This window comes from Embiotoca jacksoni, unplaced genomic scaffold, assembly GCF_022577435.1.
Source record: "Embiotoca jacksoni isolate LCO1_2020_lvr unplaced genomic scaffold, fEmbJac1.0.p SCAF_9, whole genome shotgun sequence".
Taxonomy (NCBI): domain Eukaryota; kingdom Metazoa; phylum Chordata; class Actinopteri; family Embiotocidae; genus Embiotoca; species Embiotoca jacksoni.
The window spans coordinates 11,345,101-11,487,692 of NW_027185447.1; the positions used below are offsets into that span (position 1 = coordinate 11,345,101).

The 142,592-nt window shown below is 41.2% G+C and overlaps 9 protein-coding genes and 1 long non-coding RNA gene across 23 annotated transcripts in view; 4 read left to right on the top strand and 6 right to left on the bottom strand.

The window, feature by feature from the left end:
* Positions 1-1,917, top strand: part of hoxc4a (homeobox C4a) — a 15,759-nt gene extending 13,842 nt beyond the window's left edge. The window contains 1 exon segment of the mRNA XM_069140460.1: positions 804-1,917. Coding sequence (XP_068996561.1) covers positions 804-1,327 — 524 coding nt within the window. The 3' untranslated portion in view covers positions 1,328-1,917.
* A 10,420-nt stretch (positions 1,918-12,337) lies between these two features.
* Positions 12,338-17,999, top strand: hoxc1a (homeobox C1a). Its single transcript, XM_069140575.1, has 2 exons — positions 12,338-12,854; positions 16,526-17,999. Exons 1-2 carry the CDS (start codon positions 12,338-12,340, stop codon positions 16,918-16,920), a joined length of 912 nt encoding a protein of 303 aa, XP_068996676.1. The 3' UTR covers positions 16,921-17,999.
* An 18,670-nt stretch (positions 18,000-36,669) lies between these two features.
* Positions 36,670-48,818, bottom strand: LOC138193365 (uncharacterized). Its single transcript, XR_011177859.1, has 2 exons — positions 48,515-48,818; positions 36,670-40,212 (listed from the first exon to the last, which is right to left on the bottom strand). It is a non-coding gene; the product is annotated as an uncharacterized lncRNA (long non-coding RNA).
* Positions 48,819-55,915: 7,097 nt separating this feature from the next.
* Positions 55,916-62,584, bottom strand: cbx5 (chromobox homolog 5 (HP1 alpha homolog, Drosophila)). Of its 2 annotated transcripts, none has more exons than XM_069140142.1 (5): positions 62,494-62,584; positions 60,500-60,662; positions 59,874-60,099; positions 58,678-58,778; positions 55,916-57,655 (listed from the first exon to the last, which is right to left on the bottom strand). In XM_069140142.1, the coding sequence occupies exons 2-5, from the start codon at positions 60,628-60,630 to the stop codon at positions 57,514-57,516; spliced, it is 600 nt and encodes a 199-aa protein (XP_068996243.1). In that variant the 5' UTR covers positions 60,631-60,662; positions 62,494-62,584; the 3' UTR covers positions 55,916-57,513. The 2 variants fall into 2 exon arrangements, with proteins under 2 accessions (XP_068996243.1, XP_068996242.1); XM_069140141.1 differs by lacking the exon at positions 62,494-62,584 and adding an exon at positions 61,177-61,360.
* hnrnpa1b (heterogeneous nuclear ribonucleoprotein A1b) lies at positions 61,949-66,206 on the top strand. Of its 2 annotated transcripts, XR_011177814.1 has the most exons (12): positions 61,949-62,057; positions 62,562-62,678; positions 62,833-62,979; positions 63,065-63,275; positions 63,391-63,486; positions 63,596-63,649; positions 63,731-63,796; positions 63,880-64,011; positions 64,108-64,278; positions 64,384-64,450; positions 65,671-65,727; positions 65,811-66,206. XR_011177814.1 is itself a non-coding variant. In XM_069140140.1 (11 exons), exons 1-10 carry the CDS (start codon positions 62,046-62,048, stop codon positions 64,437-64,439), a joined length of 1,062 nt encoding a protein of 353 aa, XP_068996241.1. In that variant the 5' UTR covers positions 61,949-62,045; the 3' UTR covers positions 64,440-64,450; positions 64,622-64,984. The 2 variants fall into 2 exon arrangements, 1 of the variants encoding a protein (XP_068996241.1); XM_069140140.1 differs by lacking the exons at positions 65,671-65,727; positions 65,811-66,206 and adding an exon at positions 64,622-64,984.
* On the bottom strand, positions 66,165-71,153 carry nfe2 (nuclear factor, erythroid 2). Of its 4 annotated transcripts, none has more exons than XM_069140138.1 (4): positions 70,993-71,153; positions 69,045-69,123; positions 68,788-68,925; positions 66,165-67,430 (listed from the first exon to the last, which is right to left on the bottom strand). In XM_069140138.1, exons 2-4 carry the CDS (start codon positions 69,090-69,092, stop codon positions 66,165-66,167), a joined length of 1,452 nt encoding a protein of 483 aa, XP_068996239.1. In that variant the 5' UTR covers positions 69,093-69,123; positions 70,993-71,153. The 4 variants fall into 4 exon arrangements, with proteins under 4 accessions (XP_068996239.1, XP_068996238.1, XP_068996237.1 ...); XM_069140137.1 differs by lacking the exon at positions 70,993-71,153 and adding an exon at positions 69,202-69,370; XM_069140136.1 differs by lacking the exon at positions 70,993-71,153 and having other exon boundaries at positions 69,045-69,370.
* A 5,004-nt stretch (positions 71,154-76,157) lies between these two features.
* On the top strand, positions 76,158-80,766 carry copz1 (COPI coat complex subunit zeta 1). The gene is made up of 9 exons (XM_069141074.1): positions 76,158-76,241; positions 76,736-76,804; positions 77,421-77,502; positions 77,590-77,681; positions 78,795-78,850; positions 78,946-79,023; positions 79,150-79,201; positions 79,314-79,352; positions 80,055-80,766. Exons 1-9 carry the CDS (start codon positions 76,224-76,226, stop codon positions 80,100-80,102), a joined length of 534 nt encoding a protein of 177 aa, XP_068997175.1. The 5' UTR covers positions 76,158-76,223; the 3' UTR covers positions 80,103-80,766.
* A 10,157-nt stretch (positions 80,767-90,923) lies between these two features.
* znf740b (zinc finger protein 740b) lies at positions 90,924-98,947 on the bottom strand. 3 transcript variants are annotated; one of them, XM_069141001.1, is made up of 7 exons: positions 98,861-98,940; positions 96,259-96,409; positions 95,855-96,088; positions 95,064-95,192; positions 94,845-94,974; positions 94,453-94,571; positions 90,924-93,781 (listed from the first exon to the last, which is right to left on the bottom strand). In XM_069141001.1, the coding sequence occupies exons 2-7, from the start codon at positions 96,301-96,303 to the stop codon at positions 93,632-93,634; spliced, it is 807 nt and encodes a 268-aa protein (XP_068997102.1). In that variant the 5' UTR covers positions 96,304-96,409; positions 98,861-98,940; the 3' UTR covers positions 90,924-93,631. The 3 variants fall into 3 exon arrangements, with proteins under 3 accessions (XP_068997102.1, XP_068997103.1, XP_068997101.1); XM_069141002.1 differs by lacking the exon at positions 96,259-96,409 and having other exon boundaries at positions 98,861-98,947; XM_069141000.1 differs by lacking the exon at positions 98,861-98,940 and having other exon boundaries at positions 96,259-98,634.
* A 615-nt stretch (positions 98,948-99,562) lies between these two features.
* On the bottom strand, positions 99,563-103,029 carry csad (cysteine sulfinic acid decarboxylase). The gene is made up of 11 exons (XM_069141261.1): positions 102,953-103,029; positions 101,986-102,208; positions 101,762-101,841; positions 101,557-101,611; positions 101,256-101,372; positions 101,080-101,144; positions 100,886-100,967; positions 100,579-100,778; positions 100,220-100,271; positions 100,043-100,132; positions 99,563-99,880 (listed from the first exon to the last, which is right to left on the bottom strand). Exons 2-11 carry the CDS (start codon positions 102,172-102,174, stop codon positions 99,707-99,709), a joined length of 1,104 nt encoding a protein of 367 aa, XP_068997362.1. The 5' UTR covers positions 102,175-102,208; positions 102,953-103,029; the 3' UTR covers positions 99,563-99,706.
* Positions 103,030-103,418: 389 nt separating this feature from the next.
* Positions 103,419-106,621, bottom strand: LOC138193300 (uncharacterized). 7 transcript variants are annotated; one of them, XR_011177858.1, is made up of 5 exons: positions 106,537-106,621; positions 105,067-105,407; positions 104,899-104,979; positions 104,488-104,813; positions 103,419-103,489 (listed from the first exon to the last, which is right to left on the bottom strand). XR_011177858.1 is itself a non-coding variant. In XM_069141267.1 (5 exons), the coding sequence occupies exons 2-5, from the start codon at positions 105,579-105,581 to the stop codon at positions 104,539-104,541; spliced, it is 603 nt and encodes a 200-aa protein (XP_068997368.1). In that variant the 5' UTR covers positions 105,582-105,585; positions 106,537-106,621; the 3' UTR covers positions 103,837-104,538. The 7 variants fall into 7 exon arrangements, 6 of the variants coding, with proteins under 6 accessions (XP_068997368.1, XP_068997363.1, XP_068997367.1 ...); XM_069141267.1 differs by lacking the exon at positions 103,419-103,489 and adding an exon at positions 105,513-105,585 and having other exon boundaries at positions 103,837-104,813; positions 105,067-105,244; XM_069141262.1 differs by lacking the exon at positions 103,419-103,489 and having other exon boundaries at positions 103,837-104,813.
* Between the last annotated feature and the right edge of the window lie 35,971 nt (positions 106,622-142,592).

Below are 142,592 nucleotides of genomic sequence, written 5' to 3' on the forward strand. Positions count from 1 at the left end.
TGTTCACAGCATACAAACACTGCTCTCCCTGTCCTGTAGTGGAGAAGTGGAGAAGTAATGTTCGAAACAGAAAAGCTGCAGCACAAACACTTCTGAATTCTGTCAATCTATGAACAAAAAGTGAAGTGTAGCTTAATCTGTGTGCATTTTACAAAATAAAACAATTTTGGATATTTTCTAATAATGCCATTATTTTGCACCTAAAAAGGGAAACACCGCTGTCTTCATTCTACAAACAAGCTAGCATGTAGCAGGGAAACCGCCTCCCTTTGTGGTGGAGTACTGTTAAAGAGTACAGTTTTCTCTCTGAGGTCACTGTAAGGTCTTATTAAGTGCCCATTAACCCCTGCGTGTTATATTGTTAACAACAGGGCCCTGGTATTGCTCATATACATGTCAAATTAATTCCCTAATGGTGGTTATTTTCAGTGGCGGTCCCAAGGTACCTTTTAAGTGACTGAGATGGGGATTTGACAGGTCTGCTTCCGTGTGTTGCTCTGATTAATGTGGCCTGTCAGGCAGCCGTAGTGGCGTCAGATGTTTCCCCCAGACTGCTTCTTCGGGAGGTAACTTTCCCTGAACACATGACACAGTAGACAGCCAGTCTTGTATGGTGTCTCAAGCATGAGTGAATGCACAGGAAGAGCTGAGGGCTCTACTTGCTCCCGGGGTTGATTGGCTGAGGATTAACACAGGCCTTCACCGCCACTCGAAGGCTTCCAACATTTCGGGATAGATTTGTTGGATGTGTGGCACTTCTTTTTAACGCCCTCTTCTCCTTCATGCGCTTCCTCCATCATCAGTCAGCGGCGAGGCACGTGGTCCATCCGGCACAGGAAGACACAGCTTGAGGAGGGAAAGAACAGCCTTCACCAACAACCAGCTGCTGGAGCTGGAGAAGGAGTTCCACTTCAGCCCTTACCTGGGTCGTCTTCGGAGGCTGGAGATGGCCGCTGGGCTGCAGCTCACTGACCGGCAGGTTAAGATCTGGTTCCAGAACCGCAGGATGCGGTACAAGAAGGAGCACAAATATGGAAAGGTGACCGACTTGTCCCAGTGCAGCCTGGCCTCTAGCTCGAGCTCCTGTGCGGACCACCAGAGGTTTTCAGACGCATGTGTTGTCAGAACTTCCTCCTCCGTCCTTCACTCCATGGATTATGATTCCTCTCTCTTTGGCTCCTTCAGTGACAGCAGCAGCGGTCAGTGTATTCACCCTGCAGACCTGCCCCATTTGAACTGCTTACTTCCATCTGTTGAAAATGGCCCACCGCCCTCCTGTAAGGGCGGAGATAGCCATCACCACACTGGCATTTCAAACTGGCCCTAGGGCCCCATAACAGCCATCCCTTCTGTGCTCATCAAAACCTTAATCATACATCTTCTTTCACTTACTTATGAAAGACTGGAGGATGTCTGATCAGCAGGGTCGAAATCCCCTGAACACACCGTTTCACCACTCGTGAAAGATTTTAATTAAACTATATGAACTCATTTTAATTAAAGAAGAGCTACAGCGATATCATTTGTGTTTCTCAGGCTGCAAACTCGTTGCTCATATTGTCCGTACACAGCATGCACAAGATATTAAAAAAAAAAAAAATGAATTATGTGTTTTTTTTGCTGTAATTTTGTGGGTCTAACATTTTGTATTGTTGCATGTTTAATGCATGTAGGAGTCAAGACTGTGTGAGTTTTATACTTGCTTCTGTTGTCAGATTATAGCTAAGTGGTTGTCATATTTTCTAAGTGTCACATTAGGCCTCTTTTTCATTATGTACTGTAAATAGCAGGTTGTTTGTGTAAATTGTTTGAACATGAAATGGGCAGAATAATGTTCATATTGAATGATGTTATATTTTTGTTCAAGGCATTAAAAGGATACGGCAAGTCTTTGATACCCTTCTTGATTAATTGAGATGTAATGTACTGTACATGCTTAATAAATGCATTTGGGAAAAGCTTGTGTGCAACATTTTTCCTATTCATTGCTGATTACAATTACATCTCTTCCAGCAGTTTTTTTTATGATTAAGGATTCCTGGAGTAGATCCCAAATGGGAAAAATGAGAAAGATTCTGTAATCAAATTAAGGCGTGCTTTGGATTCATTGAAAACTCCACAGTATTGTGCATTCAAGTTGCACAATCTTGTCACATAAGCCTCTCCCTCGCTTCTGCCTCCGAGTTCCACACCATTAATCATTGAGACAAGGCAGTCTTTGCAGCACTCCAACCACAAGCTCTGAACCCACTGGGCACCATGACAAGATCTCCTACCTCCTCCTTCCCAGCCTTTGCCTCTTCAATAGCCAAATTGTAGTGCTGCAAGTAGGGGCTGGCCTCCCTCTCAGGGGGCATGTTAGCTGCGTAGCGTAGAAGCCCTTCCAACATGCCAAAAGGCCACAAGAGACCAATGGCGTTCAATCACGAATGACAACATATTATCTTAAAGGACAATGACAAGACTTTGTTTTTATTTACTGGCATCCACTGTGCCTTTGTAAAGTGTGGATTCTCAAATGTAAACTGTGTCATGGAAACATGTATTTTTTCTTTTGCTATTTTCTATTTCAAAATTTTCACTCTCGCAAAGCAAAAAGCGGACATTATGCATTTATTTGACAGAAGTGGGTCATGTTCTCCTGGGTCTCAACAGTTTTACATGTCAAAGACAGACAGCGACTTGACATGATGAAGGAGAGCGGACCTTCTCTCACACTTGATATGTTATCAAGCCCATGTATCAATATACTAAACAAAACTGCACACAAATTTTGGGCTCGCTGACAGCTTTATATCAGTGGCCTTACTGTAAATGAGCTGTCACAGAGGACCACTGACAGCTATGAAATGGGGGCGGTAACAAGGAAGTTGATCCCCTAGTGGTCCTGGATAGATTGACTTCCTGCTCCTAATTCATTACTTAATCAGCCTCTGGATCAGCTGTCCTTTGGTAATATATGTAAATATTTGACACCATTTGCAGCAGGTCTCAGCAGGCGTCAGGGGAGCTATACAGCAGCTATAACTCTGTGAACATTTTGAATCAAATAAAGTAAGGGCTACACCACAAACTGTATAAAAGAGGTGGTGACAGCTGGGTAATTTAGGAGAAAAGTAACAAAGGGCAAGCGAGAGACAAAGAAAGAAAAAAGTTCTCCTTGAAAATATGTTCGCTTACAAAGAGACAGAAAGAGGAGGGATTGTGAGGAAGACTAAGCAGACAGTGTTGGATTCCTGAGATTCTTGCGTATGCCCGGTGATTTATGATTTTAATGGTGCCGAGGCTCAATAGGACCTTTACCTCTGGTTCCTCAACACATTCTCTTTCCAGACGCTAAAAGCCAGGAGGATCCACATACTCCAGTGCAGTAATTCTGTGGATGGGGTCAAGGGGGATCCCCAGGGGTCAAGAAAAGCCTCCCCCCAAGGGCCCCACTGCAAAGGGAGGCTTCCATTCCAACATTAAGTTAGTCGGTTGTTCTCCCACTGGGTTGCTCCTAGTTAGCAGCTAAAGTCATTATTTCCTTTTTACTCACTTGACTCCTTTGCCCTGTGTGATGACATCTGTTTTTAGGGAGGGGGGAGATCTGCAAAGCCTAAAAACCTTACATGTTTTTCCAAATTCTGAGCTTCGCATTGAGTAGATCTTTGAAGTGATAAATGATTCAAGCCATGAAACCAGCTTTGGTTACGGTCCATCATTAATTCCACAATTTTTTTCACGATGTCCTTTACAGTGACGGATGTTCAACTGTCCCATTTGCAGCTGTTCTCAAACTGAATTTGGGGTTAGACTTAAAAAATGCTCCGTGCATGGAGACTTTTCTTAAGCTGCCGTGAAAACAAAACTGCCCGGTGCTTTAACAAAGATGTGCTGCTTTAAGTATCTTACAAAGCGTTGGCTCCTACACTCAACAAACAAAAAGCCAGGAGGTTGTGCGTTTTACTGCCACAGTACGCTGCTGGTGGCCACGCGAGTCTTATATTATCATTATATGGGGATCACTATCAGAGCAAATAAATGAAGTTAATAGTAACCTATGTCCAGGTGTCTGCCCCTGGACTTACTGGTGTACATGCTCATAAACAGTTTTCTGATTGGCTGATGGCTTAAATCAGAGCCTTCTGAACCACGAGAGTTTCCAAAAAAACATCTAATACTCCATTTAGGAGCTTTTTCTCTCCGTTCAGTCTTCATTAATGGTTTTTGTTTTTTTTATCCTAAACCACAATCCATACATGCACTCATTCACATCCCTAATCAATGCCAACGACTAACCCACTTTACAACTTCTATAAACTGAAATAGATGTCCACCAAAAGCACAAAAATCTTTCAATCCTGCAGCCTCAGTTTACAACCTTCTTATTTACAATTTATTCATTTCTTAAGTCTTGGTAAACAAGGCCTTGTCAGAGCACATGAAGAGGGTATCCTCCTCATTATAAAGTGATTAAGAAAACATCTGCAGTGGTGTCGTGGAGTGACAAGAGACATTTTTCATTAAAGAAATAACTTTCAAATCCCTCTCTAAAATTATAACACATAATCTGATGGAAAGGTTTCTGTAGACAAAGTTTAAAGCCGAGTATGAAACCAGAACATAAACCCGGTTTATGGCCCTACTGATCACAACATGAACCTGGGGGACTCCCAACAACAACACAAGTGTGAGTATCTTTTAAACAACCTTCACGCATGCATCCTAACACGGCTTCTCTTTGGTTTTATAATGAGACAGCACAGTATACTACCATCTATTATCCATACCCGCTTTATCCTAACCAGGGTCACGGGGAGGATGGAGCCTATCACAGTCTATGGTAAGGACAGGTCGCCAGTCCATCATAGGGCCAACGCAGAAAAACAAAGAGGAAGAAGAAAACCAGAATGCTCAGAGAAACCTCACACAGGCACAGAACATGTAAACTCCACAGTAAAACAGACAGAAGAAGGAAGCTGTACTCTTCAGGTAATATGCAAACCAAAGTTCAAAGCCAGAACCTTCCTGTTGTGAGACGGCAGTGCGACACACTATTTTACCCACAGCACAGTATAAACAGGGCAAAATCATAATGAACACAGATGTGACCGTGTGTTTATGTACATTGCAGGCAAAAACTATAAGATATAAAAAAAAAATAACCTAAAAACACATTATGTGTTAAATTGATTACAATTAAAACAAGTCCTACAAATTTTCTTTAGTGCACCATTATCTATTCACCAAATATTTTGGGCTGCAAATGTTCAACCTCCATGTTTTAATACAAAGCAGCAAACTTTAGAATTTGCAAACATTTATTTTCAGATGATTTCAAATGAAAAATTGTTGCTGAAGAATATTTTTGAGCGGCTGTTCGTAACATTTGTATTCATAGTCATTTATATTTCTCTTGTAAATTTATGCATCATGAGAAAATGTGGTTGTAAAAATTATTTAAAAAAAGAAGAAGATGGTTGTATCACTTTGTACACTTAATTTACAAACCACGTCACACCAGTGGATTCTATTTGAGGAAAAAGGAGAAAAAACTCCTCCTACCAATGAAGATAAGTTATTAGGCAAAAACTTGAAACATTGTTGAATAAAACACCAGCAGAGACTTATGATGTTTTTCCACAGTATCCGAGATTGCCGTTTACATGTGCTTCAAACTGACAGCTGTGAATTTCTATAAGTTACAAAAGCCTTCACATTTTCTGGTATTGTATGTTCTCCTCGTTTTATCACATCTCCACGGCCCGGACTCCAACATCTACTCTTGCAATATAATTTGGGTGACCATAAAATTCAAGATAAGGATAAAGTTTTTCTGAGTTTTCCTATTAAATTATTAGAATATTGAAAATCCTAGAGGTAAAATCTTCCCAGAAGTGAGTGTCACATGCAAAACTTTGGTCCGTCATGCAGTAAAACCCTGAACTTTTACGCCCGACCTTTAGGATGTTTTGTTCTTTTTATGACCTTAACCTTCTCAGCCTTTTCCCTCCACAGTAGTAACGGCTGCCCACCAGTCTCTCCAGGTGCTTGTTGCTCAAGATGATTGTTAAGTATCAATTTCCTGTGTCACCATTATGGGTTTTATTTATTTGTCTGCTCCTTCATGTGGAACAGAGCCTGAGCATCACTCAGGTAGATGGATTATAACTCAACTGCTACGACTCATCAATCTTGGAAATTTGACTTCCTGAATCTCATACAACTGTTACTGTCATATTACGGCACAGCATTATCAAGATCAATGACATTTTAAATGCTTCCCAGTTAGGGATGATCGGTGACAATAAAAAGGTAAGTTGGTGATGAAACTGTCTCGGCTGTGGCGAGCGGCTCGGTGGGCAGTGAGGGAGTCACCGGCTGGAGCTCACGTTTCCCTCTAAAGAGCAACGATCAAATGAATGAACTTGTAATCACAACAGTCACCCTGCTAAATGTCACATGTTGACCATTATCGATCACCAAGAATTATATAACACCCAATGGCTTCATCACACACAATCTAATCAATGCACACTTTCTTTTGATTGTTCTTACATTACAAAGAAGTGTGGGATAAAAAAAAAAAAGAAAAGTCCCCTGACATCCCTCTGGCATGTACATATACTGCAAATATATACTGGTGTTTTGACACTGAATATTTTAATTAAACTTCAAATTCTGATGTTTTGATTGGAAGAATTATCTGAAAACATGATTTTAAACTGATGTGAAGTTTTAGAAGGTCACTACAGACATATATTTTTTGTTGTTGCAGAGACCCATCTGTGGCTAAATACAGTTAATTTTCTCATTTATATCTTTGACTCGACTGTACTGTTATATGCAGATGCTGCGTTTGAGTCAGTAAATTTCTGTTTTGAACTTGCTGTTCATCATTGATGATGCGTTCATGTAGGACTTGAAACCTTTACAATTGCATAGGAGGTCTAACTGTGTCTGGGCTTTTGTTTGCCATAACTTTAAGCAAAACAAAAGTAACATATACACTCAGTTGCAAGCTTATTAGATACATCTAAATAACACAAACAATAAAATAATGTCTAAAGTCTAATAAAACAGTCCCGCACTGAATCCCACTTCAAAGTTTTAGTTTTTCATTTTCTTTTGTGTTTCATGGGAGTGTTGATTTATTGTGCACCTCATTTATGTGAGAGAGGGTAGACTAAATATTAGAAACACCTTTCAGCATAACATTATTAACAGCAGTACAAACTGCAGCTTTTAAAATAAAAATCAAAACCTCTGTAAAGCAGTTTTGACATAATGGAGCAAACAGTAGATAAGCTTGAAAGTATATGTACTATTGTGTTAGACTGCATTAGTTTTCACTCAGCGTGTCTAATAAACTGGCAACTGGGTGCATATTAATTCATGCATATAGCATATAAAGCCTGAAACATTTCCCTCTTTTAGTTTAATATCAATTCTTTATAGTTATATTCATATTTTATCACCTACATCAATAGGACAAGTCGAGCTGGGAGAGTTACCACTTCAATAAATCTCTACATGTTGGATTTAGATAGGGAAAAACAAGTTTTTCCAAGAAGAAAAATGTTTGTTAAGTTTTGCAAATATAATTGTTTTTAATGTACGACATTAAACAATGAGGACGTAAAGCTAATTTCAGTTTAACAGAAGGTTAAATGCATGACATTTCACAAAACTCTGACCTTTTTCTTACATCGATTGCATTAATAATCTTTGTTGAACTTTAAGTTGTTAAAACAGAATATTTCTGAAACGGTAATAATACTGGGTTTTTATTTTTCCTTGTGGGCCAGTCATTAAACCTGAGCTATGCGGCGAAACATTAAAGATCCCACCCAGTTAACATATATTGCAAATATTTCAGGCTTAAGGAAATGCGAACAAAAAGATCCAAGAGAATCCTCTTGATGGAACAGTTGAGCTCTTAAAAAAAAATGTATCTTGGTTGTTTAGTTTTCTATGTGTAAAAAAACATCACAATGCGGAGCAATAACAAACTCCACAGATTACATGTTATTGTCAGACTGAGAAACAAAATGATTTTAACTGCCTTACAGCTGCTTTTTAGGAAATAAAAGACTTTAAACTGCTATTTGGATATTGTAAATATCCTCTACCTGATCTATATAAACTTTTACGTTTTAAAATTTCCAATGATTTATAATTTTTCTCTTTTTTTGATGACAGGAATAATCCTTCTTCAACCTAAACAGAAGATTAGTGATTTACTAAAACAGTGTCATTACTCTATCAGCATTTTACTATTAACCACGATTAGCATGCACAGCAGACTACTGATCTGCATTGTGAACAAGCAGGGGATGTTTAAGCAAAAAGGAATAAATATATAAATAACAACTCCTCCTCTTTCCCTGCAGCGAAAACAATACTGTATGAGGGAGAATATTACAGAGCGTGTTGCAATGATGAACATTTCCTCCTGTTTCATGTTTAACCCCGCTCAGTTCCCACAGTAAGAACTCCGGAAACACACGAGTGTGCGCAGCAGCTTGGGGGGAAGATGACTGATGGCTTGTTGTCATGATGTTTGGGATTCTGCCGACTCGAAGCCTCTTGGCTCACTGAAGCTGTGAAGCGCTGCAACACATACTACGGGCTATTGTTGAAAAGTCCTGGTATTAGCAAGGTATTGCTTCATTGTCACACTGTTGAGCCTGTGCAGAATGCAGTTATCTGTAATGTCCCCGGCCATTTGCACAGTAGTTGCATTGGATTTATGATTATGGGTCATGCACTGTGACAGATTTCCTGCAATTCAATGATGAAGCAAGGACAATTATTGGAATTTCACACAGCGAGTGGTTGGATTCTTTTGTGGTATTCTCTGGATTGTGTGTGGGCTGGGTATACACTAGGCTAAACCTTACTTCTGACATCACAATTTTTCAAAAATGTCAATATTTGAAAAAAAGCTGACATGCTCTATCAATCATATATATAGCCATCTTTCAACCGGTCAATGTCTGCTTCTTCTTCAGCCCTGCTCAGACCCTTTCTCTCTATTTTACTTTTTTTCCCCCCTCTTCCATTATCTGTCTTTGTCCCTCTGCCATATTACAGCTCTATCATGATGCCTGATGAGCCCTCACACCATAAACATGGCATACATGACTGTCATCTTACCCTCTTGGAACTGCATTAACAGCAGTGACCTGTCTGGCTGGTGGTGACGGTCGTCTGTCAGCGCTGGTTAATTCCCAGCCTTGTGAGGGTCAAGAGCTGTGACATATAATGAGGGTTGACAGTGTTGCGAGTCTTGACAGGGGTCTGGTGTCAGCAGCGGCAGGATGAGGGTTCAGTCCGAACCGAGGAGGTAATCCGAGCACGGCCGCGCTGATCCTTGGGCCTTGACTGCCTATTGACACACATCAGAGCATAGACGCAAAACAAATTAGCATCAGTCAATATCCTCTCCCTCCTCCTCCCTCCTGACACAGCCACCCAAGTGCTGCCATGTTTACCTCACCTCCAGTCAAAACAATAGAGATGATGGCGGTCATGATGAAAAATGCCTGCGCTCAGTTTTAAGAGGATGTTTCAGAGGTTTGGGGGCAGAATATTCACACTTCTGCTCTGTGTGTGAGAGTGCATGGTTTGGTTTGAGGGGAATCAAATTCAGAAACGTATGCGTAGGATCCATTTCAACTAAATTGTGAGATTATCCTCGTTCCGAATCTGGTGCAGAATTTGTGGTTTAGGGGACACAAGCTGTGCAGAGGAAGGAGCCTCAGCCACAGATCACTTGTTTGTTGTTCTGAATGTGATAATGTAACTTCTGTTGCACTGGGCAGTGATGTGGAACAACACCTCAAATATGCTAATCAAACATATGGCACTTCGAGGAACAAACACGGACTGCTGTTGTTGTCCTACAACATCAAAAGGTTACTCGCTTTTAAATGTAATCTGAATGCGTCCGAGGGCTTTAATAGGCTAAGGCTGCTGCATTTCTTAACATTCGTTTGCAAATGGAATGGCAGAGATTGCTCACACCTGTTTGTTTGTTTTTTCTCCTCTTCTTCGTCTTCTTTTCCCCTCTCTGCAACCCCTTCCCAGCCCCCCCCCCCCCCCCTCCTCCTCCCTCTGCTGAAAGCCATTACAGAAATACAATTTCTAATACCTCCGCACAGGTCTGCGATCGACTGCAAACAAATTTATATTCAGGCGGTAAACAGAAAGCTGCAGAGATTTATTTATTGAGTGTGGAGGAGAGAAACAAGCTAGCGTGTGAACCCTGAGTAACCTCCGAGCTGACATGAAGATGGATCAGTGCACCATGCAAATGCATGGAGAGAAGGGATATATTGCACTCAGTCATTCAGCACATCGCTGCCTGTAGAATCCCATTAACTCCCACAGCTGGGACCATATTTCTGTGTTGTAAGAATGCAGTTAGAAGTTGTTCATTACGCTGAATTATTTCGTAATTACTGCAGACTTAAAAGACATAGGAAATATTGTTTAAATAAAGCGATAAGGAAGGAGGCAGATAGTAGGTTTAGCTTTAGGTTTTAATTAAATGTGACGGATGGTTGTTTCCTACTGTTTTCTGACGAATTAACAACAATAATAATAATTATAATATTAAAAATCAATAATAATAATAATGTAGGTATTGAGTTGTTTTTAGGCAGTATATTTATCTTTTTTTATATTCAATTATTCTATTCATTAATTCTATTAATATTTTTTTTGCCAATTTATCTGTGAATAGAGAATGGGAAAAATTAATTATGCCAACAAAATAAAAAAAAAACAATTGTATTAAGTAAAATCTTTTCAAAATAATGCCAGCATTATTGCTTGTCTTCAGTGATCAATTAAATGTTTTAAAGACAATCATATGAAACATGACGGAAGTCTGAGTTTCAAATAAAACAGACTGATAAGTTACATTTAATGTTTCTTTGTTATTTTACAATTACTGAATTTCTGAGAAATATAAGACGCCTTCTCTTCACTACATCAAAAATAAAATAATTAAGGGTTTGGAAATTTAATTAAGATGTTAACACTGGCACATCAGATTATTTTTAGCTGGTTGAATTCCCATAAATTAAATGTATGCAGAGCAGGCTGAGCATCACACAGTGATGGGTGTATTTGAAAGTAGGTCACCAGACTTCTGGAAAGAAAGAAAGAAGAAAAAAAAAAAAAAAAAAAAACTTGTGCTGCTGTGTGGAGCGCCTTTCATTTCTGAAATGGAGATTTAAATTGTGAGCTGCTGGCTCTCTTCCTGTATATCTGCTGCTGCACCAGACAAACCAGTTGGACTGTCTGCATGATATTTTTAGGACAGTGTGCTCAACAGTCCCCGATGTGGATGTATTTTATTCAACTGTTTTATGGGAAAACATTTTTGTTTGTTTAAGCCACTCCTGCAACTTCCCTGTTTGCACAATCATGGAAAGTGTCACAGTTTTTCACCTCTGAGTAAACGCACAAAAAGTACAGACCTAAAAAAAAAAAGAAAACATTTTCCAGCTCCGTTTCAGAAGTACACACAAGCCCACTCTATTTTTTTGGTGGCGGGAGTAGCTAATCCATCTGAGGAGCAAGTTTAACCCGAGATGAACATGTCCTCTCCGTCAACTACAACTACAACTTCTTGATCTTCGTTTGGAGTCATTTTTGTATTTGTTCGAGGCTAATTACAAATCTGCTGCCACTGAACTTCTAAATGCCAGCTGTCACGACCTCTGAACCCATCAAGTGTGCCTTTCACATGACCTAAGCCCTTTGCTAAAGAGGGCCTTGGTTTTTCAAGAACTCATCACAAATTTGCATAAGCCATTAGCTACATCAATGTAGGCCTGTATTATGTTAATTTAGCTTTGGGGGAAAACAAGTTTCATTGTTGTCTTGAAAAATAATTTGTATACTAGAATTTGACCTAAAACATGCTTTCCCTAAAGGGCACAAACTCACACGTGACAGCCTACCTATCTGGAAAGGTGCGAGGCCCTGTGAGGGCCCTGTGTGTGGTCATGATGAACGTCCCTGCTGCTTTGTAAGGATGTTTCTAGTTTTTTTTTTTGCTATGGGCTGCTTGTTTTGCTCCACTAAAATGTTGACCTGAGGTGAATTTCACAACTTGCTTGCTAGGCTTAATCAGTGTTGGCCTCTCTGATGACAGAGATGTCCAGCTATTGGCCGAGACCAGGAGGGCACGTCATCTCCATCAATCAGGGACCGCTGCTTCTCCTCTGAGGAATGTCCCCACGGTCGTCCAGCCGTCTGACCATGCGTTGCTGGATGCATGAGAGGCCGGGCATGAAGTGCAACCCCGTCCAATGATTATGCAGGGGGAAAGGTGATAATGACTTCCTATCAGGAGTTAACGGCTGAGGATGAGACTAGCCCTCTGTTCATGGGCTGCTGCCGAGCAAAAGAGGTCATAAACCGGGACCTGGACGGCAGGTTTCATCCTCAAGTCGGCAGTCGTGATGAGCAGGGGAAACTGGAGGTGGAAGTTGCAGGATTTTATCCTCTGCATCAGACTCTGTGCACCTCTTCGGGCAGCCCTCCTCCTCCTCCTCCGCCACAGTGTGAGACTCTCGAGGGCTTCTCGACACCGGCCTGCCCCCACTCGTCCCGTGTCCCCTGGCGGTGCAGGGCGCAGGGGCTGGGCTCTCCGGGACGCGGATACCGAGCGTCAAATAACGAGACGCGATGCTGCGGTTTTGGGTCACTTCCAGAGAAAATTCAAATCTACTCCCACAGTGGCCCCGTCGCCGTGGGAAGTTCAGCCGGCTCGGACTGTAACGGAGCAGATACGGAAGAAAGGAGTAAAACTTTTGAGTGGATGAAAGTGAAAAAGAGTCAGCAGCGGGCGGGTAAGTTTTTTGTCGTTAGATATAGAGCTCAAGAGCGGGATAAAGCAACCTAAACACATATATATATTGAGGGCGAATTACTTTTAATCATAGGCTTTGGATAACTTTCATTCATAGTTGACAAAGTTTGGTCGAACTTTTGTCTTTGCGCTGGAAAAAAGAAAAAAAATAGCTGACGTACTTTGTGCGTCACTGTGCACAATTTCCGCCGTCACCAACAAACAAAAGTTGAGTTGAGAAAAAGATTTGTCCCTCTTAAAAAGCAAATCTACACGTTTGAAAGGCAGCCTGTAACTGTTTACTGGACGCCAAGTTTGAATATGCACATGAGGGCTCTGTTTGCTTAACGGTTTCATGTTAATGTCCGTCTGTTAGGTTGTTTGACATCTTTGCTCCACCTACTGTTACAAGCCGGGTTTACTGTACACAGAAGGAGGGTGAAGCACAGAGAAAGGCCTGCTTAGCCTCAGTGTATATTCAACCCAGAAACTGATCAATTATTTACCCTTGCCCTTATACTAACCAGTAGACTTTGAATAATGCAACAGACCACTGCCTGTCGAGACTCACAGGAAGTTGAGTAAAACTTACTCTTGTAAGCTGGAGTGCTCCAAGAGTATTGATTAGTTGTCTGTTTATAATGAAAGCCCTTGTGTATTGATTTCAGTTTGCAGCACCTTTACATGTGTCCACCTTTTTAACATAATTGCTGTCACAGATCATCATTTCACTGACTGATGAGTCCTGGGCAGAGAGCCCACAGAAGAATACATATCCCAGGCTTAAAAAATACCAATAGCCTGCTAATGTGAAAAATGCCTATCAATCCTGTGTGATAGTTTCTTATATAGATCCTTCATTTGATCAATAATGTCACTTGACTGACTGGCGACTGTACTTGGGTAGGGTTTCATACATTTTATATGGAAGAAGATTTACAGCAGCGGTGGTCCAGTCTACTTTTTTTTTCTTCTTCTTTTTTTTTTTAACAGTGTAATCTCTGCTGTGAGGGTGCTGCTGACCCAAATGTTCAGTGACCAAAGATGCAACTTTATTACAAACTGTTTGTGGTAAAAGGTACAAAACTCCTCTACAAGGGATGCAACAAAAACAAAACTGTTGTTAAATTCAGATGGGAGGGTAAAATAAGGTGGACATAACTTCTGATGCTGCTTATTAACATCATTGATATGCCCAAAAGGTGACATCAACACATTTTACATTTACTGCATAGTAGCAGGATGCAACAAACACAAAACAATTTGTAGCTGTTGAGCATCAACTTGCTCCAAATTCAGATCACTGTGTAAAAATAAGGTGCATTTTGCAGACACCTTGATTTCAGTATTACATAATGGAACAAACTTACAAAGCATCCATCCATTATCTATACCTGCTTTATCCTGAACAGGGTCACAGGGTGCTGGAGATTATCCCAGCTCATTTTGGACAGGTCAGCAGTACCAACAAATCAACAACTACAAAATTAAAATTCATAATAGTGGGTATTGATGTCCATTCTAACACCTGGATAAACATGTTTCTAATCATGCTGCTGCAAGAGAAGGAAAATGAAGTGGCATGAACTGATTTGTTGTAAGAAGCAAAAAAAAAGAAAAAGAAAGGAGGACTACTTTTGATGATGCTCTTGCATGTTCACAATTTAGATTTTAGTAGATAACATCCGTCTGATGAAGCCAAAGTGAGGGAGGTAGAAGGTACCGACCACACCTTTGATTGGTCCTTTATCCATCAAACACATTAGCCACTCATCTAATCCGTGCACTTAAGAAAGCCATTTACTCACACCCACCCAGGCACACAGACATCTCCTCGCAGTATTGTTAGCATCTCTGTAACCTCTTTCTATATGTCTCTGAAGGAGATCATCTGTAGGAGTAACTCATTAGCACTACTGTGTAACTTGTAAAAGAGTCATTAGTGAAAGTATGCTTTCCTCTGGAGGCTGTATTGGTTTTGGCACAAAACAAAGCCTTGCGTATTCTTCCATGTTGAAAGGCCTCCACAGACCTGCTGTAACCTGATCTCCTGGCTCAGTGTATATACTCCCAGTGCGTCATTCTTCAATTATGCTTTGACAGCACCTGAATTACTGTGGGCTGGATGCCCAGATGACTGAGGCAATGTGTATTGATCTATCCCCTTTCTTCTTCCCTCTCCTTGGCTTGGAAGGCCCTTCCATTCCCTTTGCTGGCTGGCTATTTTTAAGTGTGCAAGTCATTCCTCAAATATTTAGTTTGATTCTTTTATGCCTTCTGGCCGGCATCAATTCTATTATCTTTGGAGCCATTAATCAGAATGTGCATGTGATTTGCACTCCTGAAAGCTGAAGTTCTTAATTACGTACAGTTTCTCTCTATTGGTTCTTCATATTCGCTGCTCTCTAATTCTCTAGCTCAGTTACCTTCACATTCATTTTCTTAAAACACAGATGTTGACATTTATCCTATAACTGACCTTTCCATCTGCTATGCTTTTCGAAGTGGCTGGAGGCCTGTTAACCTTCCTCACTATGAATTGTGGTGGGAGGCATTGCTCTACACCTGGCACACTGACTCCATTATGCAGCAGCACATTTTCTCAGAGGCAAAGGCTCACTGACGACTAGCCACAATGTCAGCAGTGAAAAATCAAGATATAGCTGCGGTTCCTGTCATTCATTGCACATAAGTAGCATAGATGATACTTTAATGTGTAACCCAGAAACCTCAGAGGACAAAAATGGGGACATTTGTCATTAATGCAGTGTTTGAAAGGATTTGTAAACTGTTAAACTGTCATTGACACAGAAAGGCCTAAAGGCAAATAATTAATGATTCTGATGAATACAGTTAATGGACTGTAAATGCTACGAAGTTGTTTTGAATCGCCAAACATTTCTCTGACTACTTTCATATATATCTGCAATATGCATGTTTTTTCCCCCCTGTGTTTTAATGAACTCGCTGAACATTTTGACGAACATGCTTTATAGTCGACCATATTAAAATATGAAATGCAGAATAGCAGGCGTGCAATAAATGTGAAACGCTCAAGTCTCTCAGAGTCAGAGATGTCTGCTCAAATCTCTGGTTACTTATCAGCAATTGATGCTTTGGACTGACTGTTGCACAGGTGTTCCTGTTTTTATGTCCACATCTGTAGATGAGGAGCAGTTCCCCATCTTCCTGTTGTTCAGCACCCAAAGATTTTGCAATGTGCCTGGAGGCTATTGCTAAAGTTGATACGTCTGTGAAATACATCTTTGTTATACAGACAGAAAAATGGCTCCCGAGTGAAGACTTTAAATCAACGAACTGGCTCGGGGCCAATTCCTACAAATCAGTTTCATATCATTTTAGGCTTGATGCCCCTGTATCAAACAAATCTGTGATTATTTATTCAATTTATATTTCTCTTTATCACTCGAATTGGGCCACAAATCGTTTAGAGATATGATAAATATTTTATTTACTTTCTGAGGATATACAAAAGTTATAACTTCATATAAATGACCAACGTTTATTATATCAGATGTCTTAGCTGTGGAACAAATGTTAATGTAATTTCCTGGATTTCGGCGAGAATAATTTAATTCAGTAAGGTTTTGTGCTTCTTTTGTGGGTAGCCACATTGATCTTGCTGACGACTGTTTTCATCTCTCTTCCCAGCCAGGATACACATGACCTGTGGGTTCAGTATTGTTGGCGCGGGCCTCAGTGTGGAAGCTGGAAGCCGCAGCATCTGCACGGATGGCCGTCCCACGGCAAACGGGCCCCCGAGGACCAGCTACAGCACCAAGCAGCTGACCGAGCTGGAGAAGGAGTTCCACTTCAACAAGTACCTGACGCGGGCCAGGCGGGTGGAGGTCGCCAGCGCCCTGAAGCTCAGAGAGACGCAGGTGAAAGTTTGGTTTCAGAACAGACGCATGAAGCAGAAGAAATTACAGCGAGACGGGCTGCTCTCCAAACTGGGGCCCGCGGCTGCGCACTCACACGCCGACAGTTTGGACACCTGCCCCTTTCTCGGACCGACCTCGCCACAAAACCTGCCCCCGAAGTCCTGAGCCGCGTGGAGCTGCGCCATGACTTACGCAACGAGGGCGCCAGCCCGCATTTGTTATGATTCGCGTTTGCATCGGTTTCAATCAGGCCTCACCTACATTTGCTTACCACGATGGATGCTTATCGCAAGAAGCGCAAAGGCAAGTTTCTTCATGCAAGAACGGGTCAAAGCGATTTGTCATTCTCCCCGGCTTCAGACTGGCGCTCTGATTTGAATATTAAAATTCAAGTCATTCCATTGCGCTCCTATCTACACAATGTAAACGAAGATACAAAGTTATATTAATTGTCCATAGAAACTCTGGAGGACTATTTGTTTATTTATTTTAGACAATTTATTCAGGAACTGACAGTACTTTAATATATTCAACTGGACACGTGCTCCGCAGTTTTGTCTAAAATAACACAAATTATTATTCTTTATTTATTTAAGGTTTGTACGCCAACACTGAAAGACAATCCAATGTAATTACTTTTTATTTATTTTTTTTACACCATTTTCAGTCATTTCTGCAAATTTATTTTAATATCACAATGCTGCTGCTTCAAACAATTATAGTCCAGAATAATGCAGATTTCTATTAAAGCTGTTTGTCTTTGGCAGCCCACATTTGAGGAAAGAAGCACATGCACCTGTTGTAGAGCGAGTGCATCTTTAACGTGATGTGTTTGATAGTATTGAGACTAATTTAACGAAGCTTAAGTGCTGATTTCCTGTTGTATATTTTGCACTGTTTTTAAGGTTTTCATTATCCTCTGTCCACGGTAAGATTAAAATGCCACAATTGACTGATAGATTTATTGATCGCTCATATTGATCCGTGATGATCAATCTATTTGAGACACAAATCTGGGAGCATTTGCGTGCATCTGTAACTGCACGTTAATGGGATGTAGAAACATCACGATCGGGAGTTGTTGCGTCTTTTACTACCCCTGTATATGCATCAGAAAATGATAATTTAGCTTGAACACTCATGCGGGAGAGCAGACAATAAAACGTCTGCGCTTTTTTTTTTTTTTTGCAGCTCAGCCAACCAATAAACTGTGCGGCCCCAGCAGTTGGAGACGCTAAATATTCCTTCCTGATTCACATCTCATCTCATAAAGTAAATGGTTGTAAACACGGCCCTTAAACACTGTTATGTTCCCAGTATCACAATGCGTTTTTATCATGTTAATGTCTGCTTTAATATCGAGATATGGGCCATCAGGCACATTCATTTCATGTCAGGGAATATTTTTGTTTAGCTTTCAATTAGCGTGTTTTCACTGGATATGAAGGTCACTGGATCCAAAGTGAATGTTAATCAAAACAAAAGGTGTTGTAGATGAGAACTAAAGTGCTCGAATAAAACTGAATACATTATAGTTTGTTTTAAACCTTTAACAGGTGTCCATGCTGGAATTTGTCATGCAAATCCATTTTTACTGATATTACATATAAAAATAAGACAATTGCACCTCTCCAGGGAGTAAGAGTGGACACTAGGGCTGCAAGGCCAAGCTAATATATGCAGTTACACCAGAGTTCACCCCTCACCTCCTGACCTTTGTCTTGCCTCGGGACAAGGATGACCCGGTCAGCGGCTCAGGGAAAGAAAGATGCACCATTAATTCGGGTGACCTCGAAGTCTGAGCATTTTCTCTTTCTTTCTCTCATTTTCTCGATTTTTTTTTTTTTTTCAACAACGCTTTTGTTCTGGTGGTGGGTTTCAATGTCCACACGACTATATTTCATCGAGCTGAATAGAAGGGCGACCAGGCCATATGATAATTGTTCATATTATAATTCCATACCAGGCCGGATAATGCATTTTTTCCCCTACACCCAGAGCTAACCTAATTTTTGCTCTATCCCTTATTTTAATAAGCCAAAAAATGTGCTCCTGGCTCACTTTATAAACTGGATGAAAGAGTCTTTTCACCCAATAGGTTGTTGGAAATAAACTGCAGACCTATTTTTAATAGCAAAGTTGAAAAATTAAAGTTACTTGAGTATGCTTAACTCAAAAAATGATTCCATGGGAGAAGCAGCATATACAAAATGTGCAACAATTATTCAGCAGATGCTCACAGATTATATATTTTATGCATATTCGCTTGAATAATTAAAAAAAAAAAAAATAGACATTAATCCCCTCCAAACAATATCTTTTATAATATTCATCTCATTAATATCAAATGAAAGCTATGGAATAAAAGTTCTACCTTACAGGAGAAAAAAAAATGACACTACAAATATTTAAAGCCGTTTTATATTTGATAAGAATGATTTTAAGTGCAAGTAGGACTAAAAATGTGTTGGAACCCAATTTATTTTAAATTTGCATTTATACAAAACACAGTCCATTAAGGCTACCTTCTGTAAACAAAATAGTACAAAGTGAAATGTTTAACAAAACCATTAAATGTGTCCATCTCTTTAATGCAAAGCATGCACTTGTGAAGGTTATGAGGATGATGAGGACAGGGATGTCAAAATAATGTGATGATAAAGCCTGTGACTATAAAAATGGTCTCTCATGTCCACTTGTTCCTACTGAGAAGTGTGTTAGGTTGACCTTATTAGAAACTCTTTTATCATCTTGTGCAAATTTGTTCCCTTGCCACAGGGCTTTAAGTTACAAGTTGTAATGTGCACAGAGGATGCTTGCAGCAGGTGTGCACTCACACTTCTTTTTAAATCCAAACTTACCTCATAACAGTTTCTACTGTATAACAGATTTACTCAGAAATACCCAACAGTTTAAGTATTAGCAAAAAAACATGTGGAAGGAAAAATGTATTGCGAATTATAAGGATGAGGTAAGTGAGAATAAAAAGAGCCGATGTATTTTGAGTGAACTATCTCTTTAATTTCATTCTGTGGCAGCTTCAGCATTTGCATCTCAATTGATGAAAGGAGAACTGCATTGTTTGTTCAGACTCGACATTTAGTTTGAAAGCATTTGAGTGTAACTCTACTTTGATGAATTTGTGCTCTTCCTAAAGATGTACGGTTGTCACGAGACTGACAGCTGTGGTCTGCTCGTACTCACAAATATACGGAAAACAGAGGGAAGTTGAAAACCTAAATAACTTGTTAACCTAAAAAACAATTTCGCTGCCACACTTTTGACATTGAAGAACTTACAGTTTTCCTCAACTTTAATTTTCCTCTTCCATTTATTTAAAGCAAATATTTTCACCGGATGAAATCCAATCCAAAAATCGACTTTATTGAACTCATTGATTTAAATCAATAAGAAACACATTTATCATTAAATAATTACAATTATTTATATATATTTAAAAAAATTAAGTTCCTTGCTATTTTTTGGGATAACACTCTCCTGAACACAAAACACACACCTGAGGTATCACAGTAAATCCAGTGATGTATTAGTATGTGATGAATGGGGTTATTGCAGTCTCTATTTTCTTCTGTATTCTACTCTAACTAAGCTGATGTGGGCAGCTGTTAAAGTCTCCTGAGGAGCTCTGTCAGGAATGAGCATTGAGAGAACATATGCAACTTACAGAACATCTTGCATTACATTTTAAATGAACACGTATGTCCCACTGAGCTCATTGTAATTAATGCTAAGTTGACCTAAAATTAACTTAATGCATAATATGCATGTAATATCCTTACCGGAGCTCAGGGGAATTAAATCAATTGATCACATTAAGCTCTTTCTAACTCTATGTGAAGCTCTTATAAATAGCTTGCTTGTTGTTGTAATTACAGATCATTTGAATGTCCTCCTGCCTTTTAGTTTTTCTGCTTGTCTGATTTTACTGTTTTTCTTAATTTGCAAAAGACTTTCATGCACTATTAGTCTTTTTGATCGGTCTGATTCACATATTTGACTAGCAAACAATTTGTACATCAAGAAAGTTGAAATGCAGTGCACCTGTTTGTGTGTGTGCCAGTGCATATTTGGATGCTCTGTGTACAATTACACAAATATGTGTTTTGTTTCCTAGGTGCTACTAATAAAGCGCTCAAAAAGATACAAAGCACCTATTTGAATAATTGTTCCCTCACACGCGCGCACACACACACACACACACACACACACACATACAAATCCATACATAACACATTGTGACAGAGCTACGTTCAACAACATGCACACCAGTCCAGTCCTTGCTGCTCTGCTCTAGCTCCACTCCAGGGAGCAGATGTTTGGGGACAGCTTACAGCCTCAGCGAATTTCTGTGTACAAAGCAAACAGCAGCACTCAGCACTTCTGGCTGCAATGGGAAATTTGCTCTTGAAAGGGGGGAGGGGAGAAGGGGGAGGGAGGAGGGAGGGGAGCCCTTTGAGTCAGTAAGGTATCAAGAGGATGGGGACGAGAGGGGAAAAAGAGTGAGAAGGAGGGTGCACGCAGAGGTGAAACTGTGTCAAGGTTACAAGTCTGTTGCATACAAAAATGGCCTGTTTCCTGAGACTTCCGGTGCCGCGTGTTGGAGTGGTGGGGGACACCGTCATGTACAGTACATACAGTATCTCTGTGACATCATGCAGCATCAGGAAAATCAACCAAGGTGGCTCTGCTACATATCTGATCGTGGAGTCTATGTGACCTCTCACATGCAGCCCCACTCACTAGTTTAGATTGCCCTTTGAAAAGTTGCAGACAAGCGTAAAGTAAAGAGGGGGAAAAAAAAGGGTGGAAACAATGCAATGAGCCTTTACAGAGATTGCTGATGCTGCATCCGAGACATCGGCTATAACACAGAACCAGCTATGCTAATGATGCAACTGATATAATGCACTCCTAGTGGCACTGGTCCTTTGGCAGTGCATCCTGTGACCCCTTAATTTGCATCCTAAAGGAAAATTGCAGTATTATTAAAAGAAAAAAACAATTAAAATATTCTTTATAGCTGACAAAATTAAATTAAGCTTATGAAAATAAGGATTTAATTTTGTAAATGAATAAATATATTTTTTTTTTAGCTATTTCTTTTCCCTTCCATGATGTTTACAGTGCAGCTTCACCACATATGCTCAACAAGATGCTGCATGCTTATGTAAACAGGCTCAAACATACATGTAAACTCTTATTTCCAAACACGTGTGCAAGAACACACATTTTGACCTCTCATCAGCGTATTATAATCCCTAAACAAACCTTTATAAATGAGCCCTGCAATGCTTATTTGTCTGAACGAAGGCAACCCCCTCCTCCTCTGCCCCTGGGGTGAGGTTGCCATAGTGACAGATTCATAGACATATGGAGAGAGAGGAGAAGGGAGGCTGGGTTGAAGGGGTGGGGTTGAAGGGGTGAGGTGGAGGGAAGACAGAGGAGAAGGGGATGGGTACCGGTTTGAGGACGTTGGCACTCTGTCTTTCAGATATGTCTTTGTGTTTCATCTGTCAATCAGCCATCCGTGGCAGTCTGTGCTCAGTGAGGGAACAGTTCATGAACTTTTCTCAATCAAGTCTCTGTCAGGCGCCATCTTGACTGTATTTCATCTGGGAAAGAATTGATTCTCGAGCCACCTTCACAGCCCAAAAAACACAGTATCTGCGGAGGCACCGAAATGTGTATTTTTAAATTGATTCGGAAAGCTGTATCCACATTTTGCAGACTCTTGCCATTTTGTTGTTCACACTAATGACTAATTAGCATTAGGAAAACAAACATACGGATGTTTTTGCTCATCACTAATTAGATTCAGATGATGTTATCAACTTTTCAGCCAAACTGAGGACAGCTTGGCAACGGACAGGAAAAAGAGAGGGAGGGAAATAGGAAAAGGAAGGAAGAGTGAAAGAAAAGTGGAGGTAGGTTTGAAGCGGCCATCAGGACTGGCCTTGCTGCTATAAAAAAAAAAACAACACTTTTTCATCAGCCATTTTATGCAAAAGGGAAGGACCAGGTCCTCCATCAAACCTCACTCCTACCGTTTTATTTTTCATCTTCACCCCTCCCAGTGCTTCTCCACACAAACCTTCTGTGTGCCTTCCCTCTACCCTCACACCATTTCTCTCCTCCTCTTCCCTCTCTCCGTGTCATTCGTCTTCCCTTCTGCCTCTCTGCTGCCTGCTCTCCAACTGATATGAGAGAGTGACCCATGGGCCCTCAGGGGTCAAGTGATACAAGGTCATTAGCAGGTCATCTCTACTGACTGGCTGACCTCTAAAAGGACTTCTGGAAGGAGCCAATCAGGTCTTGCTCCTACCCCCCCTAAGGCGGATCCCCCTCCCTAGCTCATCAGCAGCCTGTGTCACATGACCAGGGTGAGGCGTCAGACGGAGGATGATTAATGATGCTTTTAGTACCTGTTTAGAATGAAGCTGTCCACACCGCACTGTAATTACCCACTCCCAGGCGGCAGCTGCCCAACGTAATTGCTTTTTGTTTGTTGACCTGGTTTATTGAGGAGAAAGATGGCTTTGGCTGGGTAAGATGGTGCCATGTACAGTATACAGAGGTTAGGATGTATGTATGTCAAAAATGTTGGTGGCAGTGTGTTTCAGATTTATGTAAGCTACCAAAGTGTGAGGAGCGAGAAGATGTGTACTGGGGAGATACAAGTGACACAAAGGTGCCTCAGGTTCTGTCCTACAAATCAATGTCTTGGAACAAAATCAAAGTGAATGCATAATGTAGTTGTGGTATAGCCACAAAATGACAACAACACTGAGGTATGCAATCCTCCCACAAAAGGTCAAAGACAGCCACAGAACTCTCAGGTAAGGTTACTGCATAACACTGCAATACACAAGTATTCAACATGCACAGTCAAGGAGGGCTATGTTCTGTCACGCATAATTTATGTCAACATTTCAAAAGCGCGAGCGATGTGTTGCTCCGAAAATTCAAAACTAAGTTCAGAAGGTCAGTGGAATACTGAACCTAGAGATCCCACCTCCCCTTTCTTCTTTGGCTACATGCCTAAAGCAAATATGAAAATTTCAGTACCTGCGGCGCAGTGCCACGAGGACAGTGACAATGAAACCCAGATAAACAGCCCCTCGTTTGACCTATGGAGATCATAAATTTACCACCCATAAATCCTTGAGTGTTTCAGCTCCGTTTGGCGCATTTGCTGTGCCTCTCTACCAGGTTTGAGTGAGGGAAGTGTCGGGTATCAGTGCTTCTGTATGAGCAGCTTTCATCCTGCCTCTGGTTCTCACATAACTCAGTCCTGCAGCCTTTATCACCGCCTCATAAATAACTAGGCTATCGCCTGATAATGTCCGCTTAATGCTTAGTCAATAAAGCCCACAGTAAGAGGGGCCTTTTTTAGCCTCTCTCCTGTACATAAATATAAACAGTGCAGTAGATTGATGTGATGGGCAGGCTCTCTCTGCACTGGGACAAAAAGAAGCAACGTGTGGGCCTGGGAGCTGAAGGTGGGCTGTGGGGCTGCAGGTGTTTAGAGGAGATAGTGGGCCGTAATGAGGGGGCTGCAAGAGAAAGGCTGAGTGGATAGCCTTGACTGATCACCTGTGAAAGGCACATGCACACATAGACACACAAATGATAGCGCACAGACACTAATGCACAAAGGCACATGCACACATAGGCACAGTCATTCACACACCAACACACACACTAATGCCATCATTAGTTAACCCATTGCTGTGGATGCCTGGTGCACAAAAGCTCATCCTCCCTATTTGAAGGGCATTAGAGCATTATGATAAAGAGACTTCCCAGTGAACTGCTTTTGTATCTTGTTAGCATCTTTTCTTAATCTATTGACACATTTGCAGAACCAGCCATACGCTGCTAGCACAGAATTACGTCCGGGGTTGCAAGTTTCATTGTCTTGTGCACATTGCAGGGGCAGTTATCGACCATTCGCACTAGTCATCAGACCATCCAATTGCAATGCGGCGCCAGGGGCAGCTGTAGTCAGTGCGATGGCTGAAATGGGATCAGACTGAGCCCTAGGGAGACAGAGGAGACTGACAGGGATGTTCCTGGGCTGAACGAGAGGGTTGATTGTGATCCATGAGTTAGTCAGTGTAGCAGCACCTGGGCTTGGAGCAGCAGCTGGGGGAGATCGGCAGTGACATACAGTGGGTTCAAACTGAGAGGGATGACACTATCGGCTCATATTGGCATACTTGGTGGGGTGCAGTCGGTGGTTTGGTTGTTATGTGTCAAGCCAGGTTCAAACCCAAGATTAGGCAAAACAATAAATGGGGCAGAAATTCCTGCTAATTAATCCCAATTTCAAATCAGGCTGCTAGATCCTGAAATTAAACTGAGTGAGTTTTTTGTTCTCTTTTTTTTCTCTCTCTACTTGAGCTTTCATTATCACACAGTTAGCTTGCCAAAGTCACTTTGGTTGCTAATTCCTCTCAACTCACCCATAACTTTGGGGCACAATAACTCTCAATCAAATTCTATAAAAGGTGTGTGTCTACTACAAATAAGTCTAAGTAAACTCAGGAACTTTCACTGCTAATACCATGCTTTATTCCCCTGATGTTTGATAATGTGGTAATGGATTAAGATGCCTTGCAGAAAAAAATTAAAATAAAATTTACAAAACACAACATTCGCAAGTGACCACAAAACTCTTTAACAAGACCGACAACATTTACCTCAAAACAAGGCATGTAGGACATAAAAACCTCTGGGATCGAATACAAGGACGATGATGCAGGTCAAAATACCGGTTCAACTTTTGTTTTGGAGTCCACATAAGCATGTAGTGTAAACGAACCAGACGAGCCAGTAAACATGTTTCTAATTCCCATACATTGTGAATTTTCCCATATTACCATACCAGTAGAACACTGAAAGATTTGATGTCATCTCTTAAATACACAAAAAACTGTAGCACCTCATCCACACAACAACCATTTCACTGCAAAGAACACTTTGAATCTCGATTAACTGCATACCCATCTTACTGACAATTATAACTTTACAATACAAACATTAATAACCCTCTCCTAATTCTCTTTATTAGGGCAGAACATTGCACACAACAGTTTGAGCCACACAAATCAATCAATCATTACAGACTCTTTGGTCCAAGTAAGAGACAAAATGTTACATAACAAATGAGATACATTAAAAAGCTGCTAAAAGACAACTGTACCAATGTCTCCACAGCTGGGACTGGTACCGTGTGGTACTGAGACGTGTGTTAGTCAAGACAAGAATGATTTCATTTCCGGAGTCATTTAACCGACAGATCAATTAAAACATGTGATTTCTTAGGACGACTTGTAGAGTGTTGACTCCTGCAGATAAAAAAACATTTCACTTGCACTACACCATCTTGGTCTCTTGAGTAAAACTCTCATGGCATCATTATAAGCTACTTTAAGTCTCTTCAGGCTGGTTTTCTGTAGTTTTCCCACAAGTGTGCAGGATATAGTGGCGTTGCAGTACGCTCTTACCAAAGAAATCTTCACTTCAACTGTGCACTTACCAAATTTGGGTGAGGGAATGTTTGCTTGTGCATACATCATTCGGCACTGCCATAAATATTATCATCATCAGTCAGTTGTTCTGCAAAAAATTACCAAGATAGTTAACCTTATCACAGTACATGGTCGCACTACATGGACTACAAACTGCAAGATCATCCGCATACATAATATGGTTCACTGAAGTATTACCAATCATGCATCCAGTATTACAGGCTTTCAATCGCTGGGACAGTTCATCAGTATACAAGTTAAACAGAACCCGGGGCAGAAAACTATAATTATACATCTGACAAAATGACATTGCCGAACATCATGCTGGGTACACTCGCTAGCTAACGAGGTAGTATAAGAATCTTTTATCAGCTGCGAGATGCTCTGCACTACAGTACATTCAAGAACAGAAAATACATGAAAAATGAAGAGACTGGAGACGCACCAGAAGAACCTGTGCCCAAGAGAGGACCTGTGGCTGTGGTTTGGAAAAATACATCCTCGACCAAAAGATTCTATACAGTAAAATCTAGCGAGCCACTGTTGTTGTCTATGGTGGTAACATTAGCAACTTACTCCAACATCACAGCAGAAAACGTCTGTTGGAATAGAGTGTATGTGATTGTGATCGTCAGATCCTAGTCCATCAACCAGTAGCGCCACTAAAACATTTAAACGAAGAGTCGGACAATGCTTGGAGAAGCATTTTCTCGGGGCACTTCATATGACACGATTAAGCAAGCGATTACAAAAGCAATAACAATCCACCCACACAATGAAACAGTCACCCTACAGACAATGAAGATTAAAACACTGGATTCGAGGTAGGTCTTGTAGGTAAATAGTCACTGTGCTAAACTTTACCGCTCTCATGTACAAATTGCTACCCCCATATGCAACAAGGGGGGGGGTGTATAACATTAACTGAACGCTTCTATCAGGGGTATAGAAAGGCAAGGCACATACCATAATGCTAAGCGAAAGACTGGACAGACATGTCTAACAATGTATTGAATTGTATTGTCATGTATTTTGCAGAATAACAAGTCACGAAAGAAAATAGTAATTCTCTATTCAATTGGGAAAAATATATGATACATGATGATATTAAAATATTGTATTCTATGTCCCCCTGAGTGTAAAATAAGCCAATATAAAGGCCCAATCAAGCAAAATAAAAAAAAATAAAAAACTCAAAAACCTCATATACTGTTAAACTGCCAGAACCTTACAAATACTATGATAAAAAAATGTTAGTCATGATATTGTTAGAGGCCGTGTGAAGCAGGCTGTAGTGTAGCTGAAAGCCTAAACAAACATCAACCCTTCCCTTTTAGTGTCCCAACTCACCACCCTTAAACAGCTGTTACACAGAACCACAGACCTGGAGACCTCGTACAGATCTAACTATCCCTGATCTCTTTTTTTTTAGACGACAAGGTCAACACATTATGAGGTCTGGATTGGTCTGAGGGAGAGGTGCACACAGGTAAACACCTTTCAGGGGGCGGGAAAATGGTGATTAGGTACATCAAGGCTGATCTCTACAGCCCTGCCAGGAGGAGATAGATGAGGATTGGACCGCTGGCTATATCCGCCCTAAAAAAAAAACAAAAAAAAAACAGGGCTGTGCATGGCAAATAGATGTGGACACGAGGGACGTAAGCCCCCTTAGTCATCAGGATAAAAAAAAAATTCCCCTCGGGGATTAATAAAGTATATACCTACCTACCTACCTACCATACAATTGGTGGCACCTCAGTAGTCAGCCTTAGCTTCATTCTCCAAATGCACAGGAACAAACATGACCTCTGGTTTACCCTGAAAAAAAATGCACTTTTGCACAAGAACAAGCTGAAAAATATATAATATTGCATTTTAAGTTGTAATTACTCAACCTATGCAACACCAACTATCAAGCAGAAATGTCTCTCTAATAAACCAAACAACAACAACAAGACCACAGTATTCTCTAGGAATCACTATCCAAGAAAAAATAATGAACTCATAATTTATGCATAACATGTAAGGCCATGTAATACAAATTAATGACAGACCATCCAACCTTGAAGTTGCTGGAAGGACCATTTCCTCACTATAGAGATGCTCTTAGTGGAGCTCCCCTCTTAATATGCTGGGGAGTTATCAGCAGACCAACAGCTATTTTTCAATGGAATGCAAAGAGAAGGGATTATTACAGATGAGTTTGTCTGACTCTGGGTAAGTAATACAATAAACTTATTTGATAAAATGTTGGATGCACTTAAACGCATCATACCCGGAGTGTCTGCAAAAGCATCACTGTCATCTACCGCTCGTACTGGACCTCATTTATCAATATTTGCTTCAGTGCTAGAGGACTCTGAAAAGCTGGCACAAAACACTGACTCTGTTGTGCAATATTTCAAGGCTCTGTCCTGCTTATTTCTTGCTTGTGGATTCTGTAAGAAAGTGTGTTGTTTGAATAAAAGTTGTTGTGAAATGATTTGAAGCTTTTTGGCATGCAAACTCAAAATAAAGCCACAGAAAAATTTCAGGTGAAAAAAAAAAGGCAAAGCAGAATTCAAAAATATCTATAGCCATATTCTACCTAAAAATACTGCATGATGAGTAGCCATCTAATGACCTGAGCTTTTTGCATTCAGGATTCCCTCACAACCTCAAGCCACAGATTTCTTCCCTGTCAGGTGCTATACTAACATAGGAGGTGGTCAGCCCAGGGGTGAGGTGGAGCAGGGGCCAGATTTAGGAGGAAGGTGAGCTAGGAGGTGCCCACAAATTAGTGAAGGCACTGCTCCGAACACTGCGGCAAATGAATCTCCAGGGTAATGGAGACAGAACTATTGCAAAATTAGGAGAGACATTAACTGGGGTATCAATAAATAAACCTCTAATTAGGAAAAAAGAAGCGGAGCGGAGCAGGAGGAGCAGCACAGGGGGAGAATATCAATGGCACGCTCACATCTGTATGCAGGCACATCTCTCTGGTGAGGGGCTGGGCCTCACAGGGGCTTCGCCAATGGCACTGGCTCACCCATCCATTCCCGACGCGCCCTGGTGGAGAGCGTGCCCCTCTCTTTGACTGTGCAGTGAACCCAGCGTACCCTCCCTCTTTCCAAGCCTCCCTCCATGTGCAGCCCACACTTTTTCCACCTCTTCTCTTCTCTTCTCTTCTCTTCTCTTCTCTTCTCTTCTCTTCTCTTCTCTTCTCTTCTCTTCTCTTCTCTTCTCAGCTTATCTGCACAGTGCCCTGAGTGTGCCGCTGTGCTCTGTGACTTCACCATGATTGATTGTGGTAGGGGTCCTCCACTCCCTCGGTAAGACAGAAAATGGAGGAGGGAACACAGGGGAGGGAGAGAGAGGGAGAGAGCGAGCGAGAGAGAGAGAGAGAGGGGAGGGGGAGGGGGGGGGGGGAGGGGGGGGGGGGAATGAGCAAAGCAGAAAAGCCTGGAGAGAGTCTGTGATGGGTAAACTAAAACAGAGGCAGCATTTTTGTATGTACATGTCTGCACACATGTAGGCCTGTGCGTCTCCATCTTTTGGTATGCATTGTATTGAAATGGTGCTCGTGTTGGTAAGAATGAGGATGTGCATGCCGTGAGTCCACATGCAGGTAAGGATCCAGTTAGAATGAATAAGGAGCTGGATGTTTGGCCAGCAGAGGGATGTGGAGGTGCAACCTAGGTGTCGGTGGAGGCTGGGGGTTGAGGGGTGCGTGGCGCTGACCGCTCCCTGTCTCTCCCCCTTTGTTCCCTGGAGGGTAATAAAGACTGATGACACTGATGCTGTGCCATCCGGCTCCACAGTCTCCACTGCACAACCATTTGCGCCATCATTTATCCCGCTCACCCCCTCCCCGCTCTAATTCTGCTTTAATAACCGCCAGCTCCATTCATCAGTGTATTGACGGGCATGACAGGCGGTGCGGCACACACTAACTCCCTGCCCTTTACTCGTTCACAGCCGGGGTCAGCGCGAGGTCACACAGTCAATAATCACAACACACCTCACTGTCACCTTGGAGCGACTGCATGCCCTGCATATCTATCCTCGAGCATGTCCAAGCTCCTCACCGACTTTACTGCTTAGCACCCTGCACATTTGTTACGGTCTTATGTACCCTCTTATGGACAGAGTAAGAGCAGCACCGCAAGAAACATGCAGGGCAGAGGAAGTGTTGATGTGGCTTCACTGGTGGTCTAAATACAGTATGTGAACATGGACTCTGGTTCATTTAACTAATTTGGACACTTCCATCTCTACAATTTCCCCCCAAATATTCTTTGGGCACAGTTAGAGTAAAGTCATTCAAGAGTCATATTTACACTTTGCTCTCACCATGTGAAGGAGATGGGTGGGGTGGGGTGGGGGAGTGGAGGGGGGGGGCAGTCATTTGTTACAGGTGCAGAGCCTCCTTCCCTCTCCTTGGGCATTCACCTCTTCATATGCAAAACATGTCCTGCTGTCCTCCAACTCCAGCACAGTTTGCTGCCGTGACACATTTTTTCTTCATTTCGGCTTGACAGTGACATTTATGTTCATTTGCTCTGTGCAATTGTGAAGCATCTGGAGAGGCTGTTTCCCTTTTCTTTTTTTTTTTTTCTTCCTCCCTCACCTCTTTCCTTTTTTCTGTCCTGACAAAAATATTAATGCACATTTGCATGCCACAGTGACTAAGCCCTTGATGAACAGTTGGATTTTTGGGTACACACAGAGGAAGAACACCTCTGCAATTACACAGAGCAAGAAGATTAAGGGGTTCAGTGGAGTCTACTGTTTTTCGATAGATTACAATGTGCGTGGTGACTCAGGGCACAGCCTGGATCGGTGGCTCTGGGAACCTACAACAGTCTATGAATCTTGTGATGCTGCTGAGTACGGTGGTGCTGGGAGTTGTGGTGCACAGGGGAGCTGAACATGCTGCACACAGTGCTGGGCCATGTGGCACCCACCCTTCTTCCTCCTCCATGGTCACATGATTTATCCCCATGATTTATCCCTATACTATCCACTTTTCCTGACCCCTTCTGCTCACGCATGTATCCAGACACGCAAAATTACAAAGACACAAACAACAGGCTTCATGGGGTAGGCAAATTAAAAAAAAAAAAAAGAAGCCGGCCAGATTTTATATTCACTGGGAAACACATACTTTCTGTTGAAACAAACCCATATGCACATACATCTCCCCACCCTCAGCCCACTTCACCTATCCCGGACAGGCAGCAGCAGCAGCCAGGGGTGCGGGTGCTGAGGGCTCTAATCTGCGGCGCAGGTCCCATCGGCAAGGATCATTGAGCTAATTAATAATGTGGCACAGAGAGGGATGGCAGTCATTAAGGAGCCTCGGCTGTGTGTGCCGAGATGCTGTGGGGTTCTGCACTGGAGTTTGCACGCGTGTGTGGGGTGGGGGCAGATAGAAAGGCGGGTGGATGTAGGGAGGGGGCACTGCAGACACAGGGACTGACTCCGGTATGCAACCCTTTGATTCATAATTCACAGGGGCCAAGCAAACACGAAGACACGCCATTATACCCGACACGCAAGCACATGTGCAAACACGCATGTGGCGTGGTTATGAATGCCCGTATACAACACGCACATCATTTCCTGTAGTGAAACTTCAGGTAGCCTCTGTTGTTTTTTTTTTAAGGGCCAGCCAGAGTGCAGTATGGCAGGATTTCCCTTTCCCTATTGCACCAAAGAAGACAACTCTATGTTATTCCAGTTTGGAGCTCTGTATAAAACATTGTACTGCAACAGCAGAGCCTATCACTTCCAGTCTGCAGCCATATGTTAGGAGGCGCTGTATACATCGCCAATATTTACTATAGGCAAGGGGACCAGAAGGCTAAGAGCACTTAGTTGTGTGAGGCAGCCCAATAGCTCAGCCTTGGCTAATGAAAGGAAACAACAGGAGCAATTAGCAGTGTAAACAAACAGCTCGCTGAGGCCCCAGTCTCCAGCCTCCCCCCTGACAGCAAAGGGACTGGCAGCCTGGAGTAGGAGGTAATTGGGGGAGCTCGGAGCCGAGACAAAATCAATGGCCACGCATGCACAGACACAGCGCGATTACTCACCACCCTGCGTCACAGCCCCGGGGACTCAAACACGACAAAGTATTGCAGCAGGTTTGACCCTGCCAGGTTTACACTCACTTCAGGAAATGCTGCTTGACTGTACCTGTTTACATGTATATTTGCTCATACAGCCACAGTGAAACACCCACACATACACACACACACATTCACACGCACCGGCACTCACACACTCACACTGACAACTGACACAACACAGCATACAAGCATCGCACTTTGACCACTGGCCCTACACGGGCCTAATGACCTTCCTCTCAGTCTAATTGATCTCATCTTGGTGCCATTTATGCGTCTGCCGGTACACTAATGTCTCCTACTCACTCACTCATTGCGAAGTATCAGCGTCTACAGTGCGACCATGTGGCTGCGGCCTGCAGACAGCCGAGCAGAAGCCACGGACATGTATGTCTCCTCCCTCTCCCTGAGTGGAGCCGCAAGGCAGAGGGGCAGCACTAATGCAGAAGGCTGGCTGGGATTTCTACTCTGCAGGGCACATTCTGCTGCAGGCCTGGGGCTTCTGCTGTCTGAGTGCTGGCCAAGACAATCATCAGCAAGAGAAACTTTCCTGCAGAGTTTTACGAAAGTGTACCGTACATCCATTAAGGGATGGGAAGTCCAGGTTTGCTCAGGACTTGTTGACGCTCATCTTGGACAGAAAGATGGCAGACTTGAGTAGCAAGATCTCAGCAGCAATGGAAGTACTGAGGCTTTTCACTTATGTACAAGCACAAATACTTCAACGTATGAAAGTAGAAGATGTGAGAATTTCTACTGGAGTAAAAGCTCATGAATCTTAAACTAATATTGCATTTAGATAACAAAAGCAAAGCATTCAATAAGTATAACTTCATCTTTAAAAGAGCTTTATTTTATTATTAGAATTGAAAATTATAATTACATAAGTACATACATCAAGTACATCAACAAGTAAGCACTATTTTTAGTTGCCGTTCAATTTGAGCAAATATTACCGGTTTTATAAAGTTGGATAGTTTTTGTCTATTAAAAGGGCTCAATCATCTGGATGTTATATATTGCTTTATGATACGCAATAAAAAGTATATCTTATGTGGCCTTTTTGACACTGATCAACAGAAAAATGTGTTTAAATGTCTCATGGAAAACCGAGGTATAGCTGTTCGACCATATGTTGTTTGGTAATGAAAGTATTTTATAACAAAAAGGAACAGTGCTTCAGTAAATGTACTGTGATACTTTCAAAAACTGAAGGTCTCAATAGAGTATGTGGAGTGAAGTTTTGTGTTAATAAACATTAGTGCCACTGATATGTTCTTGTGCAAAGCACTGAATCCCGTCTCCTGGAATGCTACAATGCGACAGTGTGCTCAGCCTGCCTGTTTAAAAGAGAACTTTCTCATATCACTTTACAGGTATCACATTTTTACTACCATTATTAAATTTTTTTACCGTCCATGATGGTAGGAGTCAGCAAAATGCCAAAAATGTGAGGCAAACTGAAAGACTCTGGACTGTATTTCAAAAGGTATTCCACATGGACATGATTTTTTAGCTCACACGGGAGCTTAATCTGGATCTAAAAGACATATTCCATCATTTATGATTCAGAAAATTGGGGGGGGGATACTACATCCATCACCTGCTTCAGCTACATTTCTGATTTAGTGGTCAAATGGATGGATATTGCCTCTATTAGTCCTCATTATTACTGTAAATTCGGCAATACCGCCAGGTCGGCTCAGTAGGGATTATGGACTGTTATTAGCAGAGTGGAGACGGAGACAGAGATACCCTCTCTATGAGATGCAGAGCAGGCAAAGTAGAGGGGCAGGAAAGAGGAATGCAATCAGGCTCCACATAATGTTCATACAGGAGACAGAGCTCTGATTGGGGTTGCAACACAGTCCCATTCAGCTCTACTTAACAACATCCTCCATAACAGCATCCCTCGGTTCAGAGAGCCAACTGTCTGGATGCTGGGCGATGCGTGCGCGCACGCGCGCACACACACACACACACACACACACACACATATATACACACACACACACACACACACACACCACACCACACACACCACACACACACACACACACATTTCCCTGTCCTCCAAATACCAGTGCATTACTGCCCTGGCACTCATTGACAGAGCTGCCACTCACCATGAAGATGGATGCTCCTCCTGGGACATTTCCAAACCTCGTCCACTGATTCATTTGTTTTGCTGATCTAACTACCTTTGAAACAACACTGAGGTGAGCGCGTGTGCTCTGGAAGAATGGGGGCATCACGGTTTTTGATGGTGCACTTTTGTGCCAAACTGTGACCACAGTTCTCACTGCTTTGGTGTCATAAGGTCAGACTGTGAGCTCAATTTTGGCAATATACATCTGGACCAGCCACATTATCCCAAACAAATGCAACATCAGGCTGATTATAGCATAAAGGCTTAGCAATAGATAGCAACTATTATTTTTGTTTTCAGGCTCCTGGCCCAGCTCCTGCAGCCTACTGTAGCCTCATTAACACTACATGCGGTCTTTACCTGTGGGGTTGTCATGTCTCTCCTCCTCGGCAGCGGCCTCCTCTTTCTGATCGTGCTCTCCACGTGAATCAGCCAGACTCCTCCGTCCTCCTCCGTCCTCCTCGTCTTTTGGTACGTGGGCTGTTAGTGTTATCGCTGCAGTTAACGTTTCACCATCATCGTCATCAGTAAATATATTTGTTTCTACAGTTTTGTTGACTTAAAACATTTTGCAGCATCACCGTCGAGATAGTTTTTCCTTTTTCTTTTATTGGAACGCTTAATTTACCTTATTTTAACCACTTGTATTGGTCTTTTTAGTTTTGATTTTATTACTTCCTGCTTGACCTCTGACATTATGAATGGAACGAACCACTTGAAGAGGTGGGGGGGGGGGAGGTTACGACGGTACCATCTTCTGTACTTGTCTTACAATATACGTCGGTAGCCTGCTTTGGACCGTGTTTACCCCCCACTGAGATGGTCTATTCCAACATCAGGTGAGCTGCTACCGTTTTCCTCACATGCTTTCCTAATGCTGGCGGCGTTGCGACCCGCCCCTCTGGCATTCTTTACTAGGTTCCCGGCCCAAACCTGTTGGTAAAGACAGCCTCATGTGGGCTGCTGAGTAGTGGTAGGCAGAAATAGAAAGCCTGCAACCAATCTTTTCTTCCTCTAACTTTTCTTTCTCTAACTAAACTACAAGTGATGCTTTTCTTCATGAGATGCTACACAAATAAGTCCTGTTGCTCATCTGTGCGTGTTTCCCTCCAAGTTCCTTGATTAAAAACATGTAAATGACTGCTTAAGGATCCCAGCTTGCCTGAGCATTATATTAACCTTAAAAATCCTTTAAAATGGTAATTTTTCATTTTGTTTCATTCTGCTCAAGGATTTTTAAGCCACCAGTCCCATTACCACCTCACACCTCTAAAAACACCTTTGTATATCAGTCCCCCTTTGGAGTGTGTCACCAACCATGGACTACACACACATTTCCCAGACAGTCCTGCATTCATCACACACTCCCAGTCATGTCGATAGTCGCCTGGCTGAGCAGGCTCATAATGAATTTGAAGAGTAGCACACCTATAGCAAAGTCATTTACTTTATCAGTCCGATAAAAGGAAGTGATAAGATAGTGGCTTGGCACTGTAAGAGTATCAGCCTCACTCCGCTATTCATCTCGCGAAGATCTACAAATGGCAAAGCTCATCGCTCAAGGCAGTCACACTGAGCCTTTATCTATAGAATTTAAAAAATGGCTAATATCTCATAAGAATGTGTGCTTATGAAACCAACCATTTCCGTATCATTATCAACCTGAGTGTCTGACTGCCATACTAAGAGGGTTCTCCTGGCTCTCTGTATCTGTTCTGCTTCTGGTTGAGGAACTGCTGAGGATACAGGTGCAAATATGATTTGGGCCTAGTCCTCTTATGAAGTTGACCCTCTGTAATTGACACAGACACACTGACAATTTGATTAGCTCTTCCTGCACAGCTTGAGGGCATTTGACCACAGCAACTTCATCGTCTGTTTCATGTATGTAGCTCCACCTATTGGTGGAGTCAGGGAATAGCAGACAGAGAGCAGAATAAAGCTGAGTTCCCTGACTCACATTGTCTTATCTGGAATTAAGCCACTGGGCCAAATCAAACAACATTGAACAAACCAGGCCACAGCTAAACTCACACACAAAAAATAATTACAGGATTATACAGGATCATCTCTGCAGAAGAAAGGCTGCGTAATACGCTTGGCAATTATACATTTAATCATTTAAATGTTTTTCATTTTGTCATGTGTTTCATTATCAAACAGTACACATTTGTATATATCTTTTTTTTTTCTAATTTCTGCCTCTTTATGTATGTCAGTTTGCGTGTATGTGTGCATAAGTGCACAAGTGCACAAACATTGATTTACATGCAACTATAGAGGTGTGCAGGTTGGCAAGTGTGTTTGTCTCTGCAGCCAACCTCAGTGTCTGCGAGTGTGCATGTGCCACTGAAAGTAGTTCATCCCCTTATTACAAAGAAAACCGATAAGAGCCTCTTGAAGCACTTGAGATAAGCTTGCTGGCTTAAGTGCGCTGACATTGTCATCAAACATGCAAGGCGTAGGAATGCAAGTCAAGAAAAATGGGAAAAACACACACGCACACATGCATACACACACACTTACAAGAGCAGATTCATTCACAGCACTGAACAAGAAATTTACTCAATAGCAAAACAGTGTGTCACATGAAGTGAAAATTACTGTACATCTATTCATCAAGATACATCATTAAAGCTGACAAACATCAAAGGCTCTCTGATCACAGCTCATTCTTGAGTAAGACACCAATAGCCTCATTTATCATATTTGTTTGAGCAAGGAAAGATAGAGTGAGGCCAGACGAGCAAGAGAGAGAGGAAGCGACCAGAAAGAGCGCTGAGAGCCAAAGTTAAGAAAAGTAAAATAAATTTATGTCTAAATGAATGAAGATGTGAAAATTAAATAAATTAAAACACATGAAAGATGAGCAGAAAAGACAGATGAGTCATGAAAAAACAGAGAAGAAAGCTATAGAAAGGGTGTAAATAAATAAAAGTAGTGGTGCCAAATGAGAGATAATTAATAGCAAGCGGCAACAGAGATTTTTACCTCTTGTGTTTGTAGTGGGACACCACCTGGACTGAGCCAACAGCCCCTGAGGCTCTCCAAGCTAAGCAAGCTAGTTCAGAGCTTCACACACCTGCAACCACCAAAAATGTTATCTCCCCTTCCATCGTATATTTTTTATTATCTGCATCTAACCCTTACCTTTATTTGACCTCACTTCAAGCACGTCATTCACTTCAGTCCAGATTTATTATCATTTATCATTTCATTAACATGGGAAACATTTTTGGGAGAGATTGTAATGCTAATTTCTATCCAAATAATGCTTGTAAGAGGACATCCTTAAAGTTTATGCAGCTCGTGATCAAATGGTTTTTATATATCCCCAGGCTCTTGTATTCTCCAAATTGCTTCAATAAATAACTTGTAAGTCTAATTATGCAGCAATTAATTGCAGCCAACATGGAATGCCCATCAATCTTGCACCTTGAAAAAGTATTTTCCAGCACAGCCTGGCAATCCAAATAAGGAATTTGATTAGATTTTGCGAACACGTATGGGACTGTATGTGTGTGTGTGTGTGTGTGTGTGTGTGTGTGTGTGTGTGTGTGTGCGTGCGTGCGTGCGTGCGTGCGTGCGTGCGTGCGTGCGTGCGTGTGTGTGTCTGTGTGAGTAAACATGTGCAAGTGCCTGTGGAGGTTATAGCCAGATCATAGAAGAGAGAGCTCCATCCCAGCAGCTCTCCAAAGTCTGCTCTCTCTGCCGTCTCGTCCAGTTGCTATGGCAGCAGCAGTGAAGGCTGTATCCATGGCCAAAGGAGGAAGCTGGCATCCCCCAGTAACAGACCTCCCACCCCTCCTCTCTCCCTGTCTCCCTCCGCCAGGCTCCTGACCCGCTGCTGAACCTGCCTGGGGGTCGGAGGTCAATGGCTCGGAGCTGCAGAGTGACATTGAGGGATGATGAGGGAGAGAATGAGAAAGAGAGGAGTTACACCACACAGATGGGGAGGAGAGATGAGAAAATGAAAAGATGAGACCAAATTTGATTACTATCAAGAGGTGGGGGTGTGGGTGGCAATTCTGCATTCTAGAAAATGGCTGCTGTTTTGCCCCGAGTCTTTAAAATGGAGGTGGAATACAGATTCTCTTGACTTTTCTCCAGGTTGTAATTTTAGCATTTGTTTATTGAGTGTTTTTTTGTTTGTGTATGGGTGTGTGCTGAGCTGAAGGAGGTTTAAGGGGCGGGGGAGAAGGGAAGGAGACAGGAGAGACAGGGGAAAGAGGGGAGGGGAGGTGGATTCTTGCTCACTTCCATGTTTTTGTTTATTGATTTTGTGGGTGTGCTGGGGTCACAAGAAAAAGTGTCTCTCTCCTTGCTTGTGTACAATCTTTGTGAGGAGAGTGAAGGTATGTGTGGAGAGAGTTTTCCATGCAGTATGAAGTCAAAGGGGCTGATATGGTTTTGGTTGGGGGGGTGGGGGAGGGGGGAGGGTTGTCAAGTGAGTTGACCCCTGACCTCTTTGCCTTTGAGAGGTCAGACAATCTTAGGTTAGGTCAGACAATCTTAGGTTAGCTCAGATCACTTCCTCACCTTGAAGATTTGTGTGTTTTAATCCCTAGGGCCTTTTAGAAATTTGCGATTTGTGATTTCTCAAAGCAAATTTGCTGACTTTATTTAAAAAAAATTTTTTTTTTAACTCAACAATAAAACTTGACTTTAATTAATTTAAGTTTACCTAAATGTGCATGTAAAATAATGATTTTCAAATATTCATCTATTTCTGCTCACAATTAGTTTGCTAAAATATTTTAATAGAGTAATCAAGAAAGAAAAGTGATGTAAATAGGGAGTAGAGAGAAAAAGAAAAGAGAGCCAGAGGGAAGAAAAAAAAACACCCAAACACACACCGCCAACACCTCCAATGTTACAGCCTGTGATAATACATTAACATCAACCCTGCTGCCAATATGAATCAGGAAATCACCCGCTACTGCCTCACATAAACGCCACAGTGTCATTGGATAGCACAGTGGCACCTCTGAAAACTGCGAGGATAACATTACCCCCCAGTGGCTAATGTCTGCAACTGCACTCTAAGACTCAGGTATGAGCGAATGTCAACAGCCACCAGTACAATCAATCTCCGTCCATAACACTTTGTGGTCCATACAGTAGCTATGGCAAAGAGGCTCTAACACTCCGCCTATTGCATCTGATACATATAATATGTCAGCACTATCAGACATAAGCATATAATTTTTGTCCATCTTCATCATTGGCCTGCCTGGTGTGGAGTGCAGGAGCCACAGAGTTAGGACTGTCAACCACACAGTAGCCCAGAGGGCAGGGCAGAGAATATGTTTGCTTTCCGCACACACACATACACACACACGCACACACACACACACACACACACACACACACACACACACACACACACACACACACACCAGGCGTGATGCAGACACTTTATGCAGTCCTTCTCTCTGCTGCATTCTTTTTCTTCTGCGTGTTCTCCAGATGTCGTGTCCTTTTCGTCACCCCGTTCCTCTGCTCCGCTCTGCTCGGTTCCCCCGCCCGGAGACTTGTCACAGCCCCTAACCGCATCAGGAGCACTGCTAGATTGGATATACATGATCTGTCCATCCATCAATGGGGAGAGGGAGAGAGAGAGAGAGAAATGGCAGTCTATCTGTGAAGAGTGAAATAGAGACACAAGGAGAGGGAGAAAAATTGGGATGGATCATCACTTGAAACCTCATACAACAAAGCAAAAATATTTATCCAGACATAAACAGAAGCATATTAAAAGCTGTATACACAACTCATGTAAGTAGGCTTCTCAAACTGATGTTGAGTATCATGCAATAGCAATAAATAGATCTCTCTATGGAGAGCTAGTGATGCTTGGATACATGTTCTTTATGCTGTTATCAGTTGGTAATGTGATTAGTGATAATGTATTTCTGCAGAGAGGTGGACTGGCTGGCAAACCTGGCAGGTCTGTGTTGCCATGAAAACCTGGTTGCACAATTCCCTGAAAAGTGCAAGACAGTTTCAGATCTCATCTCAGCTTTTCTGTCCCTCAGGTTGTAGTTGGCGATGCTGAATCACTTCTCCCATTTTTAAAATTTCCTTTCTGTGAACTTAGTGAGCTGGAACCCTCTGTATGTGTGTTATGGCCTTTGTAAGATGTGTTACAATGTGGGCAAACACTGTCAAAACCTCTGGGAGTTGAGCTAACACTTGGCTCTACACATTTTTATCTGCAGGTGTTCTAGTGTGGTGAGTTTATTCCCAGTGGCAAACCTTGTTAATCAAGCAAAGTAAGATTCTGTGCAGAATAATCAGCTGATCTGTGCAATATGTTGCATTCAAGTGTCGCATGTAAACTTTTTATGACAACTGTAATCATGTTGCACGCACTATGTTTTGGTTTAATTTAAGGTATGATAAACTGTGATTATAGACTATTAAGATTTGTTTATATTTATGACAGTATGGTTTCAAATTACCCTTTTTTTCTTCACCTTCCATATAAATAAATTTCAAGGAAAAACACAAAATCCGACCGCAATAAAAGCAGAAAAACTTGGACCATTTTTACTGTGGTATTTCTACAGACAATGTAGTCATATATTTGTTTGATGTCGAATACACAGTATAAGGAGGGTTCAATCAGAGGTTGCCCTACTACATCCTTCCGTGGTGTGATATTCATCTATGTCTGCTGCTCTATCTCTTCCATACACTTCCAGATGAGGCGGTATCTCAACCACATCTGTACATCTCCTCGCTTTCCCCTCCGTCTCCATCTTGCTCTCCTTATTCTCTCAGTCTCCTTCTCTCTCTCTCCTTTCCCTCTGTTTTTCCTCACACCTTTACCTCTGTCTTCTCTTATCTTTCCTTCCATTTTCATACTGACACCCCCCCCCCCCCACACACACACACACACACAAGCACACAAACTTCTCTCTCCTTCCATCCTTTTCTCTCTGTCCCCTCTCCTCTCTCTCTCTCTCTCTCTCTCTGCTGTGTTCTGATGAATTGCCTTCCCCTCCCGGTGAACTCGACCGATAATCCTGGGGAAGCAGTAAAAGACCATCGATCAGCCCTGCAGACAGGCCCACAAGCCACAGCACAGGAACAACACGCTAACAACAAGCCCCTGCACTTGGCTCTCAGTGGATGTATATATATGTGCATGTATGCATGAGCATGTTTTTGTGTACATGCAAGCATGTTCATGCATGTGCAACTTAATGCATGTATATAGAAACAGCAGGTGGCATGCATGCACCACTCTCCACCTTCAGACAGAGGATTGTAGCCTATAGTATTTTTTTTTTTTTGCGGGGTTTTTTTCACACGTGTAAGCCACATGCAATAGAGATGAAGGGTTCTCCATCATTGCTGGTTGTGTTTCATGTGCTACATTTAGCTGCATGTGTCACCGGCGTGCTTAGCATACACTGAAGAGTTCCCCCTGTGCTCATCCTCTGTGCTTCCTCACGTGACCCACCCCATGCTGTGAGTCATCCTCTAGGAATGTGTGTATGTATGTGCTAAAATGTATGTTTTTGTGCTTATACAGCATGTGTGTGTGTGTGTGTGTATGTGTGGCTGCTTCAATGTCTGTGTGTTTGCCTCTTGAGTGTGTATGTTTATCTGCATGTGTGTATAGTATTAATATATGTATGCAGCACACGCAGAGGCCATAAATCACTTGGCATTCTCCAGGCCCATCCTGAAGGAGAAGGGTAGAGAATGCACATGATCTTGGGCAAAGCTTGATGGCTATGAAATTGACCAATTGATTGATTGAAACAATTAATTTTGCACCATGCTTTTATGGCTGAGAAGCCAAATGATCATTAGTTTGCAACAACCAAGTGAAGACAGCTGGATTGTTTTATAATTTCCACTGAAACATTGCAAAGGACTGGCTACTGCTCCAGGCTTAAGATAATGATAAGCTTCTGACTAGTGGTTTAAGTTATATGACATGATATGATATGGGCTGTGTAAAGTCATGTATGAAGTCCATTCGTCTTCATCCTCCATTTTGCTCAGAAAAATAAGCCAACTTGAGCTATTCAAGCACAAGGCAGCCAATGGTCATTATTCTATTCCCTTAAATATGACAAATGGACGACTGCTTCTATTGAATCCCATTCTTTACATGCCATATTACAAGCATTGCTGTTCACCAGTGTGCAGGAGCTTGACCATAAAAAGCCAGTTGCTTAGAAAATAAATCTCCACTTTGACAACCGGTGAACTGCTTTTCATTGAGGAGACTCAGTATTCATATTTTATCTCCCTTTTTATTTTGGAACTGTTTGTGAGTTGTCCTTCGGTGCCTTTCTCCTTGCTGCCTTTGTTCCTAATGTACTGGCAAGGCTGACTTCATTAAGCCCTATATGCGGCAAACACATTTATGTCCTATTTTCATTTTTCCTATTTCATTTTGCCGTGATACACCACAGAACTGCCACCAAAGCGGAAAATAAAGCCCCTATCAGGCTTGAAGCTATGTGCTTTTTGTGAACGAGGTGACACCCTGTGGGCAAAGCAGAGAACTGCAGCACCAGTTGAAATCTGCAAAAGGCCAGCTGACATGCTGCACAATGCAGCTAGTTCCTGCCAGAGAGCAAACCTGCAGTTATCAGCAGTTCTGAAGACTTGAGAATGAGAATCAAGAATGAGCTCCATGCAGAACAAAAACACTGCACGCATACCACCCTCCAAACCTCAAAAGACACCTGCAACAGGTATCTGAAGCATTTCACAAATATGTGTGGGCGTTTTTGGCCCCGCTTCTTGCAATACTTGAGGAATGACTTAATGTGAGGGTGTGTACGAAGGTACGTGTGTCCCTGTGTGTTTTCCTGAGAGTCAAACTACACCACGGACATTGACAGATCACAGGAGAATGTTCAATTGCAGGTTGTTGCGTCCTGCTGTCATTGGGCTCATCTGTCACAGGGCAAGGCTAGCTGGGAGGCAGGAGTGAGGGGCGTCACTCCTTCCAGAGATGATGATCACACCGGAGCTCCTGCCAAGCAGGCTGCTGGCCCTGTCTTGCTCCTGTGGTCCCTTGGAATTCTTCTCCTTCACCATCAACTCCAGAGCAATAATATTACAGCTTTGATAGAACACACTGTAGACAGCAGTAAGAAGCAGAGAGGGTTTTTCCCCCACCTGAATACACTACAGCTCTGTGTCTCTATCTCTCTATCTTTTGGCCGTGGTGCTGTGTTGACTACACAGAATCTTTATTGAGATTAATTTGGCAGCATTTTGGATTATTTTGGCTGGATGATGAGACATTTCTTGTTACAAATGCCACACACAGACTCTCTGTTTCAGAGATGAGTCAGTACAGAGCCCTGCAGGAACATAACTGATCTGACTTGCTTTCTCTCTTTTGCTCTCTCCTGGCAGGGAGAATGTGAGAGAGAGTGAGAGAAAGCATTCCAGTAACCTTTCTCATGTCTTTCTCACCTGAACATTACTTCCTCATCCTGCCTCTCTCCTTTATTTTTTTCTTCCTGCAAAAGAAAATCTGTTGTTGTCACCTGAACATTACTTCCTCATCCTGCCTCTCTCCTTTATTTTTTTCTTCCTGCAAAAGAAAATCTGTTGTTGTCACACTGGCTACACTTTCGCATGTGCACCCTCTACAGTCGAGGCTGGGAAGTGCCTTTGTTGTTACATGAGAAAAGCTACAAACAGGAAGGCCAATTACAGCCCAGCAGTCATCTATCTGTCAACCATTTGACAGGAACATAGCAGAGCCAAATATATGACTCTTCCATAAATCACAGCATCTCACTCTAACTAGCTTGTCTTGTTTGAGTAATTAGTAGTATCATGCAGAAGCATTTTGGCGTCCCGAAATGCCATTAGATCATTTTACTTTTGATTTTCAGTCACTTTTCTCCAAAACCCACACACTCAAATAGCCAAATGTTCCTGAAAATGATATGCATAAAACTGATTTAGGAGGCACTCAGGAAATCGATCATGCAACAGAATCGTTTAATGTTTAAGAAAGGGCCTTATGATTTGTGGATGTTGAAACAGAGTTCATATTCCACATTTAAAGATTAAAAAGGGGACCTTGTATTTTCATAGTGAGCCCTAACCGCCTCGTACCCCCTTGCAGCAGTCCCTCCCTGAAAGCTCCATTGCTATTGCAGATGCTTTATGACGGGCAATTTAGCTTCAGCTGCTATCTGAGCCATCTCAGGAATGGACGCGCTTAGAATCAAGTGCAATAAAGCAGAGAGGGAAGTGGAGAAAAAAGGATGGGGGAGAGAGAAAATAAAGAGAGACAACAAGCTTGTCTGGACAACCCCTCTGGACAAAAGGTTTGGGGGGTAGGGTCTCCTGTGGACACACACAAACACAAACACTGGTTTCCCAGGCACTTGGCTAGACAAGACTCATACCTGTTTACACAGGAGCTTCCAAACAAGGCCAAGCGTGTATCAGAGTGTGTGCTCTCATACTACCTTTTTCTGGATGTAACTTTATGTATAGTGTGCACATCCTTTTTCCTGGATCTATGCATTTTTCTCTCTCAGTCTCTCTCCCTCCCTCCCTCCTCCACACGTGTGTTTGTGTGTGTGTGTGTGTGTGTGTGTGTGTGTGTGAGTGTGTGTGTGTGTGTGTGTGTTTTGTATGTGTGTGTGTGTGTTTGTGTCTGTGTGTGTGCGTGTGTGTGTGTGTGTGTGTGTGTGTGTGTGTGTGTGTGTGTCTGTGCGTGTCAGCGTTCGTGTGTGTGTGCATGTGCATGTGCGTGCGTGCGTGCGTGCGTGTGTGTGTGTGTGTGTGTGTGTGTGTGTGAGTAACATTTGGTCCTCCACACTGGCTAGGCTTTGTTGAGTCTGCTGAGCTCCAGGAAATCTCCTGAGACAGGGAGACAGATTTACACCCTTCCCCCTGAGAGGGCTCTAAAGCCCGGGACCCAGCAGAGCAATGCAAGGGCCAAGAGCGCCAAGTGAAGAGCAGGGTGATGAGACAGAGAGAGGGAAAAGAGAGGAAAGAAGGGATGGATAAAGGCAGAGAGGAAGGATGAAATATGGTAGAGACAGGGAGGAGAAAAAAAAAACCTGTGATATCGATGGAATGCATCATGGCTGCTATTTTGCTTGCTGCCCTTCGCCTCGACTCCCATACCCTCTCTCTCTCTCTCTCTCTTGTACCTAATGTCTCTCACTCCCAATTTATCCCTCCTGCTCCTACACACATACATGCATAGACACACATGCATGAGGAGAGGCTATAAATCTGCCACTGAGTGCTGCTGGGATAGAGACACCTAAGACAGGCCTATGCTGTGTTTGGAGAGAATGCAGATGTACCTGCCTCCAGCCCATCATCTTCTGTCCCTCTTCCTCTCCCTCAGTCTCCTCCTCTCCGCCCCTTTATTTTATCCTCTCCATCTCTCTGCAGAGTTTTCTGTCTAATGTTCTTAACCCCTTTCAACCTTAACCTGGCTCATCTCTCCTCCACTATCCATTCTACACTCCCTTTTCCCTTTGGTCTCGCTTTAAGAACCGACACTCTCCCACTTAGGGGCAACAAAACGGTCCAGCCAAGTCCTTTGCCATTGTTGAGCTCAGACGAGGCCGCGTCATAGAACAGACAATAGGTCGAACAGAAGGGGATACATGGCTCACATTATAGGCGACGCCTTGTGGGGGAATAATGGTAACGAATACAGGATCAATGCAACCTGTTTGCTGCTGTTCCCCTGTCTGAGAGCCAGTATCCATCATCCAGTGACAGGCCTAACTACCTGCTGAGTGATACCTGATGTCCTCAGATGGGCTACATTTGCAGCTATCTACCTCTATATGATATGTCTGGGATCAAGACAGACAGAGACATGACAAAAGAAACCGGAAAAGTGTTGAGTAGGTTTCATGTTTGCTCATAATGTGAAACGGTGATGGCAGGTGCAGGTATTGAGGGGATCTATAAAAGGCATCTTTGTTAGTCAGACAGCGTAATAACTATGACTATAGCTAGTGTTTCATCCCATCTGTACCAGCCAAGATGGCCTCCAGACAAAACAGACCTACAAACACATGCACACGCCCTCACATTCACGATAAAGCGTTAACACCTATGCCTTGACATTATCAAAACCTGGCCTCACATAGTGTTCCAGCAAAAACAAGGGCTCAGACACAGGCACACACACGTAAACATACACTGTCCAAACAGATGTGGCCTGTATGACCTGATTTACAGCGAAGTAAACGATTTAAGCCGCACATCTCACTCCGACACCTAAACACCTGACAGGCCTCTCATAAATAAGGCTGGCCAGAGACTCCCACATAATTTACACCATGGCTATCTCCTAAGCTAACATGTAACAGGTCTCCACTCCATATTTCACCACCCAGAGCTCACCACTCACTGGAAAAGATAGACGTGCAAAAGTGAGTTCAGAAGAAGGGGGCAAAGCAACTTCAAACACTTACGAGAAAGGTTTGGATTTGGGGATCTGGTGTGAAGACTAAAGCTGTCTGGCTCTCTATGAAGTAATGTGTGCGTGTGTGTGTGTGTGTGTGTGTGTGTGTGTGTGTGTGTGTGTGTGTGTGTGTGTGTGTGTGTGTGTGTGTGTGTGTGTGTGTGTGTGTGTGTGCGTGGGGTGGGGAGGTTGCATGAATGACCCTGGCCCAGGGCGTAGCCTGGACTAGCCTAGCCACAGCCCAGCTCAGATCAGATCAGATCAAGGCCCACAGCCAGGAGTTCCACTTCTACGTCTCTCATAAATCGTTCTGCCTTTGTCTGTTCTCTCTTTCACTGACTGAAACTTATCCTCTTCCATTAAGAGTGATGGATCAGCAGCTCTCAGGGCGTAAAAGACTCTGAGGTTACAGGTACTTGCAGAGATTGTACTTTACACTGCGAATATGAAAGAAATATACACACAGGTATACATCCACATACACACCCCACCCCCGTACCAAACAGGCAACATGAGACGTAAACAGAATTTCCAGGCAGGGATGGACAAAGAGGAAAAAAGCGGAGGTGTCTGAAATATTTCTATAGCAGCTGATATGCATTTTAAATGGTGATATTCTTGAAGAGTCAGAAAATTGGTGTATCTTTTTTTTTTAATGTTTTTTGTTCCAGCCTAATGGTTTTTAATTAAGTAACTCCCTTTAATTTGACAGCATTTGTGCTCCCTCTGGTGGCTGCTTTCTGTCATGAACAATGTATATGTTGGCTCACATACCATCAATAACTCTATGCTCAGTAGGTCTTAAAAATTACATTTCTACAAGATCACCTTTTGTATCAAGCCTATATAAGAGCAAATTAACAATCAAAGTAACCAGAAAAGGCAATTACATTTGTTTATTATATATGAATTACATTTAAAATCATAGACTAATGTTAAATGTTAAAATAATAAGGTAACTACCTAACCTAACCTAAAATAACATAGCTAATTATACCAACGTAAAGACAGGGAAACAAAATGCAACCTAAAAGCTTTTTCCAGCCAAAGGAGTTGGCTGTAGGTACATGGCTGTTTTTCCCACAGCATGACAGAGGTAATAGTTTGGCACGAGATATTACAAAACTTCTCCACATGTTACAACAACGACCTCATATGAGCAGCTGTGTGGTGTGTCTGTGGGTTGGTGTGTTTACCTTGCGAAATATGCAGCAATAACACGTGAAATGTGCATTCAAATGAAGAATGTTTGAAAGATTAACAGATTTAATATAGTTGCAGAATTTTCAAAATGTCAAAATCTATAAAAATGTAAATTCAACTTTTCTATTATTAGAAAAAAAAAAAAAGTAGACCTGGCCAACGCTGCAAACATTGTTTTATAGCAATAACCTTATATCTGCGCACAAACGTAAAGGGAGTGAACTCATCTCAAATGTTGTATTCCTAGGGCACAGAGTAGCTCTACAGAGCAGAAACAAATAGATATTCTAATACATACTTTCATTTGAAGACTGGGTGCTGTTGTATCTGGCTGCAGCTGCAGGCCACATGAGTGATGTTGCCCTCAGGCGGTGAGAGTGGAACACAGCAGCAGTGAATGAGAGGTCCATCAGGTGGCTGAAAGATTCACTACAGAGGCTTTTATCTGCTCGCTTGTATAGTATCCCATTTGTGTTCCAATGAGTCGTGTTTTGATTTAGATTGTGTGTGCGTGCGTGCGCGTGTGCCTTGCGTTAAATGTGTGTTGAGGGAGTCTATGTCGGTGCGCATGCGCGGGCATCGGGTGAGCCGTGGCCTTTGTCTCGGAATGTCGGTCTCGTGCGCTTGCGCGTTGCTTCGCCGGACAGCGGAGGCACATAAAGCCTGGTAAATTGCACCAGGGCAATAAAATGGCAATAAAATGACAACAACAGTGCATTAATCCATCACCAGGGAGCGCTGAAGGTACTGTAAAGAGCTCTGGCTGGAGTCGAGAATGATTTCTAGGTTTATCAGCTCAGCGGCTGCAGCGCCCATTCAGCTTGCCAGGGGGCAGTGAGGAGCTGGATCGGGCTGAAGCTCTCCCTCCCAGCGGACTTGTATTAATATCAGGCAGGTAGGAAGTAGCAATAAAAAGATGCTGCAACTTTATATTGAATGGTTCAGCTTCTTTTAATTAGAAGGCAGAATTAATTAAATGGAGCTGAACTAGCAGGGGACTGATAGAAATCCTCAGCTCGCTACTTCTTTTAGTTTGCCTTATTTGGAGCAATATTTTCCATTACATGTTCTCACATGGAGGCAGAGCTTCACTGTTTCAGTGGTTCAGCCCCTCCAGTGTGCAGCCTACCCTCCGGCTCCCTGTGGCTCCTGGAGAAAGAGAGCTTTATTCAGGAGCACCTGGATTTATGAAGGGGAACCAGAAGCAGCAGGTGATGGAAACTGCTAGCCCAGTAGGCTGGCTGTGGCCAGGGGGTTCTGGCGAGGTAGTAAGTGGACCCAGTGGGTCACACTGTCATTTCCTGTTTCTCTACCCCTTTGCTCTCTTTTTACCGTCTCTCTATCCCAGCCTGCCTTCATCTACTACCCCTGCCTTCCTGCCAGAATCACTTCCTCCAATAGGAAACAGATGAGTGGCTCAGAGTCTGAGGTGGCCGTGATATGCCCTTCCCATAATCAAGGCAACACATCTGACATACATTTTCACATAGTTGGGGCTAAAATATGCCTCTAAAGATGTCATTTTAAAGTAATGCAGCCATGCTAACAAAAATTATTAAAGGTTTTTTTTTTTTTGGCCTGTTAAAAATCTCAACAAAACTTTCTTTTATGATGACATGGTTAACGTTGCCTTAAGGTGAAACTTTTCTCTTCGGGTTTTAACTTGGACACTTAAGTACTGGTTACCTGATTTAACACTGACAGTGAGTCTCTGATTATCTGCCCCACAACTCAATGTTTCTCACTGCTTACATGACAACTAATTTCTGAAGGCACACAACATCTCCTTTGAGAGAGAGTCTGTGGTGTAAACTTTTAGACCTCCACTCCCCACATGAAACCACTACCCAGCAGCTATTCCACAGAAACAGCATTCTAAACTGAACCAGGTGTGTACATGCCACAGAGGAGAGGTCAAAAGTGGAAACACATGATCTGCACTTTCTTCTTCTTCTTCTTCTTCTTCTTCCTGGTCTTCTTCCTCTAATAATCACTGCCTGGCAAGAAAAAAAAAAAAAGCCAGCTTTGTGCTAAAATGGGCCATTAAACCTTCCAGTAACGCTTATGTAATGTGCAGTTTAGTACATGGTGAACAGATTTTAGACCAGGCGACATGGGTGCAGTGAAATTAGAGAGGGAATGATGGAAAGAAAGAGAGAATCAGACAAATGGACAATTGGGTAAAGTGGTGGACAGACAATAGAGAGCAAAGAAATAGAAGTAGGAGGTGTGTATGTTGTGGAAGGACATCTGTTTGGTCTGCTCTGCTTCCCAGATTCCCCCACATTGACTGGACCCTCGTCACACTGCTCCGCCTGGGTTTATTTCTGGCCCTGGCAGTTGAGATGAGGGACTCAATGTTTAGACGTGAACTGTTTGGATAAATTGGCCCGTATGTGTTACAGATCCTGTAAGTAAAAGCCTTGTATCACTGCGCCCTCAGAAGTACGACGTCTAAGACGCATTATATTTCACCAAGATTCCATCATGAATCAGCGTGCAGACCATCCTCCTCTATTTCACTAAGTTTTATTACAAACGTGTTTACTGCTAATCAGTGTAATGGACTAGACTGTGAGCACTTGAATGTGTGTTTAACTTATATATTCTGTGAGCCTTGGGAGATGACAGGGCCCTTACAAGGATGGTGGTTGTAATATTGAATTATAAAACCTATTCAAGAACCTGTCAAGAGCCCCTTTATCCTGTGTGGAGCAACATCTCTGCCTTCTTTTATGTGTTAGATTTGTTATGGAACGTGGCTTTATAAAGTATTTATCAAGGCTTTATAAGCCACTAAAATTATAATCAGTCCAGGAGCCACCTCCAGCAACGGAGCTGTCCGCGTTCTTGAGAGCTCTGTTTTTCTGCGGCCTGGGGAAGCCTCACAGCATTTAAAGTTCTGCCAGAACTTTCCCTCGTGGATCAGTTAATATGAATCTCCATATCTCCTGCTGAAATAAATACTGCTGTAGAAAATCCTGGGGATTTCAGGGCCTCTCTGAACTTTAATCCTTGATGGAAATAGAAGGGACTGAAACTTCATGATCATTTGCCATTCTACGATTAAAATATAAGATGTGTAGAGTTCTACGGCAGACGGATGTAGTTTTTTTTTCCCTCCTCTGACAAAATGAGCCTGTCGCAGCTGGACTTTTCTCACTTGGTTATAAGCCTTGCATATTGTACCTCAAGCGTATAATACTTCACATTCATATACAGTGTAACATTAGATAGTTTATGGCTCTGTATTCTGTCAAGGCTGGCTGTGGCTGGGAGCAGAGGCAGGCGAATGTTGTGGTCAGCGGGGGGTCAAAGACTTGTCAGCCTCGGGGCTGGCAGAAAGCCAGCCTTCGTACGTGTCTGCTCTGAATGTTAATGGATTAACGCTCTCCACACATACAGCCAGACTGGGAAATTCAAGATGACTTTTAACGTGAAAGGCCGCCAATAAGTCGCCATCATAAATTCAGGGACACATGCTGTCTGTACCAGCACGGCGGCCAGGCGTGTTTCCTCCGGGAGGCCAGGGCTGAGGGACTGCTTGATGGAGAATGGGGGAGCAGGTGGGCTCTGTGTTGGCTGACCTTCCCTCTCAAAGCCCTACAAGATATGATCAGAGTATGCTGGCAGCTGTGGCCTTGCTTAATAACACCCAAGGTATCATGTAGAGCAGGTACACTAATGCAGCTCTCCATCTACACACTGCTATACTCGTCTTACTGTCACACTACTCCCACTCACTTCAACTTATGTCTCAGTACAGTGTTTGAAACTCAGACCCTGCTGATTTTGCATTTTCCGCCACAAGAGAAACCCATTCTGTTACATCATTTTTCTCTTAATTGCTCTTAGCGAGCAACTTAGCCTTGTCTAATGTGAATTTCCACATGGCAAAGAGAGCTGCTGTTGTAGTGCTCAGATGCTGTGCAGCGACAGCCCCAATCGCTGTGTGTAATTTAGCAGCAGGGGACAATGAGCTAATCTTGCAGGAGAGCCTATACTCCCAATTTAAAATCAATAAAGACGCACTGGGTTTTTTAGCACCTCCACTTGAGCTTTGCTGTAAATAAGAGCTCGGTTTGAAGCACACAATTGTTGTCTGCCTTCACGGGGGGTCCTTTTAAATCCACTGATGGTTCACAGCAGATTTCACAAGCAGGTTTCACAAACATCTTGACACTAATGTACACTATTTTTCCTAATCATTTTGCTGTTGCACTGCAAGCAATTAGCTCTAATTAAGTCAGTGGATGATTTCTGGCCATTCATGGGAGAAGTGACTTACAAGCAATCATTAGCAGCAGCAGGTTTTAAATAGTTGAAAGAAAAACAAGTGACACATGCCTGAACAAAAACAAAGTTATGGTGTTGGAATTTGTAATCCAATTATCTTATTCGGGAGAGTAAAACACTATGCGGTGGTTTTCTATGATTTTCTGTCTCCAGTGGTTGGAGATTGGTTGGAGGACTTACTTAATGCCTTCAATCTTTTTTGCTCTCTCTCTTCTCTGCAAATTAATTTATGGTCTAATTACAGGACAAGCCTCCAGATATGAAGGCACACAAATCACTGGTCCTTATCAGATGGCAGAAAAACGGCACAGGATAATTGAAAATCTAGAAGTGGATCAATATTTAGAAGCCCAAGGTTACACGAAGTATGACACTACTATTAACATGGAAATATGATGCATTACATCCACAGGCAAATTGGCTTCTGTTATTTGACGGTGAATGAATACTGACTGAAAAGCTTCTGGTTCTGTCTTCTCAGTATCAAAGATGGCACACTAGCTTTAAACTGTTGGAGGTTGACTCTTACTTCACCCATCCATGCACCCCTGTCTTATCAAAAATATACTGCCGCAGTCTCGTGTGCATACCTACAGCCACATGTGCACACTTACACGCATGCATAGTGTTGGTCAGTGGCATGTGGAGCAGGACTCGAGATCTACTTTATGACACAATGTACCATGAAAGCTCAAAGCCCCACCGTGTCACAGACTACCTCTGGCCCACCCCACCCTTCTCCAGCATTTACCTCTGGCCTGTTAAAAATGATATCAGCTCATGGAGGGCAAGCATTAGCATTTGCATTTTATTGGAAGCACAGAGATTTAGAGCAGAGGATATATCAGCTCTGAGCAGACAGAATTAGTTAACAATGCATTACCTGCCTTTTATGGCAGCTATAACTCTTTCCCCCTGGTGAGGAGAGGAGATGAAGGGAGGAGTGGGGGTGGTGGGGGTGGTGAAGGGGAAACACAGCCAGCAGAAGGTTGGTGGTGAGAGCTGTGGCGCAGTAGAGGCGGGGGCGCGTTTAGCATGAAGAAGCTTTGTCTATGGCGCTTTACTGCACATTAAGTGTGATAGCCACCCAAATTAGAGCATCACGTCGCAATCACCTTCACACAGATCAGCACACCGTGCTGAGAGATGATGAGCCAGTCGTCACTGCAGACAGTTTTATCTGATTGCAACAAGGAAACGGAGACACAGCTGTTGGGCAGCTGTGCCGACATGATCACAGCACAAAAAAAAGGCCACATCAAATCACGTTGGCCTCTGTGATACTCATGAATTGCAACGCTTTTTCACAATTTTTCGCAGTTTCTCTTGGAGCGACTGAAGGCTACTAATCTTTTTTTCTTTCTTGTACGAGGTAGTTGTGCACCGTACCACGTGTTTGCGCCATCTGTATGAGTTCATATTTATTTGTTTGTTGTTTTAGTGGTATCCTTGAGCAAGCTGCAGCTCTGATGAGGCCCACTGCAGCAGTCCCTTTCCTCACCACAGCTGCACAGTAGCTCCCCCGACACTCATTTGGTATAATGTGCTGCAAGACGACCCACCTCTGCCGTGGGCAATGCCCTGTGGAACTCATTTGCACTAGAAGTTACCAGTGGGGGAGAGTATGTTTGTAGTGCACAGGCTGTTGTGAATTAATAAATAAATTTACACCAAAATTACAAGTAAAGTATAACGCATGATACGCACTGAGACAAAGAACACACTTTGCAAGACACAACCAGCTAAAAAAAACTGTTAAATTAATGTTGAAGATATTAAGTAATACGTCAGTGCAATGTCAAAAATCTATGAATGTTTCCTGAAAATTCAACACTTCTTAGCTAAACAAGGCACAACCAGCTATGTGATGATTCTGACATGCATACAGGAGATATTCATTTCACTTCATTTTTCTCATTTGAATTTCGAGCTTTAATAAAGCTTTATTCTGTTATGCTGTTGATCACACACCGGAACGGCATCTACATCTGTATTTGCCACACATGTCACTGGCAGAGCTCTCCTGAGTGCCACAGTGGCTTTCCCAACCAAACCCAATGGCCCGGGTTTGTCAGCAGACAGCTCCGGGCTCCATAAAACAGCCTGCTGCTCTCTCTGCCCAGCTTAATGGTCCCAGGGGCTGGATATTTACTGGTGACCTTTGCATTCCATTTGTAGTGTAAAAGCCTTTTTGCGAGGAAAATTCCATCACTTTAGACGTAGCTACGCCGCACTGTGTGTGTGTGTGTGTGTGTGCGCGCACGTGTGTGTGCATGCCAAAGGGAGTCACTATATAAAAGGCAGCAAGAAAGAAAAATATGGCGGTGAGAGAAGAGCAAGACCCATGCCCCCGCTGCAGTTTGTAACTGATGGTTCCTACAGCAGAGATATTATTCTTGACATTTTTTTATTTAATTTGATTATGATAAACATTTTAATAGGTGACCGGTTTCCAGCTTTTGCCATGGTGGCCAGATTGAGACAAATTGAGGTTTGTTCTTACATTTTCAATTGGTCGATGCACTCTGTCCTTTTCAATTTCTTTTGAGAGACTTTTAAGTTAAGAAAAAAAAAAATTCTCCATGTTTTACATATTCAAGTATTCAGTTTGTCACTCAAATTGTGAAATGAAGTGGGTCCCCTCAGTGCCCGAGGGGTTTAAGGCACCAACCATAATGACCCTGATCTGACCTTTTTTGAGTGTAATTGCTCATCTCTCTCCACTTATTACTATGAATCAATATCCTTATTTATTTCATGGTTATGCTAAAAGAAAGAAAAAAAAAATGTAGGTAATATAAAATATTTTTCATGTTTTCCTTTTTTGTAATCATATTTCAGCCTGACACACTGTATCCACAGGTAACTCTGGAAACTCAATTACAGATGAAATTAAATCTGCGTGAGTTTGAACTCTGCGTACTTCACTGGATTCAGCTGATGTAACACGTGACGCTACTCAGTGAACACAACATTATGCTGTCCATTGAAAATATGCATAATAATCCACAGACACCAATTTATGAACTGTTTTAGTGAGCAACTTCAAGTGGTTGAACTGTAAATGACTTGCATAAAAACAGCGATGTGACTTCTCCCTTCATATTGTTCAACAGCACCATCTGTTGGAGAAGAGCAGCTGGTGCTCTTCAAACATTTTCTTCAAGTAAACCAATAAAATTGTCTCATTTTGGCAGAAGCCATAATCAAACAGACCCTGTCTCATGATACTTTTGACTTTTAGGGTTATAATTCCAAAACAATTTTGATCTAATTATAAGTTTCATAATTAAGTTATTTTGATCTTTTGTTTTTTTTCAACTACAGAGGTGTGGGTTTAAATTAATTTATTTGTGAAGACGTTTTCATTCAAACCCTACAATAAAAGCCAACCGATAGCCACTTTAACATTGAAAATGTTTATTAAAGGGTGCTACTGTACACTTATTTGTAACATTTCGTTCACACAAGAAATAGTCTACTTTTAAAAAATTCTGCACTGGCAAAAATTGGGGACAAAATATTTTAAAAGAAAATGACACCAAAACAATAATCTAAGTGATATGACTGGACGTGATTCATGTATTGTACGTATGAAAGGGGAGAAAAATCACAATGCCAAATAAAAGAAAATAGAAAAGAAAATAGAAAACAGCAGGTCTCAGTCTGTAGACACTAAACATTTGGTCCTCGGAGTCCATGCTGGAGCACAACAGACCAAACTACAGAAGCGGCATCCATCTTGTATGTAAAAATTGACTGCTGTTTTCCACGTATTACAGCCCACGTCTTAATTCCCTTTAGCCAAGTCCCATTAAACTCTTCACATTAGCATACATGACTAATCATATTAGAAACGCGTTTTAATGTTTCCATGACGTTAGGAACAAACACTTGGAGCAATGAGTGGATTTTCCTGCTCAGCACTTAAAAAAAAAACCCCAAAAAACAGTATCACTAATCATTAAAACTGCAGGGTTGTCATCATTGAAATTGGTCACAGTCAAGGAAGTTTACATCTTTTAGCCACAAGGTGGCAGATCCCAATGACTGATGTGAATGCTGGTTTCATTGGATATAGATAGAAGTGAAGATTGTCAAACTGTGAACATGAAAATAAATAACGCTGCAGTTAAAAAAAAAATTAAAAAAAAAGTACAAAGCTGAGCAAAAAAAAATGTTTTTATTGTCCTTTTCTTAAACTGGTAAAAGTGTAAAGAACTTAAAAAAAACACCACACAATATTCGTACACTGTAACTTGGAAAAAAAGATCATTTAAAAAGAAAATGAACAAGGATATCACTACATTATGATGACATAATTGACTTTTGTCCTCTGCAAGTTTATAATTTGAGTAGTTATACCCTGGCAGACAGGACGAACTGAAAAATAATAAATTTAAAAGAGATTAAAAAAAACCTTTGAAATAGGAAGTGATTATGTAGTCAGGAAAGTGCTGCGGTAGTTGCTTCCTGGATATCAATATCATGGGCTTATCCACAGTGGGTTCTTTAAAAAGTGGTGCAGCGTTTATAACGACCTTCACATGGGACTTGTGCAACCACACCTTGTGGTTCACACATCTTGTATCAACTCTGGCTCTCGACTACGTTCAGATTTTCAACAGATGGCCACCTCTGTTTTTTACCTTACTGACATGATCGCGTCCTGTAAGCACTAAAACATGTGTTAAGACATTTAAAAAAAAAAAAAAAAAAAAAAGAAGGTAAAGATTACAAAGACAGTAGAAACCCTCCCCAGTAGCATTTCACCCATGTCCACTACAGCTTCTCCTCCTGTTTTAATGGTTCCTTTTCGGCAGTCTGGGCCCTTGTGCTCCGATGGGGCATTGATGGAGATAACACAACCGTGTCCGCCGTCTTTGTGTCGTCGCTGGACACGGAAAAAGGTGAAGGATGGGAGTTTTGGGTGTGAAAAATGTCTGACTCAAGGTTGTCCCTGCAGTGGAGAAGGTCACGTTTTCTCCTGAGCTTACGTGCTCACGCACTGACAGCGTCCTTCTCCTTCTTGTCACTGTCTTCATGCCAGGTGAGACGTTCCTCATAGAAGGCTATGACAATCTGTGGGCACTTATGATTGGCCTCCTTGGCGAGCACGAGATCAGCCTCATCAGAGTCTTTCCTGCAAAAGATCAAGTTTAAAACCATCTCAGAACGTGTATCTCTGCACAAGATCATGATTTTCATACACGTGGCATTTTTTCCCCAAGTCAACTGTGTGCATGTTGGGACTGTATATAAAATGCAAACGGTGGTATATAACTTGTTAAAACATTACTGTAAATTCATTGGACAAGTTTGAATTGTGTCTGCAGATTTAATGTTCCATGTCAATTGAATGCCTTTAAAAAAAAAAAAAAAAAAAAAAAAGCAGACTTGTGTTAGCTGCCTGTCAGGTAAATAATTTTCAAACTATCATTCAAAAATACAGATTCTGTTGTTGTCGTCGTTTTTTTATATTGTAGTGTACAGTTCAATTACCAGTGATAAATTAAAGATTTGCTTTAGGTGGATTTTTTTTTCTTCTTCCTGTTTATTATTTGAGTAACAATGATTTAAAAACATTTTACTGAATATGATTTTAACACTAAAAAATTGTAGCCAGTGCCTCGTAAATGCAGGAACAAGCACATGAAGCTTTTGAATCTGATGATATTTACATTCATTTTATTTTCCTTTTTATATTGTCCCTTTTTATTGATAATAACTGCATCAACAACATCTCAGCTATAGTACTAGTATAATCTCACTGTAACTCTAGGTATAGGCATGAGTGACGAGGCACTGCATATATCCATCCAGATAATGTGTAGTTGCATAAAGTTTTATGGTGTGGTTTTTGTATATGGATGGCCAGCCAAGCTATTACTGCTGCTAATGGGTAATTTCCAAGTAGAATTATGAAACATTGAGAGCTGTCATTTCGAAGACTCATGCCATTACAACAGGCATGCAGTAGTGGAAAAGACTGCAAGTGCTGCACAGAAACAAAGTTTCTGTTTCCGTTTTAATATTAAAGTCTATACTAATATTGAGGACTAAGCATGAAAGATTGTCAATGACAACACCGGGTGTTTTTGAGTGACAGATTTCATATGGAAACACGTGCCAAATTTAGAATCACAACACATCTACAAAACCTACCACTTCATAAGAAACATCAGTTCTCCACACGAGTCAGTTGCTCCGATGATCTTCTCCGGCTCAAGTCCTCTCTCAAAGCCACGTGCAACTAGAATCTCATCCTGAAACAGACAAACAAACAAACAAACACTTGCTTACACATCTCGAGCACTTTATAAACGCTGATTGTGTTTAGACGTACTGGCAAACAAATTCATAGTTTAGAAAATCCACCAACAGTCCGTTTTACAGATTCATACAAGCTTTTCGTGGAAGGATTTGAACTCTTAACAATTGCTTTCCGATGCTAAAAATAAATCGAGTAAGAAAAACGGAAGTGAAAAGTATGTCCCTGGAAATGTATAAAAGCAACAATTTCACTCTTTTCAGACAAACATGAGACGCCCACCAAGTGCTACTTAACATGCAAATGATACATTTTTAAACCAAGAGCTGTGATCAAAAGAGCAAAAAGCTGCCTTTGAGTCTCCACTGTGCAGCCCACAAAGGTGTCAGCCTCACACATGCAAATAATCTACATCAAATCAATTATGCCATCTTTGAGGACTTTAACTCTTTATTTTCCAATGCTAAATAAATAATGTTAAACTCTCAGCTTTGGGACAAAAACCATTGATTTAATATTAGGCTCACTGTATGCCACTGATAAGGGCTTTCATTGAAAACAACTTCACTTTTGATCGATTACTTTTAATTACTGTTGAGCTGTAAGCACCAGTATTCTATTTGAATGTATCCTTGGAAATGTAGAGGAGAAACAGTTCCTTTCTACAGCTTAATATGACACGGCCATCAACTGCTTTATTATTAATCAACATACAAAGAGCGAGTTCTGAAATCAATTGGTAAACTCAGAAAGCTGCTTTCGAGTCTCTGCTGTGCAGCCCACAAAACTGTTGACCTCACACCTGGAAATGCAAACATCGAATGCTATTACTTTTAGCTGAATCAAATTCAGTGTATCTTGTATAATATTAAGCGTAAATTTGAAACTTCACCAATTCTTTACTGCATCAAACGCCTGTCGGATTTAAAACAAAACTACTGTGCCAGCGTATTGCAGGCTCGAAAAGTTAAGAGAAAATAAAACAAACGACACCCAAAAAAAAAAAACACGTGATTTTCAGTATGATTTTGATTATGAGTGGTGCCTTAAATTACTCTATAGATGGAGGGGAAACCCTTGTATTGCTCACCTCCTTCTTCTTTTTGGGTTTAGATCCACCCTCCTCGTCATCATCCGAGCTTCTCTTCTTCGAGCTGCTGGAGTCTTTGGAGCGTCCCAGGGAGCCTGTGTTCGATTTGCTGGCCCCGCTGCTCGGTGTGGAGCTTCCACCGCTGCTCTTCTTGTAGGTCTTCATGAATTCTGAAATAAGCTCAGGGCAGTCCAGATTCTTCTCTGGTTCCCATGTGTTGTGCTTACTGAGGAAGATCACAGTGCAGCAAGTCAGTACCAGTACCACCGTAACCCGCAATTAAAAGAATACGTCAAACTTGGGGACAATATGTGATGTTATAAACATTCTGATTTATCTCAAGTGTTTTCTTCCTGGTCTTAACATTTTGGAAAGGGTCTGAGTTCATATGACTGTGTATGAATTCCCCCTGTCTGCTCAGCTAATGATAGCCACACTGCTAACTGTTATGGTTTTCCCCCATTTCATTTCTGAATGGAAACCAACAATACACTCCCGACATGTCATCAATTGTTTGCAGTATCTAAAAAAAAAAATGGTGTCTATAGCCCATCGCTGTGTTGATGATTCATTGTAGTGATGGAAGGTAAAAAAAAAAAAAACACTAGTTAGTAGTTACTACTTACTCCGAGTATCCTTTCCACTTCAGGAAAAACTCGACCCTGCCTTTCACCACCCTCCTGTCCAGCACCTTTTCCACAACATATTCTTCCTCATCAGAGGATGAGGACTCCTCTTCGCGAGACTTTTTGCCCATAGCAAAGTTTGTAGCAGGCCAAGGGCACGTCCCTGTCCAACGGGAAACGACATAAAATCCCATGTTAATGGAAAACAAAAACAAAAACCAAAAAAAAAAAACCTCCCTCTCTACGATCAAACCGATGTACGTACACATAAATAGCGTTTAACCCCCAGAGAAAGGCCGATACGCTCGAGTGTCAGCCAACGCCAGCTTTCGCAGAGGACTCATTTCATTGTGGTTCCTTCGATCGGCCGACAGGCACCGCAAAACCCGAGTAAACGCTCAATTCAACAGGCCAAATATAAATCTCTCGGTACCTGTCCGCGTCAACCAGAAAAACGCATTACGCGCAACATAGCGGTGGAGATGCGGTTGTTATGCTGCGCTACGAAGCTACGCTTTAGCCGAGTTTGCATCACAAGCAAAGCTAAGAAGGTAAAGCATGCGAGCTAATGCTGCACCGAGCGAGCTAACTCTAGATATCAAACCACGTTTCGCTCCTTTGCAGCAGCATTTAGCAGCGGCGGCGGCGGCGGCGTGAGCCACGTCGGTCGTGCTTACCCTTTGGATATCTAGACTGTCGGTTTTGACCCGTTAACCGCGGCGGTAACCCCCCGTCTTAAGTGGACCGGTAGTCTGCGAGGCCAAACCGCTGGAGCTACTTTAGCATCTAGTCTTGCTCACAAAAGGTACTTAGCGCTCCGCTGTGCGTAAAAAGCGCGCGATAAAGGCGCACAATGAACGTGCCCGCCCCTCGGTCAGCTGATGACCTACATATCAGGTCGCTCCCACCACGGAGAGATTACAACGGGTTTATTATAGAATATGTGTACGGTGCATACCCGTAAATAATATATATTAGATATAAACGTGTATAAGGTGTTTTTGTTTTTTTTTTTTTTTTTTTTTTTCTGGTACTGGAAAGTATTAACGTCTTCGCTGCACAAAGGCTCCACCCTCAAGTTAAAAAAAAAACAAAAAAAAAAAACAATTATTTTATTTTTTTTTATCAATGTGCTATTATTTCCTGTGCTGCTCCTCGGTATATGTATGGCATTAACCCCGTTGTGTCCACTTTATGCTTACTGACCACGGCAACGTGAACAAAACTCAATATCTAGGACGTTTTCTTTCACATATATAACATCCACGACCTATTTTTTTTTTTTTTTTTTTTTTTTTGTCGTGGTGAAAAGCACGCCTGCCAAATACGCCATTGGGCGTTCGGGGTGATTGATTGGATTTGGCCCAATCAAGATTCAGTACCCGCTGACGTCAGACTGCAGCGGGAACAACTGACCAATCGCTGCGTGACAGAGGTGTGTCGTTTACTATTTATCGTACAGTAGAATAGTACGCTAAGCTCGTCTGACGCAGATCACTACTCTTCTTTCGGAACGCAAGGAGTCTTCCAGGATATCTCTGCAAAGATGTCGAAAGATGTGAGTACCTATCTAGTTTGGAAAGACTTCTGTGCCCGTTCCTGTGCGTGGATGTGTAAAAACGTCAAATATTAAATACCTCCGGGTTCGCTCGCTGCAGACCTTTTCGTCGCAGCACCAGTGTTGTAAAGCCGCCATTTTATAACAGCCGGGCCTCGTGGTCTTTTGTTCATACAATCAGCTGAAACGCAACATTTTCACTTGTCGTTGTTTACCATGCACTAAAGGCTCAAACATCGTATACAATAGGTATCGTTTTGCATGTTAATGCCACTAATAATGGCAGTTTTGAACATCATCTGACCGGTCTGTTAATGGCGGCGGTGTCTCCCTCCTCCACCCTGCCCTGATTTGTGATTTGCGGCGCAGGGTAGGATTAGTACACTTATTAGCGCGGTGTTAATTATGCAACGGTTTGTGGTAAACAATTACCGACCTGGTACAAGTTGTTGATTAGGACACCGGTGATGCAGGTGCTACAGTCTCGCTTTGTCTATTGTGCAGGTCCCACGTGAGCCGGAGCAGCTTCGCAAGCTCTTCATCGGAGGTCTGAGCTTCGAGACCACAGACGAAAGCCTTCGGGCACATTTTGAGCAATGGGGGAGTCTTACAGATTGTGTGGTAAGTGGGCTTCATTGACAATTTGAATCACGATCATTTCCCCTTTTTTTTTTTTTTTTTTTTTTCTTTTTTTTTTTTTTTTGTGCGCCTATCTGTATGAATTCGTGAATTTGTCTGTGGTAAAGTTGAGCATAATTGGAGCCTCTTTCTTTAGGTCATGAGGGACCCCAACAGCAAGAGGTCCAGGGGTTTTGGATTTGTAACCTACTCCTCGGTACAGGAAGTTGATGCTGCCATGTCTGCCCGCCCCCACAAGGTTGATGGAAGAGTGGTAGAGCCAAAGCGAGCAGTCTCCAGAGAGGTATGTTAAAACTGCTCTGTCTACATGTGATGCATTTCCGAAAAAAGAAATGGCGTAAGTTACAGCGCCGACCTTTTGATCACAGGACTCAAACCGGCCAGGTGCCCATGTGACGGTGAAAAAAATATTTGTCGGCGGCATCAAGGAAGATACAGAGGAGTCACACCTGCGGGACTACTTCCAACAGTTTGGCAAAATCGAGGTCATTGACATCATGACTGATCGTAACACTGGAAAGAAGAGAGGCTTTGCCTTTGTTACCTTTGATGACCATGATTCCGTTGATAGGATTGTCAGTAAGTACATTCGTTGACACCTCCATTGCGGTTTCCTTTTTTTGTTGTTTTTTTTGTTTTTCAGGTACCTCTTAAGTGCATTTGGGTACTAAACAAATTGTTTTCCACCCCACAGTCCAGAAATACCACACAATAAACTGTCACAACTGTGAAGTGAGGAAGGCCCTCACGAAACAGGAAATGCAGAGTGCAGGAATGGGAATGAGAGGAGGTAGGCATCATTTATTTAATTTATATGTTTTACTATGCAACAACATTACTGTTTTTCTATTCAATACATTCTAAATTCATTCTTTTTTCTTTCTTTTTTTTAAATGTAGGTCGTAGCAGCAGTGGTGGAAGACCCTACGATTACGACAGAGGCTTCAATCAGGGTATGACTGCTTGAATCATGGTGCATACAATATTGTCTTTATAATAGATGTGATATAACTAATATTATAACCTCATTTCAGATGCTCATTCAGGTGGAAGGGGGCGATATGGCGATGGTCCTTACAATTGCAATGGAGGTGATGGTGGTAAGTTGGCCATTTTGTTAGGTTCATGTATTTACTCTGCTAAAAGAAACTTTCAACGTACTAAATAGTTGTTGATGTTGTAGGCTATGGAGGCCCCAGCGGTCCTGGTGGATACAATAATGGCGGCAACCGCGGTTATAACCAAGGTTACAACCAGGGTGGTGGAGGTGGAGGGGGAGGCTATGGAGGAAATGGTTACGACAGCAATGGTTATGGTAAGGTGTTTATTTATTTTTTTGTTTGCCTCTCAACTGTATAAAACTGTTCTGGCTTCAGGTATGGTTACCATAATGCAAATTGTCTAATTATAGGCAACTGTGGCGGCGGTGGTGGTGGGGGAGGCGGTGGCGGCGGCGGCAATGGCAACAACTACAACAACATGGGCCACTACGACCCCCAAGCTTCTAACTTTGGCCCAATGAAGAACAACTTTGGTGGCGGTGGAAGTGGCGGCGGCGGTGGCGGCGGTGGCAGGAGCTTTGGTAAGTCTTCAGACAGAGATTGTAGATACCAAGTATCCTCACCTTTTGCATAATGTCTCTAAATTGTTGGGATTTTGTTGTTGTTGTTGTTGTTGCTGCTTCCAGGTGGCTACGGAGGTGGCTCCAACAACAGTGGCTATGGCCGTCCAGGAAGATTTTGAGATGTGAATTGGTAAGAACTGAAAGTCATGCTTGACAGTTTTAGTCTTGTAATGTAAAAGCCAGAGTTTGTCGTTGCAGGGAATCATTAAGTGCAGATAACCTTTTAAACAAATTCACTCTGGATGTCAGGCCATACAAAGCCAGCACACAGTTAACAATGTTGTTCCGTATTGTTCAACAGGACTGAGTACTTAGGAGAGGAGAGGAGAGCAAGGAGAGGAGAGCAAGCGAAGTGACAGGGCAGCTGCAGGTTTACATCCTAAATCTGCTCAGCCAAACAGTTGTGGCAGGTTACTGCTGCTGCAAGAAGATGTACAGTAGATAAATCATGGAGGGCCTTCATTTAAACGTTTCTTGTGTTGTGGTTTTTGTTTTTCCTTTCTTCTTTTTTTTTTTTTTTTTTTTTTGGTTTTTTTTTTTTTTTTTTAAATCAAAGGTGTTTCTGGAAAGCAAGCATTCCACTACGGTTTTATGTAGATCTTTAAGTCTGGTTTTTATTTGTAACTGCATCAAATTAATCTGAAATAAACCATCTTTCAGGGTTTTTTTTTGTTTTTTAAAACAAGTCTCAGTGGCTTCTTTAAAGTTTGGGAAAGGGAGTGTTCACTACTAAACGCTGCACAAGGTGGGATTGTGGGTCATATTTTACATCATGCGAGGAGTATGGCGAAGTCCATTTCCGCGTCTCTACAAACTCCATGAGTCGATACATAAACGATACTGGTTGAGGAATGAAAAGTGAGGTGCAAATGGTATCATCACAAAGAGCTCATCACTTGGTACAGACTCCACCCTGAATTCTGCAAAGATCATCTGGAGGATGCTAGCTTACATGCAAAGTCTTTGAGGCTAGCCATGGAAGCAAGCTGAGGGAGAGAAGTAGCAAAACCATCGCCAGGATCATTGAAGCAGGGGAGAGTGAGAACAGAGGCCTGAGGCTAGCAAGCAGCAGCTGCCAAAAGGCTTAAGGTGCTGTCTGTAGGTAAGACCAGACTTCTCAACTACTGATAGTATATCTTGATTTTTGTCATGTAGCTGGTAGTGAGTTGTGTAGCCCAGTAATGACGTAACGTAACCAAGTTTTATCACTTGCACCAATGTTGACTGGTAAAACTGGCCTCTCTAATTCTTCAGAGGCCCAACTTTATTGCATGCCGTTAATAGAAATGAACATTGATTATTTTGTTTTGAGAGATTGCGTTTTACTTATTTTGTGATTCTGCTTCTTAGGCAACTACACATCGTCTCCAAAACCTGACTTCATTTCAGTGACAATGGCTCAGTCAGGTACAAATCCTCAAAACCACATCCTCACATTTCTGGTGTATTTATAGTCAGCCTGAGTTTTCTTTTTCTTTTTCCTCCCACAGGTGAGCCGAACAGTCGTGCGGGTGCTCAAGTTTTTAAACTCAATTGAAGACTGCTGTGCAGTTTGCTTTTTTTACTTTCTTTAATAAAGTATTTTTTTAATATATATGTATATATATATATGTGTGTGTATATATATATATATAAAGAAAGCTGTTGTGGTTTCAGTCAATTCAAAGATCATGACAAGTGTCCATTGATACATGTTTGGCAAGTTTTAACATGAGGGTGAAGTCATAGCCACATATGCAATGTCCAGACAGTTGACGTAGGTTCAGTTGACACAATCAGATGGTAACATACATTTTCTGGAGAATAAATAATGAGACTATTCCCAGTTATCCAGCATTGCTCTCTTACATTGCTTTGTGAGGTACCAAATAAATTTTACCATCCGGTGTCTGTTGTAAAGAATAATCGTCTATCGAGTATGGTTGTCCATCTTCATCCCGCAAGTGAGAAAATACTTCTGCGTAGAGGTCTGTGAGGCGACATTTAATGAAACTCAAGCTGCGCTGGAACTCGAGCCGTTCCTGTGCCAGGTGCTCTCTCTGGGCCTGCAGCTGATTCAGTTCTCTTTCCAGGTGTATTATGCTTTCAAGCTTCCTCTTCCTGCAGTTCTGAGCTGCCACCTTGTTCTTCCCTCTCCGTCTAATGTCCCTGACCAGTGCTAGTTGGGAATCTGTCAGCGTATACTGTGTCAGGAGCTCATTGAAGTCATCCACAGGTAGATTGATAATCTTGTCCATGGGGAAGGGGATCTTCAAAGCCAAAGCCCGCCGCTCATCTCTGCTCAGCGGCGCAGGAGAGGAGATGCTTTCTTGTGGTTTTGTGTACATGTTGTGCTGTGAGCTCCCTCTGCTGGAAGTTGGAGAATCATTGTATAGGTCACTCAAAGCAGCAGCCGGACCCTGCGGTTTGACTGATCGGGGAGTTAAAGGACCAGGTTGTGTGCGAGATAAACTGGGTTGAGGCTGAAAATAAGATGGATGTGCACCTGAGTGTGAATATGAGTGAGGTTGGCTCTGGTAGTCCATTGGGTAATGGGTGTGGGCTCGTCTGGCGTGCTTGGCCCTGCTGTCTGGTTCACCGTCACTATAAGTCATGCCTATGTCTACGCTCTGGTAACCTGGTGCACCACCAACAGGATTATCTGGGGAGGCCAAAGGTGGACTGGAACCCAGAGACAGACCAGAGTCCGACTCCAGATCCTCCGCTGAGCGAGTGTGTGCGCTTTGTCCATGCGTAGTCCACGGCATGTGCCGATTTAAACCCTGAGAGAGACAGGCGTTGGCTCTCCTGTGCCCTTGACTGGTACCTGACGTGCTCATCTGGTCCCTCAGGGTCATCAGAGAGGGCTGTGTGTGAGAGAAGATGGGGAGCATTCTTTGACCCAGATGAGATGCAGAGTTTCCGTACATTGCCTCTGTGTGGCTGCCTACACGATGACAGGCCTCTTCGGAGTAACATCCTTCGTAAGTGTCTGCAGCACTCAGCTCACAAGCAGCAGGCGGAGGCTCAGAGTTGGAGTGAACCATCCCATACTGTCCCACAGGCACCATGGGCTCCATAGTTTGGTACTGTGCTGTTTCATAGGAGCCTTCACCGGGGACTTCAAACTCCTGTAACAGAAGCACCCAGTTATGACTGACGGGCAAAAACATACGTCACTTAAATAGCAATAAAATGACTAAAGGTGTTTTTTCTGGACCCTAATTCGTGAAATACAATTTTTTACAATTCATGTGGTTTGCTGTAGACCAGAGTTTGCCCCCACTTCATCCTGCCACCCAAAGTCTATGAAGGGCTCTCAAAGATGTGATCAGGTTTCACTTGGAAACAGATGGCTATTGTGCAGTGCAGGGGGCCACTAGCAACATACAGCATGCCCCCTCTCACAATCTCTTCATCCTGCCATCACTCAAATGGACCATTGTTGCCCATTTCACCTGAGTGTGTCTTAGTTTTTCACCTATAGAGCATCGCATGACAACAGTGAAATATGTTTCTGTGGAGTGAAACAAATATATTCTGTCAATCAATTATGAATGCATTTTCATTTATCGACCATGTTTAGCAGTTGTGTAGTCATACTTTCAACACGACTCATATGTTAAAATTCATTAATTTGAAAGTTTGATCACACACATTTGGCTGATTCTTGTAGTGAAAAGAAATAAAACCCTTCAAGAAACAAACATGATCTAAAAAAAATAAATGTTAGTGCACTCTTCACTATACACAGATATCGAATGCTTTTTGAAGCTATACATAAACATCTCCAGTTTTTGGACTGATTGAATAACATTTGCTGATCTTTAGTGAAATCCATTCTTCCTTCAATTCATGCAATGTTTCCTGTACTACAAAACATAATTCATCCCAATGCTAAACAACTGGCAACAACTTTTCATCCTATTCCACCACCACTCCTGTATCAACTAAACATGCAGCTTTTTCTATCATATTGGTGTTTTGCTTTGCCTTTGTACTCAGCATACGTGCAGTTTTATCAGAACGTTTTCATCTCGACTTCCACATTTTACCATAACTGCAAGTAGAAAATTGTGAAGTAGTGCTTTGATATCTTTTGTTTCTGTTTCTCCTGCTTTGTAGGCATTAGTCTGTTGCTTATAGGAGCCCATGATTGTTGAGTTTTACCACATAAGTCCTGATGAGTCAATTAAAGCCGAATGAGTTCATGAAGCTCTGAGCCTTACAAAAAAAAAATCGTTTGCATGCTGTAAATAGTGCACTGACATTTTAAGAAACTCTTTTTTGGCAGCATCAACTGCTTTTCAGTTCAAAAACCAAATACACAGAGCTTTTCAAACGTTTAACTGTCTCCAGGTGCTGTGCAGAAAATTTAAAAAAAAAAAATAGAATTCTTTTGTAATGTGTTCTTATATGCATTTGTTTAAGAAGCAAAACCTGCACCTCAATAATACAGGGCTTCTGGTGTATCAGTGCTACAGTTACCTGCAACTCTGTGATGGCCATCAACTCCTGCCAAGCCACATCCATCTCTGTGTCCTGAGGAGCTCCATGAGACCTGACTCCAGGGAAATTAGCTGGCATGGACACTCCCCCGCACAGCCTGCCTGGAGTAGCTACTGCCTTGAGTTGGAAAAACAAATGATACGTGATATTTTTTAAAAGACAACTCATTCAAGAGTCTATTTTAGGCTTGTTTGGGTGATGAAGTTTCTGTTGTCCCACCTCATAGGCAGACCTACCTCACAGGTTCTCCTCAGAGGGAGAACATAGTTGGCTGTTGAACACATTCAGGAGAGGCTTTTGCTGCAAAAAATTAACCTGGTGGAGACACAATAATTTATCATCACTTATCAGCGTCCAACACACCAGAAATAAAAAACAAAAGACAAAACTCACATTAGCTCATGTATAGGCAAACCATTAATTCACACCATGCTTTAAACACAAATTTCTAACTGTATATTAGTACGTATCTGTCGACCTGTTGGTGCTGTATTGTGAAGGTTCTTTTGGAACACAGAAAGGGTTCAGTTGAGTTGAGTTGACTCCTCCCATCAGCTGTCCCAGAGAGCAGCTATGCCAACCCCTGATAAGACAATCTGCGGGAAAACAGCGTGCTCTACAAGACGGGGCCTGATGGCTATTTTGGAAAATTTGGTGTCCGGCTAACATGTCTGCAGTAACTGTTAGACTCTTTTAACTGGACAGCATTGTAGTTTTACCATGTTCTACTTGTACAACTGTATTTCAGACTTTTTCAGTAAAAGACTGCGATTATGGAGCATCTCAACACCTGAATTACAAAAAAAAAAGTCTTTAAGTATATAAACTGACAGATAGACACGTGTCAGTGCACACAGATGCACACTGACATATGCAAATATAGCTACAGCGCACACAACCTGTGTTATCTATTGTGGTGTATTTAACCTGAGTCAGTTGTAACAGTTTGTTTAGTTTTTAACCCTGAATTTAAACTCAAACCAGGGACAGGGCTGCAGCTTCAGTTAGCATACATCGGTGGCACTATTGCATCTGTATTGTTCCGGTTACAGTAATGAGCAAATTCATAATTCGAGTATTCGTCTACATTGTTGTGTGTGACTTAGAACTGTTCAGTTGTGTGAGTAAAAATGATCATAATACTAATTGTCCTATGTCAGTCTTTCAGCAGAAAGGTCAATTTTATGATTTGCATGTCATTCTGAAGACCATGTTGTTTCAATCGATAGTTTTGAACAGATGAACAATGGATTGAACAAGTCTTTCCATCAATAAAAGAAAAACATGGTGTCATTAAGCGGCATCCTCTGGCTACTCCATATAATAATGCAGAAACTAATTTGTGGTTATGACACAACCTGTAGTCAGTGTCAGGAGTGTCTGAAGATACCTGTGAAGTTAGAATTATTTTAAATTAAAAATTAGTAACAAACAGCAGGCTGTGTCACACTCATGTGCAAAAGGTCACAGTATATATCTTTGAAGAAGCTTTAGTGGCCTGCATCAATTAAACTGGCTTAAATCTAAAAAAAAAAAAAAAAAAATTACCTGCAAAAAATTATATTTATCTGCGTAAAACAAGTATTTTTTTTTCTGCTAATACTTGATACTTATCTTACCATGACCTGGATCATCTTAACCAAATATGTTTTCCTTTCTCGTTGGTTTTTTGTTTTAGGATTTTAATTACACATCTAATTTCCGCTTAACGACCTTCAAAAGAAATCCCATGTATTAAATAAGAAATATTGATTATTATTTTGGTGGAAGTTGTCTTTGTAAGACTATTTGCTATTGCAACATGTTAATTATTTCATATTGCGTAACCTAAATGTTCTAAAATTTTGTATTTATAACTGTTATATTTTGCTATGATCTTATAATCAGTCCTGTGTTGGTGGTGAGTTTCTTAAAGATTAAGGAATCAAAATTGATCATCAACAGTAAAATCAAACCAGCTAATTTAAATCTTAAATGAATAAAATCTAGTTTATGTAAATCTATATAAAAGAACTCTGCGTTCCATCTTAAATTAATATAAAAGTTGTCCACACTGTAGTCGCATTGTTCAATTGTTTCACAATGTTACATGATTATGTCTGCTGTCTTTATGGGAACGTTTGCTACAATATAATGCAATAAAGAAATGACAAATCAGCAGACGGAAGATATGGATGAACGTACCTGAGCAACATTCTTTGCGTCCTCAACAGGTGATGAGTAAGAAGCTTCAGATGTGAAGTACAATCCTGGAGGTGAAAACAAGAAAAATACTGAGTGCTGTTGTCGTTTTGTTACTAACTTTTAACAGCTCACAAGAAGTCCAACACATGAGGCCTCTTGCTCTATCTCTCATTCAACTATGTGTCTCTCTCTGTTCAGCTGCACATACAGCCACCAGCCATAAATGGGATGGCTCTCTGCAGACAAACGCAATCTTCCTGTAAAGCACCCACACCGCAACTTTTTGCACTCTTGTATCCTTAATAGCACACTTGCACCCCAACCTCCAAATTTCCCTTTAGCCCACATGACAAACCACAAACCAACAGTCTGGCATGCACCAAGGCAATCATTCTGTCAGTCCACAATAAAGTAGGTAGATGTTTACAAATCCCAAAAAGCTAAGCAATTTTGATCACTATGACAATACACATAAAAGGATCAGATTAAACAACTAAAAGTGGGTGAAAAGTAGCCGTGTGTATGTCTCTGTCCGGGCCAAACCGTACAAGAACAGTGTCCTTTCAAATCCTCCCAAACGAAAGTTATGAGGAGTGTGATGTGGAGCACCTGGAGTCAGAGCCGGTGTTGCAGTGAGGGCCCTGCTCAAGCAGGGGTGGGTTGGAGGCAGGATTGAGACTTAGTTTAGCAGAGATGGAATGTACACCCTCCGACAGGTAAGAAAGACTACATTGTTCCTCTATCTGGCAGAGCAACCGCCAAGGGAGAGAGAGGAGCAGGGGGAGAATGGAGGGGAGCGTGTCTTACATAGCAAGTGACCATTAAAATCCTTAACAAAAAAATCCCCTCATTGCCCTGATCTGAAGCACTGTGAACAGTGAACTCACAAAGGCTATGTGTTGTGTAGAACTGCCCTATTGTGCAACGGCTTTCACACAATTACTGATAATAGGGATGTTTCACATTTATTGTTTTATAGAGGAATACATATTTACTGTCTTACAGTAATAGATGACAGTGTCAGTCTGTCTCAGTGACAATGATGATTTTGGAACTAATCTGGATCACATGAAATATTCAACGTTTCATTCTCTGGAACAGACCTCCTGCTGTGGACACAGTGTGCAACATAGTGGATAGGTTTCATTTTTTAAAACATTTGTTCATGAAAACAAATCACTTGATGGAAACATTTATATATGCATCTGTTAATTCAGCTTCTGTGGCATAGCATATGTTAGGGCATTGTGTATATTTAAAATAATATCAAAGTCTTTGAGAAATAAGCACACGCAACTGCATCTTTGCAAATTTACCTGCATGTAGGGGATCTCATTTTCTGAAAGGACAAAACTTTGCAGTCATTCTCACTTAAAACAGTTGCATTGTGCAACAAAAGCGGGCCACTTATTTAAATAAGCACCGAATTTTTCAGAAATGCAAAACTGAAAACAAATGTCACAATCACTTCTTTCCTTGAATAGCAGTGGTTAATTACAATACACACTGTTGAACTGACACAAAAAAAAAACGATTATATAGTCAAGGCATTCACACACATACACACATACATTCCTAACACTATATAGATGTGACAAAGTGATCTAAAAGTTTATTTTAACTTATCATATTGTGACTTTTATAACGGCAAATTATGACATTTGAAAAACAATAATACAGAAAAAACATCTACACTATTCACAGCTGCATCATACTTAACTTAATTTAAGGCATTTTTGGACACTTACAGCAGTAATTAGCACGAACATTTGGAATTTAAATTAGGCCTATTTAAAGATACACATGGCATGAGGATAATTAAATTTGAGGTAATTAATGTCAATGTCTGCCCTGAATATCGACCTGAAGCTCGATTTTATTGTGGAATAAACATTCATTTTAGAGCTGCAGCTACTTTCAGAGAACATGGAAGGGTTTGTCTGGCCTGTTACAATATCACATCCCACTGAGACATAAATCTCAATGTTTTTACTGTCATTGTTCTAACTGGAAAAAGTAGGTGGCTGACAGAGTCAAGAAAGGTGAATGTCTACCAGGAATCAAAGAAGGGACTTCCCAACCCGAGTTCCTAGCACCCAGCCCCTGACTCAACCACTGCCACAGCATGCCAAAGAGCACCCTGTTATTATAGCGACCACAGCGGTTTTCAATCTGGACACAGTTCCCAGGTCAACGCCCACGTTCCCTGTTTGTGTTTGTTTGCTTCAATTAGTCTTTAACATCTCTGCTTTCCAGCTTGTCTGAACCCCTCAGGGCTGTCACAGTTTACCTATTGTGCACCTCAGTGCTACAGACAACTCTACTTCAAAAACAGACTGGACATGCTGACTGGAAACTGCCCACGCTTGACTCACTTAGACTTAAATTGTCTTTATGACCATTGAATTTTACACAAGGGTGTGTTAAATCTAATCTGAAATTATTCTGTCAACATGTTTGTTTCTTCCTCTCCATATCCTCTATGATGTTTTCAGGGCATTTAATTTGTTCATTAAAAAAAACTAGGAAATGTGGGATTTTCGGTTTGTTTTAGCATCCAGAAAGCTGTATCAGACATGAGTGGAAAAACCACCTCACTACCAAAGAAAATGAGTGTGTACATTGGGTTGTGGTATCAAAAAGGGAATATTTTTGGAGTCCGTTTCTGGGAAAGGAAACAAAAACAAGAAAGGGCAGATGAAGTAGTTTTTCTTATATTGATTATTGACTTCCTGTAATCTCAATCTGAAATGTAAAAATGTACTTATTTTTTAATTGTTAACATTTAAAATACAATAAAATAACACTGCAAATAAAGGGGACATGAAAATGGTGACATGTAGAGTCGCAATACGCAGATTGAATGGTTTTGTGCATTTGATCCATCTTCAGGTACTCTGTTCAGCTGATATCAAGTTGAACAAAATGGGCTATTTCTGCTATGGACAATATCAAAGATGCACATTCAAATTTATACATTTATCAACTATTTTAAATAAATTGGATGAAAAATGATGTCTTGCTCGCAGACTTCAGCGGGATTCAACGATAGCTTTTCCATTGTTGTTCCTTAAAGTGCATGTCATGATGGTCACGTAGTGTCAAATGAGGAACCTAAACATGCAGCATCATTCTTCTGAATGTCTCAATGTGGCCTGCCCTTATCTCAAGATGTTCAGATTAAGATAACGTTTTGCAACAACAGTATTGCATCTCTTGATTATTTTCAGATAGTTATCCTTTTCACCTTCATTTTTGCGCTCATACACTGACATTATATAACTGCTGTTAGAAAATGGGCTTAAAAAAAAGGAAATCACTAGTAAATATTGTACTTTTTTGTCAGTAAAGGTGCTCTGGAAGTGCTTGCGTGCCAGTTTGTGTATATAATTATATATGTACATGTGATAAGGCCCATGTGTTCATAGCAATGAATGTCAAGGCTGGTTGGTAATACAGATGCAGAGAGGGACGGCAGGGAAAGGAGGATGTTGGCTGGCGGAAGCTCTGCTTAACGCTGATAAAAGGACCACTTGGTTCTTAGGAAGGGAACTGCTAACTGCTGTGGTTGCTGGCATATGTGGGGGAGAGCCCATACTATCACAATCTTTCATTTTTATACATTACAATGTTAATCAATTACACATTTCAACCTATTTGAGTAATAGTTCATTATATATATATATATATATATATATATATATATATATATGCTGAACTTGAACCAGAGATTTATGTGAGACATAATTAGCCTCTTGAACAGTTTTCTCACATCCTGCTTTGAAGATTTTCTGCAGTGGTCACTTTATTCATTTATTTAATTTAATGCTTCAGTTTATTCCTTAAGGCCTTTCAACTAAGTGTGCACGCATACATTTCATACAACCTATCTAAAATAAATAATTTGTGTGGTTCCTTTATAGCAACACCGTGCACTTTCCAGCAAAGTAACAGTCGTGACATACTTTTTGTATGTTGATTCATCATTCAACTTTCACTCAACACCATCATCAACTCTGCAAGTCATTATCATCATCACTGTGATGCCTTTTTAAATCATATCAATATGAAAATATGTTTGACTTTAAAGATGATATAGCATGACAGTGACATCTGAAGATCTTTTGACCGTAAGCTAGAGTTTAAGGCAGCATGTTTCTTCTCTCGTCGAGGCAATTTTGAAATCTTAGCTGCTGAATTGTGTAAACATAGAGCTATATTGCAACATATCATGGTTTCCCACAGTACTGTTATGAATTCACATCAAAATAGTTTGTATCTCTTAACCATGTTCTGCAGCTGTACACCATTTGCTTTCCAGCATTATTTGAAACTTAGGGCCAAAAATATCCTACAGTAAGGCCAAACAGTGATGTAATTTATGGAGTGAGATAGAGGGAAATCCCCATCAACCTGGGTTTCCAAATGCTTCCCAGAAGTGGGAACTAAGATAATTGGGTTTGGTTAAATGTAGGAGGATCCGGAAAAAAAATATGCTGATGAGTACAAGCAAGCTAAAATGGCTTGTAAAACAAGAGATTTCTGGTTACCATGCAGCAACCACATTAAGTTACTACACTCACACAATGCCATTAGGTTTATCTTCCTTATTCATTGTTTAGATTTCAACTCTAAAGTAAACTTCCTGGTAGGCCTACTTAAATGTTAAAAAAAAAAAAAAAAAAAAAAAAAAAAAAAAAAAGTGTTCTGATAACCATCATTAAAAAAAAAAAAAAAAAAAAAAAAAAAAAAAAAAATCACAAGGAATTATCTTGGAATTATGGATGGATTGCAGATGAACTTTTATGATATTTACAATAAAGGGAATTGGGTTCGTTTATGTTGCAACATAGCAACAGAAGCCAGTCAAGATTTACAGAAATAAAATTGGCGGACTACACATTTAACTTTACGTCAGGGTTATTTCGAAGCTGCAACTTTTCCTATTGAAGGGACAGATGTGTTACAGATGCTGGTGAGGTTACATGTACTTCGTAAAGAGCAATATCACTTGTGATGTTCAGCATAAATTACACGTATCGGTCGTTTATACGGAGTCTGCGGTATTGGTCCGCGCAGGCTCCGCGCCTTGACGCGCAGTGATCTTTGCCCCCGTTTACGTGCAACGTAACGTCTGACGTCAACCAATAGGCGAGCGCCTCATTTACTCGACGTATTACGTAGACCGCCGCTACTAGCGCGATAGCTGGTTTCGCTAAACACGAAAGAAGATGGATTCTCCAATACTGGTAATGTCAGCGTTTGTGTTTAAAAAAAAAAAAGAAAAAAAAAAAGAAAGCCATTCAGACTTTTAACGAGAAGTAGTTTCGAAACGCGTCATTAGCTCGCGGTCGTGTTAACTCGACGTGGAGCTAACTACCGTAAAAATAATAAAAAAAAAAAAAAGGTTAGCTGTGTTGGCTAACCAGCTAGCCTGCCTGAAGTTAAGCCATCGGTGATGTGGAAGTGTCACGTTTTTCCTCTCGACTTCGCAAATAAGACATTTAATGACTATTTAAGTCAAAATTGTGTGACTGTCGCGGTCGTCTCATTCACTCCGTGTCAGCGCCTTTCCACAGCCGTCCCGTCAAGAGTTTGTTATCCCCCGTTTGTTTATTTATTTATTTTCCCGAGTGTCACATTATTAAATTATTAAATGACTTTACTGACGCCAATTTCCCTCAAATCAAACGACACACGTGTGCAGATAAAAGTCAGCTGTTAACGTGTGCTGCCTTCACAGGAACCGTCCTTGTACACGGTCAAAGCAGTTCTCATTCTGGACAACGACGGAGACAGGCTTTATGCCAAGGTACGAGGGTTTTTTTTTTTTTTTTTGGGGGGGGGGGCATTTATACGGTGCGATTCTTCTCCGTGGTTAAACTATGTCTTAAAGATTTCCTGTGAATCTTTTGAAAAGACTCAAATCAACAGTGAATTGATCGTACTGTCAATTTATCGTCTGTCGAGCTAAAGCACTGGGTGGCTCTTTATTTTTATTTTTTTAAGTCACTCCTCCAACACACACACACTGTCCTGATGCTGACGATGATAAATACATAATTTGTTTCTGATTGGATTTTCTTTTCTAAAACATTGCCCAGTTTTGTTAGGAAATTATTATGTTGTTTAAAAATAATAATGATACTTAAAAAAAAAAAAGTAAAACCATGTAGTTATGACGAGTTTTAATAGATTTACATCCTCAGTAAGACCAAATTGGCGGTGGGCTGATTGTCACAGATCGACTGGGGGAAATTGGAAAGTATTAAGAGATCAACTAACAAGACTGTTTATTTTTTATTTTGAAGGGGATTTCAACTTTATCCTTTAATAAAAAAAAATTTAAAAAAAAAAATCGAACTAGTTAAAGCCTAATTTGGGTTACGTATCAAAATATCACATCTTTCATTTAATTACATCTACAGTATTATGATGACACGTACCCGACAGTGAAGGAGCAGAAGGCGTTTGAGAAGAACATATTCAACAAAACACACAGGACGGACAGTGAGTAATGCGTATCGTATTAACGACAGCGACTTTACTTAAATAAATGTCTGATAACGTGCCTGGTTGTTGTTTGTGTCCCTTTAGGTGAGATAGCATTACTCGAGGGCCTCACTGTTGTCTACAAGAGCAACATAGACCTTTTCTTTTATGTGATTGGAAGTTCACATGAAAATGAGGTAAGCTTAAAGTTTTAATAATTTTATTTATTAAGTAAAAAAAAAAAAATCACACAAATATTAATCTGCTGAAAGTGTGCCTAATCTTATCCTGTCTGTAAGAACCGGTGGAATAATTTTAATTGGTAGGAGATCAAACAGCACCTCATATACATTGTTATTTTTCGTATTGTAACACAACAATCCAGAGTACTAAAACACTTAATTTTATCCGGATCTTTTTGAAAGATCCTTGATTTCATACTGTTTATTCTGAAGTTCAACTTTTGTAATAATTGTGTTGTTTAACTCTTCATCCACTGCAGCTTGGTGTCAAATAATTTGTAACTTTCTTTGCATTAAACTATTTTAATCAGATATATTATTTATTTATTTTTTAGCTGTGGGGTGATATACATATATGTGCACAATAGATCCAAAGGAAATACAACATGTGTTCACGTCATAAAGTTATACGAGTTATTCAGCAACTTCATTCAGCGTTATCTGTTTAAATGTCCTCCCAATTGAGACACAGTGTATCTGTAGCTGTGGAACAATGGCTATAGAAAGCAATTAGAATAATCAATATTACATACATATATGTACATGTGTATGTATGTATATGTGTGTATATATATATATATATATATATATATATATATATATATATATATATATATATATATATATATGTGTGTGTGTATGTACATGTATATATATGTGTGTGTGTGTGTGTGTGTATATATATGTGTGTGTGTGTATATATATGTGTGTGTGTATATATATATTTAATTTTTTTTAACAATACTTGAACAGTAGTTTTGTAATTAACAAAATGATTTTATTCTTTTTAAAATGTGGCCCCTTTGAACACTGTCTTGTTTATAAAAAATAATAGTTTAGAGACTGTACAGGTTTGACATTGGTCAAAATTGGAAGAACTTGTGTGCTTTGAGAGCTAAAAAAAAAAATACTGTTTATAAAATACCCTAAAAAGTAATAACATGCTATTTCTTGAGTGATTTGGAGAAAAAAAATATTTGTTTACCCCCAGCTGATAGAAACACTCAATGGTCTCATTAGACATGGATATGTTCTAATATGTTTTTAATTGTTTTTAATTTTCAACAGCTTATGCTCATGGCGGTTCTAAACTGCCTCTTTGATTCACTCAGTCAGATGTTGAGGTACGTTTTGGCACTTCAACACAACTTCTTGTGTGCAATCTTTATCGGATATTTACAAAATTAAGCGCAACGTGCATATATTTTCCACGCTGCAGAAAGAACGTGGAGAGGAGGGCTTTGTTGGAGAACATGGAGGGGCTCTTCTTGGCTGTGGATGAAATCGTAGATGGAGGGTATGTAAGAATTAATGCCAAGTCATTTCTTGTTAAAAAAAAAAAAAAAAAAAAGACTGCTTCCTTTTTTTTTTTTTCATCTGTGATTACTAATTTTTGTTCTGTGTTTTTTTGCATCTGCTGCAGGGTGATCTTAGAGAGTGACCCACAGCAGGTTGTGCATCGTGTGGCTCTTAGAGTAAGCTCCTCTCCTCTCCAAAGTATCCTGCAAAGTTTAATGTTGGTTGGTTGGTTGGTTGGTTGGTTGGTTGGTTTTGTCAGCTGTAAATCTAATGTGATCGTTCTTGCAGGGCGATGATGTGCCTTTGACAGAGCAGACAGTCACCCAGGTGAGAAAACCATCCCTACCGTGATCTTTTCTCTGCTATAAAGTTTAAAAGATCCATTAGTTTATTGACTCTTAAAAGTCATTACTTCAGAACCCGCGGATACAAGGGCATTGTTATTGCGTCATCCTCCTCTACTGCTAGTTTGTCACTCGCTTCGAGGTTGTCATATTTTGCACGGTCTAATATGCAAGACGGCATACATGATTACTAATTATTCAGGGGCGAGGAGGTAGGTAGCCAACAGTGTTTCCTGTCTTTTAGGTCTTCCGTGAGCCTGTGTGTGTGAGTGTGTGAGCTCTTCCTGATTAATGTTGTCATTTAAGAGGCCTGAGACTGGCTGCAGCCATCCCTCCTCTGGCCATGATTAATGCCTGTACCCAGTCCCCATGCTTTATGGTTATGATTCCGCTCTCATTCAATGAATTAAGATGATTAATTGGGTCTTGCGCATTTTTCTTCATTTATATCCCCATTTCATCATTTTTTTTGTTCAATATTGGAGCAATTATATGTAACTTCTTTTTTTTTTTTTTCTTTTTTTTTTTTTATAACCATTGTTACTTTTAACCTCCTCAGTGATACCACTTGTATGTCATTCTTGCTTTATTTGATATTTTTTCTCTTAAGGTTTTTTTTTTTCTTTTTTTTTTCTCTCTCTCACTGTAGCCATTCTGCTGGGATAAAACAATTTTTCTTCCACAGGTACTTCAGTCTGCCAAAGAACAAATCAAGTGGTCCCTTCTACGATAAGAGGTCCTGCCTGCAGCAGTCTACCAGCGAGCCGCTGTTCAGCCCAGACATAATGGCACTGATCCTCGTACTCCCTTTTTCCTCCCAATTTCCACTCCTTCAATCAAAGCTGTGAAGGAGTACCGGTGGCTGATCCAGTCACACTCCCAGGACTACCGCTCGACAAAGTTTCATTTTCCTTTCCTTTTTTTTTTTCCTTTTTTTTCTTTCTTTCTTCTTTTTGCACGGGCTCGCACTGTATGACGTAATCAACGTTAGGATAAGATGCGGCGTACATTCCAGTAACGGCTGGCCTGTTTTTGTTTGGTCGCTTGATTTTCTTTCATTAAATAAACCGGATGCTCATTAAAGCAGAGTAAATCGTCGATAAACGCCACCGTAGCCCGTAACAACATTCCGAGTGTCTCCTACAACAAGAATTGTGCCCTTCAGGGACCACATCCTGTCAACCCCTTCATATTACTGCAGAGGGAATAGAGTCACTCTCGCTTTCTTTTTCATTTACATGGATATTGTGATTAAAAAAAAAATGACAATTTGTACTGTAGTCATACCACTGATTGATATGCTTTGCATTCATTTTTTTGTTTTTTTTTTTGTTTTCTGGGGTTCTTCCATCATCAAATGTGTATAATAAATGTTTCGTTGACCCTTGCATGTTGAACAGCCGCGACGTGTCTGACACGATGGTGTTGTGTTCAAACGTTGTTTTGTTTTTTTTCTTCCAAAAGTTGCACAAGGCGTAATAGTCACGAACAGTTTGCCGGCCTTCATTTGTATTTAAGCGAGCCGTCATCTTTTTAAAAAAAAAAAAAAAATATATATATATATATATATATATCTGCAAATTTAGTCTTCTTTTAAAGAGCTAGTGTTTCCTGTTTTTTCACAGCCGTGTGGTCTTTGTTCTTCCGAGACCTTAACGAGACACGCGCGTACACGAGTCCAAGGGCTCCATCTCCTGGCGTTGGCGACAAAGTGCAAGGCTGGAGGTGCATAAAATGTTTGCAGGGGAGAGAGCGGAGCGGAGCGGAGCGGGGAGGAGACTCCTTCATGCAGCTATGATCTGCAGCTCGGTACTGTGTAGCGTGACATGTAGATAAGTTTTATGGAGTCATACTTGATTCATTTCTTCGCTATGAAGAGCCACTATGTGCATCGTGAAGCGCGCGCTTCCATGTGTGCGCCCTCCCCCCCCCCCTCCCCACCCACCATCTTCACACACTAACCTCGTACCCTCATTTGAATGCAAATGAAGGATACCCTCCAGAGAGGAATGGATGGGGGAGAATTGGCACTACATCATGTTGGTACCTGATGCATATTACAGCGAAGCAGAAATGATCTATCTTGCCTTCTTCCGGCTCGGTATCCCCACACGTTCCTGTTCTCATCGCTCGGGAAAGGTATTCTTTGCTCCCTGAGATTTGGCGTTGGCGGCCCAACAAAAGGAACCAGCCGTGCCCAATTCAAACCACATTAAGCAGGAGGTCTTGTTGCAGCTCATGTCTTCTCCGCTTTATCGTCCCCACGATCAGGCACATCATCCTGTAGTTGTCGGCGCGCTCCAACACGTCCGCTCACCTGACTTTAAAGTAATTTATGCTGCCGTTTGAAAGGTTTTCGCAAACTTTTACGTGCAAAAAGTTCGCCTCTTTTCTTTTCTTTGTTATCTATAGGTGATTTTTTTTTTTTTTTTTTTTTTTTTGGCTCGGACGTCAAAAGCGGGAACGCAGTGTCAACGCTTTTGATGCGGAGATGTCTGTGGCCCGCAGGACTTTTGTTGAAGGGATCACACACACACACATTAGTGGTTATGTTGAAACGCAGAAGGTAAATTACAGCGTTTTCACCCTTTATTTGTCCTGTGGGGAATTGTTTCTGGCAAATAATCAGAGAAATCGTGTGAGAAAATGGCCCTGACTGTGTGAAAATGCAGTCGTGATATCCTGAGACCTGCATTTTAATCAAGATTAAACGTGTGCGCATGTTTCGGGAGTATTTCTGTTAACAACTTCTCAAAGCGCTCTTGGTTTGTCTTGTGTGTTGCGTGACAGCTGCTGATACAAATCAAGAGGTGTGTGTGTGTGTGTGTGTGTGTGTGTGTGTGTGTGTGTGTGCGCGCGCGGATGCATGCGTATGGGTGGATGTTTCCACTTAATACGGAGTAGTGCAGTCAATGAAACTGTTATTGGCTCTGACCCTCGGAAGCCGCCGTCTTGGCTTTGCTCCAGTTTGTTTCAGCCCTTGAATCCGTGGCTCTTTGTGGCCCCAGAGATAGCATGAATGGGGAGGGGAGGGGGGGGGGGCACGCCGATGCTCGCTAAGTGTTTTACTAGACAAAGAGAAGTAAGAAAGGGAAAGGTAATCGTTATAAATGGACTCCATTATTGCACCAGTTTACTGTTATCGCACCAGTTTGATGGTATAATGAGGGCAGCTTATGCCTTAGTGTGTGGTTCCAGTGAGGGGGGGGGGGGGAAGAGATGAAGGTTAAAGAGGACGAGGTTAGCAGAAGTAGACCGCAGTAAATGTAATTAGATGAGATCCCAGGGAGGGCACGGCGGGGAAGAGAGAGGGTTAAAACAGATCCCACCCAAGGTGCGTGTCCAGACCCTCACTTCTCATCTCGATAGCCCTGCAGCACCATCGGCAGTTCAGTCACTTGCTTTCATCTGCTAATTACACTTGCACTATCATAAAAACCGGCGAGGTAATTTATATTAATTATACAGGAATGAGTAGAACGGTTTGAAACGCCGTGGCTTGACATGTTGTACATAACATGCAGTAAAATTGTCAGAGACGTGTGGGCTAGAGCCTCGTAATTGATCGATGCATACAGCGAAAGTCGCTCTCTCTCTCTCTCTCCCTCTCCTTTGTGTGTGTGTGTGTGTGTGTGTGCGTGTGTGTGTGCGTGTGTGTGTGGACTTTGTGAATTAGAGTCAATAAATTATCATCATCTGTAAGCTTACAGAGTCTTTATGTCATAGTCAATGGGCCCGAGCACCCATCCAACGGCTTGTCCTGCTAAACAGAAACAACACTTGGGGGGGGGGGGAGAAACAATGACAGCATGCTGGATCCAGTACAGTAAACGTATTAAAGGAAGTGCCGTTATATTGTCTCAGCGGGGCATAGGGCAAGACCCACATGATGTTTAATGACCCACTGTGTTAAGATTTAACAAGGGCTATTTTACCTCTACCGCTCCCACCATTTCCACCCGGACACTAAGATTACTTCAATAATTATATCAAGGTGATGTTTGGAAAAGCGACCTAATTTGAAAGGAAATCGGTCCCTTCCTGATTTACTTTGGAGCTGCGTTCCATTTTCATTTGTCAAATTAAACCAAACCGTCATCAAATCCACAGAATTAGAAGCATTTACAAATAGGCCATTAAAAGCTGCTCTCAGCGACGCTTGTGGTTGTGTGTGTGTGTGTGTGTGTGTGTGTGTGCGCACGCGTGCATGCGTGCAGACGCAGAGCAGACGAGCCAAGGCCCGCTCCCTCCCTCCCTCCCTCCCTCCCGCAGCCTCAGCTCGCGTTGTGGCAGCCTGACGTGGTTTATGGCCCCAGTTGCCCTCTCCGGGTCCGTTTATGGATTCCCATAGAATCGAGAATCATGGCCACTCCGAGGAAAGCCAGCCAAAAACAACACCTCCGCCATTGCACTCTTGCCTGCCTTTGCCATAACTCAACCTACTATTTATGTTTCTGACGGGGGGGAAAAAAAAACGTTTTCATAGCGATCACATAAGATGACAGTAAATTGTTGATGCTAATGTTTAATTTTTTTGTTGTTGTTGATTTGAAATTTAAAAAAAAAAAAATTAAAAAAAAAAACGTGACCACCAATGTGTGGTTTATTGGATGTCATTACAGGTTGGTGAAAAAAATAAATAAATTGTGGAATTTGTTAAAGGAAAGCTTCTTTTTTTGTTGTTTTGTTTTGCTGCGAGATGGAACGGCGTTGCCTTCGCATTTTATGACAGCTAAAATTTATTACGTGAAAATGTTCAACTTTGATAGGATAATGAAAGCGCACCACCAAAGGCGTTGTGAATTTGAGGAAATATTCTACCTGATGTGTTCCTCCCCCCCCACCCCCAGTTCTGTCGTACCAGGCCAGTGCATTACTCTTTACTGAGAGCATGCTTTGGAAGAGTGATCGTGGAAGCGCTCTGGGTGTGAAAATACTCATAGCTGGTTAGATGCAGCAGGGATCATGTGCTCCTTCGTGGTTGGGTGGAAAAGCAAAAAAATCCTCAAGCGTCGTTGTTCAGATTTTGCTGGGCTGCGGAGGCAATTCCATCATCCTCAGAAGGTGCGCAACTGGGGCACATCTGGTTCGTGGATGGGCTCCGCCGGACCCCGGCTCGCCGCCTCCATCCAGAACCTCACAGGCAGCGTGCGATCCCGAGGGGCGTGCCACTGACGGTGCCTCGTCACGACAGTCAGAGGTTACTGGGTTAGTGCTGTTATCAAACAGTCACCACTGAGTTTTGTTGTAGCAGTGATGCAAAAGGAGCACTAAAGAAGGGCCATCAGTCATTCTCACTGTAGACAGTCAACATCAGGCCCAGCCGTGCCGGCCGTAAACCTTTATGAGTGTTTCTACTGGTGTTATTCAGCTCCCACTGCAACTATCAGCATTCAGCCTGTTTCTCCTTTTCTCTCTTTTCATGTTTAGTCTTGTTTTGCTTGAAAAAAAAAAAAAAAAAAAAAAAAGCACAGCATGCCCTCCACTGTTTTACTGCACTTTTTGTGTGTATGTATTTTTGTAGCCAGGACTGAAGAATGTAAAGAGAAGCATTTTCTGTGGCATACCTCTAAAACCTCCAGTTTGTTCCCTCCTCCCTCTGTCATCTACTCTTTCTCACTTTCTCCCCTCCCTCCCGGTGGATTCCCCAACCACACCACAACACCGTTAACAGACCGGCCCTGACAGATTTACTGCCATCGTCTTTCCATTGGCCGCCAGCCTGACAGCTGAGATTTAATGCTGCCTTCCCATTGGCCAGGGCTTGACAGGTGAATTTATGGGTGCACTGTGATTTGATGCCTCCTGCCTTTGAAGTGAGTTACAGCTCTGTCGCTTATAGGACACAGAAACGGTGTCAGGTTGCAATCGTAAAATCTTATCCCTGGAGGGAGGTGGCACTGGAGTATAATAGTCCTTACATCATGAGAGCAGAGGAGAGCTTCCTGTGAGCACAGATGAAAAACAGAGAAATATGTAATGGGATAAAAAAAAAAAAATAATTGCTCGGTGTCCATCCAAATATGCTTTGAATAATTCACGGTATATCACATTACTGCTAAAGAAAGTAATCTGATTTGTGGCAGAGGGAAAAAAAAAAAAAAAAAAAAAAAAAGGGAGGAAAAATCTAAATCTTGTGTGATTGTCTCATTTAACACCTTCCTGCCTCTGATATAAGGTTTTTCTACTTGAATGTGCTCAGTCCACTTCTCTTACGATGTTGCGGGATTTCGGTAGACTCGGGCATCGGGAGACCCTAAAATGACCGAGTAAATCATTATGTCACAAAGCTGATCATACCGCCAAAGTGACTTTGGTTTCTGACTACTCACTGCGGGCCCAGTGTTCGTGCCACACCGTCATCTATCTGCAGCCTATCTCTTCATCAGCCTGACAGTCTGCCCTGACAAGATCAAGAAGAGGGAGAATGTGGCCCTGTAACAGCCTTGACCCACAGAAATCTTTAAGGGTAAATAGCTTGGCTGCCCCTGCCCTGTCTATCAACCTCCAGTGAATTCATGCACCGTTTCCCTTGGATATCAAATCCCCCTCTTTAGCCTCTCACGTCGCACTTGAGGTTGTCTGCTCAAGTGGAAAATTGTTGGAAAATAAAGCGACTGAGGAAAGCCCTGGACTTGCCTTGTCAAGTGGGATTGCATAATTTCATAAAAGACCTTCTCTTGAACTTGATAACTTGGGGTTACACCGCATGCCCTCTGACAATGTGCCATGTAAGAGAGAGAAAACAGGTTTTTACATCTGAAAGAGACGTGATCCCTCTGAACTCACGGGAGTGATGGATAGGTTGCCGGCGTGTTAGAAGGGGCTGGGACAAATATACGTGTATAGAGTTAACCATTACAGAGAGGTCTTTCCTGTATCGAATCAGGCTACTCGTGAACCTTTGCCTTTGCTGTTCTGCTGTTTCAACCAGCAAGATTACATACTTAGGAGGGCGTCTTTTACCTAAGAGAGAGTTTTGAGGTTATGGAAAAAGCTATCAGGATGAACTCATACAAGAAAAGACCAGATTTTTTTTTTTTTATCTTTATGTCTTCTGGTGTTTGTTAAGTGTCCAGACGGTGGAACATAAAGGTTATGGTTTTCACAGGGCAGTGAGCATCCAGCACCTGTATAACTAAAATACATTCTTTATGGTGAAGGAAACTGTGATGATTTAAAAGAAGAAATATAACAGTTTACACCAGGCTTATTATTTATATTTATTAATAAGAAGACTCCGATTGTTTCGCCAGCCTCCGTGAGGCTACATGAGCCTGCTAACGTACTCACCATGTCAAGGGATCCCTAATATTTGTATAATGTTTGGTATAATTCATTATAAAGAGGTCATGAACGTCTACCAAATTTCATGGCAAGCCATTTGATAGTTCTTAAGACATTTGACTGAAAGCCAGAAATGTCTCAACGGAGTGTTGGAGAAGATGTCCAGGGGGACACAAACTTTAGAGGACACAGCAACATGGACATCTGAACAAAATTTTGTGGCAATCCATCTGGTAGGTGTTGAGATATTTCACATGATAGGTCTTTAGGATTCGTCCTCTGGGGAGCATGAATCTACATACCATATTTTTTTGTTGTTCAGATATTTTGCCTGAACCAAAGATGTGGAGTGACATCGTCATCAGTAAAGCACTTAATATGTTTAAAATATGTACTGAAAGGGACTAGTCCAGCTTCAGTTTCACTAAATCACTAGTCTGTTCAGATGTACATTAAAATGAATCCATTCAGCAGTTGCATTTGTCTGAATAGGTATCATTATTTGGTCAGGGAAGACTGCAGATGAAACTGTGGATTTGCTCAACTCAGCTCTGCCGTGTATTTGTTTGTGTTAAGAACCACATGGCGTCAGCGACAAGGCCGGTACCATATTACAGTTGATGAAATTGTGTCACCTTAAACTATATAAAGCTTTAACTGCCGTGTCTCCTCGTCTACCATAAATTACTATAAACCAGTTTGTGTGAAGGTAAAGTAACCACTTTTCTTGGCGCGTTGCCCATTTTACTTACTGATTTTGAAGTCAGAGAGCCCTGTAAGATTAGACGAGAGCAAACCGTCGAAGTCCGAGGTAACGCTTCAGCTCAGGCGACCCATGTTGCGGCAGGCTGGTTATTTCCTGGAGAAACAAGCTGTAGATTAATAGAGTGGCAAACGGCCAAGCCAACTATCTTGTTGAGGCTAAACATACCTACGTTGGAAAGTAGTTTTTACACAGCCGGCAAGGAGCTGGGTATCCGTCCTGTCGAGGGGAATGTGGGTGACTCTTAGGCCAAATAAATCTCATTAACAAGGTCCTGCGCAGCTGACCTTGATCTTTGTGAATGCATATGCATGCTGCAGACCCGAAGCAAAGGTGAACACAGCAAGAAGCCCTCACACTCAGCAGAGGCTGGGCCTCCTTCTTTCTCCCGCCTCTCCTTTTTTTAAAAAGCACTATTTTGTATTTTTGAAGGAGCAGCAGAGCATTGACTGATTGTTGAACGGAGATTATGAATTTCTAGTGCTCTTGTTTTGATGAAATTACAGTGGTCCTTTAAAATCAGCAGCCACTCTACATCTCATTTGTCTCTCAGTTCATGAGACATGACAGTCCTGTGTGATACTTCACATCGTGGTTGTCAAATTTTCACAGCTGACATTTTGGTGTGTCGTAGCAGGAAAAGCAGAAGTGTTATTGATAACGTTAATGCTGTTCTTTTCACGTGTCTCAGTAAGCAGGACACTGAAATTGAAGTGTCTAAATGAAACTCAGATGAAAAAGGCCACATTTGTCAAATATTCAACATATATTCTATCTTTTTTTTCCCACACACACACACACACACACATCCGTCACACCTTCCTTGATGAAGCCATATCGCAAAAAGATAATTTTGAAAACTTAGCCTGTGTGTTCTCATTTCACTGGAGGTACATTTTCACGCATGAATATTCATGATTTGAATAAATCAAAATGCAAGTAGGCCGAACTCAAACTTTTCCCTTGTTACCTGTCAGGTGGGTGATAGTTTCGCCCGTCTTCTCCTCTGTGTTGTATTGTGACTTCAGGGAATGATGTGCGGGGCCTAATTTATCTTGTTGAGTTGCACTAATTAGAAAAGTAGTGTCAGACATCTAAATACGGGACAATTTGAAGCATGACATAATATACCCTGTTACAACAGTAACGTACCCTGGCACCCTGGTATACTGTTTATACTGTTTATACTCCCAACTTTGTGAACACTTTGGAGGCCATTTTGTCCATCCCAGTTTGGTGTAAAATGGCTGCCGTTTACGAAGATGCTCTTAATTTAAACCAGCTATTCTTTAATTTTACAACACTGAAATTCTCATTTTGGTGCATGATGCCTTTTGGTTATAACATAGACCAGGATTAATAATTTATTTCTGAATAATAGCCCCTGGTATTAAAGAATATTACAATATTTGGTCATCATTAATAAGTAATGGATTCACATTTTCTCTGCTCATTGTTTGATGAGAACTTTAGATTTATGGCAAATTCTTTCATGTAATTTCAAATGATTATTGAGCAACTGTGATAAGTTAAATTGATGTTTTTACATTCAAGCTGGTTTGATGTTAAAATGCATGAAAAAGACAGAGTGCAGCAACCAGAATCATGTTCACAGATAATTCATTTAATTTAAAATGTCCTCTTTAGTCATTCTTTACATTTCTGCAGTGAACACACGGCTTGAGCTTTCTGTGCGAACATTTACGAATGTGTTCACTCAGGTTTTCGAGGAAAATGGGAGTAACCCGGACAGAGGGACTGAAATTTTAATGATGAGCAGCACCACCACGCTGACGGCCACGGAACACCTCAGACAGCTTAAATATCACTGCTAATTAACACAGAGAGGTGGGCTGTCACAGGCATGATGGATGTTCGGAGGGGGCACATCGTTGCTTTCAACCAACCAGCGATTCCTTTATTAATCAAAGCCTGAGATGAAAAGGCTCTCCCACACCTTGGGGAGAAGGAGATAGCAGGAGCTATTGTTGGGAGGGTTTCAATCAGTTGCAGGGAGCCTGTGATGTGTTTGATCAGGGGGCAACCAAACATTTGTAGGAGATAGAACGCTTCTGCTGCCAAGCACTTGTTTTTGTAAACCTCTGAACCACCCATGTGTTGACAGAGCCACAGTGTGCTCAGATTTACCGGTTGTTGGGGAGATTTCTGTTGGGAGGACCTATTTCTTGCATCCCTCCGACAGGAGAGGTGAGCGCGCTGAGAGCTGGCTATCAGTCTTGAGGAGACCTCTCCTCCCTGATAGAGTGAGCCAGACTGAGGACAAGGTAGCACTCCCACACTTTACCTCTGGACTGACTACATGATCAGTCTGTCTCGCAGAGATGATTTCGAACCTAGATGATTTCAGCACTTTGTGCATGAAGATGGAGTGTTATCTCCCCCCCTCTCTGATCTCCTCCCCATCTACCTCACTTAAGGAGGTCCATTGTTAAGTGCCAGGGGCCTGTGGGTGCTGTAAATCAGGCTGCAGAGGGAGGGGATGTCTCCCATGGGGGAAGGCGCACACTCCCTGCAGCCTTCAGGCTGATCTCATCCTGCCTATCTTAATGCAGTAATTAAAGAACTGGTCAATAGCAAAGAGTAAGGTGCCAAAGGGTACGATCTGCACTTCTTAACATACGACTGATGTGGCAATACCAACGCAGGCAGAATTACGGGGCAATGTACTTGATGAAATTCTTTCCTCCTCTCTGAACAATGTGGGTATCAGATGGTTATGTCTGTTTGATCGCCCACTTTGACAACAGTGTTATTGAACAAATCATCTCTCTGACTTGACTGTTGTGTGGTTTATGTTTCTCCACTCCACGTTTGTAGCAAGTTTTAAAATCAAGTTCCAAATTTATAACATGTCACTGTTCTATCCCAGATTTTACATTCAAGAAGCAGTATGCAGATTTGTTTGTAGATCATATTCATGACATCAATAAGTTATATTTATCATCTCCAAAAATGACCCCCAAAAAAGGCTATTTGAAACGACAGAGCTCTTGGCTTTACACTGTGAAAGTACCATCTGTTTCTCGAGAGAGGTTGTAAAGAGACACGGGAATGTATAAACCTACTGAAAGTTATTTTTCAATGTGAAGTTTTGCTATTGATTAATCAGCGGTGACGGGTGAGAATTAATCTGGTGTATTACAAGTGTTTTCTGGTTGGATTTGTTGTTTTCCTCAGCTCTATATTGAAGTCAGAAAAAAACTCTGGCATAATAACAACGTACAGCTATCTCGTACAATTTATTTGTAATTGAAGGTATTTTCACACTTAGCTCTGTGTGGTCTTTTTAAATGTCCAGTAATGAGTGTAAAACATTTTGTGTTTTCATATTCACTTCAGAAAATTGGCCCTCCTATGGTTGTGGCTGCCACCTGCTGACAGAGCTGGTGTATTACTTCTTCTGAAATATTTGCAGCACACAATAATAGCAAACGCCAGAAAATCTTTCTGAACTCTTGTTGTAGAATACATAAACAACATGCGCTGTTTAAAAAGAAACACTTTTATTGTGACTTGGGGCCCTAAAACTCGGATCAGTACAAGTGTGATTGACCGAGTCAAAACTGACTTCACTCCTGACAGGTCAAAACTGTTGGGGCTCACATTAAAAAAAAAAACTTGATGTATACAAGGTCCTCTAACTAACACATGCAAATAAAACAAATAAAAAAATAAAAAAGATTATCCTACCTAATCTTGGCTGCTATACTAAAAGGGGAAGAGTGGAAAATTTGACTTTTCTCCTAACATCAAGTTGAACAATGACTCGTCATTAACTTTTCAGCTTTCATGAGAAATCTGACTAATGATAATAACTTTGTAAAATCTTTGATTTGCTTTTGGAGTTTAGGTCCCATACATACTATGTTCTACTCCTAATACAATTTAAATATATATTAACTTCATAAACAGTGGACAGTCAGTGATGGGCCCCAAACTCCACTCACATAATCTAAAAGTCTGAAAGCAACAGACCTGTTTACTAGAAAACTTTGAGTCTAAATTACTGTTAATACTCATGGCTTCTTCTACAACTGAACTAACATCTTCAGTCCAGTGTTTACAGACTGATTTAACCATGTTAAGGTTGCAACTAAATTACTTTCACTATCAAGTAATTTGTTTTTTTATTGTCTCGATTAATCAATCAGCTGTTTGCTCTTTGAAATGTCAGAATTGTGAAAAATGTCAACTAGTGTTTCTCAATGCGGCTTAACATGTCTTGTTTTGTCCCGACCAACAGTCCACGACCAAAAAATTGTCGGTTCATTATCATTTTGGACAAAAAAAAAAAAATAATAAAAAAAAAAAAAATTCACGTTTTAAGAAGCTGGAATCTGAGAATTTGAGCTTTTTTCTGTTAAAAATGGACTCAAAATTCTGAGTTATTGCAGAAATTAACCGGCGATCAATTTTCAGATAATTAATTGATCGATTAATTGAATAATTATTGCAGCTCTAAACCATTTACAGGCCTGAATATGCTGCCAGTTGTCATCATACAAAACACCTTGAGGATGTCGTTGTTCCTTATCCACCAAGTTCAATTAGTCGTCTTCACTGAAGATGCTGAAGGTTAAACTGGGGATGAAATGGCCTGGCAGAGGATTCAGATCACATTCAGTTGGGCGGAGACAGAAGTCAGCACTGGAAATCTGTGGATGAGCCAATTTATATCTTAAACGGTGTGAACTGAGTAATGAATAAAACCATCAGCAACAAGAAAACGTCACCAGTCCTTCCTATGAAAATAAGAAGGTTAGGCCTGAGACTAGTTTTGATCGAGTGGTGTGCAAACAGTCTCAAGAGCAATCTAAACCGAAGGATTTCGCAAAACCAGAGGACTTCTGAAGGTTTAAAAAAAAAAAGAAAAAAAAAAAAAGTCTTGTAATGTCAGAAGAATCTATGATCACTGAACAGGGGAAAAAAAACAACAAAAAAAACAAGACAGTGGTTTCAAAGAGCAGAGAGGCTGTAAACACAATGGATTTATCTTGGGGATCATTTTACAGAAGCAGAGGAAACACCTCAATTCTGAAAAAGACAAGTCAGTCCTACATCCAGTAAAAATAATAATTAAAAAAAAACCAACAACTCGCTGTTTAAGAGCTTCAAAAAAATCTGGGCTTCTATAAAACCTTTCAGCCTTAAACTGCACTAACAGTGTAACCTGTTAATGGTCAGGACCAAATCCTTTAAAACAAGGTCGAGCTGTAAATATGTGCCAACAGTCGCTACACAACTTAATATCTAATACCAGGATTAGCTGGAAAGAAACATTTCAGGAGTATCTAGTAAAACTAGTGTTTTTCAGCTGATCTGAACACATCATCAACACTGTTGCCCCTGCAGTTGTTCCTCTACTTTTACAGCAGGGCAAATAGCAAGAAAGAAACTATTTCAGATCCAATTAAGACTTGTGTGTTGGAAATGAAGGCAATCTTGTACATGACACAAAACTAGTTGGAATGTCACTCTCTAGTGACTCCCGTTTTGATCAGTGCTATCAAAAACATTAAAATTGACCGACAGTATTTGATAAGTAGCTAATTACCAGTTACCAAGGATTTCCTCAAAGCAGCAAACACCACAAGCCTGCCGTGACCTGTTGCTCGTCAGCGGTAGCTGGTACATGAGAGAAGCATTAGGGACACAAAACAAGTAGGACTTCAACACTAAAATGCTACATGGTTTTGTGTGCGCGTGTCCTTCGGTGAGTTGTGCATTGGTGTGCACAGGCAGAGCCGGGGTCGATTGCAGGTCAAGAGGATATATCTAAGAGGCGCTGCATGATATACTGACCGTCCATGCAGTCGAGAAAAAAAAAAATGCTTGCAATCTCTGGGCAGCGACACCAAAAAATACCCGCAGCCTTTCAGATGAAAGGAGATTTGAACGTCTCTCAGTTCAGTTATTTCGCTTATTGCCGTAATACCGTGACTTGCTGTCCAAATTTTGTAAAGTAGTCCATCCTCTTCTGCCTGTATATGAATGTAACAGTAGATAGAAAAAAAAGAGAAAAAAACAAAAAGGTACAAAAATCCACTATCAAGCTCTAAACAATGAGCTGGCGAGAGCACACTAAAGTTCGGTTGAGTTCAGGTAGGCTGTCTCAGGTCACAACTCCACCGTATGGCGCGACTGAGCAGCATGCGACTGTCGTCGGTTGTGTCTCTACGGGAAGCCGAGGGTCAGACAGTCAGACGGTTGTTGGAAGGCTGTAGGGGGCTCCAGGAAGCCGGATGGGCCGACGCGTCCTGGGAGTACTGGCTCTCCTCTTTGCACATCCCGACGGTGCACAGCCGCCGGTGTCTCAGCAGCCTGTCTGTCCGTGAAAAGTTCTGAAGCAAGGCAAGGAAAGACGCGCGGCTCGGTCAAGTTAACGGTCATTAAACATCCGCGGCCGACCGCCGCGCAGAAAACGTAACTGCACAATGTTCTGCTCAGTCAAAGCAGTTCGGAGACTCCTCCTGTTGCACGCAACAGAGCGATGTGCATGAAGCAGGGGGAAGCGGTGGCCTTTGTCTATTTTATTTGTCGAAGTTATGTGGCTTTATCAATATGAGCACGTCAGTTGCGCGTGGTTTGTGTGAGCCGCGTTCTGTCGGCGTTTGCAATTTCGCCTGTTTTCATGCTGCTGTCGTGAAAAATGTCCCCGTCCAGGAGCAATCAGGTCTGTCTGGGTGTCTGTCTGTCTGCCTGTCTGCCCGCGACCCTCGAAATGCTTCAGAACGCCGATTGCGTTCGCATTTCGAGAGGAGAACAATATCGCCGTCCACGTCTGAAGGAAGCACGCGTTACACAGGCGGCGACATCGATCAAGCAACAAAACTTGAAATACTTATGCACGAGAGGGTTTTTTTTGTTGTTTTTTTTTTGTTGCTTCCCCCTGCTCCCTGCACAGGACTGCGCTTGCGCTGCATTCCGCTCGGCGACAGTCTCACAACGTTTCGATCCACCCTCAAGACACGTTAAGTTTAATGGTTGCGCTGAAAAGAAACGGCGGACGAACCTGATGGCAGCGATCACACTGGTATGGCTTTTCTCCGCTGTGTACCCTCTTGTGTCTGTCCAGGTGGTAGCGCTGAATGAACCGCATGTCACACGCGTCACAAGCAAACGGCTTTTCCCCTGTAAACAACCGCGGGTGTTGGTCAGCACTCGTCAGGAGTCACTGCGTCTTGAGCTGGCTGCAACTTGCGTGTCGCCCGCCAGCTCAAAGATACATACCATTTTGAATACATGCGTTATCAAATCTGTTTATTTGACAAAATAAAAAGAGCGGAGGAAGAGGACCAAATAAGAGAAAAGGCACATTAATGACACGTATTTAATCATCTCGGGTAACGAGAGCGGCTTATTTACGAACAGAAGAATGTGAAGAAATGACGTCCGAGTTCTCACCTGTATGTGTGAGAATATGTCGCTTGAGGTGGTAGCTGCTCCGGAAAGCTCCGTAGCAGTGATCGCAAATGAAGTTCTTCTGGACTTTCAGGGAGCTGTCGTCTTCCATATCCATTGACGGAAGTAAATGCTGTCGACATCGACATCACAGTCAGACAAAACTGAACTTCACAGCAACAGCATGTCTTTGCATTTGTGTGGTTTTAAAAGAATCCTGACCTCCACTTCCTCTTTGACTTTGTTGGAGGATTTTTTGTGTTTCTTCTTGGGTTGCATATTCTGGTTTGCCTGCAGGTCCTTTCCGTCAATCAACCTTGATGAGTGATAATCGCCGTCTTTTCGGATTAGCTTTCGGAGGAAGTCGAATAATAGATATTATTAGGTAAAAGTTTGCGTTGCAACAAAAAGTTTACTTCCAAAACAGCTATTTGTGATGGTATCTGGCCATAAATGACCAAACACATAATCACAAACGCACGGTACCCCTTTCGCTTCCCCTCTTTTAAATATTTATATTTATTACTTTGAAGGTTTACAAAACACTATAATGCAGTTGTTGGATGAGATATGCAGTCATTAACGTCTCTTTTAAGAACAGCTCCCCCTGAAGGCATCCACAGGTGGAAACTGATAATGCATCAACACAAAATGTCAAAACTACATTTTATTTGTATAAAACTTTTCTTCATGTTTCTATTAATATTGTTCTCAGAAATGCTAGACAGGTGGAGGTTAAGTAATCATATATAATCACGTCATAAAACTCCTATGCAAAAAAAAATAATAATTCATGAATGTTTCATACCGCGTTCCACTTCCGATGAGTTTTACTTCATGTTCAGTTTACTTTAACTGCTGAAACATCTGTTGGTTAACAACCTTAACCGGTCCACGTTGTGAAATCACAACATCAGCACACTTTCTCAGTGACCTTTTTTTTTTCCCTCATGCAAAATGAATTAAAGAAGCTCCTGTGGTGAGCTTGGAGCTACAGCCACCATCACTCTCACCAGGGGTGGACAGCTTCCGGCAGAGGGATGGCCCATGTGGCTGTGGTGCGGTTGTCCATGGTGAACCTGGTGGCCGTGGTGGTTGTGGCCGTGCTGCGAGTGCCCTTGGTGGCTCTCGGGGCTGGCCCTATGTCCCTGACCCAAGGATGACATCATCTTCTTCTGGCCTGGGATGTTGTTGGCTTGCATCAGGGCCATGCTGGACAGCACCGCCTCACAGCCCAGCAACCCAGCCTGGCAACACAAACAGCATGTCAGAGCAGAAGGAGGGGGCCGCAGCACCCCTCACAGAGTCAAGGGGTCGGGGGGGTGGGGGTGGGGGGCTTTGAGTCATGGGAGTGACAGATAAATGCAGACACTAAAACCGTGATGGTGACTCTGGAGATGTAGAGACTTCCACTGACCCACTTCATATGGTCTCGAACAGAATTGTTGGAATGGTGTGTCATCGCCGTGGTTTGAATGCGTGTGTGTTTAGGGGGACAGAGGGGGCTTCACTCAGGATGAGGGGTGACAGAAGAGACCTCACCCACCCAAATCATCAGGGGCAAAAGCCTGAAAGCAGAGGCATGACAACATAAGGCTAACATTTGAACACGTTGGGATCAGGAGCTGGAGAACTGGGCCAATCTACTACACAAATCACCACATCTGGACATGGGACCAGAAATTTAGGACCGGCATTCATACGTGCTCTTTACCAGGCAAGGCAGCCCCAATGGTTTGGTGCACGCTTCTGGGTTACATGCGTGACAGAAAACATAACAGTCATGTACAAAATAAAGATGGAAATCTGATGGAGAAATGAGGACAACCTTCAAACAGAAAACACATTTTTGCGGGTATGATAGATTGATAGAGCGCTTTACATACGAGGTGAGACTGAAATTCGAGAACACAGAACGACCTACAAATTGTGCTGCAAGCTTCTGCTAGAGCAAGTTAAAACACACCTGCATCTACCTGAAATTGTTACAAGCATTCAAGACGCTTCAAAGCATATTCATGCAAATAATAATCAATCTACATCAAAGCAAGTTATGGTGATTTTTACACCCGGCCGTGACGTGATTTGTAGCATAAACGAGAGAAAATGACTTCAGTATGTAGTCAATTACTAGACAGAAACTGAGCTGGATTTTGCTGTTCAAAAATCTGGCACTGAAATCGCAGATGAAAACATTTTTCCTTTGATCAATCAGGGACTTGTGAAGCTAAAACACGACACGATAATAACCAAACATTCTATCGCATTACATAAAGCCATCTTTTTTGGAAGTGATGGGTGTAAACGTAAATAGATATGGCACAAACATATATATATCTGTAACACTACAAACATCATGTGTGTTTCTCTTGTCCATGAAGTTTCTAATATCCTCTTTTTCAATAAATGTAGGTGAAAATGTTGTCAGTCATTGGCCATATCTGTGGTATTCTGGGTATTTTATAAACAGTTCAGATCCATAGCACAGAAATTAGTTTTATGATTAAAATACATGCGGAGTTAACGACTAAACTGGTGACTGAGAAACAGCCATTATTTCTTCTACCTGATACCACCTGGGATAACAGTTACGATTATTATCAAGACTGATTCAAGAAGTACAAGCTTTCAGACCTGCACAACTTAAAATGAATTTGGAAAATGTGACTAGTTCTTATTTTGAGCAAAGTTTAGATTCGAAACACAACAATGAAAGGAAAACATGCCTGCACTCAAAACGTCGGACACAACTCACCTTCTGCACATCATTTCTGCTCAACGCTGAGCGTGTTAACGTGCAACTATCCCGGGTATGTGTATGTCAAAACCTTATTCAGGTTGATGACAATTCTTGACTAAAGTTATTGACATAATAGTTGCAGAAAACTGATGCCGTGATTATCAAAAAGGGGAAGTCTGATTTGACAATGCAGATCAGAACATTTGTGTTGCTCCTTTACCATCACCAGCAATCAGATGGGGAAACTAAATCGAGCAAAAAAAAACATGAATACAGCACACAGACCATCGTACACCTGCATAATGTTTCGATCCTGGATATGAATAACCACATTTCTGGGACTGGTGTTAATACCATATTACAAATGCAACCAAAACTAGGCCACAAATGTGATTGCAAACATACTCATTATCAGTGGCAAGAACTGTGTCAGAAAAACAAACTGCAGCATCTTGTGCAGTGTTTTTTTTTTTTTTTTTTTTTAGGTCATGTGTAAGACAAAAAGGGCAGGCAGCTTTTTGTCCTCACGGTATGCTATAATCTTAGTGGTAAACCCTGACGTCAATGGAAATCAAATGATACGGCATAAACAAACAAAACATTACCTTGCAGCAGGGCTTAAAAAAAAAAAATAGTAACAACAGGCACAGCAAAGGAAGCAGCATGATTACTGAAGTGTTCCGAGTAACATCGAATGGACACGAAACGTTCAGCAACACAGAAAAATACCATTAGTCGAGAACCCAAACTCGCTTGCTTTTAATCAATGTGTAATATTTGAAAAAAAAAAAAAAAATTTGCTGACTTAGTCCTTTGTGTGCATGTGTTTTAGGACCACGAAAAGCCAAAGAGTAAGCTACAGTTAGCTAGCATCGTACCCTAATAACCATAATGGAAAAGTGAGCTTTATTTATCCACGGGGACCATGTGACACAGGAGAGCCAGCGCGCCGTGTTCAGGTCGGTGTATAAAAAGTGCGAAGCAGGCTGAGAACCTCCGCTGAACGAAAAGAGGAAACCGAAAACAGCCTTAGCCAGCCGGGACTTGGGTTTTGGGACAACTCTGGAGCGACTGAAACCCCCCCACCCCCACCACCGACCCTCCACCAACCCCCCGCCGCGGACAACACAACAACAGCCGAGGCAGGGCGTGCGGGCTCAGCGCCGACCTCAAAATAACGCCTCCCTCCCCGGCTGCAGCTGCGACAAACACACGCGTAGAAGGTTATAAAACGTTGAAAGAGCCGCTACTGAGATGTGCTGCAAACCCGACTGCTTACCTTTCGGTTTTTAGAGTGTTCGAGGCTATTAATTTCTTGTCGCACTTCCAATTTTTTTCCCCCAGTTTACAAACACTGACAGGAAACACCACCGGAAGTTCTCCCCGGGGAGAGCTCCGATTGGTCGCGCGCCGAGACACGTGACTGGAGCAGTCACGGGTCTCGGGTTGACCCACATGTGCGGCCATATTAGTGAGGTAGAGTTTGTGGCGGGATGGGTTTATGAATGATGTGGAGCTGCAACAATCCGAAATCATTAAAGATAAAAACTAAAAAAAAAACACAACATTAAAAAGCTACAAACATTATGTTTCAAGCTTTACAATGTGAGAATGTGTTGCTTTCTTTGTCTTATAGTTAGGCTGAATGGGATCTTAGATTGTTGATCAGATTAACCGGACATTTGAAGCAAGCACTTTAGACACTGGAAGTTGTGATGAGCATTTTCACTTTTCTGACCATTACTTCAGTCAGAACAATTATCAGTTACAGCCTTCGGGTTATTGAAGCACATTTAGCAGGAAGACATTATTTTCTCTAAATAGTGGGTCATAGGTCAAATTTAAAAGGGAACAACAGCCCTGCACAAAATGGTCTCAAAAAGGTCAACATTGGAACTCTTTTAAAACTCTTTTAAATAAAAGCCACAGTCATTTGACATTTATCAAGAACAAAGATACTTTATTTATTTATTTTTTTCACTTAATGTATTCCTTGGTATGTTGTCACAGCTGTTTGAATCCAGCGAAATTAGTAATTAGTGAGGTATATTTGTTATAATTTGTGACATTACACTGGCTTTGCCAACAACTATTTGTTTACATTGTACAAAAGTTGTGGTTTTGGTCACAAATCATTTCCCAGTCTTTCGATTTCATTGAGGAAGAAATCCATGTCTTTCTGGGAGACGAGGGGAGAGAATACAATCAGACGGAAAAAGTTGACCTTGGCTCCCAGAGGTTGGTAGCCCACCATCATGGTGCCTTGTTTCATCATGCGTTCCTTGATGACTGGAGCTACCTTTTAACAAAAAAATAACTATGGTTCAAAAAAGAATAGTCGCTCAATCTTTAACAAACATGCACTTTACAAAAAGTCTGATCATTTCAGCGTGTGTGTGTGTAACAGCAATAAAGACTTAAGCAATCTCAAACATGGAGACTTTATTCTTTGCTTACTTACTTTTGCCAGTCTGTCCTGGTAATCTGCATCTCCTTCCTTCCCTCTCAAACTTGGTGGTATGAACCAGAAGCAGACATTCACAAACTCTGGCTGCCCATGGAGCCAAATGAAAACACGTTACCACCAAAATTTCGAAGGGAAAAATATGTATGTTTCATGCTGTAGATGTGAATTTACCACAGTCAGAAGATGGAAACCATCTCTTTTCTTCATCTGCTCCACCAGATACCTGCAAGAGCAAAGTTAACGATGTTGTTGTTTATTCAACAAATTTTTGATATTTAAGACAATGTTTCGCTGTATTAGATAGGATTCACTAGTTCGTGAAGACCATCTGAACATCTTATGTTTTTGTTCATAAAAAACTATATGTAAATTGCAAAGTCACAACCAAAGATTAAATGAATTTGACATGCATAAAACAAAATAGCTGTATTTTTTTTTTTTTTAATTATTCCCCTTTAAGGATGAGATAAGTTTGACTTTTCTACTTGACTTGAGGCTCCTCTTGTGCTACAGCTGCATGCCTTGTTTACCTTACATGGATGAAAGCTTTCTCTACTCGCTCTGCCAAGCCAGTGGAGCCAACAGCTTTCCACATCAACCATAACTTGAGGCAATCCACCTTGCGGCTGCACTGCACAGACTTATCCCCAATGTCCAGATTCATGTCGTAGAATTTGTCCTGCTGGAAGAGGTATGTGGCACTGGCACTGTGGCACTGCTTCAACAAGTTCTGAGGAACAAAGGAGGATTGTCAGAGAAAAAAGCAAAAGTAAAAACTTATTTTATTTTGAAAAAAATTATGTTTAAATTTTGTAAGATCAAACTGTGAAGCCAAACCGTGGTATCCTTTAGCAGCAAGGTAGAACACTGCAGGCCAGCCACCAACATCTTGTGTGGATTCCAGGCCACTGAATTTGCTCTTGGACACACCACAGAGTAGTAAATGACCATTCACCCTTCCTCTCATGTATAGGCTAATGGTTGTCTTTCTCGCGATACAAAATTCAACTTTCTTGCATGCATATGAATACCTGTCAACACCTTTCATCAGATGTCTGTGTTTCTCGGAAAAGAGCACGCTCCCTCCCCAGGCAGCCTGAAACAAAATGACAAAGCTCTGCATCTCTTTAAATTTGAACAAAAACAACACAAGCTTCACAAGCTCAAAACTTATCAACATAGATTAGTCTTCTACTGGGGGACTCACGTCGACATGCATCCAGAGCTTGTGCTTGTCACAAACATCAGCTATGCGATCCAGCGGGTCAAACGCACCCTGCACTGTGGTCCCTGATGTGCAGCTTACAAAGAATGGTACTGCACCCTAATAGAAACACACAGAAAGGGACCACCGTTTCCTTGCAGTTAAGGTCTTTTTGGGCGAATTTATATAAAAAGAGCCAAGTTTATAGCAAGTGGATAATCACTGCTAAAACCAAAAATATATTTGATTCCCCACATGTCAAATTTGATATATCCGAGCACTTACTAAACGTAAGTAAATTCACCTGAGACTTGGACAGCTCAATCTTCTCATCCAGGTCCTCTGGAATCATGCTGCCTCTGCAGGGCATGAGAAAGTGTAACTCCTCACCAGAGAATTTCTGGCATGTTTCTCTCAGTAAATGATTTCAATGTTCAACTGATTATGAAAGTTGATCAAGTAATTTTTCTATTCAATAGTCTCAGCTCTTACAATAAACAATCAATTACCTATCATCCACTTTCACCACGATGACATTGTCTGTCCCAATACCCATAAATGCAGCCCCTTTCTTCACAGAGTAATGGCTCTGGAAAAACATACAGATGCATCTTTTTAGTCATGTGTATTTAGCAGAAAAAACAAATCGTGATCTTCACTGAACACCTAAGATTAAGTTTAAATCAACTTTACAGTGCACTCAAATATTGCAGTGTTGCAGAACCATCCTAACCTCTTGAGATGTGAAGATGGCTAGGCGTGGGAGACCCCACAGCCCCTGGCTTTTAACCTCTGGAAAGAGTCGGTAACGTGCAAGGTTCATGGCGTACATGTTAGAGGTGGACCCCCCAGGGCAGAAAATACCATCACCTTCTGTCCAGCCCACCAGCTGACGTAGCCCTCTCAGAACCTCAGACTCCATCAGCACAAAGACTGGGGCCACTTCATAGGTAAAGCTACAATTGACATGCAAAATCTCTTATCAACTTAAAATACAGCACTGTACATGTTACGTTGTGTAGAGCTTTGTGACATCTGATCTAGAAAGGTACTGCATGAATAAATGTATCTTACTTGCTTACTTACTTATATTATATATTTTACATTTACAAAAATTACCAGAGTTGAAACAGCTGCCTATCACCCGTCATAGTAGTAGTAATATTCGTGTATTTACTTAAGCACTGTACTTCAGAATAATTTAAGGTACTACAACTTTACTTTAGTGTTTGAACTTTCTAACACGTTATACTTTTATTCGACAACTTTATTTGGAACCAATCCAGATACTAAATTTGATCACTTCATAAATGATGTATTGCTTCAGATTAAACAACCATGCAGTAAAATACCTAAAATGATCTCTGCCTTGGCCATCAAAATGTTCTTGATGTTAAAGCATCAAATATAATACTCCAATGATATCAAATTTACAGGAATACAACACTTTGAAATCGGCCCTTCTGTATAACAAATATTTCTGATAAGATTTGACTACTTCTTTACTAGTAGTCAAGTAAAATTGTGAGTGCAGGACTGATCTATAACAAAGTAGCATATTACAATTTAGTGAAGTAAAAGATTTGAATACTTCTTTCACTGCTAATCTCGGTCACAATATTTTGTTTATTGGATTATATTTTTACAGGTTTATCCATTTTATGCTTTACTGTCTAATTTTTTAATGTTTTTTTTCTTACAGGTTAGTGTTGAGAGCCTCGGTGAGAAATCGTCCAGCCAAGGAGTGATAGTCCACCCCACCAAACTGCTGATTAAAAAAACGTGGGTGACCTGAAATGACCACAAAAAAAAAGTCTCATCAAGAGTAAATGAGAGTCAATCTATTTAAAAATGTTATCTGTTTCTAGTAGTCTTACTTGTCTTAATGCTGTACTTGGCGACATCTCTTACTCGCTGTAGGAGCCTGTCTTGAGGCTCCCCTGTCTCTCTCAACTCCAGATCCAGCAACAGAGCCAGCTCATCGGGCTCTTTCCACTCACAAACCTGCACCAAGAAAACACAGGTTATGAGTTTTGTTCAGAATAGCACAGTAATTTGACAAAGTCACTCCTTTTAAGCTCTATAAGAGACCTTCTGTTTGACATCTGTGCCTTTGCAGAGCACCTCCTTCACAATGATTTTGAAGGCTTCATTCAAGAAGAGTTGGCCCTCTGCGTGGTCAGTAAGAGGCTCATTCAGGTCACGGAGATTAGTTGGTTTGGTTACCCGTCCATCTGCTGTTAAACAAATAAACACTTTCAAGACCTGCAATCAAAAATAGACAGATATAGCAGTGTACTTACATGAGAATGAGGACATATTTTCCATCTTTACACCTTTAAAAAGTTGTTGAATCTCTACCCCTTTATTATTCTGCACTGACAGCCAGACAGCAGAAAATGGCTACAAACCAAAGGTAATTTTTTGCAGCACTGGGAGGGAGTCAACCTTTGTCCCAGACTAAAAGTTAATTAATGTTGTCTGAGATGAGGGAAGACAGTGGCTGAATACAGTAACTTCTGATTTATGAGTTTCTGTCACAAAAAACTAAGTAAAATGGTTCAACCAAGTCAGGTGTGAAATTTTTAATGAAACAAGGTATTGTGTATTTTATGAAATGATTCTCATGGACTCACAACCAAGATTATCAGATTAACTTCTTAAAGGCAGCAACTTTGATAAAATGACTTTATTCAGTGTGTGGTGGAAGAGAGGAACTGGTTATCTACCCTCATTTGCTTGACATATTATCTCAACAGTCACATATTACATACCAGGGTGTAAGGTACACTTAATCCAAAGAACAAAGTGCAACTGTTGCGACACCTAATTGTCTGCCCTTTCAGAGAAAGCTCCATTTTCTCCCACAAACTTTTAAACATTTATCAAATGTTGAGTTGAACAAAACAAAACACAAAAATAAGATATATGATTTTATCATATGTCTTTAAATAACCTTCTGAATTCAGATCAAAATGAAATGAGCACTGCTCAGTTGTTTTCCCTGATTTCTCCTTGACTGACCCTGAGACAAGACCCTATTGACACAAAATAGTACTTTTGGATTTTTTTTTTTTTAGATTAAACAAATCTTTTGCAAGTTTTCCATAAAAATATATTATAAAATTTAAGAAGAAGTCTCTTGCTTAGCGTTGCTGAATGCCATGAAGTCGTAAAGTCTTACTGCTAGTTCTCTCCTGATATGGAATGACAGTCTTGATGATGGGAAACACACCGATTCTCAGCAAAAACACTTCCACTGAAAGAGTTTCAGTCTCAGTGGGTGTCAGTCGGTCTTCAACAGGAAGTCAATGTTTTCAGGCATCCAGTCTCCCTGCGTGAGGAGGGAGTGCAGGTCAGCTGCAGTGGCTTTTTCCCTCTGACAGGTACACCAGGAACGCAGCATGGCGAAGACTCGCTCCACGTGGACCGAATGGTCCTCTTCAATCTGCTCCAGCTTCACAGACGGGATGTCCAGAGCCTGTCTGCCGATTTCCCGCCAAGATCTGCCAATGTTACGAGCCACAGACATCAGCTGCTTCTCCGTCACCAAGCCAGACACTGTGAATTGAGACGGAGGCAGATGAAGCAGGCGATGCTCTTACAATGTTTTATTTGCAATAGATTTCAGTGTAGTGGGACACACCATTGCTGCAGATGTTTTTGGCTGGAATGATATCTTGTAATTCAGGAGCTCCTTTTCTCTTTGATAATGTTTCTTTTTTCCCTTCAAAATAAAGAACATATTTAACATGGAACTCAAACACTATCTAAAAGTGAAATTGATGAAAATACTGAACCCACTTATCTCTACCTGAAGACAATGTGCTGACGTTCAGATCCTTCATAAAACAAAGCATGGGGAAGGTTTCTTGCAGGGCCTGGTCCTTCAGAAGCTCCAGTAGTCTTCCTGCTGCTCCCGGACCTTTCTGGATGATGTGATCCAAAAGGTCTGTCACCTTCTCACTAGGAACACGGCAAGACTTCACCTGCTGGTAGGCGTGAAGAGACAGCAGGCAGTGAGCGTCTGCATGCTGCAGAACAAAGTCAGCGTCCGCACTTAGAATTTCTATCAGCTGCGGCTTGTGGCTTCTGAGTAGCTGGATTTCTGCTGCGGGTTCCTCAGCCATCTCCGAACACCAGATAAATCAGCTCCTGAGAAAACAGGGTGATACTGAAGACCTTTAATGCAAGCATAGATCAAATCAGAAATATTTGCAAAGCCAAATATTTAGTACATTGGTAAGATTATTTATTTACCCAAAAATGTGTCAAATTACCAGGTTTCTGACAAGTAAACTGTGTGGGATTCTCTGGCTGCTGTGGCATTCACCTGAATAGTTTATGACATTAAAAAAAGACTGGATGAGTTTTGTATTGATAAAAAACATTTTTATAACTATCAATTATTCCCTATCACCCAGCAGGCTCTACTCTAAGTTTTTGTAGTATTGTCAACATTACAATTGATTGTTTCTCACAGTAGTTGCAGAATCCTTACAAGACTCCTTCACAATTGAGACAAAATCCTGAGATTTTTTTTTTTTTTTTTAACTAAAAGGGCTGTAGAGACGAGATATAACAAGATTCTCACATTTATGCAAGATGATCTTTCCAAGAGCTACTGCAGCGAGTCCCTCCAATAGTCCAGTAAATGAACAGTAAGAAATATGCAACAAGATTATTCAATCCATAAATGGAAATACCTCACTATTAGAGCCATTTGTATGTTGTAATTGTTAAGTAATATGCCATAAAGTGTTGAAATCATAACCTCTATTAGTAGCCAAAATATTTGAAATTTGTGTTGCACTAAATGTGACTTCATCAGGTGGGAGGTCTTCCCTATTATGCTGGCACATGTATTGTTTGTCTCTGAGAGCTCTGCATAGGACCTTTGAAGATTACGACTGTCAAGTAGTCATAGAAATACATCACTGTATTATTGTGCAGCAATCCTACAATGGCCAACCAAGTTTGTTCATTTAAGTGCCAAGATGGGCGGATACTTGCTTGCACATTATAACATGACTTTTTTTTTTTTTTACATAATAAACCGTCATGCCAAAAGTAGGCCGATTTATTTGTTTTGTTGCACAAAGTCTGCAGAGCCGTTGTCCTGTATTCAGCAGTCTCATGGTAAATACCTATATTTCTTTCCTTCCTGGTTTCCTGCACTAACAACATCTGTTATCGTTCACCTCCGGATGCACTTTAAACACTCGCTCTCTTACTACAAGTACGGCATTATGAAACAAGCAAAACGGATCTATTTTTCTCTTACCATTTATTGTGACAGAAAAACAGAAGAAACTTTTTGCAGACAAAGAGAACACATTTCTTCCCGCTATTCTGGATCCGGATCTTCCCTCCCTCTGATTTTCTTTGTCTGTTTTCGACAGTTTCAATTATTTTCTTTTACATGCTTTGTATATCTGTTTGCTTCCACCTAGTGGATGGAGGATTAAACTTTCAGTATCCTGTCCTGGCTGTGAGGAGTTGGTGTCATCTGGTGGAACTGCTCGCACATTGCACTCGATAATTAAGGGGGACTACTCGAGATCTTTTATCGATGGGAAAAGTCTCAATGACACAAAGTTAACATATCAATTCTAAAATAACAATAAAAAGGAGAAAGACATTAGATCAAATAAGATTTTATTTTGAAATGCACATGACAGCAGCGCACAGACAGGCTGAGAATAACAGATAAAGGGAGATTTCAGTGTTAAGTCTTATATTTAAGAAGAGATTAAAAGAATTTGATGAGTGACAATAAAAGATATATATACATACAACATATACATTACAATATCTTATCATATGTAAATGAATAATGTAAATATTCCTGCAATATAAGTCCAGCAGTGACTGCTTTTTATGTGTAAACTACCATATAGTACATAGCCTACATGGAATGAATCATAAGTACTATATTCAAAAGAACTCACAAAAATATGTACTGCTTTTACTGTGTTTGGATATGAAATATAAATACTACAGAGAATAACTATACAATACATATATAAGTAAAAGTAGAACTCAAAGTAATTATCAGATATTGCATATAAATACACAATAATAATCTCTAATAATGATCGATTTTACAAAACTATAAAAGGAGAACTGAATAATTTGTATGTGTACTTCTGTTTCTCTGAAATGAGCTCAACTTCCTTAACCTAGAAACAAACACTCACTGCTGCTCTTATTCATTCAAATCGTTTAACTGTAAACTAAACGTCTTCTCCCACTCGCTTCCTGAACACAAGAAGCTCAAACATTCATGTCGACAGTGAGAAATGTGTTGTTGTTCATACTGTGGAAAATAGAACACTGTAAACACGGGAATGAATATTTGATTGTTTTTGGTTGAGCAGAAAAGATTCACTACATGAATAGTAAATAAAGGATGTGTGTGTTTTTATCGGGTATGTACTTACAGGTGCGTGCAAGGCAATGTGAATGATGGAGGATCTACAGCGTTTAGTGTATCCTTTCAGAGAAAAGGCCTCTGAATGTTACTGGACAACAATTATCAGGAAGCACCGGACACACGTCTGCTTAGCCTATTTACTGAGCTTCAGTTCTGGGAAATGACAAATCAATATCTTATTCCTGCACAGATATTTGCTTTGGGTGAGAGGAAAAGCCTTGCGAGCCCATTTCGTTCACACAGTTTACATTCTGAGTCACTGTGTGTATTAGCTGTCTGAATAAATCCAGTTTTCTCTTTGCCTACAGAGGGTGGAAAGAGTCGAGCGAATCATCACTTATTCCAGTTATTTATTTTTACCACCCAGGTGAGACTGCTGTTTAAGAAAGGAATGCATAATCTGTCTACTTTTCTGTACTTCTAATTACTTTATAATGCAATACAAATTTTTCAGTCTTGATCTTGAGAAGATACATTGCTGCTGAAGACTTAGACAAAGCTAAAATGCAGTGATCTGCAGTTCTCAGAAAAAGTGCACATGTTGACATTCTGGGAGCTTTCAACTCCAAAAAGCTGTGTAATGTGCTGGTGAAGTGTGCAGTTAGTCATTTTGCATTATATGACTGCAAACCAAGTGGAGTATGTTCTGTATGGAAAATGACAATTAACTTACTTTGCCGCTGATCAAGCACAATCCCACTCATACCCTTGTGCTTTTCAAGCCCCATCACACTCTGTCAAGTGGTAAACTCCACTTGTATGTGCACGCTAGTGGTGGATGGTATAATAGCTCAGACTCCCCACATTGCTGATGGAGAATAATGCAGTTTCTGTATGAGTGGCTCACGCTCTATTCTACAGACCTCTGCACCCGGAAAATTGGGATTTTGTAGATGAGAGTGAGTATGGGTGTGTGCGTGTGTGTGTGTGTGTGTGTGTGTGTGTGTGTGTGTGTGTGTGTGTGTGTGTGTGACTGTGTGTGTGTGTGTGTGTGTGTTTATTTATGCATGTATACAATTCAAAAGTGAGCCAGCGCAGCAGCTTATCCCCTCCATGCCTTAAGAGAGAAATTAGATTTACATGTAAAGTAACTGATGAGGGAAAATCGCTCTTACTGACAGTGTTTTGGCACTCTCAACCACAAGGGACAAAATGAAGTTGGTTCTACATTTATATGGATCAAACATTGCTTTGTACGCTCCTTGACAGCACGCTAGCAGGAACTTTTATGTTCATACAAAGACACAAACATGCATAAAAACAGATCTCCTTTAGAGATTAAAACCCTTGACAAAAGAGACTTTTCTCTCTTGAATAAGCATCCACTTTACAAATAACCTCAGACACCTGAAACTCATGATCTCACTTTTTTTTTATGATTCTGTACCAAAGCTTCACCCTACACTAGTATGACTTTATGTGATGAAATGCACTTCACTTTCAAGATTTTTGTATAAATAGATTGTACTTTATCACTAAAATATATTTTTTGTTTCTTCTGCACAGTTTGTATTTGATGCAGCAGACTGTACTTGAGCTGGTCCTGGGCTGCACATAAAGGCCTTTGAGACGTGACCCCCGCATCCTTTGTCAGGGTGGAGTAGCAAGTGGACAGCCATGCATTTGAGTGACTCTGACATGTCTGTTTGTTTAACATGCATTATATATGAAGGACCAGAGTGAGGGAGGAAAGAGCATGGCAGCAGGGCAGCTGAACAGAGAGAGTAACACCAGAAAGAGAGAGAGTGAAGGAAAAGGAAAGTTGCTTTTCACAGCAGAGTGAACACATACTGTAGATGGAAAGCTTCAGTTCCCTCCACAAAGAGAGCAGATTTAGTGCAATGAAGAGAGCGTTTCAGCAAGGCTTAACTCAGACTGCTTAATAATGCTATCTGAAATGTGATTATCCTTACTTTTAGAGCAAAGAAGGGTGTAATATGGTATAACGGCAGGATGACCATCCATTATCATTTATCTTGCCATACACATTCCCTCAGATCAAATATATATGAAGCTGTTGTTCATTATGGGAGCAGGACCGTTTGCGGAGGACTTATAGATTGAGCCTGTAATGTAATTGACGGATCCATTAACGCTGATAGAAGTGTAAATAATTTAAGTGTGTGTGTGTGTGTGTGTGTGTGTGTGCTCCTCTGCACCCCTACTTAGAGTGTTACTGAAAAATGGCAAACACAAAGGCATTTTCCTTCCTCTAAGTGTAATGAATGGAAAAGACAGTGAGTCTGACTGACAGAGCAGACACATTCTCAGACTGCATTAAAGCCACGAAGGAACTGCAGGAAAAAAGAGAGACTGCGTGTCTCTCTGAATGTGTGTTTTTTGTGGGTGTGATGTAAGCAAGAGACTGAGAGAAAGAGGAGGTCAAAGGGGAGATAAAAAAAAAGGAAGAGGTCAGAGTTGACGAGTTCAAAGGAGCAGCAAGAGTCAGTGCACAAAATAATGCTCTTATTGCATGAGATCATCACTGCTGATGTCATCAGGAGAGGCATGTGTCAGCTGATGTCAGCATGTAACGCTTGCTGTAACTCAATGACGTCACCAGTCATTGTTCTGTCGTGACCCGGTTAAAAAAATATTCGCCAAGCCAAATGTGTGGACAAGTAGAAATCTGCATCAGAAGAAGACAAAAGAAATAGGTAAAAGAGATAACTAATTGTCGTGTGTGCTGGAGTTTGAGTTGACCTCTAGAGGGAGCTCTTATCATTCTAAAGTATCTGGACGCTTTTAGCTGACTCCTGCACTCAGATCTTCATTGAAGCATAGCTTTTGTATAATTTGAGCCATAAAGATCAGACTTCCCTCAACCCAACGGCCGCTCTGTTTTTGGCCATGAGACGACACAAAGTCCCTCCGGCAAAAGAGGGCGAACCAAGTCCATGAGCTCCCAAAAGAAACCCGGGGGCAAGAGAGACCTACATCCTGCTGGCTTTGGGGTTTGGTCAGGATCGGCTTAAACTCCGTGACCTGTGTAAGAACTGAAGTGAATATGTGAGCTCTGATTATGCGAAGGGACATTACACCTGAATGAACCAAGTGCCTCTGTCACCAGATGTAACACTGACTGAACATCAACTATCATCTACTCACGAGTTTAGGATCATACGGACTTAAAACAATATGAACAATAATGACTGGACTAAACACTGGATTGGTTGAGCTTGCAGGGCAAAATGGCCAGAGTATCCTCCGTCTCTTGTTAATGTTATATTAAAGTAAAAAAAAAAAAAAACCTAAAAAAAACCTGCTGTTAATCAGGACACTTTTCTTTTGCCAGAAACCCAGATTAAAACTCTTCCTTACCAAAGCTGCTCTTTTTCTACATATTCACTGCTAATTATGACACACGTAAATCTGTACTGCATATTGTGAGTGGTTGAGAAGGGAATTTCGCCTTCTGTTTACTGTTAGATTGTTGCAGCTATGTGTTATAAGGGCTTAATATTTCCATAGTTCAGGCTACTTGCATTTGATTTTGGTAGTTTGAGAAATATTATCAGGGTGGTCGTGAGAGGTTTACAAATGCACTCAAAAAAGACTGATCTGTCTGAAGTTACAACATTGCACACAGTCATCATGTTTGGAGAATCAACAGCTACCTGCCTGCACAACAGAAAACTCAAATGCAGCAGGTTGTATTTTCTATTTATGAAAGTAACTTTAAAAGGGCACACAAAAATAAAAGTAATACGGTAAAGTGAGGCCAATCTTGTCCTGTTCACACTTTCTCACCTCTTCAGAGACCTTTTTGAGGGTTAAGACTTGGTTTCAGAGTTAAGGTTAGAATTAGGATTAGAGTTGAGGTTAGGTGCTTAGTTGTGATGGTTTAAGTGAAGTAAGGGGATAGGGAATGTATTATGCAAGTGTGTGTGTGTGTGTGTGTGTGTGTGTGTGTGTGTGTGTGTGTAGTCAAACCTACCTGCATGCAATCAAGCTTCCCTATGATTAATGATATGAGGCTGGATACAGAAAATGAATTCAGTTTTTGCAGTAACATACTGCACACAGACACCCTATGCTCTATGTATCCAGTAAACACAAAAAACCTCCATCTGCAGCGACATATTTATCTAAACTGGTAATGTTTTTCGGTCTCCAATGAAAACACTGAAAGAGGTTTTCATTGTATTTGTGGATGGAGCACAGATAAAAATCCATCTGGAGGCAAAAAAGTGGAAATCCAGATAATTGAAAGGATGTATTATTGAACTGTTTTCTGCTTGTTCCATCAAGTGAACACCATTAGTTTTGAAGACTTAAATTATCCACAGTGTTCATCATCAACTGAAAGAATCCCCTGAACTTCACTGATCAGATCAATACAAGGAAACAGTTCTGATTGCGACAAAATTAAATCCCACACTGTTACTTTCTTTGCTGTCATAAAAATGATATGACTGAGCAAATTGGCTTTCATCCTTTCCGGTCAGCCCCCAACCACCACCATTACCTGCAGATGCTCATTTCTGTTGCAGCCAAAACATCCTATTAACCTCATCAGTGCTGGTGAAGCAGCAAAACATAACGGTATTAAAATATCCACTGGATATACAAGTATGCTGGTTGTTGGTTATTCCTTATGCTTTTTAAAACCATACTGTGCTACATAAGCTATTTAATACACTGGGAAAGAGAAGAAAGACTAATGACTTTGAGTGATTTATGTATGTGTGAGTGTGTGTGTGTGTGTGTGTGTGTGTGTGTGTGTGTGTGTGTTTGTGTGAAAGAGTTTGTGAGTACATCCAAAGCTTTGAGGTAGTGTCTATGTCTCTGTGATTTTAAGTGCTTGTGACAGGCGTCACTCTCTCCTGCTGTGTTTCCACTGCATATTGGTGCGAATATGTTGCGACTGTTGTGTGTGTGTGTGTGTGTGTGTGTGTGTGTGTGTGTGTGTGTGTGTGTGTGTGTGTATGTATAATAAGTGGTGGTAGTCCGGATATGGCACTGATTCACATTTGGGTGTTGCATCACACCCAGCGTCCCCAGAGGGAGGAAATATCTTTACTGACTCAACTGACAAAAGCTTTGCTTGAAAGCCTCAGAAAAAGGGATAAAGTAGGAAAAATAAGAGTGCTGCAAAATATAATTTCAAATCAAATGAATTAAAGTATTTCCATTTATACTTTAATGTTTGAGCAACATCAATTGCTAATATTTTTCTGATGAATTTGTGTAGCCTATTTTATGAACATTGTCTCAAAAATGTTATGTTTCAGTGGCTGAAATCCTCTAAAGCAGCTATAAAGTAGTGTTAGTTGTGATACAAGTACTTAAAACAAGGTCCTAATATCACCTGAAGTTTCTGGCACCTACTTTTCATATTTTTGTTCTAGCATTTCATTAGATAGGAAAGTTAAGAGGAAACACAGGAAAAAAGAAGAGAACAACAGCCACACAGGGCCACATCTGGATCAAAAGGTGAATGTTGAGGTTATGCACTTTAACCATCAGGTTGCCCGCTGCCACCTAGTGTTGAGAAAACTCTTGAATACATCTACACAGTTTATGACACACATTGCAGATACATGCAAATCAGGTGGACAGGATTACAGTTACAGAGTGTTTACCCGCCTGTCTTATTTTTTTTAGCTCAGTGCTGGAAATCAGTCTACCGTGGTTCCCTGCTTTCCCCATGCCTGGATTCATTCCAGAAACTGAAATCCATCATACCAGCTTTAGTCTAAGATGTGTGTACCTATCTACTGTGTGCCTGTCCTTTAAGTGGTCAGTGACTAAATTAAAACAAAGTATTACATGTGCAGTATACATATGAGCCTGTGTGTGATTGTCTGGCCATATGAATGTGTGCTTTTGACTACACCCACATCCTCACATGTCTCTGTCTTATTGAAAAACTGTGCCTGCCCTGTCCCCATAGATCTCCGTGCTATAGCCAGACAATCACTTAGTGTCTGGCTGTGGCCTGCAACCCACAGACTGCACTATTCCTGTCTTGGTCATGGAAATGGATATTATGCAACGAGTGGCCTACCTCAGGTCATTAAGATGCCCTCACTCAGCAAAACTGGCACATCTGCGTCTGCTGATCAGCCTGGCCCTGTGGTTGGTGGAGGGATGATAACTGCACGCTAATTAAAAAGCCATTCATTGGAGTGAAAGGCCAATTAAAGGCCTAATATTTGATAAGGCTCTCAGTTCACTCAGCAGCATGCCCACCTGGGAAGTATTTATTAAATGTTAATGGAGACTGTAATTAATATCCAGGGTGGATTAACGTGCTACTGAATATCATTCACATTCACACAGAGGGGGAGTGAAGTGGTGAGAAGGAGAGCGCGATAGAGAGAGAGAACAAGTGCAAATGAGAGACAGATATGTAACTCAGCATTTTGCTCTGGTTGGCTGCCGTGAACACAAGAGGCTCTTATACAGATGTGTCATCAATCCACAGCACTGCTGCCGTTGAGCATGATGTAACCTTTTTTACAGACTGCAAAAACTATTGCAGAAATATTCAAATTCCTTTTTCTAAATATAGCGTTCAGTTAGATCTTAATAACTGGCTGCTTGTGTCTCTGTATATTGATATTAACGCTGATGGGCCATGTGTCTAGAGAAGATTTGTGGGTGTGTATTTGTAAATGAGTTTCGTGTGTGTCTGTAGCTGCTTCTGAAACGATAGTGTGGTCTATGTTATAGTATACACTGCATAATTTGCATACAGAAACTAGAAAGCAATATTTACAAACTGGTGTGTAATATGTATGAATATCATCTAATATTATTATTTGACTTTGACATCAAAGTGTAAGACTCTGCAACAAACGCAAAGAAATGTTATGTTCTCCTATAAAAGTTATCATAGTAAATGCTCAAAGGAGTTTTAAACCTTAAGTTTCAGCTTCACACTCATTTTACTTTAGTTTCACATCTTCATGTCACTAATGAAGTCAGGCAAAAGTTCAATCAAGAAAAGTATCTTCAAAGTCTCTTTATTTATTTAGATATTGCTTCCTCTCTTTACTTCTCCTGCTTCCAACTCAGTCAGATGACTATGAGGCTTATGACATAATCACTTTCATAAAATGATCACCAAAGACTCTTCACATATCCTTCCTTTCCTGTTGTACACACTGTTAAATAAATTAAACCAACCTCTCTTTAGGCCTCAATTAAGTCTCTTCTGATTGAATGAGCATCATACATGCTGTCAAACTGTCCTTTCTACAGTGTGTAGAAATCAGGCACAGCCCATGTTTGGTACTCCTCACTGTCAGTCCCTGTGTTGGTGGTGTGTTCCGAATAACTGCCCTTGTTCCTGTCCCTCAGAAGCTGGCCTCTATTTACAAGTTGCACTTTTTGTAAAACTGTCCTCCTGAGCAAAACAAAGCTATGAAGGGACTCCCAGACAACAGAGGACAGATCAAGTTGAACTGTAGTAAAGACACAGGGCAAAATTATTTTGCCCTAGAACAGGCCTCTTTCTCCTCTATTCCTTTTACAAATAGCTTTGTTTGTTGCTGCTACCATGAGCCAGGTTATTGTCTGTCCATGATGCTGGTTTTCTCTCATTTACTTCACTTTGTGATGAGCTGTTTTGGTTTCACTTTGACCTTGTTTACATCCGCTCCACAAGCCATTAGGAGCTTTGTAGTGTGTCTTCATTAATGATGGCTGCTCTATTAGCCAAGACTAATACACATGGTCACAGAGGACGGACATGCCAATAGCACTAAAAATGCTAGAGGTAATGATCTATTGGACTGGTGGCAGGATTAAGGTTAAAGCTAGAGGTTGAGGTTAGAGTTAGAATTTAACATTGGTGAAAGTGATACTGTTTAGTGACTGGTTTGTCAGGTGGGCAATGTCAGCTGTTTACCAGTGGGAAAAGGAAGTAAGCCGATGATACAGTGAGCACACAAACACTACGCGGGTGATATTTTTAATCTAGTTGTTAATCTATGCCCAATCTGTGCGTGATTTTGACTCACATGTGTGCATAGCTGTTTGTGTGTGTGTGAGAGAGAGAGAGCTGACATTAAAACCATGAATAATATACACGCCTAAAACTGTGCTATTTAAATGCTCCATTACAAGTAAAGAGACACTGATCAAGAGTCTTACACCAGTGACTTTTCACATTAGTTATGCACATCAGTTTGGCGTAGAGTGTGTGACTTGGTGTCGGGTATATGTGCATGTGGGTGTACATTCAGAAGGATTGGTGTTTGCAGTTGCAGAGTCAGATAATCTGATTCAAGCTAACATTGTTTTATTTAGCTATTAGTTGATTTATTGCCTTTTAGCTGCCAATCTTTGAAAAGTAATTCTGTTTACTGTAAGTTTGCAAAAGCAAGACTGGGTTGCAAACAGGGCAAAGCATTAGATGACTCCAAGTGAGGAGAGTCAAAGAACCCCATAGTAAATAGCGATAGTTTTAATAATAGATGTGTGTGTGTGTGTGTCTGTCTGTGTTTGTGTGTCTGCATAGTGAGTAAACAGCAGGAATGAAGTGTGTGTGCTATTTATTGGTCAATAAAATACACAGGCCTGTGCTTGAGTGTAAATTTATTGTTTCCGTGGTCAGTTAGTTGTATGTCTGTGAGTGTGTGAAGCTGTATTAAGGCCACAATATCCAGTAAATCAGTCAGACACAGCAGACAAAGCACTATGTTAAAAAGTCACCCTAGAGCAGCTAGTGCGCTAAGATGGATGGGTGGGGGAGGGAGGTCTATTAAAGGATATAAAGTAAGAAAGGGAGGGAGGGCGAACGAGAGGAAATCATCAGGAAACGGCTGTTGAACGGTGCTCAGATCAATACTAATAACCACACACGGAGAATGACTTCCTCTCATCCCCAATAACTCAAACAGAGAAGGAGAGATGGAAGCACTCATGGCAAAGAGGGAGGTCAGAACATGGAGGCTGTTCGAGGGGAGGCAGAGGAAGGAAAAATGAGTTAGAAGTTCAAATTTGTCTGTTTTGCAATCTCTGTTGGTCTTTTTGCTTTCTCATTCTCTCCCTGTGCTGTTTAATAAGAGGGCAGGGCGGGCAGACGGCCATGTTTGAGATGCCACTTCATCACTGTGGAAAAGCGGTGCCACCCATTTCCACCTCCTACAGCCCTCTCTGAGCTCACAGAGCTACAGTTATATTCAGGAGATTAGCCAAGTGTGTGTGTGTGTGTGTGTGTGTGTGTGTGTGTGTGTGTGTGTGTGTGTGTGTGTGTGTGTGTGTGTATGTATGTGTGTGTGCATGGAGTGTTGGAAAGCTATACAATTTGCAGTGAATTAGATTGTTCTAAAAGCATCTCTCAATAAGAGGCTGGCGAATGCGTTTGCCCTAATGGCCTGCCTTTTTATATTTCTTTAATGAAGTTACAGAAGAGGAGAAAATGGTCAACCCTGCCGTGCTCCTTCACACATGCACAGTACTCTTCATTTTCTTCCTGAACTGAGGTGCAGACATTAACCTCAGCTAATTCTGTCTGCCGGGGAGAAACTGAAGCTGCATAATGCTTATCTTCTTACATTTCAGCACATGTGGAGGTTCAGTTCTCTCTGTGTGTGTGCTTTTACAGCATGGTTTTGCATGGTTGAACATATCTGTGTGCATGACTATGTCAGCTAAACCTGCCAATGCTGTATCAAAGCATAATAATGTGATCCCAGCTTACTTTAGCGACAATCCCATTTCACCCAGGCTGCAGCTTTGGAGAAATTTCAACACCTTGCTCAAACTCAAACATACTCACGCTCTGTTGGGTCGAAACCACCCCATGAGAGAGAGAGAGTGTGTATGTGTGAAAGACAGAGGGGAAGAATAAAGTAAAGGCTTATCTGATGTCAGATGTGAAAACTTTGACTATTACCTAGAAAAATGAATCCTGATTCTTCTTTTTGGTGCCAAAAACGAGCACAAAAGTTAATAGATTTCCCCAAAGCACATGCCTCTCCCAGTATGTTTCTGGTTGTTTGAAGAACCTTTTCAGATCATTTAAAATGACTGTGTGTGTGTTGGAACTGATCGGATCTGTGCGGACTTGTTGTGATTCCCAGATGGTGGACGGCTCGTTGTCGGCTGCTACATACGTACAGCCAAATTTTAGGACAGAGCTTTCAGCTGGTCATTATGGTGGGACTCAAGAGCAGATGGTCCCCTAAAGCCCTGCCTGGAATTTGCTTCCCACAGCCACCAGTAGTGCATATTGTCTGTAATATTTTTCATTCATTACTTTGGTAGGCAATGACCCTTGGGTGTGAACGAACAAAAGAGATGATGTGGATCTTCCCATAAAAAGCAATATGTTGCAATTAATTTAAGTACCGTTTGTTGATCATGAATAAATCCCCGTGTGTTAGCCAGGCAATCTGCTCAAAAGAGGCTCTTTGTACTTGTCAAGAAAGTATGAAAGAAAAGTTTGGATGCTTTGAGGGCTTGAATATGGAGAAAATTGGAAACAGACTTGAATGACACAGTACCATATTCTTCTGTTACAATATACAGTGCAACTTTGAAATATCACAATCTGCAACAAAAGGAGATGGGCTTAGGCAGAGCATACCAGGTGTTATAGGCACTGATGTGCAACTAAACTGTTCCCCCACAGGGAAACAGGAATTCTCAAGCGCAGGAAAGGAACCGGAGAGTTCCTAAACTAGTATATGACTCAGTAAAGCTTAAACAAGGACTACCAGGTAGGTATTAATGAATTCAATCAGATTGAATAGGGAATATTAGGATTCCCTCTTGATTTATTCTGATGAATGACATTATTCTAAACATTACACTGGCATACATTTAGTTGTCATCAGTGTAACTTTCTGTAAGATATGTGCTGATCAATATTTCACTCTTACCTATAGATTTTCTCAAGGGCTATCTTCACATAGTGCTACAGCATATCAAACAACAATGATACGTACCACTATCGACCCATCCCAATCAATTATTCAGTCCTAAGACAATATTTGCACATTTTACAGATCTTAATGACGATATCTATCTGCTCCTGCCTTTTGTGTTCCTTCATCCTTCTCTGATATTGACTTGGCCAGATCTAATATGCTCATATTGAAAAACACAATGACTGACCAAAATGCTATTGACTTGGACACACACACAAACACATTTCTATGAACAAATATAACCCCTGAAGACTGAAGAAATGATATGTTCTACTCTGCATAAATAGGACATTTGTATGGTATCAAAACCAGTTAGAGTGTTTTTATAGGTAAGAATATATGGATGTTATGCATGAAGCTAAGTCTTAGTGACAGGTATCCTGTGTCTTTATGCATAGGTTTGGGTTCATTGAGTCAAGATCACTGTGAAAGCATCTTTTCTGTAATCCTTATGTGATGTTAAAAGGGGTTTAAACACGATTTGAAGAGGATAAAATATACAACAAGTCCCAACTTCAAGAGCTAGAGTGGTTACTTTATTCCTTAATAAAGCATAACTAAATAACAAATAGTTAATAAGGATCCCTAAAATTGTAACTAGTGGACAATAAATGTAATGGTGACACTGTTTCTAGCCTTTAGTGTAAATCAGCGACAGTCATAAACTGCACACGTTTTTTGCTCCATGTGAGGAAATAAATTGCTCACAGTTCTCTTGATCCAGTTGAAAATCATTTTGATTTTCTAAGTGCTCGAACATCCAATAATCTTCAAAGTTTATGTTATGCAAGAGAGCAAATAAAAACAAATTGAATAGTCAAAGTTGTCCTATTGACATTTAAGATAGGCTATATTGATTGATTCAGAATGTCAACTGAAGCCTCTTTGATCCACTTCTATTTACCATGGAAACACCGGCATTAACGCGCCTCCAGCTTTTCAGCATACAGAAACCCTTGATTTCTTAACAAGGCTTTTATTGTTAAATATTTGCACTGACTGAAATCGGACAAAAATACTTTAAAAAATGAGTAATCCAGAACAACCCTTGTTAAAATAAAAATAGCAGGATTATATTGCTGACTTTATTAAATTACAGGATGAAAATATCTACGCAGCATTACTGACTAATCTACGTAAACCTGCCTCCACAGTGGTCACCCATGGTGGTTACTTTATCTGCGATACCAGCCACAACTCAAGACACTTGTGCGCATGCTCCTCAAAGGTGAGCTACGACGCTTCAATATTTGCCATTACACTCCTGACCAAAAGTGTTTAAACTCAGGGAGCAGCGTGTTTCTGTTAGTTTGGACACAAACTGTGGGTGAACTGGGGATGCGGTGATGTTTGTCGCCATTAAATTGAAAAGAAGAGTTTTTTATTTTTATTTTTTACCTTAGCTTTAATGGCTAAAATCTACTGCTAATCCTTAAATAAACACATTTTAAATCTCAAATGCCGGAGAGAAAGGGAAAGAAAGGAAGAAAAGAGGGCGAGACACAAGTCTCCAGAGTAAGTATGAGTCAGGGGAAAGGGCAAAATATGGTTTTCATATTTCTGACCAATTGACTTGTATTACTATGATAGCCACAGTCCGTATTTATACTAATTCATGGCCGTACATGTTAGTAATAGAGAGTGGACGAGAGCTAAACCCTGCTCGCAGTAATATTTGGTAGCTTTGAGAAAACACTGGCTTACAGCTAAAATAAATTAGGACTTGGTGAAAGATGGCTGTAATTTCTTGCCATAATCTTGTTTACTGTTATTTTAGGTCAAACCTGTGCAGCTGATGCTGAGATGGAGGAGGGGGGGGGGACGACTTCTTCAATGAAACCGTGTTAGGATCCCACTACAAGCTGTAAGTGAAAGTCTTTCTTGTTTGTATGTTGGAGTTATTGTGTTGGCCTCCGTGCCTTGAAGCTGATCACAGCTTGTTGTGATCTGTGAAATGTGTCTTCTATGGAAGCTCTTGTTAATGCTGCTGATCAGTTTGCTGCCATAATACTCAGGCTGCATTTCTGCTGCTATGGTCTCGTTAGCTGTGTGTGTGTGGTTGAATGCAAATGGATAAAGTTATCCCACGGCCTGAAACAAAGCCGGTGTTGGCTTTGTTTTGACCTTGTTTTAAAAAACACGCTGGAGTTTATCGTTGTTTGGGTAGTTTGGGCCAGTAGGACAGTTAATTCAAAGGTGTCACAGTTTTTTTTGCTTTGCAGTTTTACTTAGTTGGGTTATTTGCTTGGTGTTTGGTCAGATTAGATTTGCAAAGATTTATGGACCGTGATATCGTTGTACTTTATTTGGCTATAGTTGTTATCCTTTATGTAATTCAGACAAAAATATGACTGTGTGTTATCCATCTTCTCCTCTGGCTCACCTTACTGAACACATTGTATTTACATACTAGGCGGGTGTATTTATTTTGATATCAAAACAAATATAGGGCCGAGCTGGCCCAACAAGATGTACCTGAAGAAACAGCCACAGCCATGCATAGTTAAAAGAGATTTGATTGTAGCAGGGGTCTCCGACTAGAAGCTTGCGAGCTACTGATCTCCTGGTGAAATATGTGTTCGTTAAGTGCCAATTTGTTATTGTTCAAGTAAAAGATGCTTATTCAGCTGGTTTGGAGGAGCTCATATGTGAATAACTGTTACAGTGTCCGAGAGCTACACGAGTAGCTCTTCACTTTCATTTTGTCAAAGTCGCTCTCGGAGGAAAAAACAAGTTTGAGACCTTTGTGGCGAACATGATACAGAAAAGTTGTAAGAAACACATTTTCATATAGTGCAGTCATCTATAACACCACCACAATCTCAATCCTGTGACCTCGTCGACACAAACAATCGGTAAAAGCTCGAGTATATTTTCCTCTGCATCACCGCAATTTGTGTCGCAGGCCCAGGGGGAAATCTACTAGTTCTCTTGATCGCCACTCTGCCCTTGCTCACATGTCAACATTGTTAAAGTAAGATATTTGCTGCTGATCAAATACTTTGATGGCCACCATGGTACTACATGTGAAAATAATTTTTTTTTTTTTTACCACTGTTGTTATCATCAAAGTTTATCATGAATAATTCTGGCTGGTCTTCAACTTCAGTTTAATAGAAAAAAAAAAGAAAGAAAACTTTTTGTTACTGTGAATGTCTCGGTGATTGATGAAACTGGGGTCCATAACAGTAATAATAATTGATAAATAGTAGATTATGTCTTACAGAACTGCAAAAGTATAAATCAGTCTCTAAATATTTTCATTGTGGCCTGTTAGCAGCTATGCCTGTGGTAAATGAGGCTGTGCTTATTGTGACATGCTGAAGTTGTGAGTGTCCAAACTCTAATTTAGCTGCTGATGAAGTTGTGATTAGACTTTGGCAATAGTCATGCAGCTGCATGATATTGTCATTGACAGAGAGTGGTTGGATCTATATAAATAATTCTGCAGACTGTCAGCTTTGTTTTTGCATATTTGAGTTATGATGGCTACCTTGGAAACAGTACACCTGAAAGCTTGTGATTTTCTCTGTGTGAAAGAGTCATTGAGCTTATTAAAATCACATCATATACACAGGTGAATGGCAATATGTCAGAAACCCCCCCCCGATGCATTGCACAGTAATTTGGGCTGCAGTTTTTGGTCTGTTGGTCTTAGTATATGCATTTGGTGCTGCGACACATAAGACAGCTTTTTCCTGCTGCTTTATCACCATTCGATGGTAACATCGATCTTTATCTTGTTACTGTCTGTGTTTTGGGACAGTCTGGCAAGAAAAATTCATTTGCACAAGCAAGATTAGATAAATAGATCAAATCAACAAGGGAAGACAAGAATTAATGTGCAATGAGAATTAAAAGCCCAGATTGGCTTATTGATTCCCTCTAACTACATGCATTCATAAATATAATTTTGTTTTTGTTTTTCAGGAATACCACAGGTGTTAGTAATAGCACAACTTGTGTGTCCTAGTAAACTGTGCCAGTGAACCAGTGTACACAATCACAGGCCGCTGAAACCCGTTCATCTAAACAGACACAGTCAGTTATAAATGTTATTAATTACCACTGTGTTTTTACTGCTAGTGAAATTGTCTGCTTTGAAAAAAGTCTGTGTGGATATGACAGAAGACAATATAAAAACAAATCAGGGGTCAATGTTTTTTTTAGTTCACTCTATTGTATGGATGATTGCCAGATCAAATACATGATATAGCTGGATTATTCAGGTTAGTGTGTGTGTGTGTGTGTGTGTGTGTGTGTGTGTGTGTGTGTGTGTGTGAATGCGCTCACACTCACACACGTGAAGTGGGTGCGGACATTGGAACTAATGGTGACTTATTAACTTCATAATTCAGCTGGGCAGGACAACTAATCACTGAGACCTCAGATAGACTAGCCACAAGGGGTGATGGATGAAGCTTCTGTGTGTCTATGTTTGTGTGTGTACTTGTTGGTATATGTGTGTGTGTGTGTGTGTGTGTGTGTGTGTGTGTGTGTGTGTGTGTGTGAGAGTGGTAGTGTGCGTTCGTAATAGATGGCATGTGTGGAGGGTCCTTTCACACTGAGATGTCTTCTAATCAGTCTTAATGATGAGGCTCCATCGATGAGACGCATTGATGAGAACGGGATTGTGGGTGCGGGGTGTGGCAACAAAACTCTCTGAAACAGGAAATACACCCAACCGATATCCCGTCTACTTCAGGATTTGAAGAAAATATAAGACTAGAACAACAAATCACTACGCTTCTGCCTGCCTGTGTGTGTGTGTGTGTGTGTGTGTGTGTGTGTGTGTGTGTGTGTGTGTGTGTGTGTGTGTATTTGCATGTGTGCTACTGATTAGTGTGTTCAAATTTGTGATTTTGTGTGTGTGTCGGGTCTCTTCAGCTCACAAACAACTGGGCTGTGGCTGTGGCTGTTTGTCAGAAGGAACTCTGTAGAGACGAGTGTGTGGACGTCCCCTCTTCTGTCTTCTCCTCCTCTGTCTCTCTCTCCATCCATCTCTTGGCCTCCTCCCTCTGCGATGCCACTCATCAGTCTCTGGGCCAGTCAGGGCTGTTTACACTCATTTAGCTCCAACCGAGGTGCAGCAGGGCTGGCCTTTAGGTATTTATAGACAAAAACAGAATAAACGGGACGCAAAAGATTAAAACGGGGAAAAAAACAGGAAGGAGATGTGCAGATAGGAGAAAATAAGATCGCCATCATGGCTTCTGCTCTCTTCCGCTTGCAGTTATTGTAACTAATGTAAGCAATGAAATCATTCTCCGGAGATAATTCAGCTCATGTCTGATAGGAGTTATTCATAATATGGACATTACTCCGCCCTTCCTCTCTCTCTCTCTCTCTCTCTCTCTTCATCCCGTACAAGTAGCGAGGGCCAGCGGAAGAAAGGAAGAGACAAACTGAATTAGTGTTCTTTTCATCATCCGTGACCAGCGAGCTGTCTGATAACCCTGATCTCATTATGAACGCTAATTGTTAAGTTCTCTCTCCACTCAGCCTCTCTTCCTCACCATATGCACATTTAGGACTATAGGCCCATCTCAGGGAGAAGAAGCTCGCTCTCTCTCTCTCTCTCTCTCTCGCTCTCGCTCTCGCTCTCTCTGTCTATTTACTTCCTGCTTGCTAATGTCACCAACTGCAGTTCCAATATCCACTTCTAGCATAATCATTCTGAGTATGGAAAGCAACATGACAGATTTACGATGTGCTGAATGCAGTCTGGCAAATATTCCAGCTTTCGCATTTCAACCTTTTAGCTGTCTGTTTTCCTCACCATCTCCATCTCCCCACCCTTCACCCCCAACCCCCAACCCCCAACCCCTCGTCTCTCTTTCCACTCATTCTTGCATTCACTGCATGTTTGTGTGTTTACAGTATGTGTGTAATTCCATTTTTTTTTTGCTGTAATCTTTGGCTCAGTTTTTGTACTTCTGTTTTTAGGATGTTTCGGCCTGGGTACTGACCTTGGAAACTTTTGTGGCACCAACCGAATTGCTTTTACACTATTGAAAAATGCCTTGTCACTTGGTACCAAAATTCTATACCTATACTATATCGACACTGATGCGTTTTTATTTACAAACATATAATTTTTGCTACCTTCACATGGGAGTAAATCTAATCAGCATCAGTGAGCCAATACGGCTTTCCCTGTACATAAGCTCTACTTGGGTGGCCCGCCTTGGTAAATAAAATCACTTCTTTTCAGCTTACATAAATCTTGCATTAAAACAAATGATTTCACTTTATAAACTAATGTTAGGGTCCATATCTGAGTGGCATAAAGTCTGCTAATAGCCTGCATGTGAGGGGTTTATGGGATATTTGTAAAGTGTAACTACTGAAAAAAACTTGCATTACACTCTCTCCTCTAAACTGCATGAAAGCTAAAGATTTGTGCCCGAGGGGATAATGTCTTTTGTAATGTTCTTTTTGTTGAAATGGATTTTATTAAATTAGTCTAAAAACAACATATCTGGTGCTCTTGGTTCAGCTGGCTCAAGTCCTGAATATGGGACAAGGGAGAATCAGCCATGTTTTGATTATTGGTTTCCTCTGTGTTCCTGCTGTGAGTAATGGCCATGACTTTTAATGGGGGTCTTACCAGTGTCTTGCTATTAATTAAAACTTGATTGGAAGAATAAATTAATCTCGCTGTGGTCCGCCCGATCAATAGCCCATATGAGGGCTCCATTAAGCACCAAGGGCTGAGCACTCTGCGTGTGATATGTGTATTGAAGGCGTTAGGGGAGTCAAATGGGTCTTTTAGATTGCAAGTGATTTTCACCCTTATTAATCATGACAACCTCATCAAGTCGTGTGTGTGTGTGTGCGTGTGTGTGTGTGTGTGTGTGTGTCTGCATCCATCCATCTATGCATGCATGTGTTCCACGCCTCAGTATCATTAAATTATACTTTTTTAAAACATTTTTGAAATGATTTTGGAGTTTTTCATGCCGACTGTGAAAAGATGGTATTTTCGCACAAACAAGTCCGGGGAATCTGACATTTTTCACTTGAATCAATGAAATCCTCTGCTATGAACTAAAGACAAATGACATTTGCAAATTTTAAAGTTCACTCAAATGGAATGCTAATCCCGGATCCAGAGTCATTTTAATATGCAGGCCCAACTCGGGCTTAATAATTCTGCTGCGGAACTTCATAAAGGTGGCAAATATCGACTGATGATGAAACAGGTGAGAAGAGTTATATTTAAAGTGATGTCATATGCAGACTTTATTGCTATGGCAACCTCTCTGATTGAAAACCTAACATAAAACTTGCAAATACAAACCTGAGAAGACTGTACGTATTTGAATTATGTTAGGTGTATCAATTTGATCTTAACTTAATGAGACTTCAAAGTGAATGCAAAATGAGAAGTATATCGCTTGACAGGTGTATTGAAGCAGATGCAAGTTTGGTTTCTAATTTAACATGTGCTTTCTGATCAATGCCCCACTATTATTTTTTTTTATCAGAAGAACAAATAATAATTGCATTTTTTTAAATTAATGATTTCATTGGGTTTTTCTATCAATTTTATGCCATTATTGTTTAATTCTAATAGTTTAATAACACGCATAAACCTTATGAAGAAGAAGAGACTTTGTTTGGCTGTGGTGTTTGGAAATGCAACTAAATGCATGATGTCAATGTCAATGGATGCTCCTCGAGATGTGGTTGGCCAAATTTTAAAACAACGTGGAAGTATTGATGGAAATTTGACATTTCCAGTGTTTCCCCTATCATTGTTTTGGGGGGGGGGGGGTCTCGCTCACGCAGAGACGCAGCGCAGCAGAAGAAGCAGAGCAGAGGGTGGAAACAGGTGGACACGCCGTTAACTGGAGTAGATGGCAGCTAAAGTCGTTACGTGACTGTAAAGAGGGGGTGTGCCATATCATATCGTTCACGATAATACCGGTATAATTTTCCAGACGATGGGAAAAAAAAATATTTCGCGATAAATGCAATTTTCTGACCTGTTGATGTGATGACGTTATGCAGCTGAACCGTATGGGATAAGTCTGCAGCTTCTCGAGCGTTGCTGACAGCTGCTGTATTCTACAGGTTTTCATGTCGGTGTGATTTTTATTGACGGCCGGGCGGCGCTGCCTCCGGAGCCACACACACACACACACACACACACACACACACACACACACACACACACACACACACACACACACACACACACACACACACACACACACACACACACAGTTCCACACACGCCCACAGCTCCACACACGCTCGGGTGAATGAGTTGAATCGTTACGAAATAAAATGTGCAACAAAAGCCCAAAACAATGTTATTAATGGGCAAACGTTGATGCTGAACTTCAGAAGATCAATCCTAAACATTGTTGAATTTGCCGACGGTGGCGAAGAAGCTCTCCTGCACTGCTGCACCCCCAAATCCCCCTCAGCGCTGTTTAAAGGATCTGGATCTCACTTTGAGTGTGTTTACCAACACACAGAACTGAGAGATCATTTGTGTTTAATTTATTTGTTTTGTTTAGTTTTTACTGAATAATATAAGGCAATTAAATAATATTGCGTTTTTGCTGACATATAAATCTATTACACTTATTTTGTCCAAATGTTGTTAAAGTTCATAATGAACTATTTTTCTGTATTTTGTCAAGAATATAATTATTGTAAAAATACCCAGATATATCGTGATATTATTTTAGAGCCATATCGCCCAGCCCTGCTGTAAAGAAAGAGCAATAAAGGCCCAAAGTTAAGCTATCAATGGATAAATCTTGACCCCAAACTGCCAACATTCTGCCTCGCATCCCCCAAATCATACTATACCACCTCACCAGATACTGAAAGGACATCCCATACTTTATGTCCTCCGTGTGCCTCTCAAATATAAGATGAGCTGTAAAAATAGACAATCGAAAATGTTCACTCACTTAGTGCTTTGTGACAGTTGAGAAGCTTCAAGGCTGAAATGATACAAAACAATAAGGTTTGTAAGTTTCTCCCTGAATAAGTGCTGAATTTTCATTCAGCTATAAAACCAAGTGTTTGATCGTTTTTAAAGAAACTGATGTTTTTTTTTTGGAACAGATTACTTCATATTGTCTCATACATAAAGACACCATGTAGGTCTCATTTGGATATGCATGGCTCTGTTTCACCACGAGAGCTTGCACAGATTAGACAGAAATACAAAACCCACAGCAAGCAGCAGTCGGTGCTTCTGAACGCACCCTTCCTCACGGAGTGTTGCAGTGCTTGTTAGTGTGGTAAATTGTTTGTATGGCTGATGATTCATTTGTTGTACCAGAGGTTCTCCTTGAAGCCCAAAAAGACTGATAATCAAAGTCCCTCCTCTAATTTCATTACAGCATTTTAAATATGCCTCACACTGTTTCCTGACGCAAATAGAGAAGTTGCTGTCGAGCCATTCTACTCCTTTGCTCTGCATTGCATTCAATTTGAGAATAAAGAAACCAATAAACCCAAGTCGATCTTATGACATGCATAAATGAATTTCTTACATAAAGATGTCTTAAAAAAACCCCAAAAACGATTCTCATGCACTGTTTCCCATTTTGCTTTCCATTTTACTCGCCTTTTTTTTGTTTTGTGTGTGTGTGTGCGTGTGTGTGTGTGTGTGTGTGTGTGTTAATGTGTGCAAAAGCATGTGCCTGTGAGAACATCTATGCTATTGTATGACTTTCTACAGTTTAATGGAAAACCTTGCTTGGTTTCCCGTACCTCATTATTTGATAGAACAGATGAAAAATAGATTTATGATTCTGATTAATAACGTTAGCCCGAGTTCATTGTTTCCGCCAGTCAGCCGAACAACTTCATATCAGTCCCACTAATGCGTTTCAAACACCCGTGCTGTGTGTTTAATAATATTGCTGTTAGAAAAGCCATTTGTTCTCATTTGAGCAGCAAGTCTCATTTGGTTGTATAGAGTAGCTCTCCACCTCACCAATCCTGCTGACACTACGGGGAATTCCAGGCGAATGAAGGGAAGAAATAGCTATATTTCTGCTGCCTCGTTGTGCAGTTCTCTAAGAGTTTGTGCTGTATTATAGGAATAAAATGTATTGAGAAACAGATTAAAACAAATTTCACTCCCAGTGTGCACAATTTATCCATGTGTGCCTACTTCTTAGTAATCCGTGGGCAGTTGTGATAAAAACGAAGGCTATCCCATACTTTTTGGAGGAAAACATCAGAGAATGTTAGTGGTGAAATTTGAATGAGATATATTTTGAGAGCTGCATAAAAGCCAATGTTTTTAGATACAGTTAAATGTTGGTGGATTTCTGCACAAGAAAAAAATATGCGAGTAGTCTTTGGTAATTAGACCCCAATCATGATGTCATTGTTACGGAGGTAATTATGCCATTAGTGAACAGGGATATTAACTAGATTGAGTGTAGGCGGTTTAAGTGAAGTGATGACGAGCCGTGCTGAAGAACTGGATGGATGAGATGCGAATCAGGACTTGTGATTGGTTCAGTGGAGCTCAGAACCATTGATGCCGGTTTTGTTCCAAACTGGAAGTGAATGAGGTGGAGTAGCGTTGCATTGATCTAACACTAAAAGCTGTGAAATGATTGGCTCAGAGATCGTGGCAAAATGTGAGATGTTTAAATGAAAGAATGAACAGCTAATTGAGTTGGTAACCGCAAATGAGAAAGAAACGGGGAGAAGGAGAGCACATGAAGATCGTCTTCCCGATCGAACTTTCAGTAGGATTTATTTGTTGAAAGAGTCGCCCATTGACAGGATTAGTTATTAAGGATGGGTCATTGATTTTTTGGGGGGGAATTTTCCAATAGTCATAGTTTATACAACTATTTCCTTGTCTTTAAAGGTGTGTAATAGTCAAATAGTTCCCTGCAAATGTTGAACAGCATTTGTTTTGCTGGAAATACCCATCCCCATTAGTTTTCCACCATGTCCGCCCATAGTTAGCCCAAAGATTTTCTTGCTGAGGTCACATGCTTTGGGAGAATGCGGGTCCCAGTTACAGCTGTGAATAGGGGTGCACTCTAACAATAAATGAATGTGGCAGCAAAGGAGCTAATCGGCCAAACAGTGCTGGTCACAACGGGATACCAGCAACCCTTAATCATCAAGCTGCATCAAATTAATTACCACAATCATCTAGCTACGGCAAATTAATTATCACAATCAATCACCACAAATTAAACTGGGCCTTAAAATAGCCCTGCGGTCAACTAGCAATCAGCACCTCTGGTCTGCACCCAGGGCAGGACAAATATATAGAGGCAAATATGCCTGCATTTTAAAGCAGTTATTCATAATACACATGCATATATATATACACTTACCCAAACAAAATCATGCACGCGCCCGCACGTGCCCGCACACACACACACACACACACACACACACACACACACACACACACACACACACACACACACACACACACACACACACACACACACACACACAGCAGCACCTACAGAATTAATAGGAGGAGAAGGCATGAGACTCATTTAACAGCAAATGTCATCCAGACAGCCCACTTAATTAGAGCTGCAGAGCTAAAAGGGGGAGAAAAAGAGATGGGTGGGAGGTGGATTAAGAAAAGAAGATTGGAAAAACAATGTTGAATTTAGAAAATTAAATAAAAAAAACAAAGTGAACACACAAGAGTGTTACTGGCATCAGTTCAACTTAAAACAGCAAAGTAATGAAACTAAGTGAAAACTGCTAAATTAAAACAAATGAAATTTCAGTTTTCATAATTAATCAGTAACACCCACCACGAACACATTTGGGCAGCTGAGATGTGTTGTATCACTAAGTGGTTTCTTAACAATATGTGGTGTTTGTGTAGGAGTGAAACCTGAGGGGAAAACATTTTTATTCCTCGAAGATATACGTGATGATGGCAATTTGTTTTGTTTTTCTGCCTCCAACTGTCTTAAGTAGAACAAGCCAAAGAGGTTTTGTTTTTAGTGCACGTTGTTGTATGAAAATATATGCCTGTTAACAATATACATCTGCATTTGATCAAAAAAACGTAACACGATATTTATCAGTCAGGTATTTAAGCTCAGTGGGTTAGTTGGAAATATTGACAGTCAGTGTGCTATTTTACATTTTTTTATTTATTTATTTATTTTTTTAGTTTATATACCATACAGCATGCTAGGATCAACGATTCTAATGAATGAATGTTATTTGGGAGACAGTGTTGCACTATGAGCCTGTTCACACTCGGCATTAAGTGTCCTGGGTGATCGGGGTCGCAAGTGGACAGCTCGAAGTATGGCAGTTCACACCTGCCATTATCACGCATCTCAAGCGACCGCTTGTGATCAAATCTCTGTTCTCTGCTCGGTAAGCAAATCAACAAGTAAAAAAAAAAAAAAAAAAAAAAAAAAAAACACGCGAACAGGTGCAGAAACGAGATATTTGCTGAAACAGTTGTGAATTGTTGGTTAACATAACATAATTAATATGGTTCCTGTTGCTTTATATAAGAAATGTTGAAGGACACTGTTTATATTGTTAAGCTGTAAATGTGAGAAGCTTAATGGAGGTAATTGACTTCTACCGTGAGAAGCGAGAAACAGGAAACACTTTTACTTTGAAGTGCCTGGACGTAGCACGTTACGTGGCTTCTTGTCGCTAACTTGAGATGAGACGAAGAAGAGCCAGATGTCTGGTGCAAGAGAGCGTTCTGCTCACTGTGTTTTCAGTTTGTAATACTGCAGTTCGGACAGGAAAGTGTTCCGTTCGAACGAGACGTGTCTCGGTCCTCGTCGGAAGCTCCACTTCACAACATTTTGGTGCCGAAACCCGGGAAAAACTAATTTTAATGTGCCGTCTGTTAGAAATTGAAGACGTATTCAGACGTAAATAGTTTGTAATTCACAGTGGTTCAGGACCCCGTCACATCCGTTCAGGCTCATTTATTGAATTATTCCAGCAGGTTCGCGAGGGTCGGGCTCTGTGATTGGATGAATAAATGAACTGCTCGCACTGCTAAAAGAATGTCACCGTATGCGTCCCAGGCCACCTCCGAATGTGGTCTAATCCGATCGGATCCCAATGTGTCCCGGGCGCCTTCGCATCTGTACTTTTTACACTAACCACTTGTCAACCGATCACCCGGGATGGATGTTAATGCCAAATATGAACAGCCTATATCTGTGTCGTGCCGGTGTTTTTGATTTCTAGTATTTTAACTGCATTATCGAGTTCATTTAAAGCGTTTAAATTGTTGAAGCTGCCGTGCGTCGTCCGGGTTTACGTCCGTCTTAACCACCTACCACATATCCCACCTGGGCAGGTCCCTGGATTTGGGTCAATAAAATGTAACCTGTTTTAATGTTTAGATATCATCTAAAGTGTATACAGCCAGATCTGTTTTCTCACTTTATAGTAACCAGTTTCTTTTCCAGGTATGCTGTAAAAAATACCTCATTGCGCCGTGTTACATCACTGGAACCGTTTTCTAATGCACAGTATTAGGAGCTAGTGAACCATGAAGCTGCACAAACAAGTAAATAGCAGCGAGCAGCCTCAATTAATGATATCTAAACTGACAGCTCATGCTGGCAAGTGATGCGAGTAGAGATGCTTTTGGTGAAAAACAGCGTCTCAGTATTGCAGGTTGAGCACACATCTAAAGTGCTGCTGCTGGTTTAAAACTCGAATTTAAATTTAATGCTTTTCTCATGGTGGGGATGAAGAAAAGGTGTTGATATTCTCCCAAACTTTCCTGTCACATGAATTTCACATTGATATATATCTCTCCCTCAAGGATACCAGGGAATATCAGAGGAAATCAATAAAGACACAAAGTTTACACTTTGCGGTCATTAATTGTACAATATACATAAAAACTTTAAAGTTCAGAGAAAACTCCAAGATAACCTGATTCTCTTTAGGGCTTGATAACGATCCAATGACTTTTTAGTGCTTGTCTGGTCTTATTTGTTTGGAGTGGTTTATAATATGGTTTACAGATTTTTTTTTTTTGGCAGTTTGGGCCTGTTTGAGAAATGACTGGGAGGGAGAAGCTTGCGTCTACGTGCATCAGCTTTCGTTAACTGCATGCCGGGGCTGAATCAATAACACAAAGGACACCCAAACCGCTTGCTATGCAGTGACATGGTGATATGCCACATAACATGTTTCGCATGATTCCCCTGAATTTATTCCTCCGGTGTGTTGCACCATGTTCCAAGATGAATCATCGCGTAACAAAACTCAAGGAACCGTCACTCCACTATTCAGTATTCTCCTCCTCCTCTTGAGAGATCCACCTTGTGCTGTATTTTCTGCCATCCCCCACCTCCAACCGTCGACTCTTCTTCCTCCATCCTCTCTCGCCTCCCTCCCTTTTCTCTTTTTCCGTTTACTCCTTTCCTCTGTCTTTCTCGGTGACTTTCACTTTTTGTGTCTGTACCTTTTACTTTATCTTTGTCACTCAACTTTTTTGTCCCTGTCATTCTCGATATGTCTCCTCCTGTGTCTCTCTCCTTTCTGCTCCCTGCTGATGTCTTGGAAACTGAGTAGGAACTGTTTAGTTCCTGCGGGACCTGGTCCTAGTCATATTGTGTGACACCCTGATGGCGCCTAAAGGGAACTTTGCACTCGCACACATATAAACACATCGGACGTCCTCTCTGCCTTTTTAAAAAAAAAATTATACATATACATTCACATGTAGGTTTAATGCATTCAAATTTAAAACCATGAGTGACATATGATTTATGTATAAGTTCACTGTGGTTGTCTGTGCTTTTTGTGTTTTATGATGTATATAACCTTTGGCATGCAATTCTTTGTGTGTGTGTGTGTGTGTGTGTGTGTGTGTGTGTGTGTGTGTGTGTAGGATTAAAGGGAGCACTTCATTGTGTGTGTGTGTGTGTGTGTGGAGGGGTGGAGGGGTGGAGGGGGCGGGATGGTCCCTTGATGGCCTTTAGCCCTCATCTGGGCATGCTCCATTACGACAGTCTGATTGGTCTCAAACTGTCCTGACAGGAAATCCATCTGTGTGTGTGTGTGTGTGTGTGTGTGTGTGTGTGTGTGTGCGTGCGTGCGTGTGTGCTCGTGCGCGCGCGTGTGGACGCTTGCGCGTGCAGAGACGGATGCATCTGGATGACAGCTAAATTGAATGCCAGGGCCAACAAGGCCACAGGATCACAATGAGAGAGATGAGGACAACACTGCACAGAGAGACGGGGGGAAGAGATGTTGGCTTTAAGCCTAGAGATGACATGGAGAGACAGTTGTTGGGAGGTGTGCGTGTGTGTGTGTGTGTGTGTGTGTGTGTGTGTGTGTGTGTGTGTGTGTGTGTGTGTGTGTGTGTGTGTGTGTGTGTGACTGTCTGCGTGTGTGACTGTGTGCGCGTGTGCGTAATGGAGTTTTAATGTGGTCCCTGATGAGGAGTCACTGACATCAAGGGGAGGAGAAAAGAGGAAGGAAGTAGAGGAGTAGATGGGAAAACAATGTCTTCTTCAAAGCAAGATAAAAGGGATCATGCACACGGCTCTGTCCATGGATCCTTTTTTTAAATTTTTTTTTAATCTTTAGCCGCGATTGTGTTTTTTTCTGATCCATCGGTCACTCAAAACTTCTATAAAAGAATGCAGAAGTCTCCTTCCAAAGAAGGCAAAGTAAAAAGTAGCTTAATTTGATAAATCTTAAACTGAATGTACCTGCAGCACACATCTTTTTGAAAATAAATGTTATTATTGCATCTTTGCTGTCCTCAAAAACGTCCCTAAAATTACCAGTTATGAAATTGTCATAAATTGTATTATGTGAGGGTTTTCTCTGAATTGGTAACATTTGTTTTTGTAGCGTATTTATTACCCATTTTCCCATCTGTTTTATTTGGCACATTCTCATTTATTTCATAGAGCACCGTAACGGAGGCGGTTCGGTTCGTTAGCAGGTAAAGATGCATGATTTGGGATTTTTGCATGCGTGTTTTCTGCCAATTTTGTTTCTGGTTGTTCTAAGCGGTAAACTTTGAGTAGAATACTACTTTGCGAACACTGACCTATTAAAACATACTCAAACAGATTATTTAAATTCAAAAGTAAGACAGATGATACGTGGCTTCGTGAGACTCAACTTTTTAGGCAATAAAGTGCTCATGGACCCCACCGCGGTTTACTGAATTGATGTGACTCGGGGTGGTTAGCGGAAGAAGAATAGATAAGAAGAAGAAGAAAAAAAAAAAAGACTCTGGGGTCTGTTGTGAGCTGTGTTTGTGTTTGTTCCCCAAGATATTATCGCCGCTTACTTGACGTGTAGCCGCCTAAGTTGAGTTAACAGTGTGTGGATTGTACTTCATCCCGTCTGTCCCGGCCTGGCAGCTAATGCTAGCAAGCCAGCTGTCTGCCGATATCAGGCCCACGTCTCGTCAACACAAACAGCACAGATGAATTCGTAAGAGGACTTTCATAGTCTCCCCTGGTTCCCCTGGGCTAAAAGTGATCATTAAAGTGGATGTCGGAACGTAGTTGAAACATCTGGTACCGTCAGTCCAAGCGTAGCTCTGAGGGAAGGCATTTTTTTTTTTTTTTTTTTTTAAATAATTTGTAATTTACATAAAGATGGTGCCTCAGCAAATGGTCCTTTTTTTTTTTAAGTCCTCTATTACTCTTGCTCAAAAAAAACAACAATTTGAATGATATAATGTCGACTTTACACAGTTTTATATGATATATTATAAGGAAGCAGCTGTATTTGTTGTTGAATGTAAAAGAAAACGGAAGTTTCCAGGATATATTCCATGACGTGCTTTTTGCCACGTCGGTTACTTTTATCTGATGCGAGTGAATAATCAACAACTGACTTCCAATCAATAAATTCTGGAATTTCAACCTTGAACCTGAACATCAGCATCTCGTGGTGGTTGCACCTCTGTCGCAGTTGATGGTCGGAGGTTTCTAAGTCTTAAGTAGAAAAATGATTGGTGGCATAATCACATGCTCGGACGCGGCATTTTTGTTATCACTGTGTTTATACATGTCTCGTTCCCGTCACATAGCGGGTATGGGATTTCAGCGCATGTGGCTTTTTGATATCCGCCCTGAAATTGCTGACACTGATTGAAAAGATCCTACACATGTTATTTTTTTTTTTTTTTTTTGCCATAATGGTATTGGTAATCTGCTGCCAGTTTTGAAAAGGTTTTCCGACTTTCTCTTTTGCTCACACAACTATCACCCTATTTTTCATTCATATGCAAAGTAACAGTGCTGCCAAAAATGTTCATTTTGCCTGCAGGGGGAAAATACAGCTCCCACGTATGTAGAAATTGAACCCCTTGTCTCATTGAAGTCATACCGTGATTTTTTTTTTTTTTACAGCTCAGCTATATTTCATGTTTGACAATATGACATTATAATGAAAAAAAAAAAAGAACAAGTAACTTATTGACTTCAAATGACACATTTGTCCTACTTTGAAAGCTAATGTTAGCTCTTTCAAATTGCCATTAAAAGAAATATACAGCAAACTAATGCTAATTCTAGCTATCAACAATTTGTACAATTAGTATAAATACAAGTGTCAACAGTATAACGCGAGCCCTTTAACCAGAGAATTTAGTAGCATTAGCTTGATGCTAATTCATGTAAAGTTAACATTTAAGAGCAACAATTTTTTTTGATTAAAAATGAATTCGGTTTACTGTTTTTTTTTTTGTGTGAAAAGGAAACAGACTGTGGATCGCGTCGTTGTCGTCATCCACCCAGAGCTGGCTGGGTTTTGTTCTGCAGTGTGTTGGTCAGCTGGTCTGGTGCTTTGCTTCGCTCTCACTGATGTTGCTCTTTAGGTGCTGCACTGCGCTCCTGCGATGACTTCTGTGAATTTTGAATGATTTATGTTGATTTTGTTTTTTTCAGACCTGAGCAGATTGATTTGAAAGTTATTTCTTCAATTATCTTTGTCTCCCATATATAAAAATGTTTTCTGCCCCCCCCCCCCCCAAAAAAAGAGCTTCATCGTAGTTGACCACACTTGAAAATAATTCTCTGTATGTGAGCCTTACAGGTTTGTGTTGCAAGCTTAGTTAGTATTCCTGTACATATGTACTCGCTCTCTCCCCTTCTCTTCTTCTTCTTCTTCTTCTTCTTCTTCTTCTTCTTCTTCTTCATCTGTTTCTCTTGCTGTCTATCGGCCTCCCTCTCTTTCTCCTGGGTTGTTAGCGAGCGACCAAGGTCAACCACTCCACTGTTGAGCTGGAGCCTCGGCACTGACACGGCCCTTTGATGAGCGAGAGAGGGGGAGAGAGAGGCATGTAAAGTTGGGAGGAAACCAAAGAGAGAGGGAGAGCTATATCTTGGTAGTGGGAGAAGAAAAGAGAGAGAAGAGGAGAGAAACCCCCCCCCCCCCTCCAAAAAAGGAGGGGAAGAAAGTGGATGAAAATTTTGTCAAGGAAAAAAGGTGGCGGCGAGGGAAGACATCGTTAGAAGGCAGGAAAAAAAATGTGCTATTAACTCATTTAAAATGCAAAAACATACCGTATAAAAATAAGTGAATACGTGCTGCAGTGTTTATACCAAAGTACAAATCTGAAAAAGAGCAAATCCCAACAAATTTCCTCTCATCATCAGCAAAATCTAATATTTATTCAAAGCAGGGCTGGTATAGTTTGATGTTTTCTGACATTAGTGTAACATGAGTTTCCTTAATATTGAACATGAAACAAACATAACACTCATTTTGAGTAGAAAACTTGAAGAAATCTAAGGCACTCAAGAGGGTGATTAAATAAAAAGCCTTTAATCACCCTCTTTAGTGTCTCAGAGTTCTTCAAGTTTTCAACTCAAACTTTTCGGATCCCCAAACTGAAGAGCACCAGACGGTCAACAATTCACACACCTGAGCAGAACTCCACGCTGGCAGCTTATATACCCCTAAGAATAACTGCTAAGAAATAACATCAGTGTCAGCTAGCAAGTACTTCAAACTGACATGTTTACGTTCGAGCTCTTCAGCAGCCTCAGTAATTATACGAGCAAAGCTGAAATCAAGGTGACTTTACTGTACCTCAGCATATAGAGGTAGTTAAAGTCCAGTGGATGGAAACATAACACCGCATTTTTTTTAAATACCATTAAGCATGATTGTTGCTACACCTTAACAATGTGCTTATTATTGTATCCATAACTATGACCCTCAACTAACCTTAGCGACATTAGCATTTTAACCCAAACCACAATGTTTCTCTAACCTTGTAATATGCCTTATAGCCTTACATACCTTTTTCTTTTAATACAAATCACACATAAATAGTACTTTCTACTTATTTTAAGCCAAACCATGATCTTTCCCTACAACAAGTTGTTGTTGTACCCAAACCCAACCAAGCCTGTGCGATAGTGTTCTTACACGATACAAGTTTTCTGCAGTTATTCGTTATGGTTATGGAAAGCATGAAAACATTTATATTACCCTGCCATTTTTGTCATGTAATTCTTAAGATCAGTTGCCTTTTCATCATGTGACAAAAGAAGTACCATGTTAAATGCTGCAGCAAGAACATTGCCTAAACAAAATTAATAATTGGGTTTATATAAGGAACTATCAGAAAAATAAGCAAAGATGTTGACGTCTACGATAGGTACCTAACAGTTGTCGGTACTAGCTACTGCAAACATATTTAGTGTGGTCCCAAAAAGAGTAATGGGGTTTGATTCCAGTTCTAATTACACGTGGCCAACAGTGACAAAAAAAGAACATGTTTTGAGCAACGTAAGTGTATGTGAGGAGGAAAAAGGGCCTACAGATTAGAGAACGACCTTCGTGAAGAGTCTCCACTTCAGATCTGTTGATCACTCATTCAGCAACAGAGGACGGCTGAAGGACCAACTGAGAGTGAACTGAAGTAGAAGAGATACAAAGTAAGGAAACTGAATAAATGGAGACAACAAGTGAAGCAAAAATGGAAGAAAGATGAGAGAAACAAAGGGCTACAGAATGGGCAAGAAGGACAAGAGGGAACAGTGAGATTCTATGAAAGAGGCAAACAAATGGTAGCCACTCTGACTGAGAAATAGAGTCAGGTCATATGCTATATCTGTGGGTGAGGAGCCTGCCTATTAGAGTGTATTAGCCTGTGGCTGATGTATGGAGTGTTGTCAGGGATATGAGGTTTAGATAGGCTGTAGTCTGGGTTAGATAGAGTTTGTGTAATGGAATCCAGTCCCAGATCCCTCGCTGTGGGCCAGAGAGGTGGGGGCTAATTCAATTGCCCCCTTCCACACCTCTAAGACTGGTCTGAGGCTTGAGGATGAAGGATGGACTCTTTCACAGGTGAGTGCATGAGGCAAATCTATCAGTCAATCCAAATGCTGTTTTCATTCTGGTAATTTGTGGTCCAGTACAGTGTGATCAGCATCGTTAAAGACACAGCAATCAATTCTTGACACACCGGTGATTTTAGATATAAGCTTTGCTTTTCATAAGGAATTCATTCTTCTCTTACTTAATGTTCTACCTATTATATGGACTGAAGTTTCTTTTTCTCTTTCTTGTCAGATCAAAACACGTTCAAGCACAAACAAACCCTTCTTGCAGATCAGGAACTACTTCAGCCTGGGCCTGGCAGGTGGATATGACACACCAGCGTGGCAGAAAGAGAAGTGTATTTTTGCACCACTAATTTTTACTTTACAAGACAAATTCACTTGAGTCTCTCAATTGTTTTTCAGTCCTGTGACCAATCAAGTCAAGTGTTGTAATCGTCACAGTTACTGAATGATTAGGATTGTTCAGCGACTGCAACTTTTGACATCAATACACCCGTTTAATTAACAGAGCGAAAGCTTTGACATTTTGTGGAAGGCTGGGAACTTTAGAGTCTGGGGGGAGATATTACGTGGAGCTAGCTGTAGCTTTGAGGAAATGTCAGGTGTGTGATGGACAAGCCAAATAGCAGGCATCATTAAGTCTGCTTCTTCCCAGGATAAAGGGTTGCAGGATGAAGTATATAGTTGCAGTCATTGGTTTCCCAATTATTCTCTGAAATTGAGACACTAAACGTGCGGCCGGATGGCAGAGACTGTCCGAATGGACAGTGGTCAGAGAAATATTATCAAGCTGGAGTTATTACTGTAATTATTGTGATTGTGATTATAACATGGTAACGGTAAGTCATCTTTGGCAATCCAAAGCAGGTCCAAAGCAGCCGAATGTTCGTCGTTCGGACGGTCGTGTGCACTGTTGGCCAGTTGTGGTCAAACTGTTTTCCTGTTTTGCTGAATTACACGATATCACAGGGAAAGCAGTCGATGCTGACCAACTACGCTTCAACCGACGGGTCTATGTTTTCAGAACTGCAAAAAAAGCGTGGAAGCAGTTGCTGAAACATACTTTGGTCACCGTTACAATACTCCTTCAAGATGCACTTGTTGAGTTTGTAAACAATTTGGCAGTAACGCACCATTGTGACAGTTGGATAGACTGGCAAACAGTTGCAGCGTGGGCTTCATTTGGTCAATTCATTCTCATAATCACACTTGTTTCTGAGAATTGGCACAATGCATTTCAAAGAATTATATGTCCGTTTATAGATGCCAGATGAGGCTCTGTAAGGCTTTTTTTTTTTTTTTTTCATTCATTTTGTGTTTCACAGTACAAGGTTACAGAGCATGAACATAATATAATAACAAGGATTAATGTTCAATACATTTTTTTTTTACAAAGAACATAGCAGAAAATGAAATTCTATTCCTTTTAGGTCAAACAGAGGTTATTATTCTTTTTTTATGTAATATATATATATATATAAGCTCATTTCTATATTGCTCTGAAAGGCCTTCAGTGGGCTTATCGTCTAAAGGAATAGTTCAACATTTTGAGAAGTGCTTCCAGCCGCTCTAAATCTAAAAGTAATTTAAAGGTTATACTATTTTTGTTTTATCCGTTCAAAAGTCAAAGTTTAAAAATGACAAGTTTTGGTTATTTGACAGACTATTTTTTGAAGCATGGACCTCTTAGAGTCACTGGAGACTCTGTTGACAAGACTTTAGGATTGTGTTGCATTCACGCAGACAGATTAGCTGGTTTCCTCTGTTTTCAGTGTTTATGCTCAGCTTACTAGTTGCTGGCTGTAGCTTTATACTTACCGGACAGATAACAGTAACAGTTTAATCATCTAATTCTCTGCAATAAAAATAACCAAGGAGTAGTTCCCACAATTTCAAACTATTGGTTTTGTAATGCTTAGCTCTGCATCTGCCAATCGGCTTGTCGCTCCCTCACTGCGAGCTAAACACTCAACTAAATCACGACTGTTTGCTGTCCTGGCTCCTAAATGGTGGAATGAGCTCCCCAATGACATCAAGGCAGCAGAAAGTCTATACATCTTCTACCGCAAACTAAAAACACACCTCTTCCGACTTTACCTTGAATAGGAAGCACTTTAGTAGCACTTACTTTTAGCACTTTGAAGTTTGGCTTTCTTGAAGAAAATTGTACTTTCTTGATTGTTGTTCTGAATTTGTACCCTCATGGTTGAAATGTACTTATTGTAAATCGCTTTGGATAAAAGCGTCAGCTAAATTAAATGTAATGTAATGTAATGTAATGGGATACAAGGGAAACCACACAGGTTTTCTACAGAAGGAAATTTGTTTTTAGAAGTTTCTAACTTCATTTCATCTGATGCTCTTTGTAACTTGGTAAGGACACCTGGGAAATTCTGAAATTGACAAAACAAAAGCCAAAGGCCAGATTTGCGACATTATTATTAATATTCAAAATGATTTGTTTAGTAAGATATTCCGGTTACACTCTTAACCCACTGAAAGCACAGTGGCTTAATATTCAGGCATTCTACTATATATTAGCCATTAGATTAGCTGTACACTCATGTAATAAGTCTGTGAGCTTATAGTAACTAAAGATACGCATTATGGCACATTCTCAGACTCTTGTGAAAGTTTGAACAAATCATGCTGAATCTGTTGCTGCAAGCAGCTTGAGTTGGCTTATGCTCATAATAAAACATAAAGGTTGTATATCAAGAGCTCGGACAACACCTTCTCTCCAATAAATTCAAATGAAAAACTTCTTGGTGTACTTCTCGGGTTTCTGAGGCACACATCTTGTGAACAGTAGTTTAATAGTTGTCTGTGTACTTGCTTGCAGCAAGCTGTAGGGCACAGAACAGCAAAAACCAAGTCAGAGTCTGTGTTAGAAACTGCTGATTGTATTACAGTAGCAGACGGCATTTATAAGTAATGCACAGGCCTTGGGGAAAGATAAACCTTGTCTGGTATCTCAACGAGGAAAACTTGCCACATTAATATACGTGACTGTTTATATGTGTGCATATTTGAGACAGAAAGCATGACAGAAAGTCATTCCTGACATTGTTGCCTCCTCTCTGTAGTGTATTTTTCTTAGTTGTCCTCAAAGTCTATTGACTTGGGTAGACCCAGGATGTCCACTATTCATTGTCATATTGATCAATGGCACTACCCCCCCGTCCCCTAAATATTCCCATGACACACCACTCTCCTGTCTTTGACCTCTATCCTCATTTTATCCGTTTACAGCTGCTGTTCATCGTTCTCTCACAATACTTTCCCATTTCATTCCCATTATCTCCCAGACCTCTGCTCTTCTTTTCCCTCCTCCAGCCTCTTCTCAGCTCGGTGAAGGAGAAATTTGTTTATGATGAGGGCTGGGGGACTCTCCGGTTCCACAATAACTAGACTTTATTGTACACCCATAAAACTACAGGAAAATGGGCTGAGGATGATATACAGTGCTGTGTATGTACAGTACAGCTTGCTCTGCATTCCCCCCCCCCCCCCCCACCCCTGGCTTAAATGCTTGTACACATGTGCTTCTGCATGTGTGTATGCGAGATGTTGATACTGCTGCTGCTGGAAAATAACAAAGAAAGAAAGGACAGACAAAGGTGCAAAAAGAGATGGAGGGAGCTTTAGGGAGGAAGACGGCTGAGTAACGAGGTAAGAGCCATTAAATACTCACCCTTATTGCCCATAG

Bases quoted from the DNA above. Each gene is read 5' to 3' on its own strand.
- hoxc1a (XM_069140575.1), top strand. From the start codon at position 12,338: ATGACTTCCTATCAGGAGTTAACGGCTGAGGATGAGACTAGCCCTCTG. The intron at 12,855-16,525 runs GTAAGTTTTTTG...CTCTCTTCCCAG, and splicing joins AAAGAGTCAGCAGCGGGCGG to CCAGGATACACATGACCTGT.
- cbx5 (XM_069140142.1), bottom strand. From the start codon at position 60,630: ATGGGCAAAAAGTCTCGCGAAGAGGAGTCCTCATCCTCTGATGAGGAA. The intron at 58,779-59,873 runs GTGAGCAATACA...TGTCTGTTTCAG, and splicing joins AACCCAAAAAGAAGAAGGAG to GATGAGATTCTAGTTGCACG. The intron at 57,656-58,677 runs GTAGGTTTTGTA...GATCTTTTGCAG, and splicing joins CTGATGTTTCTTATGAAGTG to GAAAGACTCTGATGAGGCTG.
- hnrnpa1b (XM_069140140.1), top strand. The intron at 63,276-63,390 runs GTAAGTACATTC...TCCACCCCACAG, and splicing joins TTCCGTTGATAGGATTGTCA to TCCAGAAATACCACACAATA. The intron at 63,487-63,595 runs GTAGGCATCATT...TTTTAAATGTAG, and splicing joins AGGAATGGGAATGAGAGGAG to GTCGTAGCAGCAGTGGTGGA.
- nfe2 (XM_069140135.1), bottom strand. From the start codon at position 68,976: ATGAGTTGTCTTTTAAAAAATATCACGTATCATTTGTTTTTCCAACTC. The intron at 67,431-68,787 runs GTAACTGTAGCA...CTTCTGTTACAG, and splicing joins TGGCCATCACAGAGTTGCAG to GAGTTTGAAGTCCCCGGTGA.
- copz1 (XM_069141074.1), top strand. The intron at 77,503-77,589 runs GTGAGTAATGCG...GTGTCCCTTTAG, and splicing joins CAAAACACACAGGACGGACA to GTGAGATAGCATTACTCGAG. The intron at 79,202-79,313 runs GTAAGCTCCTCT...TCGTTCTTGCAG, and splicing joins TGCATCGTGTGGCTCTTAGA to GGCGATGATGTGCCTTTGAC.
- znf740b (XM_069141001.1), bottom strand. From the start codon at position 96,303: ATGACACACCATTCCAACAATTCTGTTCGAGACCATATGAAGTGG. The intron at 96,089-96,258 runs GTCAGTGGAAGT...TTGTGTTGCCAG, and splicing joins TTCGAGACCATATGAAGTGG to GCTGGGTTGCTGGGCTGTGA. The intron at 94,975-95,063 runs GTCAGGATTCTT...CGATGTCGACAG, and splicing joins AAGTCAAAGAGGAAGTGGAG to CATTTACTTCCGTCAATGGA.
- csad (XM_069141261.1), bottom strand. From the start codon at position 102,174: ATGGAGTCTGAGGTTCTGAGAGGGCTACGTCAGCTGGTGGGCTGGACA. The intron at 101,612-101,761 runs GTAATTGATTGT...CATGCCCTGCAG, and splicing joins GTGGTGAAAGTGGATGATAG to AGGCAGCATGATTCCAGAGG. The intron at 100,272-100,578 runs GTAAACAAGGCA...TTGCTCTTGCAG, and splicing joins AAAGCTTTCATCCATGTAAG to GTATCTGGTGGAGCAGATGA.
- LOC138193300 (XM_069141262.1), bottom strand. From the start codon at position 105,382: ATGGCTGAGGAACCCGCAGCAGAAATCCAGCTACTCAGAAGCCACAAG. The intron at 104,980-105,066 runs GTAGAGATAAGT...TTTATTTTGAAG, and splicing joins CGTCAGCACATTGTCTTCAG to GGAAAAAAGAAACATTATCA. The intron at 104,814-104,898 runs GTGTGTCCCACT...CTCAATTCACAG, and splicing joins CAAAAACATCTGCAGCAATG to TGTCTGGCTTGGTGACGGAG.